General features: G+C 40.9%; 9 protein-coding genes and 1 long non-coding RNA gene across 10 annotated transcripts in view; 6 read left to right on the top strand and 4 right to left on the bottom strand.

Annotated features, from left to right (window-relative positions):
* The first annotated feature begins 7,561 nt into the window (after nucleotides 1–7,561).
* Nucleotides 7,562–12,465, top strand: LOC109487563 (mammalian ependymin-related protein 1-like). Its single transcript, XM_019791570.1, has 7 exons — nucleotides 7,562–7,639; nucleotides 8,985–9,144; nucleotides 9,873–9,974; nucleotides 10,215–10,290; nucleotides 11,237–11,410; nucleotides 12,151–12,263; nucleotides 12,415–12,465. Exons 2-7 carry the CDS (start codon nucleotides 8,989–8,991, stop codon nucleotides 12,463–12,465), a joined length of 672 nt encoding a protein of 223 aa, XP_019647129.1. The 5' UTR covers nucleotides 7,562–7,639; nucleotides 8,985–8,988.
* Nucleotides 12,466–14,961: 2,496 nt separating this feature from the next.
* LOC109487562 lies at nucleotides 14,962–19,557 on the top strand. Its single transcript, XM_019791569.1, has 5 exons — nucleotides 14,962–15,102; nucleotides 16,433–16,477; nucleotides 17,486–17,609; nucleotides 18,216–18,343; nucleotides 19,131–19,557. The coding sequence occupies exons 1-5, from the start codon at nucleotides 14,962–14,964 to the stop codon at nucleotides 19,371–19,373; spliced, it is 681 nt and encodes a 226-aa protein (XP_019647128.1). The 3' UTR covers nucleotides 19,374–19,557.
* A 7,404-nt stretch (nucleotides 19,558–26,961) lies between these two features.
* LOC109487560 (neuronal acetylcholine receptor subunit alpha-10-like) lies at nucleotides 26,962–58,004 on the top strand. The gene is made up of 7 exons (XM_019791568.1): nucleotides 26,962–27,112; nucleotides 33,733–33,878; nucleotides 55,254–55,298; nucleotides 55,986–56,095; nucleotides 56,476–57,008; nucleotides 57,337–57,628; nucleotides 57,824–58,004. Exons 1-7 carry the CDS (start codon nucleotides 26,962–26,964, stop codon nucleotides 58,002–58,004), a joined length of 1,458 nt encoding a protein of 485 aa, XP_019647127.1.
* A 4,407-nt stretch (nucleotides 58,005–62,411) lies between these two features.
* LOC109487797 (recombining binding protein suppressor of hairless-like) lies at nucleotides 62,412–79,779 on the bottom strand. Its single transcript, XM_019791866.1, has 12 exons — nucleotides 79,531–79,779; nucleotides 70,912–70,971; nucleotides 69,026–69,127; nucleotides 68,387–68,552; nucleotides 67,574–67,748; nucleotides 66,815–66,952; nucleotides 66,216–66,328; nucleotides 65,610–65,750; nucleotides 64,953–65,108; nucleotides 64,340–64,443; nucleotides 63,653–63,850; nucleotides 62,412–63,096 (listed from the first exon to the last, which is right to left on the bottom strand). The coding sequence occupies exons 1-12, from the start codon at nucleotides 79,554–79,556 to the stop codon at nucleotides 63,003–63,005; spliced, it is 1,473 nt and encodes a 490-aa protein (XP_019647425.1). The 5' UTR covers nucleotides 79,557–79,779; the 3' UTR covers nucleotides 62,412–63,002.
* Nucleotides 72,208–74,022, bottom strand: LOC109487805. Its single transcript, XR_002141281.1, has 2 exons — nucleotides 73,850–74,022; nucleotides 72,208–73,309 (listed from the first exon to the last, which is right to left on the bottom strand). It is a non-coding gene; the product is annotated as an uncharacterized LOC109487805 (long non-coding RNA).
* Nucleotides 79,780–81,305: 1,526 nt separating the features above from the next.
* Nucleotides 81,306–93,353, top strand: LOC109487796 (protein Red-like). The gene is made up of 16 exons (XM_019791864.1): nucleotides 81,306–81,424; nucleotides 82,100–82,283; nucleotides 82,858–82,987; nucleotides 83,757–83,854; nucleotides 84,005–84,116; nucleotides 84,595–84,706; nucleotides 85,062–85,225; nucleotides 85,848–85,956; nucleotides 87,145–87,314; nucleotides 87,726–87,806; nucleotides 88,226–88,290; nucleotides 88,894–88,950; nucleotides 89,416–89,568; nucleotides 89,992–90,100; nucleotides 91,924–91,988; nucleotides 92,543–93,353. The coding sequence occupies exons 1-16, from the start codon at nucleotides 81,415–81,417 to the stop codon at nucleotides 92,571–92,573; spliced, it is 1,650 nt and encodes a 549-aa protein (XP_019647423.1). The 5' UTR covers nucleotides 81,306–81,414; the 3' UTR covers nucleotides 92,574–93,353.
* Nucleotides 93,354–94,133: 780 nt separating this feature from the next.
* LOC109487799 (neuronal acetylcholine receptor subunit alpha-10-like) lies at nucleotides 94,134–119,985 on the bottom strand. The gene is made up of 7 exons (XM_019791874.1): nucleotides 119,893–119,985; nucleotides 119,240–119,284; nucleotides 118,139–118,248; nucleotides 107,395–107,572; nucleotides 98,617–98,775; nucleotides 97,943–98,138; nucleotides 94,134–94,777 (listed from the first exon to the last, which is right to left on the bottom strand). The coding sequence occupies exons 1-7, from the start codon at nucleotides 119,953–119,955 to the stop codon at nucleotides 94,161–94,163; spliced, it is 1,368 nt and encodes a 455-aa protein (XP_019647433.1). The 5' UTR covers nucleotides 119,956–119,985; the 3' UTR covers nucleotides 94,134–94,160.
* On the top strand, nucleotides 111,939–113,892 carry LOC109487795 (tripartite motif-containing protein 3-like). Its single transcript, XM_019791863.1, has one exon. The coding sequence runs from the start codon at nucleotides 111,944–111,946 to the stop codon at nucleotides 113,762–113,764; it is 1,821 nt and encodes a 606-aa protein (XP_019647422.1). The 5' UTR covers nucleotides 111,939–111,943; the 3' UTR covers nucleotides 113,765–113,892.
* Nucleotides 119,986–137,472: 17,487 nt separating the features above from the next.
* Nucleotides 137,473–139,239, top strand: LOC109487559 (E3 ubiquitin-protein ligase TRIM56-like). Its single transcript, XM_019791567.1, has 2 exons — nucleotides 137,473–138,665; nucleotides 139,134–139,239. Exons 1-2 carry the CDS (start codon nucleotides 137,473–137,475, stop codon nucleotides 139,237–139,239), a joined length of 1,299 nt encoding a protein of 432 aa, XP_019647126.1.
* A 1,015-nt stretch (nucleotides 139,240–140,254) lies between these two features.
* LOC109487904 (protein PML-like) overlaps nucleotides 140,255–142,474 on the bottom strand; it is a 5,084-nt gene continuing 2,864 nt past the window's right edge. Inside the window, exons 4-7 of the mRNA XM_019792012.1 lie at nucleotides 142,145–142,281; nucleotides 141,573–141,699; nucleotides 140,993–141,138; nucleotides 140,255–140,732 (exon numbers count right to left, since the gene is read on the bottom strand). Of these exons, the coding sequence (XP_019647571.1) occupies nucleotides 140,652–140,732; nucleotides 140,993–141,138; nucleotides 141,573–141,699; nucleotides 142,145–142,281 (491 nt within the window). The 3' untranslated portion in view covers nucleotides 140,255–140,651. The remainder of the gene's footprint in view (nucleotides 140,733–140,992; nucleotides 141,139–141,572; nucleotides 141,700–142,144; nucleotides 142,282–142,474) is intronic.

The following is a 142,474-nucleotide window of genomic DNA, read 5'->3' as shown; positions in this document are numbered from 1 at the left end:
TATACAAATGGCAATTATTTTAATGCGGTCACCGCACGTGACCAAGCAATCAACATGCTCTTCCCATCTGTTGGAAATGTCAGGAAAAAGAACACACAAAGTGCAGAAACTTCAGTAAATTGCATACATCTATGTTGTCATACACTACTAATCTTGTCAGGTGATGTTGCAATCAATCCTGGGCCTAAGGACCCCTGTGGTACTTGTAATAAGTGTGTGAGGAAAAATCAAAAAGGAATCTGCTGTGACTTATGTGACAAATGGTATCACATCAGCTGTATTAACATGGATACCCATGAATATCAAACACTGGGAAATTCTGACAATTACTGGTACTGTAACTCCTGTTTGCTTCCCTGCTTCAGTGATACCTTTTTTGTTTCACCTGGCACTAGCAACAGTAGTGACTCTGATATAGACAATGTAGATGAAGTATCTGAAAACGGTACTAGGATACCTCAGTCCAAAGGACTAACTATTGTACATCTTAATATTTGCAGCCTATATAGCAAGTTAGATCAATTATCTGTTTTTATGACTACAAATAAGGTTGATATCATGACACTCAGTGAAACCCACCTGGACAGCACCATCCTGGACTCCGAATTATATGTACCGGGTTATCATCTATACAGGAATGACAGGAACAGAAAGGGGGGAGGGGTGGCTATTTATGTGTCAGAAGTATACACCCATGCTGAAAGACCAGACCTGAAACAGCCTGGTCTTGAAGCAATTGTCTGCACAGTTAACTTACCATTCACTAAACCCATCACTGTTGCTTCCATATACAGACCACCCACTAGCCCCTTGGAGTTCTACTCTCTGTTGAGGACTGCTCTAGAGAAGTGGAGCCTGTCCAATACAGACTCTGAGCTCTACCTGTTAGGCGACTTCAACGTTGACCTAAATGGGCCCAGCAGTGCAGCAGCTAAAACCCTTACAAACCTGAGTCGAGAGTTTCAGCTTCAGCAGGTGATTGATAAACCAACCAGAGTTAACCAACATTCTTGTAGTCTGATTGACCATGTTTATTGTAGTGACACACACAGGCTGAGTGACTCTGGGGGTAGTTCACTGTACACTGTCAGATCACTATGCAGTATATTGTATCAGAAAGGGGAAACGCCCTAAATCAACAACTAGATATGTGACCTCTCGTAAGTTTACAAACTTCCACGAGGAGAGCTTTCTCTCTGATCTCAGGGATCAAGACTGGGACTGTGTCACCCAGGCCACCAGTGTGGAGGAAGCGTGGGCGAAGTTTAAGTCACTTTTTATTACAATCAGTGACATTCATGCCCCCTACATTTCAAAACGCACTAAAGACACTCAGCCTAAATGGCTTACTCCAGACATAAAGAGGATGATGCAAAACAGGGATGATATGAAAGCTAGGGCACGCAGAACTGGTGATAACAAAGACTGGGAGGATTATAAGTCTAAACGCAACCTTGTAAACAAGAAGGTTAGACTAGCCAAAGCCAACTACTGTCAACAAAAACTGGAAGAGAATATGGTAGACTCCAAAAAACTCTGGACTACAGTTAAGGAAGTGCTACCTAGAAAGACCACAGTAGTTACCAAATCCTTGCAATGGAGAGGGAATCTTATTACTGATCTCTCAAACATAGCAAACTGCCTTAACCAGTTCTTTATTACCATTGGCCACAAATTGGCAGAGACTTTTAAAAATCAATCTGCCAACCTACGCATACAGTGCCCTCAGAGATATAAAAACCTGACATCCACTTTCAGCTTCAAACAAGTAAGTGAACTGTCAGTGTATGAGAAACTGAAAGCTTTGCAAAGAAACAAAGCAACTGGTCTAGACAAAATACATGCAAGGCTTCTCCAGGTAGCAGCACCTAGCATATGCAAACCTCTAACTCACATTTTCAACTTGTCTCTCTCTACTAGCCATATACCTGCAGACTGGAAGACAGCAAGGGTCACACCTATACATAAAGGGGGGGAGACAACAGATCCAAATAATTATAGGCCCATTTCTGTACTACCTGTTATTATGAAGGCTTTTGAACGAGAAGTACACACACAATTCCTTGAATATTTACACCAACACAGTATTCTGTCCACCCAACAGTCTGGTTTTAGAAAAGGGCACTCTACAGAATCAACCCTATTAGACGCTAAAGACTATATACTACATAACATGGATAGGGGTAGTCTGGTGGGAGTGGTATATCTGGACCTTAAGAAGGCTTTTGACACTGTTGACCACAAACTACTGTTAAACAAGCTGTCCTGGATGGGAGTGCAAGGTGCTGAATTCCATTGGTTTGCAAACTACCTGTCAGGGAGACAACAAGTTGTCTCTTTGAACGGGTGCACATCAGAATACCTACCTGTCACTCTAGGTGTTCCCCAAGGGTCTATACTAGGCCCTTTGCTGTTCAATATATTTATAAATGACTTACCTGATATTGTCACTGCATGTAAAGTCTGTCTGTATGCTGATGATACAGCAATTTTCTGTGCCAGCAACAATGCAAAACACATCGAACAAACTCTCAACTCTGAACTTACTGGTCTAGCTAGGTGGTTCCAATCAAACCGTTTAACGCTAAACATATCCAAAACTAAATGGATGCTATTTGGTACTGCCAATAGATTAAAACTTGCACCTTCTCTGAAACTCTGCATTGACCAGGAGATCATAGAGAGAGTACAAACATTCAAATATCTTGGTGTTTATCTTGATTGTAATCTATCATTTAATGAACATGTAGACAAGGTTTGTGGCAAGGTAGCACAGAGAATTGGGCTAATGAAACGCCTTAGACCTTGCCTAACCCTTAACATTGCTGATATGCTGTATAAAGCCATGATATTGCCCATCTTCGACTATTGCGACACGGTGTGGGAGGGATGTGGAGCCCTCAAGCAGAGGCAGCTTCAAATTCTACAGAACAGAGCTGCCAGAGTAGTGCTGCAAAGAAGACTACGTGAGAGCAGCACTGACAGCCTCCACCAGATGCTAAACTGGAAACACCTGACTGAAAGAAGATTTGAGCATGTGTGTGTAGCAGTATTTAAATGTCTGAATGGCTTGATGCCCACATACCTATCCTCAACTTTTTTGCACAATTATAATCTTCATACATATCACACCAGACAGACTACTAAACTACACTTACCAAAATACAATACCACAACTGGTCAGCGAGCATTCGCTTACACGGGTGCAAAGTATTTCAACAGACTACCAGCTGAAGTAAGGCAGTTTCAAACTTTAAAACACTTCAAGGCAGCTTTAAAGACGACCTCTGACCTCCAATCATTTTGAACGGAAAACGATTTATGTTGATTATGATTATGATTTGAAGTTATGTTTTCTTGTTAATTCCCTCAGTTCATGTTGAACTTCGTATAATTCATTTATTTATGTATAACTTCCAGTTATATTGATTTCATTTACATCTTTTGATATGTACTCTGTATAATTTATTATTCTTTTACTTATTGTACCCCTCCTGGGCCTCCTTGGAAATCAGCTATTGGCTGAAGGAGCTACCCAGGTGTCTTTGAAGATTAAATAAATAAATAAATAAATAAATAAATTCACACGGTATTTTCAGATATTATTGGTTTAATGAACACTGAAATATTGACAAAAAATCTCCATATTCAGCCACTCGTACAAGCTGTTCTAGGAATGTTTGCCTCAAAATGAATAAATGTAAGACTACCAGGATTCTGTTCCGACAAATAAGTGATATTTAGGTAGTCTGGGTGAGCCTCAATGTCAAGAACGAGAGCAGGAAAGACCTGAATTAAAATCCCCATAAGAGCCCATCGCGTTTCCCAAGTCGCGAAATGGCCGAATCTGGGAATGAGCGAGGCTTCGTTAGCGAGATACGGACCTTTTCGGAACGGGAGCCCGAAAATGGGAGTGTGATAGGGGATGAATATCCGCTTTTTTTTATTTTAGAAAAATGCAACTTTTAACATTTTTTGTCCTTCTTGTTTTTAGGATATACTGCTTGTGGTCTCCATTCTATTCCTACGTTATGCCCTCCATCAAATTTGCTTCATTCTCGAGTTATATGTCAAAACGTGATTTAGCGATCAGCTGATCGCTTGCAGAAGTGACATCCTTTGCAGAAGCGAGTTTTTCGCTGTCGATCTCATTACCATATGAATGAAAACCAAGCAGATGTGAGATGGCTTAGCTAGCTTCTGGACCGCCACAGTATAAATCAAATATCGGATAAAGTCACTAAGCAGATTGGGGTGAAAGGTTGTAATATTATTGAGTGGTGATCGGGTTTCTCTAACAATTCTCAATGTATTTTTGCAGTGCAGACCCGAAATGTGTTCCGCGCGGCGGCTTTTTCTTGTGAAAAACCGGGCGGGTCGAACCGCCAACACAAGCGGGCACAGCGCACTCCTGTCTGCTAGGATATCTTTCCATTTGCTTAAACACTAGTCTTCCTCTGGGGCATGCAGGGCAACGCAACGGAATTACGCCGTGAAAGAGAAGTTAGCGGTCTCACAGCGACGACTAGCAGCGATGGAAAGCACTGCATGTAGATGTCAAAGTCACTAGTACTCACTAGCGGACGGTCTCACAGCGACACCTAGCAACTTGAATAAGCAATGCAGTAGTATTGGGACGTTGCTTATGCCCAAATAAGGTATCATCGTAGATACCATCGTAATTATGACGTAATAGTAGTAGATGGTTTATGCCCAAATAAGGACAGATATTTGTCGTGTTTCTGTTAGCAGTAGTAACTGCTGTTGTTGATGTAATGAAAATATATAACTACAAGAGGGAATTTTCTTTGACTGTAAGGCAAACAACCTTTAAATCGACACCGGAGTTTATCAGACGGCCGTTCCATGGCGGGGAGCTGCATTTCTCCCACAATTGGAACGATTAGTTCTTGATTTGTGGAGACAGCTCTACAGCATCGGTTATCAACGAGGCCAGTTACTATTTGTTTCATGGCTGAAGTACCGATATCTGCCACTGGAGGGCGCTTTTTGTAGACCGTTAACCAGCGCCTGATCGCACATTTCACAAGCTGTAATACTACTATCCATCACTGGAGGGCGCTTTTTTGAGACCGCTAAAGCGGCAGTTAGGTGAAACAAGGAATGAAACCAGTGGGATTATAAATGTGTGACTGAGTTCATAACATAAGAATCTTTGGGGTAACATAGATGTCGGGGAAGACTCAAATTGACAGGGGGTTTGGGCCTGTCAGTTACTTTTTAACATCGGTTTACTTACTTACGCCTTACCGTACACACATTTTATCGAACTCAACGACCAGTTTATGTCAAATTACATGACATGATATTTTCGTTATCCGTCACTTTGCTTATTTATTGCAGCTTACCTCAAGCTAAAGGTACGATCTTCCCCCTGACATCTGTTTGGTTCTCATTCATATGGTAATACGTCCGACGGGCCCCGGAGTACTAGAATAATAACGCTCCTAGCGGAATAGTTTGTGAAGTGCAACAATCTACCCGGTCCAAGACTACAACGTTATATATATTTTTGTACGGTTCGCAGTTTTAGAAAATGCCTACATTTACGCGTTAGACAACTTTGATATCACTGAATTCAAACGTCATATTGTTTTAAACCACAAAATGACAAGATTTACTTCGGAAAAGTGTTCCAAAGTTGTGTAGTGTTGTAGGTAAGGACTTCGTGTTGTTCAAGGCAAAGAACAACGGATCATATATAAACTTTTATGATATTTCCAGATAGATTATCTTAAGAAGAACCTTTCTGTGTGTTTTTATATGGTCTTACTGCTTGAATTAACATGAAAACAACCAAAAATGCTCAAAACCCCTTGCGAGTCTTTCGCGATTTCCCCACTCCCGAAAAGACCGAAATTTGGCAATTTGACGGTCTCCTTTGTGACTTTCCTGGATGCGGCCGGGAGCGGTACTGCAGGTTGGGCTCTGTTAGGGTATTAAGTCCCAACTTTCAAACATGCGTAAATATACAACGACAGGCTTATAGCCAGTGAAAACCTCCCAAAACACACCCTGACGTCTTTGCACACATTTTGAATGATCTTTAAGACTTCTTGAAACCCTACTTGACTTAGAAAGGAACGATGTTTCGGCGCTACGCGAGGGCGCCATGTAACACCTCAAAGCGCCACCTATATTCTTATACACGTCCATTTTTGTACGCAAATGAGTAGATTAAGGATGTATGTGAATATCATCAGATTTTCTTTACTATTTTGGACTTTTACTCAACTATTCATCTGTTTATATGGGATAAGAGACTGTAAGAGAAGCTCGGCCGTCACTCAGAAAACATTACGATCTGTCCCCCAAACATCTGCTTGGGCACCCTATTCGAAATCTTCAAGCAGATGTTATGATCTTCCCCCTGACATCTGTTTGGTTCTCATTCATATGGTAATACGTCCGACGGGCCCCGGGGTACTAGAATAATAACGCTCCTAGCGGAATAGTTTGTGAAGTGCAACAATCTACCCGGTCCAAGACTACAACGTTATATATATTTTTGTACGGTTCGTAGTTTTAGAAAATGGCTACATTTACGCCTTAGACAACTTTGATATCATTGAATTCAAACGTCATATTGTTTTTAACCACAAAATGGCAAGATTTACTTCGGAAAAGTGTTCCAAAGTTGTGTAGTGTTGTAGGTAAGGATTTCATGTTGTTCAAGGCAAAGAACAACGGATCATATATAAACTTTTATGATATTTCCAGATAGATTATCTCTAGAAGAACCTTTCTGTACTTTTATTCTGGTCTTACTACTTGAATTAACATGAAAACAACCGAAAATGCTGAATACCCCTTGCGAGCCTTTCGCGATTTCCCCACTCCCGAAAAGACCGAAATTTGGCAATTTGACGGTCTCCTTTGTGACTTTCTTAGATGCGGTCGGGAGCGGTACTGCAGGTTGGGCTCTGTTAGGGTATTAAGCCCCAACTTTCAAACATGCGTAAAAATACAACGATAGGATTATATCAGGTGAAAACTTCCCAAAACACACCCAGACGTCTTCGCAAACATTTTGAATGACCTTTAAGACTTCTTAAAACCCTACTTGACACAGAAAGGAACGATGTTTCGGCGCTACGCGAGGAGCCCATGTAACACCTTGAAGCGCCGCCTACATTCATATACACATCAATTTTAGTACGAAAATGAATATATCAAGGGTGTATGTGGATATCATCACCTTTCCTTAAATATTTGACCTTTACTCAACTATTTATAGGGTGAGGGACTGTCAGTGACGCCCGGCCGTCACTCAGAAAACATTACAATCTGTCCCCCTAACATCTGCTTGGGCACCCTATTCGAAATCTTCAATCAGAATGCTAAAGGTACGAAAGAGGTGAACTAAGAAAATGTAAGCCTTCGCGAGTTATTGTGGTATTCCCCTCAGCAGACAACGTAAGAAACCCCTCCTTATTAGCTTTCAAGCATTGTTGCCATCAGTCACCACTGCCATCTAACCTACAACCCTTGTCAATGATTACTTCTTAATCAAATATAACCTGTTTGTTTTCTTGGGTCAATGAACAGTACCTTTATTCACAGTCACGAGTAGGGACCTGAGACAGGGCACACGTCTTTCAACTCGCCATTTGTAAAGGTGTGTATTTATCGCATAAACTTTAGGAATATTGTCTGTAAGAGAATTCATTTTGAAGATTACGACTAACAGAGATGTCATATTGCTGTTCTTCGCCTGCTTTTTCTCTTGCCTAATTTTAGCCTTACGTTGTGCGATTTCAGCATCGCCATGCACCAATGCCAGAATTCCGATATTTCTATAACCGTTTGAATCATTGATATGATGTGATGTGATTGAAGACCTTTATTGTACGTTTATGCTTTTACAAACTAAGCACAGGTACGTCATGTATAAAGCACTACACAAAATATAGGGAGATATCTTACTATATATACTAATGTGTACTATTACAGTACTGGTTCGACTACTATGTACAATCTAAACTTCTTCTCGCTTCTTAAGACAGTTGTAGATGTATGAACATATGCAGCTTATAAAACACGGTTTGTATAATTCCATAAAGAATAAGAATTTATCTGTTCTGTCTTAATTTCGAAAACTGGGAGTAATCTCTTTGTTATGTATTTGCTTAGTCATCGACTATTCTTGATCATGACTCAGCTTATTCAAATAGATTAGGTCATCAGAACCCTTAGCACATGTCAGCTCTTAGAGTATTACTCGCTTTATATCTGTTCTATCTAAATTAAAAAAAAATTAGAATAATCTCCTTGTTGTGTATTTGCTTAATCATCGACTATTCTTGACCATGAGTCAGCTTATTCAAATAGATTAGGTCATCAGGACCCTTAGCACATGCCAGTTCTCAGACGATTACTCGCTTTATATCTGTTCTATCTAAATTTAAAAAAAAATTAGAATAATCTCCTTGTTGTGTATTTGCTTAATCATCGACTGTTCTTGATCATGAGTCAGCTTATTCAAATAGATTAGGTCATCAGGACTATTAGCACATGTCAGCTCTCAGAGTATTACTCGCTTTATATCTGTTCTATCTAAATTTAAAAAAATAGAACAATCTCCATGTTGTATATTTGCTTATTCATCGACTATTCTTGATCATGAATCAACTTATTCAAATAGATTAGGTCATCAGAACCCTTAGCACATGCCAGTTTTTAGACTATTACTCGCTTTATATAATTATATCTGTTCTATCTAAATTTAGAAAAAAATTAGAACAATCTCCTTGTTGTGTATTTGCTTAATCATCGACTATTCTTGACCATGAGTCAGCTTATTCAAATAGATTAGGTCCCTTAGCACATGCCAGTTTTCAGAGTCTTCCTCGTTTTTTGTTGTCTCTTATCAAGAATAACATTTTATTAACATATTCATGATTCTTGTGAGGATGTCATAAGAACATCGTGACCGTTCTTTAACAAGTCGTACAACTCTTCAGCAGCATGAGGCAGGTGGTTGTGTTGGTGTTGTGTGCCGTGCTGGGCCTGTGTGCGGGACAGAAACCGTGCTGCACGCCTGACCAATGGGAGGGCACGATACAGGGGCTGCAGGGGTTCCTGGTGGACGACAAGTTAGGAACCGTGGACGGGACTGTACAGGTAAAATGTAGTAACTACATGTAGAATGAACAAGACTCCCGCGGAAAGTTTGCGATCCTACACATCAAACACAAGCTACTCAAGGCCACCTACAACAGATATAACACACATTACAGTCTTGACCTGCCATGTACTTGGACCACTTCTTGTGGGTGTAGTTCTTGTATTGCTTCTAGACCTCACTAAGTCTTGTTTCAACACAATTTATACTACTTATTAGATATATCTGAAATGCTTAACCTTCTATATTGGTTGCCAATTCTGTGTATTCTTATACATGTTGTTATTTTGATGTTGTATATGTGTTTTTGCATGGAGGAGGCCAATTTGTAAAGGTGCGTATGCACCTGTTTTGACCTCCCTTTCACTCTGTGAAAAATCAAAATAAACAAATAAACAAATCCTCGGCTTCCTGAATTACCCTATGTCGACCTTCAACTCCCGTTGGCTCCCCGGCCAGGTTCTTTGAGAAATTAAAAACTCCTGGCAAAAATGTTTTCCTCGTTCAAAGGCTAAGAATCAGTTAGGAACCAGAACGTTTTGATTTTGCTGTAGTATGATAACCATGTAATGTTATACAACTTACAAGCGTCTACATACTCTGCATCATGCTATTGATAACATACAGTGTAACCGTCTTGTGCAATTGATAACATCATTTTCAAGGGCACCATGTGTACCACGACTAACTATATTATTACCTCTACCTGTTGTATTTGGGTTGACAGATATCCTACGACTTCACCAACCAGAAACTAGCACTAGTCGAGAATCTGAACGAGACCGGGACGGGAAACATCATGGTCAAGGTCATCCAGGATTACAAGAAGGTAACTTCTTAAAAGAACAAGAATTCGAAGATGTCATACCTCCTTGAAACATACAAGTTCTATCCTTTAAGCTTGTGACTTTCTAGTGCAGAAGAATATAATTTCTCAGCTTGAAATGTTGGAAAGTACTTTTATTTATGATGCCATTTAACTATAGCCTTCAATAGCCAAACACAGTAGTGATATCTGCTCTGTATCTGGGTTATTGAAGCTAACAGTACTCACTGTTATCCCCCACAGGGTAAACAGTACGTCATACGAGGCAAGTCTTGTATGGAGTCTGTCCTGAAGGGATTTGTAAAGCAGTGTATACCAGGTAGGTTGTATTAACCATACTGATCATAAACTTTCCGACACGTTTGCCCAATTACTGAAGTCATGTAACCGAAAGGTCATTTCCATTGCCCTTAATAATGAAGGCTATGAAGTCTGGTTTTGTAAAGTGTCATTCCATGTATTTCCTAGGTACTAGTAAGCCATCAAAGTATAGTTACTAGTGTACTTAGCATTTTGAACTGATGTACAATGTAAAAACACAACAGCATGATGATATGATAATATATTTATGTTTACCAAAGGAAAACATATTGGTCTTGCTCAGTTTCCTCTTTTTCCTTTCCAAACACTGACCTCTGACCCAGACTATCTGTCACCATGGTAACCGGTGTTGGGTTACATCATGTTGCAATTTTATAGTAAGAGGGATTTAGACTCCTGTCTCCATATATATACGTGAACGTGTTTTATTTATTTATTTATTTCAGCTTTATTTACAACAAAATGTAAAAAAGGTTGGGGGAAACAGGAAAATTACTCCTTTTAAAGCCCCCACCAATATAAACTGATAAGGATTTCATAAATAATAAACAAAATAAACAATAACAGAAATCATAACAACACTATTTACAAGGGTGATGACAAAGAATTAACAAATCATATAATGAACGTTGAAGTAAATAGAACGGCGATAAATAATAAATCATTCGATGAGTAATAAATGATACATAACAGGTCGGCAGCAGTATGAGCAAAAACAGCAAATGAAAACAATAACGATGATAGTAGTGATAATAATAATAATATCAATTAGTAACAACATTTGATTTGAAAAGATACCTAGCAAAATAATTGTTCAATAAATTGTGTTTGAGTAAGAATTAACAGAGCAGACCATATGCGAAGGTAAACATTATGCATTTGCTTTGCTTTGCTTTGCTTTTTTTTATTTACAAAAGTACAACGAATTGTTTCCTACCCTCTAGACAACGCCACGAACATCGGTTCGTTCAGTTTTGGCGGGATGGCGCCAGGCGGGCTGGAGTGTGACGCGTTCATGACGACATTTGCAGGGATGGACAACAACTACATCATTTCCGATGTGACGCGGGAAGGCTGCTACCCCGTCACACAAGTCACCGTCAACCTGATGAGGCAGCGTATGTAGCTATTTTTTTTTATTCATTCACATAGAAAAAGGTACAAGACTTGGTGGTGCCGCACTCAAGTGGAAAGCGCTTATGTTTACGGCACCACTAAACAAATATATATAATTAAGAAAAAACAAACGCAACTTTAAGACAGGCAAAACAGTAGATACAGGAAATTCAAAAGCTCAAGTCCGGTTCCCCACCCAATGATCATGTAGCTATTTACTACTCTACAAGCTGAGTTTTAGGCTATGACTCCCTTTATACGCGTTTTATCGGGCGTTCTTGTTTGTACTGGTGTAGCGATGTCTTATGTATTTGTTCCTATATCCACAGCAGCCACAAAAGATATGATTGGAGGCTATATTTCCCGCAAGAATGAGTCTCATTGAGAACCACAAAATTGGTCAGGCCTCCTTTCCACTTGACGGCGATAACCAAAATTGAGTCGGTTTTATCCTTGATTTTATCAGTGGAACATGATCTGTACACGATGGAAAAGTATGACCAAGGACATTATACAGTTGCAAGACACACGTAAAAAAAGTAGTAGTTTGTGAATCGTTACACACGGGTTTAGGCTGTCCTAACTCCGATTCTGTATTAAATCTGCAGCTCACGTTGTAATTCTACCTAAAATGGGACTCACAGATGACAGCCCTTCCGAAGAACTGCAACTTGAAGGTTAGATGTATTACGATACAAATAACTAATTATAATAGATACCTTGTCGTTACCACCCCCTTCAGATTCTACAGTGACGACTCAGATTTTCACCGACATAACGACTGGTATAAAGGACCCCAGTGTCTTCTCTCCTCCCGAGCCACCCTGCGCTAAAAACCACCAGGTTGTTTTTGAGGTAAGCATACTTGTTTACAATTTCAATGTCGAGTGTGAAAAGCCCCATTCGTACACTATATAGCATTCAGTTCCAATACATTCACAAAAGCCCAAACACTTCATTTTTAATGCACGTGATGATGACCGTTTTTCTTGTCCCTCCTTTACAGGACACCTCTTCGAGCTTTCAAACAGGTCGTCTAGGAGCGCCCCCTGTCTGAATTGTCACAAACACCACCATCACGTGTACAGTGTCGTTTTTGCAGTTTCCCGTTTATAATTTGTTCATACAAGACGTGAATTCAGTGAAACTGTGTCTGCCTTCTCACGCAAATCCAGTGCACATAGAGTAGCAGAGTTTAAAAATTGTCCCGTGCATAATTCTCCAAGATGTAAACAAAAACAGTTATCTTCAGTTATCTCAACAGCCGTAAACAACAAATAGTTCACGATACACAGAGAAAAGTAAATTCACAACTTTACATGGTCAAGGTATTTACTTTGTGGGAATTTCCACTTGTACATGTCTTTTACAACAACAGCTCACTTCAGGTGGTGTGACCTTTCCTTCACAAGGTCATAAATATCAGATGAAGGTCAAATTAAGAAAATAAAGACAAGTATTTCACACCTGTAGGCATCAAGCGTTCGTTCATAAATACACCGGTAACCCTGGGACACGCATACGGACGTGTAGAAGGAGTTACATTAAAAAGCAATTTCAAACTTAAGCTGAATTCAGACACTGAGTAAACACAGCTTACCCAGGCAATTAAGACGACAAAGTCCGCTCATTTCTAGAATGTCCAGGGCTTGGCACGACCTACATATCTAAGGCCACAGCAAGTAATTTTTATGGATGTCATCATCGCGCGCATTAATTTTCGCCTGAATTCGGAAAAAAAACAAGAAATTTTGTTGCCATTTTACAGTGGTCAACATGCCGCATATGGGCAAAGATGTCTGTTACCATGCCGGAAGGTGGATGGCAGATAACTATGAAGAGAGGAGACAAGAAAACGCTCTGATTTAATGTTTTGTTTCTTACTTGGTGCAGTGATATGTGATGTTGGCTGTGTATATATGTGATGTTCCCAGTGAATCAAAACCATTTGTACAATGATTGAGTCAACATTTTAAATGTAGGAACCCTGTTTTTTGACCCGAATTGTTTTTTTTTCGCCCGCTCGCATTAGATTTGGAGTCTGCAGAGGATGTCATCCATACAATTTACTTGCTGTGGCCTGAGTCAATAGGCATTTCGTGTGCGTATGTTTTGCCGAGTTTGGAGTTTTGGTACAATATCTATAGACAGTGGAAAACTTTCCAAACAGTTCCCACGATATAGTCAGATACGTGCTACATGTTTGGGCATTGTTTGTTAAAAATCAACGACTTGTTTGACTCGCATTGACCATACAAGCCGGCATTTTCAAAGCAAGCCAGTCTTCAAAACAGACATCGGTGTCAAAATGTGTAGTATTGGTCATAGACTTTCTGACATATTGTCGAATATGTCACTAGGGTAACGCTATACATTTTATTTTTCAAATGATTGTTAATAGCTTGATTTTTATGGTTTATGGTTTATTAAAATGCCTTGGAGGCCCATGAGGGGCTAATCTTCCAGGGCTTATTAGACAAGACAATTCAATACATAAAACAGATATACACAAAAGCACAGATAACATACAATTACAAATTAAGAATTAAGATTGTGAGCTCTGGCATTTTAAGCAGTCAGATCTGTTGCTTCGCGCTTCAGAAATGAAAATCTGTGTCGGTGTTTGTGGAAGATTTAGAAGTAATATAGTTGTTGAACGTTTGATGCATGTTACGCGCGCCAGGATTGGTATGTCGGAGCGAAGGTTGTGTTCGGTCCAGCCAATTATTAGGCAGAAGACGGAAACAGCGCGGGGCGATATCCGGGTGGATTTGGAACTTCGAGTAGAGGTGGGGGGGGGGATTTGTATGACTAGGGGCGCATGCGTATCTGTGTTAGATGATAGAGTCTGATTTGAAAATACTGCTTCTACCAACAGTACGTAGTCTCAGGTCTGTCGTAGTTAAAGTACGACACGGACAAATAACGTCGTGCAATCATCTCACGATTGCAAACTGAGGGCATGGGATAGTCGTGTATTTGTATATTCTGTAAAATTTACCAGTATTATCACGGAAAAGGCTATCTTAAATCCTTGTGGACGGTTGGTTCTGTCACAGACTGCTTAAAATCGTAAGACGACCTACGACGAATGTGGCTCAGTAAGGTAACCAACGTTAACAGTAAGGAAGGAACTGTGGGCACATGAACCGTACAAGCAAGCATCATCTTTTTGGAAGAGGACACGTCTTTCCTAAGGACTAGTTGAAAGAATTCAAATCAACGGTCGTACTTCGGCTGACGTTCTTAAAGAGTTGGTAAACGTGCGCACGACAAGACTAAACTTTTCATGATCAAGAAAGCTACGACGGCCTGAAAACATCAGTACATCGACGAGTACATGTACACATGTACATGCTGTTGTCATGAGAAACCAAAACTTGAGGAGTTCGGCCAAATAGTTTGTTTTGTCCACAGAACTACAGCGGCATCAAACGGAAGCACTTTAACCATATAGAATACCTTTTTGGCTCCTTTGGACATCCCTGATTTGGGTCAAGGGACGAAGGCAAGACAAGGCAAGGACATCGCCGTTAGTGGTGAGTACGCCGTGATGGAGGTTCGGGTCGTGAGGAACAAGGTCCTGGCGGTGAACCTGCTGATCCTGGGGTCTGTTGCCGGGGTGTGTAGCGGGGTCGGCTTCCTGGTCGCCTACGACATCGGCAGTATCTTCTCCTTCGTCGCTGCCTCCACGGTAGGTGGTAGTCTCTGCCAGACTAGCTATAGGAGAATATTTGCCAGGGGAGTTTGGCCGCCTTGGGGTTTGACAGGCCTCGGAGGGAAAGAAACTACTCCCCGCGGCCAGATTCCCTTGGCCAATTTTACTATCTTTTTGGTCGAATTCTACGATCCGTATTCCCGTAGAAAGGCCTGGTGGAGGCTAGGTAGGTGGAACATCTACTGGCATAATTTAGCCAGGTCAAATATGTCCGCTACCCTGAAAATGCGTCCAAAGAGATCTACAATGTAACGTCTATCAGTATAATACATTCCTTCATAGCTTAACTTTGCAAGCATGGGGCTGCTAACACTAGAGATCTCTCAAGCACACTGTTTTTCAAAGTGGCGGATATATGTAACCCGGAATGTGATTACTAGCTTTGTTCGTGTCTTGGCCTGTCTCTCCATGACTGTTTCAAATTCTGGTCTGTTTGTAATACATGTAGCTTAGGGAAACGGGGGTTGATTAAAACAATTCTATAATTATAGCTCCATTACTATACTTGTTTTCAAAACAATGACATTCTGATCAAAAACTGTGCCATCGATCTATTTTGATTAACTAAAAAGTGCTACTGTTAAAAGTTGTATATACATTAGCACCTTTGCTGTTTGTTAGAAGGAAAACTACTTTCATCTATTGCAATTGATCATCGAACCCTTTACAGAAAAATCAGTTAGACATACAATCTATAACTAGAAGAGATGCTTTAGAAACCTGAAAACTTGTAAGGACCTAGGGAGAACAGCCTTAGATACTTGTAAATTAGTTTATCTGTGATCTTTATTTCTTCATAACCAATTAAACTGATGAATTCCGCACACTACAAGAAATCCAATCTTTAAGCACATTGAAAAGCATGCGTAAATATTCACTAGAGTAAAGAAAATGGACCTTTACGGATGCTTTAAGGCTCTCTTAAAGATAGATTTTCGTACAGCGACAGATTCGTCATATCACCATAATATCACTATAATATAAGTGAATAACATTTTCGATCGTTTTGTTGTGGAAATACTTTTGTTTTGCTGTTTCATGCTTTCATGCAACCTACGCCTTATACTAATCTCCAAGCAGATCCTAGGGTCTCAAAAGTAGACTATCAAATTGGCCAGGCAGTATCAAATTGGCCAGAGAGGGTCCATGCGCGACCCAAGTGGGGGTGGCGACAAAAAACCCGGCCATATATAAAAAGGTAACGATCATTGCCCCACAACCTCTGCTTGGAGAGTAGCCTTATACCACTGAAACGCATAAGAGATCAGCGTTCTCTTTTCTGAGTAGATCCCCTTCTTTGTTCCAGGCGCTTATAACAGGGATCCTCACTATAACGGAGAACGATCGCCTGGTAAGTGTGGCATGTTGTTTTCCCGTTGTTTTGTCACGTCCTCAGTGTCTGGTAATCAGGGTCTAAGCACGCCCAACTCCCCGGTATGTGTGCAGGAACATTTACATTCGCTGGTCGTTGGATGCTGGGCTATTTTCACATCGGATGTGTGTCCGAATACACGTATATAAATCTATGCTACAGGTTGTCACCTTCACCTAATCAAAATATACCATAACTATTTTAGATCTGGTTTTGAAGAAGAAGTTCTAGTACTTGTAGGCACTGCAGCCTATGTATAGACTGAGTTTTAGTAACTTTTAGAGATTTTATCCGTATGTTTGTTCAATCGTCTCACCTAAAGTGAAAAATCTACCAATCACTACAACAAATCCAATCTTTAAGCATGGTAGAAGTAGGCATAAATGTTCACTGGAATGACGAAAATGAACCTTCACGAATGTTTCAAAGCGCTCTTAAAGATAGAATTTTGCACGGTGAATGTTACTATTTTCAACAGAACTATTGATAATGGTCAGTTTGCTTGTATGCAGGGTTCGTAAAGCTATTTTGACTATTTGCGTCACAGAATATCAAAGAAATGTATACGTATAAGAATTCGGCTGATTTCTGAATAATGGCTACGCGGCAAATAGATTTTAGATTTCATGGATGATAAAGGTATAAGTCCTGTTTGTCGACTGTCACATTATCGTGTCAAAGGTTGTATTAAACGGTCTGATTACCGTGCTGATAACATGTATTTAGGGACACTGTTTATACCTATTATTACTTTCAATGAAATAGTCAATATCTCTTGCTTGATATCTTGATTAATCTCAGTGTTTTTGTACATTATGGACTTAAAATACCAAAATCTTATCAGTTTGATCCAGACATATAATTGCTGACAGGACTGGCTTTGTTGACACATTTCAAAGTGCGCTAATAGCAATATCGTCGAGCAAACTAGAAGAAATGCAGTACAGAGACGAGCCGCTATGGCGCTTCTGTCACCTTCCAATCCAGGTGTGGCTAGCCACGGTCGCAGCCTACTTCTACGAAGCTGTCTGTTTGCTGCACACTCTCGTGTTCCTGGGCCTCGTCATTGGAGCCTGCAACTCCAGTCTATACCTCACAACAGCAAAAGGAGGTACGGGCTACGTTTGCCTTGCTGTTTGTTAGTTTGCTAAATGAATTTGTTTGCCTCTCTTCATCTCTTTAGCTGCAGCTTCTACTTAACAACTTTTTAAAGTAAAGATATATTCATGTTTTTGAGATTCTATCATAGAATCGTGAACTGTAACAGGCACATTGTAAGGAAAAGCATTGCATAAGCTAGCGAATTCCATTGATATAGTTGAGTCTACTTGTAGATTCATAGCTATACAATATTGATAGAAGACAACATGTTGAAGAGAGGGCATCGGGGGATATAAGGCTACTGGCTATAGTTACATTGATCTAGCTATAGTAATAATACATTGTTTATTGGTTAAACATTACCCGTGCAATCGCAGCCTTTTATATTTGAATTGATGCAGTGTTTACAATCACATAATACACATGATACACATAACATATTTGCTCCACACACTTTTGTGTAACTGTCGCGCAAAGGTCTGTGCGGCTGCCATTCGGTGCCACCAGGTGACCTCAATACGACTTTCCCCAACCGAAGTTTAGTGCAGTCTACACATAAATTAAAATCTATGCAAATGTGTGCAGCATACAGATCTGGTATGTTCTTTCCTCCCAGGTTGTAGTGACAGTAAGGAGTTCACCGGTCTGTACGCGTTTAACATGACGCTAACCCTGATGAACGGAGTTCTGTGCGCGCTGCTCATTCTCAACGTCTGCGGATGTTTCACCAGACGGACGGAAAAGGTGAACACAATAAAAGGCGAATTCACGACATTATAGACTAATGAACTTGGCGCCGTTCTAGATACAGTTAGTTGACATTTTTCATAAAAAACGCAATAACCTTTATAAGGTAACGAGTTGGAATTATAAGGTGTTCCAATGATTGATTGATTATTCATTACAAACCCTTGCCGGAGTTTAATTGTAAGTGACATTTGATAGGATGAGGAATACAAACAGTGGTAACAATATTTCACAACTTGAACTAAAAGCTAACTCCTAAACCTATAGCTGGCGGATTGAACTTTTTTCTTCAGGCAGACGAAGGATAACAATTTTTGGAATGTGTGGGTTTTCGAAGAATGATGCCATGCCAAGAGAAATCCAGTTGATTGTCTGTTGTCGTATCTTATGGGCTTAAACATCAGTTGATTGTCTATTAACATCTTTTTCTGTTCTAGCTAGCTCGTTCTTTTGCCCATGGTCCTCTTTCCTTGTTGCAATTTTCCCGTTATGATTTTTATGACCAGTTTAAATTGAATAACCTAAATTATTTACGTGAATTGAAATGGCATTACCGTGTGGAAGAAATATTTCAACAGGAGCTTTTATTCTAAATGAAAAAGCCCCCATGTGAACTAATCAGAGTGAAAGTTGTCTCCAAACTTGTGCATGCACTCTACTTTAGACCCTAACGTTATATATACTATCACCAGTACACACAATATAGATAATGTATCCCTTAACATTCTACATTACTGATACTATATATGTATGTATGTATGTATGTATGTATGTGTTTCTCTAGCCACGCCCTATGTCCAGACCAGTCACCAAGACTAAACAACAACAACAACAACAACAACAACCTCCCCAACCACAGACACCACAGAAGACTTGTCCGTCCCCCTTGGCCACGGACGCAGTCGTCCCTAAGACGAATAAGGACCTCCTTGCTAAGACTAAGACGAAGCGGACCAAAAAGACCAAGCGGCCGTCATCCTATAAGTGGCCTTCAACCCCAATACTGAGTCCTTCTCCGAGACACTGAAGATCCCAGTCTGTTAAAGAATGCGCCTCAGTCTGTTAAAGAGGCCCGCAGCATTAGTATATTTAAGAACATGTGTCAGGCCCACCTGCTCACACAGCAGAAGCACCAGTTGACCCGGAGACGTGGCCCCAGACACGAGAACATTCTGGCGGCTAGAAACCGCATGAACTGTATCAAGTAGTAAATGGACTGATATACTAGTATTCTAATCTATGCTGTTTCTAGTACCCTTATTTTTATGTACTTATATTAGGTTTAAATGTGTGTCTTCTTTGTGTGCTTATGATTGTTTTGTGTGTGGGCCATAACACCAGCCCCCCGCTGCCTGTGGCCCACGAGTATGGTATTTGTTTGCAATCCCAATAATTAAATCAAATCAAGATGACATTCTAAAACAGACTCTCAAAAACATATGTAGTCTCTCAATATGTATACGTCTACAATTGTTTGAACACATAGCCGTTACACAGTTAAAATAAGTTGAACAATATTTCATAGATAATAATGTACATACATTAGTCTTTATGGATTACACGCGACATCTAATACAGTGTCTGCTTAATTGCTTGATTTTGACCTTCAAAGTAACTCTCTCAAATGGAAAACCGAAAGGGCATTGACACGAAAAATGTACTGAAGTCCAATTTACGTGATTCCCCTAGGACTGTAGTGAATGTGTGATAGATATTGGGGCTTAGATGCGCTATAACCGCCGACCCCTCCGTTTAACACGTTCGCACGTTCTGTCTCGCCAGACACAGCGGTTAGCATATGTCCTAGCTTCAAGGACTGCACGACCTTCGCCTAGAAGGTAATATTTTCGGCTGTATCGGGTCTGTGTGTGAACAGAATGAAGTCGTGCTAATATTTGGTATGTTGGTTGGTGTAGCCAAAATAAAAAAAAATAATTAGACTGTTCCCCGCCCCAAGCGGCTTTCTAGGGCACTGCAACAGGACTTTTTGATGTCCCGTATTCTGGATATGTTATTGGATATATATATTATTCTGGAATAATTTTTACACATGTCATTTATCCAAGGTGTTAATGGACTTCCATATGATTATTTTTGAAAAGATGAAAATGAAAAGAGAAAAATTATATACCACCACAGTTTGAACTGTCTATGAGGCATGTCTGGCACTGTTAATTTCCAAATAGATCTTTTGGTGGCTGCAAGACAGTTGAATAAAAAAAATTAAAAATTGCCTAAAACACGTCAAAACTAAGCCAAATCCTAACCTCTGCTTGGAGAGCATGGACTTGACTCCTATTGCTGATTGATGTTTGTTGTGTTTACTGAAGGAAAACATATTGTTTTTGCTCTGTTTCCTCTTCTTCTTCTCCGAACCAATAAGGTCAATGACCTAAGCCAGACAACTAGTGTTGGGTTACATCATGTTGCAATTTTATAGCAGGAGGGATTTATACTCCTGTCTGACAATATATATGAATGTGTTTGAGTAGGAATTAACAGATCTGTATCTGTATCTGTATAGCCGGTATAACCGCCCTTCGGCGTAACACACCATCTTCGCAGGCACGCGGCGCGGCGGCAGCTGGCTATATTACACCGATCGACTTGTTACACCTAGATCAGACCATATGTGAAGGTGAACATTATGCATTTGCTTTGCAAATGTTACCTTTCTAGTCTAGTTGTATATGTTGTGAATTCCGCACACGGTCCGTGGATTTCCCTCCATCACGCACACACGGAGTCTTAATCCCACACGGCCCCTCCCTCATCACAACTCATCAGTTCAGGTCCAACGCACAGATGGGAAACCTGTAAACAACCTTGACGCCTGGATGAGCAGGAGATTAAAAATCTGCGACTGATAATCCTCGGAGATAATCTTCATACTGAGTCATAAAGTTTTTCACATGTAAGTACTACGTGAAAATACAAGTAAACATCCTTGGCGCCCGAATGGGCAGAAGATTGAATTTTTGCGACTGATAATCCTCGAGGATAATCTTCATACTGAATCATAAAGTGTTTGGCGCACACAGAAATACTACGTGAAAAATAAAACAGCCTTGGCGCCCAAATGAGTTTGGCATAGAACTTTTTCACAAAGTACTACGTGAAAATACTCCGCAGCAAAACCTACTATGTTTGACAATTCAATTGCCATGTAATTCTACTGGTTTATATGAATCCCTATTGAAACTAATCAGAGATATATTTCGGCAGGAGCAGGATATCATTACAGTTAAGCAGGCTATCATTACAGTATCAAATTGAACGAACGGAACTCTCTGTGCTCAAGACATGTAACTGCTAGGAATATGTAAGGCACGTGGGTGGATTACCAAAGGATTTGAACCTCTTCGAAAAGGCGGGTTTCCTTCATGCGCTAGATTGATCGCTTGTGTGGCCCTCCTGCACTTAAGCCGGATCAAGGCGGCTGCCCTTAAGTGCAAATTGGTGGATCGCGCTAGAATGTAGAACCAGACGTTGACACCGTGACCTTAAGGCCCTCAGACGAATTTAAAGACTATTCACTTGAGCTTTGCGCGGGGTAAGCAGATGTTGATAGACCCGGTCTGTTTCTCTGTAGGTCAGACAGGTTACGGTTTCCATCTACCGAAGCCGGCACCTCCGCATTAGCAACACCCTTACACCGATAGACCTCTCACCCACAGACGCTACCGGGAATATATATATATCTGTACTGTCTGGAAAATGTACTTTATATATGATGTCTTCAAAATCTACTTTGAGGTCTACTCTGGGAAGGTAAAGGTTTTGAAGAATTGGAAAGTTAAAGGCATCCAATGCAATATCAGGTCGGCAAAAGAAAATGAAATAGTCTGGATGAGACATTCTGTGTCTGATATTGACATGTACTGCTATTCCTCAGCACATTTTCACACTTGAAACTTTTGAAATAGCCCCAAAACAAGCTATGTGAGGCGTACGCGTCTCTTATTTTGTGTACCACCCATAAATAGCTAAAACCATTCCCTCTCACACAGACGCAATGTCGCATCCCTATCCCTCTTTTGCAGATACTTTCACGGTCGATGTTCAGGAGAACTTGCACTTCTTGTTCCGCCGCTCAGAACCTTTCAGCGTGCCACTAGGTTCTCTTCCAGTTCTCATCAATACACCGTTAACATACCTGTCCCCAAGTCATTTTACAACAACAGCTTCTTTCCCCGGACTGCAAAATTATGGAACTCTCTTCCAAACAGTTGCTTTCCGTCCGGCTACAATCCACAAAGCTTCAAAACAAAGGTCCACCGCCATCTCCTGACATAACTTCATTATACTCACTTTAGTACCTCTAGCTCTATGCCTAGAAGTGGCCAAAAATAATTGGCCTTGCATTGAGCGACACCGTTAAAAAAACAGACTACAATACAAAATAAGCAACCGTTTTCCGTCAGTGACATCGTATTTATGCTTTGGGATAGGATTGATGCAACTTACTACATTAAAGAATAACAAGAAAGTTCAGTTTTCTGGTTTTTTCTTCTTCTGAAATTTCTAAGTTCTTACTACGAGTTGTATGACTAGGAGCATCGAGCTAGTGGCTCAGTACCGTACTGACTACCCATCATGCGGTTAGGCAAATTCAATTCTCCGCTTTATAACCCGTGTCTAAGAGGCAATGATGAGATCTTGTGGACACCTCCACACTCCATGATACCGTCATTTACCAGCTGACCTAGTTTTGTTGTACGTTATGACAACATTTGTAGTGCGGAATTGAGATGGGCACATTCTATGACCTATGCGACCTCTTGCCGTAAAGGAAAAGACGCTCTGATGATTGGTTAATTGATATTGATTGGTTTCAAGTCTTATAAGTGGCACGGAGGACAAAATGTATCGATTTTGTTGTGAGAAATGGGGAACTTCAGATTCAGATTGTTGAATGATCTCGGTGAAGATAGAAGCTACTGCAAGCTCACCAAATATTGAATGGTATCTGTGAATGAGTGAAAACAACAGTCTTAAACCAACTGCGAATGAAAAGATAATAAAAAGATATGCGATTGTAGTTTTGCAGGTAAGGCTGTTGCCATTATCTTAGCACATTTTTGTCATCATTTCATACTTGAAGCATTTTAAAGAGCCCCAAGCTATGCAAGTCCCTTAATTTTTGGTGCCGCCGATAAACCAGCCTGCGATACGAAACAAGCAACATTTTTCCATCAGCGACATCCCTTTTTTGCCTCACAGATATCAGTATGCTATAATATAGGGTTGATTCGGCTCACTACATTAAGAAATTGACCAGAAAATTGACTTTGAAAATCCAGTTTTCCTGCCATGAAATCGCTTTGGGCACCAGTCGTCATAAGTTAGAATCCATCCCTGGCGACCTTCGTCTCGTAAGTGTCAAAACTTAAAGCTTAAACACATATATAGTGACCTTCGTCCCATAAAAAATGACAGTGCATGATGTACAAAATGACTGATAAACTGGTGGACGTACCAACCACTAAGTATCTGATACCAACCCAGAAAAGAACAAGAAACAGCCATGCCTTCAAATATCAGAGTTATCAACCAAGAATTGAGTTGTTCAAAAACTGGTATTTCCCCAGAACTATCGTAGACTGGAACTCGTTGCCACCAAGCACAGTTGGGGCATCATCACTAGAAAGCTTAAAACAACTCCTGCAATTAAATGTGCAAAGATTGAGTGTAACAAGTCGTTCGGTGTGATATAGCTAGCTGCCGCCGCGTGTCTGCGAAGCTGGTGTGTTACGCCGAAGGGCGGTTATACCGGCTATACAGATACAGATACAGACAGATATAGTAATTGCCGGAGTGACGGCAGCCGAACATTAACAGAAGAAGAAGAAACAGTACATCAGGAAAGGCGCACTGTTCACTCTTTTGTTGAGTCAATCAGTCCAGACCATCTTAATATTCAGCTAAGGTAAGCAACACCTGCGGAAACTAAAATAGATTAGCCTAAATCTGAGACAAGATAAGTAAGAACTACAACTAGATAAATCAAGTCTTTAATTTCCACTGTCGTCTGTTCTCTGAACATCTTGGATCACCATATGCAATGACATACCGTGATATTTATCACTGCAGCAAAATAAGGTGCCAGGTTTTCCAGAGAAACTTGCTGTGGTTAAGAAATGGCTTCATTGATAATGATTTATGTCAAAATTGTTTCTACAAAATTCTTACCTCGTTCAAATTAATTCATTGAAAATATGTCATTTTCAGTAGTAGAAACAAACGTTTAAATACCACACATAGCTTTTAAATCACTCATTAAACAAAATATCTTCGGGGGCAAGACGTTCATATTTTATTCATGCTTCCAAATTCTAATAACCATGATTCAGTTCGCCACTTGGCAGTCTTGATTCAATTTATTTTTCCAATCCAGGCACCCCAAAATCCCCAGTTGTCTGTACTAGATATGGCTGTTGCTTCCTGTTCAACCTGCAAAGCATTCAACGAGTTAAATGATCGGTTTGATATACAGGCCCTGAGGTAGTTTTTAATCCTATGCGGTGCCAGTGTAGTTAACGGTGACGTCAAACAGTCTGGGGCTCTTTCTTGGATAGAAGCGCCTGTGACAGACACAGAGTACCGCATGTCTTTAAAACTCTTACATGTGTGGAAAAAACACATTCTTCAACACCCTTATTGTAATCAATCACAGTAGTTAGCAGGAGACTGATGTGAACTTTTTGTTGACAAAAGAAACGATGAAAATGAAGTGTAGAAACGATATACGCACGCCAGGGCATGTGGGGACACTACCCTGTCCATGACAAGTATTCCATGTCACTGGAAACGTTTCTGTAAACCTCGGGTGTCATCTGAAATAACGCTTTAGGCTTTACCCTAATTCATGTTTTAGCTCAACGATAGCCTCGGAGCGTAGAGCACCACGGCCTATGTTAAGTAAACATTGAATAAGCTACTGAGCTAGATATAGCCTTTTAGCCTCCTAAAAGGGGTATGGTAGAATTCAGTAGGCAAAATAGTTTCTGACTCGGGGAGTAGGCACCATTAGGGTTTCATTTCCCCCTGGGGCAAATGAACTTAACGGTGGCTAAACTCCCCCTGGCCAGTTATTTTCCCTATTTGGCTACATTTTACTGTTTTTGGACCCACGTTTTTAGTCTGAGGCCACACTAAGTAAATTTTATGGATGACGTCCTTTAGAGACCCTAAATCTAATGCGAAAGGGCGAAAAAAAACAAGAAGGGCCCTAAAAAACAAGATGCCTAGATTAGAAATATACTAGGAGACGACAAATGTTAGGACACAAATTGAATGAGGTGACACAGTGTACCAAGCAAGAAGTCTTTTATTCATCATCAAAACAGCAATAAATCAGGTGGAACAGCAGTTGTCGTCCTGTCCTGTTTCTTTCATCACATTTTTGCTCTTTACCCATTTTGCGTTACGGGTTTCACGTCAATCTGACGAACAGGCCAAAATCAATGCGCGCGCGGACGTCATCCATAAATTTACTTGGTGTGGCCTGATAGAGACTACTGAGCACTTGTGTAAGAATGACGAAGGAAGAAGGGACGCCGACACTGCAGTCTCATCCCAAGTAACGTAAGCCGGAAATTAGCTAACTTTCTTCACATGACTTCGTAAGAAATACGTAACAGCACGATAGGAGTGTAAGATAGCGCATGTGCGATATTGCAACATTTAATGACTCCTGTCATGGTGTACATGTAGGGAAACTTTTGCTCGCAAACCGTTTTTTATTGTAGTTTGTATATAATAACGTTAGATAAAACCGATGACATATAGCAACATATATGTGTGTAAACCGTTCTTATTGTAGTTTGTACATACAACGTCAGATAAAACCGATGAAATATAGGAACATACTAGGTGTGCTACAATTCACCACCTATTTGCAGTAAAATTTATGGCCTATAGAAACCTCGAATCTTGAGAGCTTATGTAGAGAGTTTGTATGTAGTTAATTCTTATTTTATTAGTTTTTCTTACTTCATCATTCTACCCACGGCACGTTGCGGACCACGTGAGATGCCAGCCCTCCCGTGGTTGGCTGAACGCCGTGCTCTCATTCCGTCCGACCCCCCGGCAGTGATTTGTGGTATGTGCAGTACAGAAGTAGTGTTCTCCGCTTCAGGACTATTCGATCACAGCGCACGTTTTTATAACGTCCCCGTGGACCGCTGCGGTTGGTCCGCGCTTTACCGGGGAGTTGAGCACAACAATCCAGGAACAGGCAGTTTCATTTTACGAGGATGTCGTTGAGATCTGCTGCTACCCACGTTGCTATTACGCTAGCGAAAAGTCGTTTCTTGTTTGCACAATGACGGCAATGAAATTTCTTCTTCTAGAGGTTTAAGTGTGATCTCCTACAGTACAATAGTATCCCCGGAAGGTGAAAGACGATTCCAGTTGTACGGGAATTGGTATTGAAACAACCGGGTTCGTTGCATAGGATCTAGCTTAGGTCTGTGACTTTGTTTTGGTGCTGGGAGCTTGTGCTTTGAAGTTATCTTGTTCTCCGAAAGAAACGAGTCTTTGCATTTTGTACTTGAAATCTGAAGACGACCGAAACTCGCTGCCAACCGAGACGGCACCATTCTGTCACCACCATGCTGATGTGGATGTCAGCACGCAGAGGTTCTCAGCAGTGGAAGCCGAGAGGACACAGGAGAAGAAAGATGAGGAGGGCCCGAGCCAAGATGAACCAGTGTCTGCCATGTTTCATCGTCACAGCCGTCATCATGGGTTTCTTCTGCCAAGGTAGGTTCTTCTCAAATCACAGTCATCTAGAAACGGTACACCTGGATTGAATGATTGATGTAATTTTCTAACACAGGAACTGACACAATGTACAATGAAGTCGCTATAAAATTGACCAGAAAATTGACTTTGAAAATCCAGTTTCCCTGCCATGAAATCGCTTTAGTCACCTTCAACAGTCACCATGTGTTAGCATCAGTACATCAGGAAAGGCGCGCATTTCAGTTCACATTGTTTTCACTTTTTTGTCGAGTCAATTAGTCCAGACCATCTTAGTATTCAGCTAAGGTAAGCAACACCGGAGGAAACTTAAACAGATTAGCCTAAATATAAGACGAAACTGACACGATATACAATGAAATACAATACGTCTTTATTGGTTTGTTACAATTCAACCAACTTAATTAAATCTTGGCTGTGAAATCTGAACCATACTCAGACTGTAACAACAAAGACAAATACCTGTTATTGCTATGAAGTCAAATGCACATTTTCCAGCCATTCGCACATATGGGACTGTCCCTAGTGCTGAAACATCGGTGCACCGATTGGTATAATTATAGATTCTTCTTTCGTCGTTTGTTGCACTGTCTGAAAACAAATCTTGTGTTGTTTTCAGTTTGAAACTATTAATTTCATTCTGGTCATACTTCAGACGTGGATGCCTGAAAATGATTTCAGTGATTTTTTTGTCTATTTGTTATGGATACAGAAGCAACCAAGAATATCTATTTCCATATCTACCAAATCTATGTTTTGAGGTTAATCTAAAGAAATGCAGGTTAATATGATAAATGTAGGTCATGCGTCACTTAAATCCTGATAGAGGGTCTAATAGATAATATGGATGGGTGAGGGTAATCGGTATCCAATATTTGGTAATAAGATGATAGACAAAATAATGAAAATATATCGACATGATTTAGCTCTGATATGACCTGCAATGATTAAGAATGGGAACATGCTTAAACTAAGTATGAAATAAGTATGAACGATGTTTACCGCTGCTCGTAAAGTATGATGAAAAGGGTTTCCGCGATCAGCGAATTCTACATTAATTATGTTCTTACATTCATGCCATAGCGTTTGGTGCTACCAACACAATATATTTTCCGAATGAGAAGACAGTGGCAACTTCAATGGACAGAAACACAAGAGGACATTCTTAAACATAATTTTAGGATTTTTTAAAATCAACATTTCATGACTAGACATGGTGACGGCTCAAGTTATGTCAACTTATATGCCACCATGGACTGTTGTTGGTTTAATTGTATATGTTTTGCATATATCTTAGATCATTCTTCTGTTTCTCTTATTTTACTTATTGTTTAAGTTATTGTTATGTGAATAAGCTGAAATAAGTATATAAATAAACATATCTGGATCCGGGAAACAACGTTTCAATCAAGAAAAGACATCGTAAATATAGATACAATAAAAAAACTTTAAGCAGAAACTGCACAAAGTCAATTTTTACGCACACTCTAAAGCATGTCTAAATGAATTCCCTGAGCTCCGTTTCTCCACTTCCTTGTAACGTTACCTTTACGCAAGCTAAGCTTTAAGCTGTCCTCAAAGATGGGATTTCGTGCAGTGATCATTTCGTGTTCAGATGATTTGTGGGATTACGACAATAGAGACACCCGAGATAAAGCCAACCGACAGGCCATCTCCTCCTTCTGCCCATTTCACGGTCGTCGACAACAAGTCAAATTACGTACGGCATCATCACTCCAGCCGTACTGAAACCCATTAGACAAATGACATGCGAAACATTAGCCTACTCTGCCTGTCTGAATCCGCCACCTCATTACCGGTATGTAATGAGGACTGAGAGTCACATCTGTCAACTCACCTTGTCTACAAATGTCTTTTATGTAGAACGTTATCTTAGGCTCTAAAACGGTGAGAGAGAGGGTATTCAGCATGGTGTCTATGTAAGGGTCTGTCAACTCTCCTTGTCTACAAATGTCTTTTATGTACATGTAGAACGCTATCTTGTGCCCCAAACCGGTGAGAGGGTATTCAGCAGGATGTCTATGTGATAGTAGTAAGGGTCTGTCAGCTTCCCTTGTCTATAGAAGTTGTTTTTTAAGAACGTTGTCTTAGACCCTAAAACGGTGAGACAGTATTCAATGTGGTGTCTGTGTGGTAGGCATATTTGTAAGATGGTGAATTATCAGGTATCAACGGCAGTACATAATGTCTGTCAACTTTCCTTGTCTACAAACGTCGTTTGTGTAGAACATTATCTTAGGCTCGAAAACAGCGAGGCAGTATTCAATGTGGTGTCTGTGTGATAGGCGCATCTTTCTAAAATGGTAGATTACCAGCTTTCAACAGCAGTACATATATAGTGTCTGTCTGCTTTCCTTGTTTACGAAAGTCCTTTATTTAGAGCATTATCTTAGGCCTAAAACGATGAGACAATATTAACAACAATATTCAGTGTGGTAGGCATATCTGCACCGTTGTAATTTACTAGCTTTCAATGCCACTACTTTGCATTTGGTAAGCTGTTAAACTGGCTTCCCCAACTGCGTGGAGAGATAATACAATGATCAAGCTTTCAAAACACTCATTCATCGCCATCCTTTTGCATAGTCATACATATTTCGTACCATTTAGCTCATTGCCTAGAAGTGGTCATTTGGCTTTACATTATTGACCAACACCGCTAAATGTGGCACGGAAACCAGACAGAACAAAAAACTTGACCAGTTTCCAGTCCAACTATGGCATAGCGCAGTGTAATCAGAACGGTCAACCAGAATATTTTATTGTTTGTCTTCTCTTGGCTTGGCTTCGTTTCCGAAGATTTTTTTTATTTATTGTTTGTATATACGTTTAATTTACATACGTCTAATATTCTGAAGCCCACATATCTATTTCATCAACTGCTACTGTCGCATGTTAATGTTTCAGTATACAGCTTTTCAGCTAATTCTGTTAATATATATATTTTAGCTCAGCTTGTAATATCTTAATGGATTTGCCCGTGATTTTAACCAATTAAGTATGCCCTGTTAATTCGCCAAACCTGTTAATGTGCCATACACCTACTAATGTACCAAATGTACATTTCATCCAATGTAATTCAGGGCTGTCAAATGTTCTTTGAATAAAACCCATTATCACATTATCAAGAAAGACGCAGCAGGTTGCCACTAATGACAAACTGTGTAATACTAATAGACACAGCTATTGTACTATGAATTGCTACCGTCCACAAGACATTGGACCTTCAAATAGTGATGATAAGGCCACACCGATTTAATTTTATGGATGACATCCACGCGCGCATTGATTTTCACCAAAAAAAAGATTATACGTCCTCCCTCCGAGGCTCTGGCCTGGCTCTAGGCCTGGGTAGTCTATGGTAGCTGGTGACAATACGGAGCCTGTGGTAACTTTGGAGGACGGCACCCAGGCTGCCAAGCTGCACGACTCAAGAACTCAGTACATACGTACAGTGCCAATTCATAGATTCCGCAAAAAGCCAGCATGTGCCGGATTGTCGCATATGTCGCTATGTACTGCGGTAAATTCACAATACCCGCTTTGTATTCCTGTGGTTTAGCAGCATTTTAATTTTTGGCCGGAATCTTTTTATTCGCCCGCGCGCACTAGTTTGGGGGTCTTCAGAGGATGTTATCCATAAAATTCGGTGTGGCCTAAATGTAGTTCATAGGGACGATACGATACCCGAGAGACTCTAAGTATGGATTGTGATAAACTACAAAAGTTGGCCTGATTCCTGGACCCTTACGCCTTTGATTAGATAATCTAATCAAGAGCTAGGTGAGGCATTTCAACAGACAGTTCTTCAAATTGCAGTCGCGGTTTTCATTATCTTTTTATCGTCGTCTGAATATTATTGGTTCTAATTCCGGCATCCGCGCATTGTTGATATGAATATCATGAGAATGGAATGAAAACGGCGTACATTAATCATGCACATCCCCGCCCGTCTCTGGTGAGATGTTTTTCCAATTTTCCGCTGACAAGGTTCACGCACCGTGAGAGCGGTTTCGTCTGTGGTTTCAAAACAGAGAAAACTTTCTATCCATCATGATATATTTCTTACGTGAGAAATACGGTGTCTAGTGCAGACAGGGGGTACAAAGCCTCCACCAGGCCTTCCTAGGGGGGTTAGGATAGTAGAATCCGGCAGAAATAGTGTCTGACTGTCTAGGGGAGTGGGCGGTCATTGCTCTGCAGAACTCACCCAACTAGTTCCACCACTCAGAACTTTTAAGCGTTCCACTAGGTTCTCCACTAGCTCACACAACTTCACCATCCAAATTCCTTGTTCGAAATCTTTTTGACAGTGACAGTTTCTTTCCCCGTACGGCCAAGCTTTGGAATTCCCTCCCTGACAAATGTTTCCCACCAACCTACAATCTACAGGCTTTCAAATCAAACGTAACGTTCACCGCCATCTTTTTACATAGCCATGTTTCGTTCTCTCATCTTTCTAGTTCAATGCCGAGAAGTGGTCGCATAGGCCTTGCATTGAACTACTCCATTAAAAAGCAACAACAAAGAGATGCAGTACAGACCACGGACCCAGGACACCAAGCTAAATTGGCTGACGTCGTTTCAGGTTCCACTCAATGTAGCACAAACAGTACAACTGGCTCTGACGTTTGACGAATGCGTCCGACTATGGGACTAAATTGGAAAGGCGATAATTTATTCCCAGTCCTTGGCAGTGAACAAAGCTGATTTGGACCTTATTGATATCCTTGTTAACACACCTTCTTAAGTATAATAACTCGTGTGGATCAACACTTGACGAGTAAACGCTCCATCATTTTGACGCAATGCACCAGCGATGGTCTCACCACGCATTAGTAACAGTTATGCAGTGCCACTGTTCGTTTTCGTCTGACGAAGGGTCGGTGCCATTTGAAACGGTCGATGCCATTTCGCTGAATGGTCGATATCATATCCGAGCATATTATAACTTTTTAAAGCCCCAAAACATTCAGAACGTATAGAAAGCAATATTCTACCTGCAAATTTACGACAGGATTGTGAAAAATAAATATTATTACTGAAAAAGGACAGAACTCATGCTCGGATTCAAACAAAGACAACAAGGGTCAAATGGCGGATTCTAAAATCCTAATAATTTTTTTATATATTCTAACATGTAATCACAAGACGTTGTGGGGACACACTCAAGTTTTTTCAACTTATATTAATGCATCCACCAGTACAGGGGACAATACAATACTCATTTTTACCTGAGCGAAGTGAGGAAAGTTGTATAAAGTGTCTTTCCCAAGGGCACAAGGACGGTAGAAAGTCAGGACTCGAACCCGGGACCTCTTAGTTCCGAGTCGAGCACTCTGCCGTTACGCCACGCGCCCCCACGAATCCTAATCTTCTACGCCACGAAACTTCACAGTTGTGACGGAGCGTTCTAGAAAACTTCAAGTTTGTCGTTCTGCTAAATAGCATCGACCGTTTCAAATGGCAACGACCGTGTATGAGACTGAGATTTAGCAGCGCGGCTACATAAGGCTGGCAGGCGGTTAAAAAAGAATGTTAAAACCGCGACTGCAACGATGGCTGGCCGTAAAGTAGAGCATCGCAAAGACAGCGATTTATATGGTCGTCTTTTTTTAGGTACAAAACTTTCACACAATGTAGGGTAAAGCATCAATCACACATACAGTTGGTAGATATCAACATCAATAACTGTCAAAACAGGTTGTTAGTGTTAGAGGCGGTAGGCAGTGTTCCAGGAAGATGGGATATAAGGAAGTTATCACCTATAACAACACTTATCAGTCTTGCACGCATGTCTCTACCTTACACATGCCGCCTATCAAGAGGTGGACATGGTTTTAAATCTTTGAAAGTTCGCATTAAAACGCCCAACAGCATCAGCTATACAGTTACATGTACGTTAGTACATTGCACATCTACGTACTAACTACGTACCCTCCGTGTGTCCGTATAAACCCGTTTGTCTGTCCATCTTTCAGTGTTTTCTTGTGTTGTGTGTTCGCCGGTATGTGAAAACAGGAAGGGGAATTTTGTAACCGCAGATTGACCTTAAGGTCAAGTTGGAATTAATGATGGTCTCCCCGCAGGCTGGGAGGACATGAGTCCACTCACACAGTTACTAGGAGTTATACCCACTCGGGGCTTGTCACAACAAGCTCTCAGGCTGCATGGTTTCTATCCTAGGTCAAGAACGTCAGATCATCCATCCTCCTTGTTTTGTCAACAGATTCACCAAAACTCTAAATACTTCCCGGAGGTTTGTTGTTAAACCAAGCCAGGAAAATATTTGTACACAATACGTTGGTGAAGTTTAGACATCCAGGTAATAAGGAACGCCAAAACAGTTACTCAAGCAACAGGATATATATGATTTTGGAAACGGTGAGACGTTCCATGTAGCATCCACTACCTTTTGTCAGTTACGCTGGAGAGCTATCAAATTCAGCAGGGTTACAAACGCTATTGATTGATACACAAATGAAGCGAAGACAAATTTGTGATAGTCCAAAAGGAAACAAAAGTTAAACATAGTCAAAAAAGGGTTGATGCAAATGAGTCACAAGTATGTTTGTATGTTTCTTTTCCTTGTTCTACAGGGGTGGACAGCGCGTCTGGTGAGTTCGCCCGGAAGTTGTTATCGGACCTGTTCCAGAACTACACGTCCTCCATCCGGCCTGTCAGGAACACGTCACGGCCCATCACTGTCACGTTCGGCGTGGCGCTGGCGCAGATCATAGACATGGTACGTACACTAACGTCACCGTAGTGACACAGATCATACACATGGTACGTGCACTAACGTCACCCTGGTAGTGAGATCCTGGTCACATATGTGGTGCAATCGTCGTACGATCGAAAGGCCAGAACATTCTCTTTTCATTATGTTTACCGAAGGAAACATATTGTTTTTGCCACGTTTCTTCTTCTTCTTCTCCAAACCAAAAAGGTCAATGACCTGAACCAGACTGTCTGTTACTATGGTAACTAGTGTTGGGTTACATCATGTTGCAATTTTATAGCAGGAGGGATTTTGACTTAGGACGACCCACGACTAATGTGACCACGCCGTAACACTTGCTCTGAAGGCTTTCAGCACCAAGGACAGGTCCGATGTCAAACCACTTGTTGTGATAGCGTTCAGCACCAAGGACAGGGCCGGTGTCAAACCACAGTTATGGCGGGGTCACATTCAACCATAGATACACTACACTTGTGATAGCGTTCAGCACCAAGGACAGGGCCGGTGTCAAACCACAGTTATGGCGGGGTTACATTTGACCATAGCTACACTAGCACTTGTTGTGATAGCGTTCAGCACCAAGGACAGGGCCGGTGTCAAACCACAGTTATGGCGGGGTCACATTCAACCATAGATACACTACACTTGTGATAGCGTTCAGCACCAAGGACAGGGCCGGTGTCAAACCACAGTTATGGCGGGGATACATTTGACCATAGCTACACTAACACTTGTTGTGATAGCGTTCAGCACCAAGGACAGGGTCGATGTCAAACCACAGTTATGGCGGGGTCACATTTGACCATAGCTACACTAACACTTGTTGTGATAGCGTTCAGCACCAAGGACAGGGCCGGTGTCAAACCACAGTTATGGCGGGGTCACATTTGACCATAGCTACACTAACACTAGTTGTGATAGCGTTCAGCACCAATGACAGGGCCGGTGTCAAACCAGGGCCGGCGTGACCGCACCATCACTCAGAGCTGTACATGTGGGTCTCCCGTTAAGCCATTATTGGAAACCACACTGTGATCATCTAGGTATACAATATCCACGTAATCCTGCCCATTACCCAGTACACAAGGGGGATCTAGAATGTGCTCCACTCGACAGAAACGGTCTGTACGGGAGATTAGAAAGTCTGGGGATGGAGCTTGTCTGGAATACGGTACAGTGTGTACTTCTACAGCATTCCGTATGTCATACAATTCACCATGTACCAAAACACGGTCTGTGGAATTCTACGTGCTGAAAGAAGACATACAGACATCACATTTAACATCCTGGGGATGGGTTCTTCTGTCTGTAAAACTCATTGTACCGTGTACAACAGCATTCCGTACGCCATAGGATTCACCATAACACGGTCTGTGCAATTCTACGTGCTAAAAGAATCCACACAAACATCACAGTTGACAGAATCTGTCGTGTAACGGTCTGTACGGAAGATTAGACAGCCTTGGGGATGGATTCTGCCTGGAATACGTTGCGGTGTGTTCTTCTACAGCATTCCGTATGTCATACAATTCATCATGTACCAAAACACGGTCTTTGGAATTCTACGTGCTGAAAGAATACATACAGACATCACATTTAACAGCCTGGGGATGGGTTCTTCTGTCTGTAAAACTCATTACACAGTGTACAACAGTATTCTGTATGTACGCCACACGATTCACCATAACACGGTCTGTAGAATTCTACGTGCTACCAAAATCCATACAGATATCACAGTCAACAGAATCTGTCGTGTAACGGGTTGTGCGGAAGATTAGACAGCCTCGGGGATGGGTTCATCTGTCTGTGAAACTCATTGCGCCGTGTACTACAGCAGTCTGTACGGCATACGATTCGCCATAACACGGTCTGTGGAATTGTCCATGCTGAAACAATCCATACAGACATCACAGTTAACAGAACCGGTCGTGTAACGGTCTGTACGGAAGATTAGACAGCTTCGGGGATGGGTTCTGCCTGGAATACGGTGTGGTGTGTACTTCTACAGCATTCCGTATGTCATACAATTCATCACAACACGGTCTGTGGAATTGTGTATGCTGAAACAATCCATACAGACATCACAGCTAACAGAAACTGTCGTGTAACGGTCTGTACGGAAGATTAGACAGCCTCGGGGATGGAGTCTGTCAGTGAAACTCATTGTGGCGTGTTCTACAGCATTCCATAACATGGTCTGTGGAATTCTACTTGCCGAAAGAATCGATGCAGACATCAAAATTCACTTCTAAACGTTATCAACCAACATAGAATGATAAAAGCCTGAATGAAAAGAAAAAGAATAAATTTCTATTAATTACATTGTCTACCTTTTTGACAATAGTAGACAGGGCCATTTCTGGTAAAATGTTGAACTTAATTCCAACACAAAAATTAAACAGAGATCAAACTTTCAGCGACCACTGTCGCCTTCATCAGGATAATTAATGACCAACCGGTTACAGACAAATTGGTATTAACAAGAGTGTCTATTTCTAAAAAAAGTTTTTTTTACGAAACTTTCGTGTGTGTAGTCAGATTGGATTAAGGTTTTAGACGGAAAAAGCTATTTAGAGTTCCCTAGACTAGCTTGACTGATCACAACACATACCTAAGGACATACAGTGATGCAAAGAACTGTTTCTGACATATCCTAAGCGTATTATACTGATGAACGACCGCGGTAAATCTAGGCATGGTTTGAGTTTCAATGCATGCCTGGCTTTCCTATCATCTGCATATAGATGACGAGGCTATAAAATGATGATATCACTTCGCCATGTGGACGATTGAATTCCTGTGCATCAAATAAATATCAATCCGAAAATCCATCCCTTTCATTTGGTACGTTAGATGAAACGGTCCCCCACGTATATTCCACCTCATTGGCTCCATTATAATGCTTGGCAAAATTGATTGGGGCTCTCCTTCTATACACGGTGAAGTAAGTGGACCAAATAATATGATTTTGTCACAGTACATGATCTTAAGGGAACATTGTATGTAACATTTGTGCAACAGAAATTGAAAATATCTTTGTGTAATTGTAATTTACTTCCACTTTTAACATATTTATGCAACGAAGTCACATTTCTGACATGTGTATAGTTGGCGCTCAACATAACTCAAACGAGGCGCACTCAGTTTGTGGTGCCACCACAAAATACTAGAATGTAAACAACGACAACTGTGTTCCCAGCTTTGAAACACATTCATACAGTATAATATTTTGGTACCTCCACTTCCCGAATGACGCCTATTAAATTTACAATGGAGTAAGGTTGATTTTTAAATCAACTTACTTTGTAAAGAAATTAATGACAAGAAAATTGACTTTTTGTATCGTCCTAATGTTGCCTAATACAGCTTTAAAGTAAAGTTTGGTACACTAGTTTTCGCTAAAATGCTAAAGATGCATATCAGATAAAATTTTAAAAGATCTATGCACTGTGTTCTTTAGTAGGACTATGAAGAAGATGTTGACCTACTTGGCTGTTAGATTTATCCCCCACTGTGTGCAATAATCCATTAATGTTGTCCACGCATAAAGCCAGCATCGATAAGACGTGAGTTATGGTACAGGCAAAAATGCTTTGTCCTACTGTCCTGCTTTCTGGGGATCACTTTTACGTGTGCGAAGCAGTTTTTATTTCCTGTGGCTGTAGAATCAATCAAGCTTTATTGAAACTTTATTTATGCCCGAAGGCTAATTGCAAGAAAGCTCACAAATATGATAACGTGAAAAGTAAGTGACTGATCAATAGATGTAACTGATGTTTCTACTACATTATCTGGGGGAGTGACTTTTTTTGGAGGCGGTGCCTACTGAAGGAATGAAAGACCTTTATTGTACATTTATGCTCGTACAAGCTAAGTACAGGTCATGTTTGAATCACACAATACAAAATTACAGAGAGCACACTATACATACCAATGGGTTGGACTACTATGTACAATTTGTGCAATTCCAACTTCTTCTCGCTTCTTATAAATAGTCCTATGTTTTAATGATATGTGATTTTGTGAATTCACAATATAACGTAGTTTGTCAGCTTAATTCCCCCTACTCTAGTTCATTGCCATTAAGAAGTGTGGGTTACTGAATTTTGCTCCATTTCGCCCAAGACACTAGCTTATATAATTTCATGTCACGGCTGATTGTGAAGTTTGAAGAGATGTATTCTGATGTTTCTCGCGCAGTATGTTGGATATACGCACTGCTGAATGGAACTCAAACTAAGAAGGTATACATGCATGATTGCTCACGTGCAACCAGCGGGGAGGATGAATTTAATACAAAGGCTGATCTTGTATATTGCTTGTGACTACATCACATACTATCAGAGTATAGTGGTTGGTTTCGTAATGCAGTGTTTCTTTGATCTAACTTCAGAGGTCGCACGGCGCAAACAACTTTTTTTCTTTTAAAATTCCAGTTCGTTTCTTCGATCTTCTTCAGCCCTTTCATCAAAGCTCAGGCCATGTTGATTTTATTATATGGATAACATTCTCTGGGAATTCCAAATCTCGCGCGCGAGCGTGCGAATAAAAAAAAGATTGGCAAAAAGTTAACTTCATTATGAAATCTATATGCATATGGCGGTTGAACAAATGATTAAACACCCAGAGTATGGTATGGCGAATAATAGACTCTTAATTTTCATTTCTTAGCATTTTATTCCTTCCCTTCGGAATTGATGTTGGCATTCTACGACATTAGTGTCGTTTTCCAATTTTTTTTTTGCAATTTATAGCATGTATTTGTTCATTTTGCAGCTGGTTTTTACGATTTATAGTATGGATGAAAATGTTTTATTTTTTGGGAACGGACGAAAATTCATGCGCGCGTGGATGTCATCCACATAATCAAATCAACATGGCCTTATCCACTCTGGTAGTCCCTCCACGCTTCATGAGCCCATCTTCACCCCAGTCTTCAAAATTAGATTTCTGCTGTGATATTACTTCCATGATCAGATAGCGCCAGGACATCACTCTACTCCGGTGGTCCCGACAAAATTGTCTCCTATCTTATTCGCGCCTCGGAGATTGCTCCTATTAAACCAACATCCACACACACAGGAAAAGTCATTACATTTACTGATTGGAGTTCAGGCCGAACGAAATGGGGATGTTTACAACAAGTTGATTTGGTGCTCACTCCGCCCATGGCCAGAGGCTCTTGGATAATCTGCACTCGACCGAAGTTCGTTTCCGTAAAAAAAGGTCACCTGAAGCCACGTGATGAGAAAGAAATTTCGACCAGTCGTGTGGCGTAGAGACAGAGAGTTCGGCTCAGAACCAAGAAGTCCAGAGTTCGAATCCTGCCATGCCATGTGAAACTTTACACGACTTTTCTCAGTTAACTCAGGTGAAAATGAGCATATCTATTGTCCGTTCATGCGTTTGTTCGCATAGAAATAAGTTGAAAAACTTGAGTGTGCCGTCACTATGTCTTCTGATAAATGTTAGAATTATAAAAAAATCGACCAGCAAAGCAAACTAACCTTTCCCCTGAGGCGTCTACTACATGGGCCATACGTTATGTGCTTTCCGTCTGATATCAGACGTGAAAATGTCAGAATCTCGCAAAAAACGATCGATCATATTGACATTTTTTCAAGATTCCAACATTTTGCGTCGCTTTTATATTGATGGAGCGACATTCTTTGCGCTTTATCTGCTGCAGAAATAGTGAAAAATGAAGTCTCCCAAAGATCTAACATTACACGAGATGTCTCACAGTCTAAAAGACGATAATGTCGGTAGATGAAACAGGTTCGATTTCTTTTTAGAATCAATATACATGGCATAAATGTCCTTTATTCGCACTATACAGCTTGCGTTATCATGAAATTCCATCTGTAACTGTGTTAGTCAGAGTTAAAACTACTATATGTGGTAGTCACAGTTGAAACTTTTGTCTACTGAGGAAGACCAGAGTGACTGGTCGAAAGCTCTACAAGCTCTACAGCTGGAACAAAAGTTTCACATTGAGAAACATACTTGTGTATTGTTTATCATTCAACGCAGTGAAGAGAAAAACATTCTCAGCCTTTGACGTGCTGGATTTCTTTTAACCTTTTCTTGCACCACCTTTGCCACACATTGAGAAGACTACTACGCGTGAAGGTGCCATCTGCAACCACTGGCACGGACAGACGATAGAGTTAGAGCGACATAACAGCACGTCTGGTGCTCGGAGCATGTCGGTTCCTATTAACCTCTGGTACAGGCGAAAACGCTGTCGGCATATTTTACGTTCTAGAAGGTCTCTTAGAGGGACAACAAGGATGTGTCCGTCTAAGCAGAACGGCTGTAGAGCAATCTAGCAAAAGCTATTTTGTCAATCCGCGAGTGCGGAGAAAGACTATACGTTTATCTATATATGTTTAACTGATTTCAATACGTTAGATCCTATAGATAAATTCAATTACATTCTCAGGGGAGATAACCAATACAGTACTCAAATAGGAAAATACATTAAAGAATGTTTGAATATTAGAGACCACATGTTAGTTAAACCTTTAATTGTTACCAATGATATATATTGTGTATGTAATTTGCCACATACATATATTCTGTACGTAGGATGAAGTTATCCATACATGTATTTAACTTTGTTAGATCTTCAGTTGTAGAAGACCATACGAAAGTCCCTGTACTTTTTGTTGTGTCAATAAAAAATCTTCTTCTATAGGCTACCATGTCCCCATTTAGATCTGTGTCTTCAACAAATTGTACACACGAAAAAATACCCGGTACAAGTCAAACAATAATGGGTAATGTGAAGAAGATATTATGCGATATCATTTTTTCCGTCGGAATAATGTGCCTAAATGGTTAATTACATATTGGGATCACACTGTTAGCAGTAATGATCAAGCTTTAGTGCACAGTAATAATTGCACCAGTCATAATGCATTGCCCTGATGAAGATGACAGACGGCCATAGAAACGCCGGCTCCTGTTAAACGAGTGGTTGAGAACTTTGCTATTCAATCATTCACAAACCTGATGAAATTATTCACGGATGGTTAGTTATATCAGTGCTTCAAATTGTTTTTTTATTCCAACATGTAATCACCAGACGTGGTGACGACACACTCAAGTTTTTTCAACTTATATTAATGCCGCCACCAACACAGGGGACAAATACATGACAATACAATACTCATTTACACCTGAGCGAAGTGAGGAAAGTCGTGTAAAGTGCCTTTCCCAAGGGCACAAGATCGGTGGCATGTCAGGACTCAAACCCGGGACTCTAAGTTCCGAGTCGCGCACTAGTCTGCCGCTACGCCACACGACGAATTTGTGCTGACAGTAGCGTTTGACCATATATAGCATTACATGGCAGCTTTTTATAACTCCGTGGGGATCAAATACGTAGGAGAGGGTCGGCTCTCTACAATCTACAGACCGCTTAATGCCGCATTTCATGTCCTTCCTTCTAGCGGCACTAAAGGTATAAGACTTATCACCGGATAGACATGAAATTTTCAAGCACTTTAAGATATACACAGCCTGGTGCTGTGTGACAGTTTAAGTTTCTTACTTCTAATTCAGTGCAAAACAGGTGCTTTTAGTGATAGCGGCTTGATCTAACACGTGAGGATATTACAAATGTAACTGGGATGTAGAGTATCAGGGGTGAATGATTCTGTATTGAAACTTGAAGGACACGAAGTTTCTATAGTGACTGACGTCTTTGAATCCCCACGGCTTGTATTTTCTACTTGTACTGCAACGGAAGATAGAATAAATCTCTGGTCTATCTGTGGCAGACAGTCGTGTCCACTCGTAAGTCAGGAGCGATGAGTCATGGTTGCATCAGCGGGCCTCGATACTGACGTGTGCCGGCTGGAGACGGCAACGGGGAGCGGCAAGATGTTCTCTTAGCGCGGACCAACTCCCCTGGCACACCATCTGCCAATCTCTACTCTTTCCAGCCGCTTCCCGAAGTCTGGTAGAGGCTAGGACGGCAGGGTTATTTTATTAGTCTCTCAATTAGCTCTGACATCTAGATCTTTTATTAAACATATTCAAGTACATTGTAATGGCTTTATTGCTTGGCTAGTCGCAGAATTATAACTGAATTATAAACCAATATACAATCAATGCTGACAAGCTTACAGAGATGAACAGGTCACAAGCAATAATTGTCATACGGCATATGTTATATATTCAAGATATGAGATGGGATATAGGCACGTGCCTGTCCAGGGGTGAACTAAAAGCCATTTAATTTTTTTACGCGTGGGTGGTACATGTTGCGTGTAGTCATAGGGTGGATCCGCATGTTATGCTAAACTCATTATATTTTCTTTGGTTAGAACAATATATAACGTGTTATATGAACGTTATATAGACCTTAAGAAGTATAATACACACATTTAGTATTGGATATAACGTCATTACGTATGATCATGATTATTGTAAACATCACCAGCAAAGGATTCTTCGTCATTGCCAACAAAGCCCTTCTTGTTTCATGTCAGAATAGCACTTGAAAATTAAACTGTCTTGCCTCGATTTCATCCGTAACACGACGACCGTGACTTTCGGCCTTTTCAAACGCGTCATCCCTCACCAGAGGCGGGGCAAAGACGTCCGACGTCCCGCTCAAACCGACGTGTGTGCGCCGCAAGTAATAACTCCTGATAGCGCGGGTTCCCCAAGGCTGCGTATTGGGGCCAGCGATTGCATATTTGATAAATGTGTTTCTTTGGAGGGTTTACGCTGGAATTGGGAGAGTATCAGTCAATGTGGCTAGGGAATAGGAGTTCTCGACGGTTTCAGTACAATATGAGTACCTTAATTCAACCTTACTTCAGCCGTGTGCACCTGAAGTGCTATCGCCTAGCAATCTTGGTGCTTGTGATAGCGTATGTAATATATATGGTGTCGCTCTTCGTGGGGGAGTGGGGAAAACTACCAGTTAATTCTAATTAACTGGTAAAAGACAGCGTGGGTGTGGAATGACATTGGCTGTTCCTCTACCAGGGCTGTATGTATCCCCGTGCCTGCTACCCGGGCACACTAAAGGTGGAGAATTTTTAGACCATTAAATGAATACCCATAGTGACTCATATGAGTTTTTCAAGTAAAGCATCTGTCCTTGGTGCTGACATATCTGTTTTGTTGCTGAACTGCTGCAATCCTTCATTCATTTTATTACGTTTACCGAAGGAAACATATTGCTTTTGCTACGTTTCCTCTTCTTCTCCAAACCAAAAAGGTCAATGACCTGAACCAGACTGTCTGTTACCATGGTAACTAGTGTTGGGTTACATCATGTTGGAATTGTATAGCAGGAGGGATTTAGACTCCTGTTTGACTACATATATGAATGTGTTTGAGTACGAATTAACAAAGCAGACCATATGCGACGGCAAGCATGATGCATTTTCTTTGCAAATGTTACCTTTCTAGTTTTATTCGCTATCTAATCGCTAGTATACCAGTCAAACTAATGAATAGTTCTTCCCTCCTTCAAAGTTGCCATGAATGTATTTTTTTGATCGAACAGAATTTGATTTTTTCCTCTTTTTCAACTGACACTCTCCTCCAAAGTTACCTACCCGTCATGTCACAAGTACACATAAAAATAACACAAGAAGATCGAAGACCATTGCTCTCTCTCAAGCTCTGTCATCCGAAATCTATACATCTACACCAGATAAGCAGGGTACTGATGTAGTTCAACAATGTGTACCGCTGTAAGCTGCCCATTTTTGGCATTGATTAACGTGGTAGGGTCAATATTCTATTACCAAGGGAAAAATAAAAAGAGGTCGTTGTCCACATTCATTGTACTTGCCTTTTGCATGGTGACAGGAAAATTCTAAAAATACGACATGAACTTATAGTTATGATATCATGCCATGTTGGAATGTGGACAAATATTGAGTGCCCTTTATTTGCATGTTTTTGTCCATATGGGCTAAGTGCAATAGTTTCACATGAAAATTGTAAAGAATCATTACTTGTAATGTTCCTGAACAGTTGGAGAAATAAAACAATTAAAATAATGCTACACTACAATTATCGTTTACAAAACAGTCGAACATATAAATCTATTCTATCATATATATAAGCCTGCTACCGGGGCAAAATAAAATAACTTTTTTTACATTGTTAGATAGTGATATTCATTTATAGTGATTCATATGAGTTTTTGAAGCAAAGCATCTGTCCTTGGTGCTGAACTCTCGGTTTGGTTGCAGAACCTTCTTTTACTCCGCAATTCCTACTTATTCATTTTATTCTATTCTATTCACAAGTATTTTTATGATTTAGCAAAAAAAATAACTCACTTATATAATTATCTAAGCCCTATCCTCACACATGAAAATCAAATTAACGTCAAACAAAACCAAATGCAAAAACAAGGCAGTAACCACAATGAAGAGAAAAGAAGGAATTGCATTATAAGTTCATTTAGAAATCAAATAAAACGACCTGTCTGTAAAATAAAGTTAAAAACCACATCAAAAATATGTGACAGTTGTTGGAAGATGGCAAAAAAGAGTTACTCCCAAGGATAGTTGAGTATTAAGTGTTGTCAGTGGTGTTGTTTATTTCAAATGACAGGATATTTGTATAAAGGACGATAACATGTCGAGTTATTCGTTGATGTATAGTTGACAGTGTATGAAGTAATGTACGCCTTTCCCTTCTTTATTTGTGTAATCCTATCCCCGTACTTCAACTTGAATTTCCAGACAGCTAAGTCGAGAGGTTATCGTCCATGTAGACTTCTGTTGCATCATATGAATGGTTTCAAAAAGCCTGGATGCCTATCTCTGATCCTGTGGTGCTTAACTCTCACCCTGTGGCGCCTGAAGATCGTTTTTCTTCGCACGTACATGACCCTTTACTTTCTTCTCCATAGACCTTAAGACTCATCATTAATCTTTTTTGTGATATTAATGGGATCGTCTCAGACTGTGTAAAGGCCACGAATTTGTCACAGATAGTGGCGTGTAATCTTTTTATATAAATGCAGTTTAGGGATAATGGGGGTTTCTCGAGTTCAAATTTTCCCTTTATCTGTCAGCATGCAACGTTTATTTTTCACAGTGTGTTTCATTGGTATACATGTGAATTATGTACTGTTAGCAGGGGATGATACAATTTTTGACCTCTATTGAGTTGGACCATGGAACGGCTAAGACTTTGAGTTATGGACGATGATTTTGTTATGACATATGTGGATTTTTTTTTTTCATGTGAAATGTCCACTTTTGTCTCCCAACCGAATGGAACATGTCTTGTCCTGTATATGCTTTGAAATCAGATTTTACATCTTGTGAGGATATAAATAAATGAATGAATAGAGGTGGGTTTGGGGCCACTAAATAAACCAATACGTGAATAGTTTCATCGGGTTGGTAAGTCACCGAGTAAAGGGACTTTTTTTACAACCAAGACTTTTATTTGTCTATAGCAGCGAAACCTGTGCTGCAGTGCAATGTGAACCAGTCAGAATTGCTCTGAGGAAGGTGACAGACGGTCACCGAAACGTCGGCTGAATAAAAGACTTGGTTGTGTAAAAGGAGTCTCTTTACTCTGTTTTCAAGGCAGTACACCACGAGTTCTACCTTATTTGCTTAATGTCAATGTAGTTTGTTTCATTTCTTGTGTGTGAAACGTCTATGTGAGTGTGATCTAATAGAAATAAATGAACGATTCAACCAGGGCATATAACAAATACATGATATCTTTTAATGCGATCTACATTCAGTAGGTACCACCGCACCCTTGCAGTGTACATGTGCTGCATATAGATACATTCGAATTGGTGCTCTTACTGCCATTCAGTACTGTCTCACACAATCATATTAGTGTACATGGCTTATATGGCCGGCCAATGTGTCGTAGTCTAATTCATCAAACGTACAAAGGGTACAACGTACAAAATATATATTTACATCACTACAAATCTTCAAATTTCACAACACACCTTTCTGTAAAGCCCCTGTCACACATTCAGAACTTTCCTCTGACCTTGCCTCCGACCACCAGCCAACCGAGAATCAGATTCGAGCCACCCCTTTGTTTCGCACCAATCATGTTCTATTTCAGAACCATTTCCTAATGCTTAGGTCACATTATATCCAAACCGGGGCCCGACCGGGCTGTTTGTATGAATGAAAATTTAACATTTCATATCAGGAATATACAGAAATAGTTGCCATGATTGTTATTAGGAACTTTTCTGTGTTTTGTTGTCTTTTATATCGTATTTTTCGTTCCCAAACGCTGCCCGGCCGGGCCCCGTGTGGGAATTGTGACCTCAGCATAAGCAGTACATACCCTACTCCCAACCAGCCCCGAATGCTTTCCAAGCTACTCTCAACCATTGTTGGGGGGACTTTGTGAGGCCATATTTGGCTACTCCCCAAGCAGAGGTTTGGGTTTGGGTTATTCTTGACATGTTTTAGGCTTTTTATTATCGGGGTTTCTTTTTTGCAATGGATTTTTTTTTTTGGTTGGGTGAAAAAAAAATCCACTGCAAAAAAAAGAGACCCCGATAAAAAAGCCTAAAAACATGCAAAAAAATAACCTAAAATCCAAATCTTTGCTTGGAGAGTAATATTTGGCTATATGTGACAGAGGTATAAGTGAACGTGACAGCATGACCGCTCTTTACATCATACGTTTTCGCAGATGTAATACCTAGAGACTAGCATAAACGTACATGAATTAATTCACAACTAAGATTATCGCCACCTAATCATTCCAGTTCTGCTACATGAACCGAAGTTATTTCATTGATAATAATCTTGATTATATTCATTTATCATTGCACATCTTAACAATCTTAACAAAGTTTTAAGTGAACATAATTTTGGCAGATACTAATTAGCATTTAGTTAATGTTGTACGCCGAAGAGTGATCGTACCGGCTATGCAGATGCAGATACAGAAATATCAACCACGACTCAACTAAAATAGATTAAGACAACGTCAAGTAAAATCGTGACTACAGACCCTGTGTGGTTTTTGTCTCAGAGAAAAAAAAACATGGGTCTACATGAGAAATAAGCAGCCATTTAGTTCTATAGTGGAGAAGCAATGTCCTCCATTGCAAGAGCAAAATTACTTATTCACCACCAATTGTTGAACAAGAGCCAACGTTTCGATCAACATTTTTATCAGGGCAATTATGACTGGTTCACTGAGCAACCTTACTTTATTGTGGTAACAATATATATGCATGTCACAATTACTTAACGTAAGTTTGGGACCACATGGTAAGCAGTAACACCTAGCTTCAGTGCACAGTGAACCAGTAACACTAAGCTTCAGTGAACCAGTCATAATTGCCCTGAGACAGACGGCCATCTAAACGTCGGCTCCTGTTAAACAAGTGGCTGTGAATAAAGAACTTTGCCAATCAATCATCCATCAACCAACCCGATGAAAGAATTATTCACGAATGCCCTCCATGTAAGTAATGGCATAAGGATCTATCTCATGAATTTCTTCAAAATACTCAGTTTCTCTGTTGCAGTAAGTATGTGCATCTGCATCTTGAGCAGTTAACACGCTCATGCCCATGTTGTTCCCATGACTGACTCCAACACCAGTGTGGAACTGATGTTGTGCCACATTAAGGCCACGTGACGACTTTGTGCAATATATTGCCTCATCGGGAATATGCACATATGTGCAGGAATCCAAGTTCGAGTTCAGGTCGTTCAAAACGCCCTGAGCTCCAACCTGGTCTTCCTGACCGTTTTCAACTTGGTCATCCTCATCAGGGACGAGCCACATTCTAGCAATGACCCAATAAATAGTTAAGATCAGACCACAGATAATACTAATCGCCCCACCGACTATGCTAGCGAGCATCCAACCGGTTGCCATCGTATCCGTCAGTTGGGAGCTGTGTTGTGCTGGTCAGCTAGTTGCCGCAGTGGAGTATAGCCTTCTGATTGAACTTGCTGAACGCACTGTTGTCTATGTTCTTGGCTTGAAGGCGACTTGAGGCGAGAGGTCTTGCGACACTTTAGAGCTGTCGAAAGAGCGAGAAACATTTTAATATTCACATTGAAGACAATTCACAGACTGCGTGCACATGGAATTGTTACTAGATATTGAAATTTAAAAAAATACCAGAGTTTTCAAGTAGCATCCAATACTTTTCGTCACTGATTCGTGTGTGAGCCAGCCACTGACGAAACGTATTGGATGCTACTTGAAACGTCTGACAGATTTCAAAATTATCCAGTACCTTGACTTGAGTAACGCTACAGTCCCTAAGCTTGTGTATCTCATTACCTGGATGTCTAACCTTCATCGACGTACAGTCTACATGCACACATGGTGAGGCGTGTGCTTGTAGCGAAGCCCTTGATTGTCTGCCTCTTTTTTTGAGACAGTTCTTCGCGTGGTGACCCACGTGTGATTATGTTCATGAGATGACATCTTGTTGCAGTATTGTCTGAGGTCGGATATAAATAAAACCAGGGCTTACATAACGAACCGAACTCTCTGGAACGCTAGCGCTGTGGGTGTCTCATGTGGGAAGACACGAGAGCCCTATAAGCCTAAGGCCACAGCAAGTAATTTTTATGGATGACATCAGCGTGTATATGTGATATTCCCACTGAATCAAAACCATTTGTACAATGATTGAAAGCTTTTATTTTTCAAAGTTGTTTCAGTGAGAAAATTCTCAACAAGGACACGTCTTGCCACTTCTACCTCTTAGGAGGAAGTTCCATGCTGAAAGCTTCTTTCCAAGAACAACATCACTTTGGAATAAGCTACCTCGTGATTGCTTCCCCTATGAGTATAACCTTAAACTCTTCAAGTCTAAGGTCAACAAACATCTGTCCTCACTGGCTGTACTGTAACCCAAAACATTTTAAGTGGTTCCCATGAGCCTTGTTTTGTGGTGACTGATGAAGTATTACAAAATAAAAAAAATGGATGCTATAGTAGTTGGCAGTAAACTTAGCACAATAAATGTATCATTTCTTGATTAACAAGGTTTATGATGTCAAAATTTGGAAATGGAGGAATCTTGTTTTTTGGCGCGCCTTGTTTTTTTCGCCCTATCGCATTAGATTTGGAGTCTGCGGAGGACGTCATCCATAAAATTTACTTGTTGTGGCCTAAGTCTAAACCTCACTGTCGGAATGTTGAGAAAATAGAAGTGTACATTCACACGGAACCACTTGCTTTTTTAGACAACCGTGTGCCTGTAGATATAGTAAAAGTTCAGGGTACGAAGATTTTTGTTTATCTATTAAAATTCTCCACAAACTTGTGGGTGGAGTGAGAGGACAGGCAATATTTCACATTTTACTAGCTCTCACCCCGAAAACATACGTACATCATTGAACATTATGCAGAACATGAAACAACATAGTCAACCATGATTAAGCACATTGCACTATACATTATAACACGACAATATGATTCTTTCTGAAAGCTGTTATGATATGGTAGAACATACATATGTCATATATAAACTATCCAACAGGACTACTTCTGTTGAACCAGAATATAGTCATACTTCCTCACATTTGCCTAGAATTAAATTTCTTTCTTCCAACTTTCTATTTTCGTGTGCTAACTAAAGTTTTCTACTTTTTGCCACGGTGGAGTTTCAAAAGAATAAGCTTACCTGAAGAAACGGTGTGTCAAGCTAGTAAACTGACTCTCGTTGTTGAACCAGAATATTTTCATACTTCCTCACATTCGCCTAGACTTAAATTTCTTTCTTCCAATTTTCTATTTTCGTGTGCTAACTTAAGTTTTCTACTTTGTGCCACGGTGGGGTTTCAAAGGAATAAGCTTACCTGAAGAAAAGGTGTGTCAAGCTAGTAAACTGACTCTTGTCGATGTCGAAGTGAGGAGCAGACCAGAAGATGCTCTTGATATCGCTGGAAGGTGTGAAATGTGTTTCATAAGCCACGCTCTGTTTATATTCATGTTATTTTTTCAGCGCGTGCGTGAGTGCAGACATGTTCAGTAGACCAATCTGCACATGTTTTCACACGTGTGGACCCACGCGTGCACACATACGTGTACGAAATGTACTGTGTTTCGCCAAAAAACAGTTACTCAAGCATATAATTTTGGAAACGGTCAGACGTCTCAGGTAGCATCCACTACCTTTCGTCACTGACACAAGAGAAATTGTGCAGAAATTAAATGCAGGTTAATAAGCAAGAACTATTGATTGATATGCAAATAAGTGAAGACAATTTTGGAAGTCCAAAAGGATTATCGGTATTATGTGAGTCAATATAATATAATATAATACCAACGCCGTTCAGACCATTTGTAAATGTTGATATATATGACTGATGAATTGAGAAGACGAAGTTTGTTTTGTTTGTTTGTTTTTATTTATTTAACCAGGGGGATACATATCGCCCGTGGGGCGCTTTTCAATGAGCCCTGGGCCTGGGGAAGACCCCAAACAAAAACATCAAACTCAAACTAATACAAATAATCAACAAAAGTAACTTATAAAGTTACAAAAGTTACTAAATAATACAAAAGCAAGGTAACTTGTCTAGAGTCTAAAGTCTAAAGGCTTCGCGGATAGCTCACCGTATATTGAGCTCAACGATGTGACAGGAGGGCCAACAGGCAATAATTATTACTACACCACAATGTATCTACAGCACCCTGGTTCATAACTGAATGTTTCAGGTATAGACCACACTTTGGAACCGGCGAATCCAAAACACCGGCCTGAGGAAAGCTTTGAGTATGCCCCTTATGAGTCTCTCAAGTCTCAAAATCATGTGCTGTTATGCCTTCTCTGGACATGAGGCCCCCATTAACATGTTACATATATCCGCCACTCTGAACTACTTTAAAAAACGTTGTGTTTGAGAGACCTATAGTGCAGCACCCCCAGGTATGTATAGTGTAGATACGCAGAAGTGTGTTATACTAGTACGTAGGGACGTTACATTGAAGATCCTTTAGGGTAGCAGGTATATGAGACCCGGCGGAGTTATGTGAGTAGGATTAGGTTTATGACTCTTCCGCCCACTCGAAGGTTCCCGAAAGAGACCTTCAGGAGAAGATCATTGTAAGATGGATGTCTTCAAAAGCTTGTCTCTCTGAGGGGTTTCCCACTGGGCTGAAGTACGACAATGTGGCTGCACGATAAAGCCACTGACAGTACTTCTACATAAAGGTTGACTCGTGGGCAGGATTATGCGACGTTTTATCGGTGGAAACTCTAGGCACCGTTTGAATAGGAGGCGAGTTGAATTGTACGGTGTAGGCGGTTCGTTCATGATACTTCAGCTGAGCATCACGAGTCCGTCTGTTTTATTTATACAGGACAGCAGTCTTAGAGTCATTGGACCATTTTCTTACGAATAGATCGTCTCATGTTGAGCACACACCAATTAGATCCAGTGGAAAACCAGCAAGAAATAAGGTATTCTAGAGTTGCGCGAAGAATAGTCTATATATAAACTTTAAGATAGTCTGATGTACTCTCTTTGGGTCTAGTAGGGCAGAAACCTTGTTTTGGACAAGCCCTAAGTGGGTGACTTGTGTGGATGAAGCAAAAGACTTTCTCCTAGCTTGCCAGACATCTCTTCCCTCCAACTTGACATGGAGGTCAATCTTTGGTAACCAAACTACCCCCACCCCCTCCTGGCACTCTTCTGCACACAATATTTATAAATAACTTTATTTGCAAAATCATGCCCGAAGGCTAATTTATTGTACAATTCAAGTATAATACTCATTGCAATACAGTGACAGGAGACAGGTAAAAACTGTCTGGAAAAACTTCTACTAATATCTATAAAACACGCACACACAAATCAAAGCATCCATCCCCAGAGGCAATGACAGCTCTTATTCATACTGTCAAACTGGTATTCGTTTAATGCTGTGAAAAACAACTCGTCGACAACAATTCCAATACGTAATTTACTGCTGGGATGAGCTCTCAGCGTGGAAAGATCTCGCGGCTTACGCAAATCAAATAACATCAATTTTTATTCGCGTTAGTGTAATTACTTTTCTGTTATCCCATTATAGCTATTGCCTCTAGAGTACCGCGACTCCCTGACATCAGCTAGAGCGTTTCTGAAACAGCAGACGTTGGTTAGAGAATCCATCCTGCAAGTAGAATTCATAAACTTGTACACCAATGATTCGTCACTGATAACACATAAAAGAGTCTTTATCGGTATTGTAATCACGTTTCTTAGGTACCCAGACATCATTATCACCGAACAGAATAATTCTTAACGCATTCTTTACGCACATCTTAAAGCACGTGTACAGGTCCTGTTTATTCACTCGTGTGTGCCTTTATACATCTTTTAAGGTGTGCTGAAAGATTAAATTATTTTGTTATATGCTCGACATGTCGACGACATACAATATAAAGACGGGGAGGTAAACTCTTTTAGCACACCAACTCCATGGCATTTAACTGGTATGTTATCTGTCTTTTTGTCCAATTTGTACATTTTCCAACCACCTCTGAAGCCTGGTAGAGGCTACTCCTACACCCTAAACAGTCCTGTAGCTTGTAGTCGGAACTTTTAATCGACCTTGCGGCACACGTACACCGTCTCTTATCGTGTATCCAAGAGAGAACAGATTTGGTACACTCTGGGTCCACACCTCATCACGCACGAGTCGCACCACACCAATCTTGCACGATACACTCGTGTGATAACACCTTTCTGGGCCGAAGGTGTGACAAGAGGCCAAGCCGCATTCACTGCTGATTCCTGTACTCTTTTACTACGTTTTAGCACACCAACTCGATCAATGGCATTTCACCGGCATGTTATCTGTCTGTTTGTCCAATTTGTACACTTTCCAACCACCTGTGAAGCCTGGTGGAGGCTACTCCTACCCCGTAAACAGCCCTGCAATAGTCGGTACATATAGTCAACCTTGCAGCACACGTACACCGTCTCTTATCATGTATACAAGAGAGAACAGATTTGGTACACTCTGGGTCCACATCTCATCACGCACGAGTCGCACCACACCAATCTTGCACGATACACTCGTGTGATAACACCTTTCTGGGCCGAAGGTGTGACAAGAGGCCAAGCCGCATTCACTGCTGATTCCTGTACCCTTTTAGTACACCAACTCCATGGCATTTAGCTGGTATGTTAGCTGTCTTTTTTCCCAATTTCTACACTTTCCAACCACCTCTGAAGCCTGGTAGAGGCTACTCCTACACCCTAAACAGCTCTGTAGCTTGTAGTCGGAACTTTTAATCGACCTTGCCACACACGTACACTGTCTCTTATCGTGTATCCAAGAGAGAACAGATTTGGTACACTCTGGGTCCACATCTCATCACGCACGAGTCTCACCACACCAATCTCGCACGATACACTCGTGTGATAACACCTTTCTGGGCCGAAGGTGTGACAGGAGGCCAAGCCACGCTGCCTACTGATTCCTGTCCCTTTTGACCTCTGAAATTTCGTTCCTATGACCTGCCAAAAGACTGACACGTAGCGGAAACAGTTGCTGTACCGTTCTAGATAGGAGGTTACGTGAGCAAAGGTGCACAGGCCTGATAGCTTACCCTGTGTCAAAGGAAAGCACGCAGCTCATGTAGCTGTGACACTTATTTCCTTTTTACTTCAGCACACGTTATTGATTTCATATCACTTCTGTGCCCTTGATGATATGGGGATATGTTGTGCTGATATGTTTACAAATGACACGACTTTGAAAGTATGTGTGTAGCTAGTTTACTCTAGTTCAATTCACCTGTAGCGTGGAGTTTTAATTAGTTTAGGTTCGAAGTCCCGAAATCATTCCAGCGACACGGAAACAGTCCCTATAATACTTGATCTGTGAATATACTAGCGTAATAATATTCTTTCCCTCGGAAGAACAGTCCAACTCTTAGCATAATACTGTTAACAGTAGAAGGCTCCCCCCCCCCCAAAGTGCAGTCATCTATGTGTTTTAGTAGTGTATGTAAACAATACGTACAGTAGGTCGCGAAACGTCATGCAGCTAAGACTGACCAAGAACTGGAAAAGGCACAACTCGCATAGTAACAATTTGGGCCACAGTCCCGATTTCGTACACAAGCAGAAGACATGTTTATCAGTGCCATAAGTTGCGACGTAGAGGGCATCGGAGCAAGCCACTGACTTCGGCCCACCAGGCGTCCCTACCCGCCTGAACGAAGACGGGCTATGTCCTTGGTACTGAAATGGAGGTCCCTAAGCCAGGTGTGCATGCAAGGGGCTTCAGTCGGCGTTTCTGCGCGTGAATTATACTACAATTTGTCACAAGCTGCACGCAGCCAGTGAATCCTTTGTTAGACCCAATATACTGTGCCATCATTCTTATGTCTCTCCATGGCCAATAGAATTTTGGCCATGGAGAGAAGGTATACAATTTTGTGGCTACACGGAGGCAGCAGTAGAAGTTATGATCGTACGCATAAGCTCGTCAAGACTGATGTGAAGGTCGAATTGAAGGTCAAAATGGTGTCCCCGCAGGCTGGGAGGAAGTGAATGGTGTGGTGATATTGTGTGATGGATCAAACTAAAACTCTCACCTGTGTTAGACCCAGTGCACCGTGCTGTCCTTTTTAATGTGTTTCCAAAACGCCACATGTGGAATCTTATGCCTACACCGATCGAGGCAACAACAGAATTTGTGATCGTATAAAAGTGCTGGGAAGATACTAAAGGGTATTGACACACCAAGTACTCAATATTAAATAAAGTGTCTGGTAACGCTACGAAACATTTGTCGAAGGTTTTGGTGAGAAGACCCCGACAATTACATAAAATACCGGGAAAAAGACACACGTTTCGAGTAAAAACAAAGTGTTTTTAATATGTATAGCAAATAAAGTGTCTGGTAACGCTCCAAAATATTTTTTGGGTAGAACAGAAGACGTACAATCACAGAACATTCCTGGAAAAAAGTCAGACGTTTCGAGTAAAAACAATTTTGTTTTGAACAAGGTATTCACGTCCATTCCCTTCACACACATGCACACTTATAAGTTATATGCCTAACATTATACTCCCACATACGTACGACAACTTGTCATGATCATCTTCGTCATCTAAACCATCCGTGTGATCTATGTCCATTAAATGACACAGAGGATAGAAATTCCATAATATAATGTAAACCCTTCACAATATGGTCTGCATAATAAGAATAAGGAACGACCAGTTCTAGAATTACCTGCTATAGCGCTAGGGGGGCGTAACCTATACCATTATTTCCTGCAATCAAAACCATAGCACACCAAGGACAAAAGGTACAAGGAAGACACTGGTTTGTTGTCATGTAATGCTTTATGTATATCAAACAGTTTGAGAGATGCTATTCAAATAGTTGTCGCTGTGTCTGTTTCAGGATGAGCGGAACCAGATCCTGACTGCGTACTTGTGGCTCCGACAGGTCAGTTCTCTGTTTCACATCTCTTGCAAGAATGCTTCTCGTGGATTTTACCATATCAAACTTATGCCTATATAATGTTGTCGAAACAGCATTCAAAGCAATTTCTCCAAATTTTTAAATTTGACACAGCTTGTTGATGATAGTCGTGTAATCAAATGTTTTTTTACTATCATGAAAGTTCATCTGTGTTGGTAGTTACATATTTAAAGTTAGAACTTTTGTTCCAACACAAAAATTCTCTCACCTTGAGCTTTCGACCAGTCACTCTGGTCTTCCTCAGTAGACTGACCCAGTGAAGCTTGTCACGTGGCTTCTTTGAAGTGTGACGTCAACACTGGGTCAAAGGTATCTGGTAGACGATGTCGACCCCCGTCGCGGTTCAATGTAGGGTGATGGGCCCTGATGTATATGGCTTCCTTCACCCCTCTCAAGAAATAGTCTTGTTCGGTGTCTAAATGTTTTTTTTGTTAACCGTACAATTGGATGATCAGTGCACCATCCAAAATCTCTCGCAATACTTTACCCAAAGGGAATGCTATACCGTCTTTTCTTGGTTTTGCGATTCCCAGTTTACATAAATACACATTACATCGCGCATTTTATGACAAATTTCACGACAATGCTGGCAGTGAAAATATTGCTAAAACCCCTCATTACTGATAATGCCTGTATGCGGTCATGTTTCAGAACTGGGTGGATGAATTCCTACAGTGGGACCCTGCGGACTATGACGGACTGGAGTCACTGAGAGTTCCCTCCCGCATGCTGTGGACTCCAGACATAGTGTTGTACAACAAGTAAAGTTTGCCCTTTCTCTGTTGTAGATAGTTCGTATGACTTTATTTGTGGTCCCATGTAAAGATGGTGTGTGTTCATTGCGGATTTTGTATGTTGTCAGAGGAAACTATTACAGTACAGATAATATAGGTGCCGCTTTTATCTTTCTTATCTTATCTTTCTAAGCCAAATAATGTTTTTAAACATCTTCTGAATGTATGTGAAGACGAATTGACCTGTCTAGGAAAGTTCTCACTGATTTTAAGCCTAATGTCTAGTATATCTTTTTGAATAAGGGACTCTAATTGCCCTTTTGAAATGCTGTATGTGGTGTATTTATCTATCAGGTGAATTTATTTATAACTTTGTGTAAAGTAAAAACTGTATGTTTCTCTCACAGCGCCGACGACGACTTCTCCAGCCGTATGGAGACCAACGTGGCGCTGGACTTCACCGGCCACATCTACTGGGACTCCCCGGCCATCACCAAGAGCTCCTGCGAGGTGGACGTCTCCTTCTTCCCGTTCGACCGGCAGAAGTGCCGCCTGACCTTCGGCTCGTGGACGTACAGCGGCGGGCAGATCGACGTGTTGAACGAGTCGTTCACGGGAGACCTGACCGACTACGTGCGGAACGCCGAGTGGGAACTGGTCGGGATGCCCACGAGGAGAAACCTCATCGTCTACGGCTGCTGCCCCGAGCCGTTCCCGGACGTGACTTTTACCATCATGCTGGAACGAAAATCTCTGTACTACATCTTTAACCTGATCCTCCCGTGCATGCTGATATCTATGCTAGCGCCCATGAGTTTCTACCTCCCGGCAGACTCCGGAGAGAAGGTGTCCCTGGGCATCACAGTACTCCTGGCGCTGACCGTGTTCCAACTCGTGGTCGCTGAGGCACTCCCGCCTTCTGAGAACATCCCCTTGATAGGTATGTGTACGGTAGTCGATGTTTAGAAATTGGCTTATTTTTGACGTGCTTATGTGTTTTTATCGGGCTTTCTTTTTCTGGAGAGTGGTATTTTTTGGCCAGGCAAATTTAAATGTCGGGTGGTGTATTTGATTAGCATCTGTCCTTGGTGCTGAACTATTGGTTTTATTGTGTAAAGAAACCTTTTTTTACACGAGTCTTTTATTCACAAATATTGGTTTCATTGTCTTTCAACTGCATGAATTATCCAGCGATGGCCCGACCAAAATCTTTCACATAACATTTGCATGTCACATTTAGATGTATCTTCTTCGTGTCATCCATCCAGGAAAGTACTACATCGCCAGTATGACGCTGATGTCCCTGTCCACGGGGATGTCGTGTTTCGTCATGAACATCCACCACTGCGGCCCAGAGGCTCGCCCCGTCCCCCGCTGGATGCGCTGGCTCATCCTCAAGTGGCTGGCCCAGATCCTGCTCTTCCGCGACCTCAGCATCCCCTGCTGCAAGAACGACAAACCCAAGTGCCGCGCCTCACCGCGCACGAGCAGAAGCGGCAGCCACCACGACTGCGACAACAACACCGCCAGCTGTGCGCATGCCCGGGAGCGCGCATGCTCGTTAGAAGACCTGAAGAGACCTGACGAGGTGCACTTGCGTTCTTCTCTGCGCATGCGCTCAGAGGACGTGCTGAATGGCGGGAGAACGTCCACCACCATGCGGAACAACACGAACTGCAGGATGGGAGTCGGCTACGAGCTTGTAGAACTTCAGAAGCCGCCTGGGGTCGTGGCTGCAAACAAACTGGAGAAAAGACTGGATAAGATTGAGAAGGAGGTTCGATACGTCACAGATCGGCTCCGGAAGAAGGATAAGGAGAACATGGTGGCCGCGGAGTGGCAGAGAGTGGCTAAAGTGGTGGACAGACTGTTCCTGTGGCTCTCGCTGCTAACCGCCATTGCCGTCAGCCTGCTGATACTGGGATCTTACGTGTGACTGCAGCAGACGTTCGACTCGCCAGATGTCGCTTTCACTATTCCCTGACTGGTCAAGGAAGATCAAGGTTATCCCGAAAACCTTTATGGAAAGACCAGGAGGGCACTAGCACAAAACGTAGTTTGTGTGACACATTTTGGTCCTGAAAAATGATGGAATTGTCAACTTAACGTTACATGTTAGTCATTGCTGCCTCAGCTGCACAATAACAAAGTGTACTAAGATACTGTAACAAGCATATCTAAGGGAAAGACATATTACTATCATTACATTTAAGGTCCATTTTGAGGACGCTTTCTATGTACTAAGAAACATTTCTGGCTGCTGAGGGGATTACGAACTGTAAGTCTACAATGTACAAATGTAGATGCACTTCAACGTCACACATTGAAAAGAAGGAGAACATTCCTTAGATTTTGCCATTAAAATGTAATGCAGTTGTAATTTTTTTTGCCATCCTGGGGATGCAAAAGAGTAAATGGGAAAACGTAGACGTGGCATCATTGTAACATCATTGACGAGGAAGTCTATGTAGCTATCTGTAATTATCTTTACAGAAGGAAAACAATTTGCCGGGTTTCTTCTTTTGAACAAGTAAGGTCAATGACCTGGAACAGATGGCTCTCACCATGGTAACTGGTGATGTAGCAGACACTCTGTGGTGTTGGGTTACATTATGTAGCAAGTTGCAGAATAGAGTTGGAGGGGCTGGTCACTATATATATGAATGAATTTAAGAAAGAGGAATAGAGCAGTATTTTGTTGGGCTAGACCATGTGAAGGTAAACATAATGTATTTGCTCACAAATGTTGCCTTTCTAGTTTTGTGCTACGTGTATTCCTATGAAAACTCTAACTTAGAATGTAAGCTCCTAGAGCTGTCTTGTTGGTACCATACATGTTCATGTAGACACATCTACTATTATCAGATCAGTGGGCCAAATTCCTAATGAAAATGAATGGATACAGATGGAAATTTGGTTGTTTTGTGTTGCATAAAAGTAAACACTGAAATTCACTTTATCTTTAGGCCACACCAATTTTATTTCTTGGTTAACGGATTTTTCTAGAAAAATAATTGAGCGGGCGGGCGAAAAAAATAAAAACAGGCCTATGCATCCTATTATGGCCCAAAATGGTACGATAGGAGCCATGGAGCCAACACACCAGGCTGGTTCAAAATTTAACCAATGAATTTTTAACTTTTAATGATACCGTTGCATTGAAAGATAGAATAACTGTAACAACTAGGATGAAAAGGACTGTTTTCAACTGTTCAGGGCAAAATATGAGCATTTTGCAGTTGATTCTGAATTTTTATTTTTATTTTCAAATCAGAAAAAAACAAAGTGGGCGAATCCGTTAACCAAGAAATTAAATTGGTGTGGCCTTACAGTAGCAAAATTTTGCGGTCTGAGGAAAATGGACATGTTCATGGAACTTAATCTTCAGTGGAAGGAGATGGGGAAGAAAGATAAATGATTTGATAAGTTGATGATAATGGTTATGATATGTCATGGTACAAAAGTAACTTGATGCAAAGAGCACTGGCTGTCGTATACAAAATACAGAGAATTTAATTATGTTTTATCTGAACTGTAAGGAACTTTCTGTTAGTTGTTGGGATACTAGGCTAAACAGTTCAGAGTGGTCTGTGCTATATACATTACAGGTGCCTTTTTCTGTTCAAAGTATCTAAGAAAAATTACACTACCGGTAACATCAAATCACGACACAAGAATAAAAAAAATGGTAAAATTAGAAACTTGTTTATTGAGATGTAAGAGAATATTTGCATAAGGATAAATGATTTATGACCATATTTGTACAATTGACAATAATAGAAATAATAAGATATATATACACAAAGAAATATTCTACACAAAGAAGCTTGGACATGAAAAATTAACATGGACAGTTGTCTTCACAGTAAGTACAGGCTGAATTTTTGCAGGGTTGTACATGGAAGGGAGTTAGGATACAATTTTTTTAGCATTGACATAAATGTACTCCCCAGTACAAATTCATTTCTCTCTACCCCCTCCAACCTTGAGTGGTCCCATCCTCACTTCCTTTGGAATCCCGGAAAAAACATGGGTGGGTTAGTCCATTAGAGAATCATGGGGAGATAATTTATGTTCACCCATATTATCTGCTTGATTTTGCTTTAAACACAATGAATTTTTCGTATCAAAGCCTTTTTCCAGTACTTTGACTTTCTTTTTCTAATAAGGAAGATCTGTGACCGCCCTCCCCCATGCATATACATGTATCTGAATACATACACATACTCTTCTGAAAAAAAAAAAATTGGACAAAATATTTATAACATGTTGCATCCACAAGTTATTATAGTAGACCTAATCATCATGCTATGGTAACAAAACTTGGAACTATTTTTGTTACAAGTTGTGGTCTTAAAACAGAAATATTACCTATGATACAAGACAAAATTACAAGTAATATTCCAATGTGATAGAGCATATTACAAGAGATATAACTAACAGAACTGTGTCAACATTTTCAATGATGAACTTTAACAAAGCACCATTTAATAATAATGTAACCGTATTAACTTGTGAAGAGAAAACTTCACTGGAAGACCTACTATGTATCCTAGTATGCATCAATGAGCATTTGAATACTGATTATGAACATTTTACCACAAAATGGTTTACTTGCATAAAGCTTGGTGGATTTTCTTAAGTTCTAACTGAGCTAAATCCAGCTGTGACACACAATAACTTTGTTAAATGACCAATGTCATTTGAAATTTTCAATGTCCTCTCATTGCATCAAAATGTAAAACAAAATAGTTGTTTTTCCATCCAAAACTACATGTATATCGAATCAACATACATGCATCTTGTCTAAACATGTATTATATAACTGATTTTTAAAATTAGTGATCAAATGTTAGACTGAAAAAAGAGTTTAAATCAAAACTCACTAATTCTACAGAAAATATCATTGATATCATACTGCTTGTGTTTCCCATGTATATTGCTATTTTGTGTACAATCAACTGTCCTGTCAAATGCCTCAGCCTTATTGAACTCTGGTAAAAATGTACAAAAAGGTACTTGATCCAGCAATGTACATAGCAAGGACAGCTTTCTTTTTAACATACAGTTCTAACCTATGATGTCTCTCGGAACATAAAAGGAAATAATATGTATTGTAACTATACGTCTTGCTATCATTTTGGATTGGAGAAAGATTACGTCCTTAGTAAATTATTTGACACAAAATACAACAGTGAAACTGAACCTCTTTCTTACCAAAGTTAGGTGGATTGCCTCAAACTTCAGTGATGAAAGGTTGTCATGGAAGAATGCTAAGTTTACAACCTTTCGCAGTTTTCACAACTTTTCACAAACACCTTATGTCTTTCTCTGTAAGCTCTGTTTGCGAATGGCAATTCTCTCTCAGAAATCTTTCAACAATTTGTTCACCGTTTTCCTATTTGATTTCCCAAATCCTGATAATGTACATATGGTTTATCCATGTTTGAGACTACAGGGGCTAAAGAACTGATTTTTTTAACGGAAGACCTCATCTATAAAGACTGTTACTGACTAATTATGTAACATAATACTCTTGTTATCAATTTTTATAACTAGTAATAGCACCCTGTTGTTCATTGTGTAGAACCTAGATTTTGCATTGAGTAAGTTTCAGAAGTGGTGAAAGATTCTGTGGCCTAACATGGCCATGTCACAGTGCTTGAATGTACAAGTTGGCAGTTGCTGTTCCTCTTTGACTTCCTAACTACTTACTGTTGCTAGCCTCCTCTGCAGACTTCTACCCTCTAGAACTTTAACCTGTATAAAAAATCGCATACCAGTGCTCCAAGAAGTCTGCAAAGGAGGCTATACTGTCACCACTTTGCTAAATTAAGTACAGAGAAGAAGACTTTCATTCTTGCAAAACCATCAACATCCTTCCAGGGATGTCATATACAAAGACTCATCTTTTGAGGCACTAATACCAATAACATTACTCCAAGAGTGAAGTCAGTGGTTAACTGTACCATTCTTCCTCTTGATATACCATTGTTTTGGTTACAAAATCAGCAACATATCTAACAATACTGAAATAATCATAATACTTTTCTTATCTAACATTATGTAGCTATGATTTTCTGTTTGTACTGGTTTGGTTACTTTTTTTCCTATAGTTTTTTGTTCGTGTTAGTTTGTAACTTTACTACATAGGTGACCATAATGTACATAGTTTTATTACATAGAACAATACAGCATGTCGGCAGAATGTACTGCAACTGCATGAAACCCACATTTCTCATGGTTTTCATTGTATCAGAATTTTGCCTCTTGCAGACAATATATTTTCTGACACAACATTTAAGATCTTAAACGAGAGGTTCTGCCATATACACAACACATTACATTACAGGATTCATGTAGGCGCAGTACGTTCTACCAACATACTGAACAATATGACCTTCAAAGATGCTTGTGTGAGAGCTTCCCTCTTTCTTAAAACTGATTCTGACATTTTACAGCCAGGAAAAAAATTGCCTGTGGTCTGATGTCACGTTTTGCCACATAAAGGGTTATTCCAAGATTGAAACAGTCTGTACAGCCCATGTACTAGTTTACATATGGATCATAAACTGGTGGCTACACTTCCTATTTTTGTGATGTCAAAATATCATCTCCAATTTCTTCTGGCTCTTTCCACATATCAGCATGCCTAGTTGTTGTACAGTACTGTTGTAGATAGCTAATATATGTACATTGGCATCTGAAGACTATACAATTTGTCTCTACAGATGACAGCCATTTTAAGTACAACAACAACTAGAAATGCTGACATGTACAGATAATACAGCCTCTCCAGTAGGGCTATGTGAATGTTACTTTTAAGACACAAAGCTGGCCTGACTCAATGTGAATATCCATATATAATAATATACGTATGTACAGCTAATAGTGATAAGAGTGGAGGCAGTGTTACGTGGGTTTCGTGCCTGTGTTACGGACCCAGCCCGGTCGAGGTGGTCGGCTCGTGACCACCGTTTGCGCCCGGCCCAGCCGGCGCCACGTCTTCTGTGATGCTGCCACCTCTCCTGAAAAACAGACAAACAAAGTCAAGTAAAGTCAGCCATCACTTACAACATAACAAAGGGCACTCTTGAAATCTCAAGTCAACTGACATCCTGGTCCAATTCGCTGGTGGAATGCGGAGTAAAAGAAGCCATCTACATGTACAAGCAAATTTACTACAATGATTATCCCACCCTAAAGAGGAAAGAGGTTCTGCTTGGTCTTGGACCCTACCCTGCAACACAACAGAGCATGATGGCAGAACGTACTGCGCCTGTTCAAAACCCATAATGTACCGTATTGTGTATGCCATAGTAATTAAGCAGAATGTCTTGTTTAAGGTTCTATTTGAATGTATATTCAAGGATGGCATCCTGTCTTTAGTTTTCAAATGTTGTGTCAGAAAAAATATCCTCTGCAAAAATTCTGATGCAATGTTGACCAAACATTGAAGAAAAAATGTGAAAAATCTGGGTTTTGCATACTACCAAACAGTACCCCTGTGGTCCAATGGGTTTTTAAGGAGCTACATGTACATGCAGTGAAAAGAACAATGAAAAGTTCAATGGGTATTGCTACCTGAGAATGTCCTCTGCAGCAGTACAGTGTGGTCTTGGTCCAGGTTCTGGAGTGTACGTGAAGTTGAGCGAGGTGGGGTAGATGACGCCATCGTTCCTGACCAGGGAGATGGGCACCTGGATGGGCTGTCTAACCCAGCGCCACCCCTCCCTGAAGGCTGAGATGTCAGGCACTACGCATAGCATGTTCTCTCCACATCTGTAGTGTACAAATGGCACATGTCAGGCACTACGCATAGCATGTTCTCTCCACATCTGTAGTGTACAAGTCACAAGTTAGGCACTACGCATAGCATGTTCTCTCCACATCTGTAGTGTACATGTCACACATGTCAGGAACTACGCATAGCATGTTCTCTCCACATCTGTAGTGTACATGTCACACATGTCAGGAACTACGCATAACATGTTCTCTCCACATCTGTAGTGTACAAGTCAAACATGTTAGGCACTACACATAGCATGTTCACACATGTCAGACACTATGCTGTAGCAAGTTCTCTACACATCTGTCATGTACAAATTGCACATGTCAGGCACTACACATAGCATGTTCTCTACACATCTGTCATGTACAAGTCATGGAGCACATAATGACTCAACAAGTGTCAATAAAAAAAATGCTAGAAATATACTTCTTGCAACAACATGTCCCCTAACTTTTGGTAAACGCTATTGCTTGACGTACCTGTACATAGTCTCTGCCTCCACATTGCCAAACCAAACCTTCAGTGCAGGGGTGAAGTTTTCCCCTTGTACCTCTAACATAGCGACATCACCTCCTCCATTCAGCTGGGGAAAGAAAAAACATATTAGCCACTGCACTGTCATTCATAATATAATACAGTAGGGCTGTGTACCTTATACTTGTACATGTAAATGTACCTCTCAAATCCTGTACCTGTCAAATTCTTCAGGTACAGGTCCAGACCTGAACATTCAGTGTACCTGTACTGTACCTCAACAAAATGATACACTAGTGAAACCAGTTTTCCCACCAAAGATAGGTAAATTGCATCTAACACTCTAAAACTTTTAAATACTTTTTAATTTAGAATTCATGCACCAGAGAAAACATTATCAAATTACATTCTTGCTTCATGTCTCAAATGAAAGGGTATAATAAAATATATCCTCGAACCTGTACATGAACGTAATAGTACACTATTGACGTAGTAAATATAAAACTTGTCCAGGTACATAAAACGTCATCACCATGACCTGTACTTAGCCCATCAGGCCATAACAGTACAATAAAGGTCTGCATTATCAAATTTTTATAATAAATCAGTTCCACGGACCTGTAAGCTGTCGACCACAGGCACTGGTGTGAGTGGGGCGTGGACTGGACCCATCCCCTCGTAGAACGTGTACTCTGCCTTGTCTGTACTGATGATCGTCCACGACGCTCCGTCATTGATCATCTCCTTATTAGGCTCTTTGGGGCAAGGCGTGGCCTGAAAAAAAAGGATAACCATACAACCAATTTACATATTGTGAATGGTATTTAAAGCATACTTCTAACTTGTAACAATCTGTTGATTGAGGTGATTGGATTCTATTGAAATGTTAATATTTTAGAGATTAACAATTTTAGGTCTAGATTTAGGCATGCTGAATGAAAAACCACAAAACAAAACAAGACTTAGGTCCCCTTCTTACTAGACAGTGATTGCTTTTCTAGTGAACAAAATTGGATTTGTGTGACTGTTAAGTTGATAATTGTGATATGACACAAGATGTAAATTTGAAGTATGATTAAAAGACAAGACAAAAAGGTTAGGTAAAGAATTTGTTTTCTTTCATGTAGATAAAATTTGTCAAATGTTTGGTTGCTAAGTGGGTGGAGCCTCTAGTGGGAAAGAAGATGTGACTAACATGCATTGTACAGAAGGAATGTTTTCTTATTTTCCTGAAGTTGTCAAAGAAAAAACAGCACTAGAACACCTGTGTCTTACCTGGAACTGTATTATCCTCTCCTGTGAGAGACACAGGTACATCCTCTCTGTATCCTTAAGGTAGAAGGCACATTTATGGAGCTGGGACACTGGGTCATCTGCATCTAGCAGGGCTGTCTGTTTGTCAACTTTTCTGATTATCTGTGGACAATAAATGGCAGATATTAAGTCATTTCAGTGCAACACATTTTAGAGATGCGGAATGCTCCCAACATTTTATTTTCTTGCTTCCTGGCTATTTTTAGCAAAAATTCAGCAAAAAGAGAAGATGAAAACAAAGGGTTAGGAGGAAAACTTGCATCTGAAAATACCCTTAAAGTTTACTAATATACCGACTATTCCCTGACCCTGTTTTTATTTTGAAATTCCTTTTTTTCCTTCAAATCCAAGAAACAGAAATAAAGATTGGTTTGGTCTAATGATGTTGTCTAGATATTTCAACTCAAGTTTCCTTCAATGCTGATTTATCTAAATATTAGAGGAACAATGAAGACTTAGCAATCTTAGCTGTTTGTCTGTAGTACATGTAACCATGTCAATGTTAACTTACCAATCTTACTGTTTGTCATAGTGAATGTAGCCATCTCAATGTTGCTAGTAACTTACCAATCTGGGAAGAGCCATGCCAGTTTTGGAGCAGACCAGTTTGACTGTTTGTCCGTAGTGAATGTAACCGTCTCTCACTGTGAACTCTTCACTCTCTGACTCTGCATCATCCACTGAACAGGACAGGGAAACATAATATAAAGACCATATGACACCAATAACACTAAAATACAACAGTTCCGCATAATAGACAAACATGATATGTATTATTCAATGAACAAAGATGTTTGGTCAAAAACTACACTCTTCTGGTGTTAGGGAACATCAAATCTTGCAGATCATTCTTTCAGCTTGATTTCTGTTGCCAGTTTATCCAATTAGATTCCAGAAATGATGTCATATTGAGCATGACGGCCAGATCAGAACCTGGCACAATGGTTCGTAAATAACATTCGAATCAAACAATTACTGTGACTACATACAATTGCAAGTTATCAATGTTTGCTTTTCTTTCTTATACTATTTTTGGCACTGAAGTTTAACATCTTCCACTGTTAGCAGATAAAAGTTACTTACAATTACACTTAAGTTACCACAGTTTCTACATTTTCTTATGTGAACTTCAGAAGTATGAAAGGTGTACAAAGACTACAACGTACAGAGGTGTATACTGAAGGCTCCCCACTGTTGTGAGCTAGCATGGAAGTTTCCCCCCTCCACGTGGAGATATCTGGTGCTGACTGTCTGTGATCTCAACCTGTTGAACAGAGCCACCTTCGTACCGGACGCAATGCACACTGGAAACAACAACAAGTTTGTTTGTCAACACTTTACATCAAGCTCAAGGGTAAAATGGACTCAATTACTGAGGCTTTGCAAGTACCAAGCCACTATTCTTATAAGCATGCCTTTTAATGCTGTTTTTTTTTTTCAGATTATCATTTTCTTCATTCATTCTTTCTCTGGATAGTCTAGCAAATGTGTAAAAATGATGTTTTCTTTGTTATCTTAAAGCAGTAAAATTTCTCTACAGCTGTAGATTTGACCAACCATACAATGATCATTTTACTCTTCCACAGTTTCATCCATTATCTATTTCACAGTTGAGCAATTTAGAGTAAAAACAAAAGCTGTAATAGTGTAAACATCATTTTTTTTATGCCCCAACCATTGGATAAGAATTCCTCCCTGCTACATGTATGTGCAAAGGCTGGTTCTGCAATGTGTTGCCAAAAAAGAATTCCCTAGGGAATGTATGTGTGGAATTACTTAGTAAGAATATTTGCAATATCAAACACAGTTCTCACTCACTCACTCACTCACTATCCGTTTCTGTTCTATTCTACAGTTCTGTACTATTCTAATAGCTTTGCCCCTGTGGCATTGCCAAAAACACAATGGTTAATACAGGAACTCACAGTCTGCATTTTTCAGCGACTGTTTCTTCTTGGAGGGTTTGGAGATGACCTTGATCCTTTTGCTGAAGAAGACCCCGATGTCGTCCTCATTCCCACAGAACATTTTCACTGACAGCATAAAGTGTTTTCTCTTGTCTGAGTCCGATATATACAGGGTTTTGGCTGCACAGTAATTCTGGAGGGGAAAACAAAGAGAGAACATAACATGAGAATAAGAACTCTTGTACATGTACATTCAAAACTGCCCAAGGCCACTCAGGGGGCTGATAAAATCTGGTCTATGTGGACAGGTAGTCACTATAGTATTCTTAATGCGTATGTCAATGGGAACAATTATCAAAAAGTGATCACATTGGATTTGCCTGCACCACTCAGAATTTAGGAAGCATGGATCATACTAAAAAAATGTTCAGAAAACATAGCTATTGTTTCTTTTACACTTCATAAGTGGTAATACTAATAGTCAATGCAGCAAAGTCTTACATGTATATATAGTACATGGAAGAAATACCTGCAATTTTGCCTGCAGTAACAATAACATGCAATGCATGCATATGTAGGTGGTATTTTCAGCCCTGCACTGCTCCAATTTTATCTGCACTAACCTGCATTAGCAGAATAGTATTCCGAGCCCTGCACAGTTCCAATTTTACCTGTATTAACCTGCATATGCATGTAGTATTTAAATTTTTGAGCCCTACACAGTTCCAACTTTACTTACACTAAAATAGTGTTTCAAGTATCTACTACACATTAGTAATAGAAATAGTAATAAGAATAGGGAGACTGTTTAAGAATAAGACTGTTTCCCACCTTCCCCTCTAAGTGTAATTGTTGCATCTCCTGTTCGCTGTTCCCGATGCCGATGAAGGCATGTACGGTCGTCTCCTGTTCCGTCGCCCCGTCCTTCTCCATCTGTTCCTTCCTGTTCTTCCAGCCAGGACCTTGTAAGTACACACAGGGGGGAGGGCAGAAAAACCTGAAACACAAACAAACAACTCAGTCTCTCAATCAGACAATTTTATACACATTCAGGTCTGGAAATACTTTTTTTTGCATACCTGCACTGGTGTAGATAACATTAAAAATTACCTGCACCAGACAAATTTTACCTGCACCACTCAGAATTGTGAATTATAACAACAATGTATAAAGTATAGATCATACTAAAAACCTTTTAGTAACCATTGCCATTATCTCTTTAAATCTATATTTCAAAGCTGGTAACAGTCAATGCAGCAAATGAAAATCCACATACACATGTATATATTACATGTATTACCTAGTATGTGGACCAGTGCAGGTTAGGTGCAGGAAGACATCAGAAAAATCTGTATTCGTCAAGATGTTTTTGTTTGCTGCCCCAAAATTGCATTGACTAGATACATATATACTGGTAATTTCAAAAGGCATATCATCTTAAACATCAGAGGAGGCAGAGGAGTGTGTTACCTTTTTTCACTGCCGTAGGATTTCTGGGCTACTTTTGCATGTTGGATGACTAGTGTGTGGTCCAGACTCGCCTTGTCTTTTAAGTACCTACTCATGGCTTCCCTGGGGGTGGAAAACACAACCAGTCAGCACCAGCACAATGAAAGGAGGAAAAAAATACATACTGTCTGAGAAACAGTTGTACCAGACTATAACTTAGTATAAGATGAGATGACATCAATAGTATTGTTAATAGTTCCTGAAAATAGTGATAGGCATTATTCTGTGAACAAAGACGGTTCAACAAAAATGATTAAAAAGAAATATTTGCTCCTCGAAAGAGCTTTTCGATGGTATGTTTGTATGATTGTATGTATGCATGTATGTGGTTTAGCACAATAATCCTATGGATGGAATGATTAAATTTTGTGTTCCCTGGCGGCTTGTTATTGTACTGCAGTGGAAATTCCAGTTTTGATATCTCGTGATCTGGTTAAGTATTAGATAGTGTGAAGTAACATTCTTTCTAGTCTCTTTCTCAAAAGCATTTGTGAAATCTTAAAATTTGAAGAACAAAATATCACGCTGTCCACTCTAGACTATAACACTATGCGCCTACATTTGGCTAACGTATTTTCATAAACTTCTTTCCAGCATGTATCTGTGAAAGTTTTGCATTAGTCAGGTACAGTAAAAAGTTGAGGTGGTCCCAGATATTTATGTATATGCATAATTATGCAGACATAATTACGATAATTTGTTGTTTTCAAATGGTTTTGGACATTTCTGCCACAGACAATAGTCAGATCCTGTTACTTCCAGCTGGTTTTCCCACGGTGATCAGTTACCGGAACAGCCAACCTTTCCCTGTCAACTAACCATGACGTAAGGAACAATACCAAAACACCTGACTCACTGGTTACTGTTGGAACAGTCTACACAAAATGATCTACAACCAGTCAAGTGATGAAGCTAAGTTTTGGGGTAACTTTTTAGAATAGAAGACAATACGTTTTTGAAGTCAAATTACATCACATAGTTGAAACTATACAACGTGATATATACTTGATGTTGGTACGATACAAAATTTTACCTGCTTCATTTAAGCAATAAAAATTTGTTTCTGGGGAGAGCAAATGGGAGCTAATTTTGTTTATTCAAAATATTATGGTTTACGAACAATTTTTTTCAAATCACAAAATCACAAGAAAACTTGACAGACCATCTGGCATGTGAAATGGCCTTTTTCATTCCAATCCAAAGGGGCTAATAAGGAATCTACACTGATCACTCCCGTTGAGTTTAACAAAATGTATTACATGTATATACAATATATATATAAATTTCCTCCCCCTCCAAACTAAGTGGACTTGCCCATGTCTGGTTGAACACAATCGATACCCCCTCCAAACTATGGTAAGTGGACTAGCCCATGTCTGGATGAACAGAAGGCCACAATATGGAAAATGCGCTGCGATTGACCCATAGACCCCTGGGCTCACAATGGCTGCCATTTGGGGCTCAATTTTCCTGGTACAAAATACAATAGGACTTATTGCACCAGGCACGGCAATCTAAACTGTCAGCGGTTTCAAATTTAGGAGGACTTTTTTGCATCTGTGGCAGCACAGGATGCAACAATGTGTGCCATTATTATGTCATGGTAGAAACTCTGACCTGGTACAACTGACAATTCTATAGGTAGACATCCCACTTATATATGTACTAGTAGTAGTCTCTATCAACAGAAAGCCTGATTGGGACTTCTCTACTGGTACAACTTGTGATTGGAGGGGAAGGGGAAGAAGAAACATCATGATCAGGAAAAAACAATACATTTTATTCATACAATGATCTTATGGACTGAAATGTAATACCTAAATGTATTTTTGAATGAATAAGCTTACCTAGTCAGTCTCCTGGGCTCTTGTCTTTTCTGTACCTGCCTCGGTTCTTCATACTGGTTGCTGCAAAATAAAGGAAGGACTTACAGATCTGGAAGAGGTCAATGAACAGTAAACCCTTCAATCAATCAATCAATCAACTGACCAACCAACCAATCAAGGGCACTAACAGGAGACATGTACAGACAAAAGTGTGCATGACAACTGTCCTAAGTCCTAACCTTCACCTTTGGTATAAGCCTATTCGCCATTACCGGCGCGAAATGCATGATGGGTAATATCCGCCATTTTGAGAGATAAACAAAACCGCGTCGCCCCGCGACACAGCGAGCGCGAGTGTCGAATCCCGCTACGTAGCTAAAAAAAATGAGTTTACCCGGGCCGTAAGTGGAGATTTTATATCTTATTGGACGGCAAAGATGACAGACGTTTCTTGGTTGAGGTTAGACTGCCGGTAACTGCCGGTTTTCAAGGCGTTTCCGCGAGTCACGTCCAGGGGGAAAAGCCTACAACTTCAAGGCGCATACAACTTCGTATGCTTAAAAGAATCACGACGCGGTTGCCGAATTCGCCGAAGACAGCAGCAGGTTCAGTTGTGAATGTCAAGAATTATAGTCAAGAATAAAAAAAATTCACCTATTCTCGGCCCGGTGGGCTTCACGGAAGGGTAGTTCGTCGAACCGAAGGACGACGTCAAAGGATGCCCCTCCCCCCGCACTTAAAAATCGGCCCAGCACTGATCATGAGTTTAGCGAGCCGGCCCTGTGCCTCCCATACTACGTAAAACGGCTGTCGGGCGACTATGATGAGGAGAAAACATACTCCTACTTCGACTTTGAATGGGTAAGCGAAGTCCCTTACCACCATATTACCCCAACTGCAGACAGAAATTGCTTCCTCAAACGACTAGGCACATCTTACCTCCTTAGTCCACACTGTCTTGGCCGCGGAGACGAACTTGTCCACAGACCCAGGATACAGAACCCAAGACATAACAGTAGTATTCAAGCAACCATGGCATTAATTTTCTTTGAAGAACCTTGTGTTTAGTAAAGGATTGTTGCATGTTGCCAGTAATACTTGTGTTAGTGTACAGGTCTTTCTCAACATATATGGCATTGTATATTTAATATCATATTTCCTATGCACCATTCATTAAGTGCTGTCCACATATAGAGAGATATGGGAATAAGAAAAATATCAAAATGGTGCTTGTTTTGTTTTCTTTATAGTATATACATGTATGTAACAGTACAATCAGTGTCCAGGGAAATAGTAATTGAAAGGTTATCTGAGTTGGTAAGTTACATATTTTATTTAAAAAAAAACTGTTCTCCAACTCAAGAAATTTGAGTTTTCAACTATATCTGTCTTCATCAACTATCTGAGCCAAGTGCTGTGGCATTATATTTTCTACATCACTTTGATTGCAGAGCTGTTTGTGTGTTAACACAGTAAGTTTATGTTTAACGGTGCTTGTATGTTTTCTATCACAGTGTGAATGTTTACAGTAATCTAGTAATCGCCATCGTACAACCTATGCTGTCTTGCAAATATTATTTAGTATTTAGACAATAAACCGGATAGTGAATGTGAGTGAGTATGTAGTACTGTCAATGCAGTTAACTGACTTGTTTTTCTTGTGTTTGGCCAGAAAAACAACAAGAGAGTAGTTACAAATTATATATTCCACTTTCAAGATCCAAACGCAGGGGTCAGGTGTTTGGTGTAAGTAGTGTAAATGACTGGAGTTCTCTACATACACCTGATCTTATGGTCAACAGTCAGTGGAAAAGATCTAAACTTAAGTACTAGTACTTAGACCATCACTGGGAGCACCTGTGGTGCAGGCACGAAGGAGTCAACTACACCAGTTCACCACAGCTTTCTCAACTGCATGCGGAAAAAGGTATCTTAAGTGGTAAATATAGTGTTAATGACTTGACATCATGTTCAAATATATTATTTTCCACTAATTCAAGTTAATAAGTGAAAAGATAATCATATTGAATCTATTTACAGCAGACCCTTGTTAGACTAAAAGTCTGTACCAGTTTAGCAGTATTACTGCACAGAACTATCAAAATTCAGTACATAAAATATCTGTCATGATTACAATTTGCAGCACTGTTTATGTGCGGGTTACAATATACTTTCATGAAACCATTTCAGAACCTAAGTGTACTTGTATTTTTAGTATATTCCATCTGGGTTTGGCTTCAAGCTTGTTCATAAGTTTATTCCCTCTTCTCCTAGCATGAGGTTTTTTTCTTCTCATAGGAAAATGGTCCATTTTTTGTACCATGTATTTGGCATGTCTCTTCCATTTTTCTAGATGGTAAGTTGAATTGCTGCAATTCACTACTGCACACAGCTTCATGTTGAGGTCGGGAAAGTAACACTGTAAAAAGAAAAAGAGAAAAAAATTGAACCAAAAGTTGATGGATTTACGTTCAAAACATCAAGTCTTGAATGCACTAATGCAATGGCATTTGCATGCACAAAACCCCCATGGCCCTATGTATCCCGCTACGAAAACCACACTAAATATTTATAAACATATAGATGTCATCACTGCTTGTACTATTCCTAAATCATTATTTTAATCGGTAATAATGTCGTGGTGAGACGGTGAGGATTGTGGTTAGAAAGCTCTATGTGCTTGGGGTGACACAAGAACACGTAGTGTATCGGTCTTCTGAAGACAAAACTCATGCAGTTTATTTACGATTTTTACCGACTAAAACTGAGAAATTCCACCATTACCTTACACAAATAACCACTCTAACACGAAAAAAGGTATTCCAAAACTCGTTTTATCGAGATTGGACCGGAAAATTGAGCGGAAAACGTGAAGACGGAAGGCGTGCAGGATGGGGGAGGGGGGCATGCATAACTAATTAGGCGCTAGCGCTAGCTTGGATACCGTCAAAAAACGTACCGTAAATCCACTTGAAGATAAAGATATCGCGATATTTTAGGCAAGATAGGTCCAGAACATCGTTGGAACTCAGCCCAAGGCGGGCCACCACCGGTAACGCCGTGTGTAAGCTGGAAATCGAGACATACGCTGGCGCTGGGGACCATGGAGGCCGCGGGTTTGTTTATCTCCAATTCTTCGTCGCTAAGTAAACTCCGCGCAGGCGCACTAGTAATGGCGAATAGGCTTATTCATACATAGAAGCTCCTCCACTGATCAGGTTAATAACAGGGTAGTGTCAGTAGTCAGGACATGGACTAGTTGTCTGAAAGCTCAAATTTACCCAGCCAACTGGAGGGTTCTTCAGTTCTTAATGCATGATCACTTGGCTTTCAAGGAGACTGTCTGAATGTTGATTTCTTCATTGAACCTCATAAAACCATATATGTGTATGTAGGAACCCCAGATAGATTTGTAGCCTCAGCAGACAATTTTTTACCTCTTTATATACTGTGTTAACTTGCAATTTAGCCTTCAACCAGTTTGGGCACAAGTTATAAATAACTACAAATAAGATGCAAACAGATAAATAACTACAAGTATTGAAAATCATTCTCCTAAAAAATGCAGAAGTGGTAATGCAGGCTGGGTAATGGTAACCTGATCAGCAACACAGTCAACAACATTGAAAGACTCAATTTTCCTGCCAAAAATCAAACAAAATGGAAAGAACGCTTTTAAAGAAAGCACCTTCATAACGTTAACATGACTTTGTTAGATTTCAATGCACACCATCAAAATTTCCACAGATTCCCTTTAGGAATTTGACTATCACACAATTTGAATCCACAGGACTATGTACGTGACAAGGTGATTCAATCATCCACAATAAACAAAACCTCCAGCGTATAACAAATGCAGAAAGTTTGAAATCTTGAATCCTTTGTTAGGATTGTGTCTGCCACAAACAGCAAATGAGACGACAAAACAAATACTAATAGAAGAAACTTACATGCCAAAAAGTTCCCAGTACAGATAGTCAGGAAAGGGCAATGCACTGTAATTAAACATGATGCACAGGTATCCCAATGAGAATTCTTAATCTCCAAGCAGATCCTTTGGTGGCTACAAGACAGTATCAAATTGGCAAGAGCGCATCAAATAGCCGAAACAGTACTAGTATATGCCACGTTTGGCATACGAAAGAAAGCCAGATAAAAATGCCTAAATACGCGTCAAAAATAAACTGTTGCCTACACCCCTGCTTGGAGAGTAGGGAATTCTAACACTTCTACTCGTACAGGTGTGTAGTGTAGTTAGGTGTCGCCCCAGGGAGATGTGTGGGAAAAACATGAACAGTAAACAGTTGTGGCATTGAGGATGTCCTGGATGTGTGGGAAGGATCCTGTTCTCAGGAGTCAGGTTCTTCTCTGTCACTATCAGATACACCAACAGGGCTCGAAATTAAAGGTGTTCCAATGGCTACTGACCAGAAAAATCTGGGCTGCAACAACTAAAAAGACACTTTGGGACATTTTTGGAACATAATCAACATCAGAATGTCAGCCCTTCTTTTGTTTATCAGACACACGTCCCAGCTTTTGGATCCGTATATAAGTTCCCAAAATTTCCTGTCTACTCTGCAATTATAGTGCGCCTAGGAGTGAACATAAGCAAAATAAAGCTGACTTCAAGTTCAAGTCATACAGTACTTCTCTAAAAACAGGTTGGGACAGTTCATCCTTACTTTGGGACAATTGAAATTTATTTTTGGGACAGTGCTGGGACAATAGGAAGAAAAGTTAATTTCGAGGCCTGACCAAGAGCAGTAGACAGGGATTCCTGGCAGATAGCATCGAGATGGTGGCAGCTGGCGGCAAGGTGTTCTTCTAGTTAGGGTTGTTGACTCAGAATCTGAAGGTTCTGGGTTCAAATCTTGTTTTTGTGTCGTGTTGTGTCCTTGGGAAAGGCAGTTTACACCTATTTCCTCACTCACCCCAGGTGAAAATGTCATTGTACCTAGCGTCGGAACATTTAACATCATGGCTTCAAACTCACATCTCAGACAAAAAGATGAAAGTGTCCACAATATTCACAGTCATCTAGTTCTATCAAAGTTTCACAAAGTTTGAATTTGTATCAGTTTCTTTGAGGTACAGATATGTGTTTTGATACCAATGATGCTAATGAAGGTCATAGCTTAAGCCCTGATCACAACCCACCGTACATGCTTTTTGTCCGTACGCGTTTTGGGAGGCCACGTCTGCTACGTTTTTCTGAAAACGTGCTTTGTACGCTCATAGGCTGTACAGGGCACGCGCATCGCACGTACGGGTGTTGAATCCGCAGACTGCACGCATGTAAAGTTTTGCATGCACTTAAAGTTCTATGACGTCTGCGTGCTCCCAAATCCGTAGGACTACGTGCGTAGGTGGTACTAACCACCACGTACGGATGCCCTACGTTTTCCCACGTTTTTGCACGTAGACAGCACGCAGATGCACGACGTACATGTGTACGGCGGGTTGTGACCAAGGCTTTACATGCATTAAGGCTACAGCTGTCTTACGACACAAGAAACAAGACATTTCTGGGCTGACCCAAGACTGACCCCATAACCCACTCCTGGCTAGTCAGTCTGGCCTGTGCTGACCAGACAACAGCCATCTGGTCAGGAGGCTGGCATTTTTGTAGAGGCTGTGCATGGGGGTTATCAATGACCATGGCCTGATTTATCGGGACAGTCAAGCCTTCCCTGGAACTAGTAGAAGTACTGCATATCTTATGATCACTTGGTAGGATTGGGCTGAACTAACTTCTAACCTCCAATGAGTCCAAGCAAGTGTATAAATCCAGCTTATTCTCAGTGTTTTGCATATGTTTTGCAAGGATTAAAACAGTTTAAAAATCTTTCAATATTAGAAGAAAGTTATCTCCAAGCAATTCACCATTGGCACGACAGTGGGTATACAAAAAAACGATGGTGTTTTGACAGAATTTTGCTTTTCCCAATGGACAAAAATTTTCCCCAATCTATCATTTTTGACAGACAAAAATCAATGTGAAAAGGTATGGAATGAGATGTCATTGAACTAAGCTTTAATAGTCTAGCCTGGTTACCAGACCTACTACTAGTATTCTATTCTAGCTCCTGAGTCTTTATCCTCTCTGCAAATAGAGGATATAGATCCAGGAGCTAAAATAGGTCTGGTTACCTGGCTAAGCTTAGTCTACCAGCAAAAATACATGTGCAGGAAATAGCATTTTGGACGGCCAATATTTCAAACATTTTCCCAGGGGAGCATGTCCCCGGTACCCCTAGGATTGTCCTGCCTCTGGCAATGCCTCGCCTCTTGACATAATGTTACGTCAAACAAAATTGAGATGACGGAAAAATATTTCAGGTTCACCTAACACCAAAGAACAGGTGCCTGCCTAGGGCTGCTAGCTGTGGCCAGTTCACACCTCCTGAAGCCACCAGCATGGAGCAAAAACAATTTCTCCCACATTACCATCTCAATAGGATCCACCACTTCCCAGCCTCCTGTGACCATATCAAGTGTGCACCAATGACTTGACAATATCAAAATCAATTATGGGAAACCCTAGACCTTGACAAATCCCACATAGGCCTTGTCCCAATGGAGGGTGTCTGACCAGGGGGTAGTCTTGTTGTTGTCATCCCAAAAGGAAAACAGCTGTTGATTTCATTGGAGCCCAAAGCATTTGCTTGAAGCAGATTTCTTCAAGTTGATTAGAAGTGTATGTTATGTAACAACTTTGAAGTAGTTAAAGATGCTTCTGAATGCCATGTTGAGTTAAGCTACTTTTTTTTTCAAAGGAAAACAAGAAATACAGTAAGCAAGAAGGTTAACCTCCTTGCACTAAGTGATCCATCTGGCAAAAAGGCAATGTCATCACAAAATATACAGACAATGTGGTCATCACATACAATAATACTTGTAGTAGGAGAAATTCAAAGTTACGAAATTTCTAAATACGATAATTGAACTTCAAAATTGGAATTCACATATAATTCAAAATAGCAGTATGTGTAGAATTTCTACACATTGGGACCCCTGAACATAAACTTGGCACAATAAGTTGTAAAGTTAGATGTGCAAATCCTTAAATCAATATAATATTTGTACAAACAGTTATGTGAGTATTTTGTAGTTTGAAACCTTAAAAAACAGACAACTGATTCACACACAAAAAAAGGAAAAGAAAACACAACAGCCTTGACTCTCTCCTCAGTAAGCATGTGCATTGTCATGAATTGAGTCACAATGACAAGTGAAGTCAGGTGAAAATTCTAGTCCCTGTGGGGCATTTTAAGTACACTGCATAAAAATCTCTGGTATTCCAAGTCTATCTACCCACCCTGTATCACTGTAGATGTTGAAAAATAAACCTTGAATTGTCCACAAAATTGGTAGAGATAAGAGATTTTTCATTTAAAAATCTGTGAGTTGAATTCTAATCTAAGAGTTTGAGCTCTTGGTGTTTTTGAGAAAGCCTGTGCCTGAGTGCCCCAGGTCAGCCATGCCACCCCACATGGACTCGTTACAAAATAAATACTGCATGTTTAAACAAAGCACAGAAATGCAACAGGTCCTACTAGGTCGCCAACAAGAAAACCTAAACCAACACAACAAAACCAAGTCAGCGAAATCAAATCTCATGTGGTGTAGGAGGACCAATGGGTGTATTATTTTCCCTCTTTCCTGTTATTTTTTTTCTCTTTCTTGTGTACAGCTGGTTCTGAGTCCCGCCCCGATGTGGGACCCATGGATACAGACAAAAGAGAGCGGATTCGGGTAACAAAAGCCGCCCGAACACCTTGGAATAATCAGCGATTTGCGCGATAGAGGCGGTCTGCTGGGTCAAAACTGCGAACCAGAGGACGCAGAAATGTGATAAAAGTCGCCAAAAGTGTGGATTTAGAGCAGCTAAATGGAGAAATTCAGGCGAGCTGTTGTACAGATGATACCAGGCTGCAGCTCGCCCGGACAAAGCCTGGGTCGCGGTCCCCGTAAATTATAAACAAAGACCACATGGCCGTGGGAGAAATATTGGCATTTTTCCCACGGGTTCAGCTCCCCCAAATTGGCACAAATCCCACGCAATTTCATTTTTTGGCTTCCCCCTGTCTTGTGCAATGGTCTTTTCTGACGATCTAGCCGCGGTTTTGGGCCGGAGAGTGCAGTCGGTGACAGAATGTGAGATTTGAAGAAGGAGTCCCCGGGACCGTCTGGGAACTCTGACGAAAGTTGGGACGCAACAGATTTCAGCTCCAAATTTGCAACCCTCCCGCATTGCACGACAAAGAGCGTTCAAACTTTGCACTCTTTGAGCTCAGCAGGAGCTCAGACAATTTACGGAGTGTACTTTAGTGTTGAACAATAGGTCCAGGTCTGCTAGACTACTGTATCATTATTGCAAAAAGCGATACAAAAAGTCTGCACGGAGGAGCTGAGCTGCCTCTAGGGGAAGGGGCTGCTCACAGGTCATGGGGACCGAACAAAAGCGTAATCAAAAACGGTCCCAAAATCCCACCAGATCAACAAGTATTCTACCAACTACAGTATTTTCTACCAAACCGAAATGTCATTATTCTATCCTAAAAGAGCTACGACAATCTATCCACATATTTACGGTAATTTTGTGAAAAATGTCAACCAAAACAAAGTTGAACTCACTCGCAATCTGTCACAACCGGCGCCATCTTGCCTGTGGAAGCAGCTCCAACTCTCGCAATCTGCGCCAATCCGCGCGAGAGTCTACGAGAACGACCTAGAGTTCACTCCAGGTCAACAAAATTTTCCCACACTCTGGCCGCTCCCAAGTGGACCATAAATTTGGCGCGCCGTTGATACATGTGATGATAATAGCCCTGTCTGATATTCCCTAGCCTGAAATAGGCATGTTGCAACATACATGACCTATGAGAACCACTTAGAGTTCACTCTGGGTCAACGAAATTTTCCCACACGCACTCTGGACAGTGACATCAACGTATTAAAATGCATGCGCATGCACCTCCGGGCGTCTCTGAGTATTACCGTTGACGTCACTTCCAGTCAAGCGAAGGGGGGAATGGGAGATACCAAAATGCTCTGAATGAAGACTTTCGACATGCAAAATAAAAGAGATTAAAAACGAATTATTCAAGTCCAAGCCCTAGATCTTTAGGTGGCTGCAAGTCAGTATCATTTGCCGCAGTTGTCACCCGATCGAAGGTGGCGAAGAAGATATCAGGCAATACTAAAAAGAAAGGCCGACAAAACGCCTAAAACACGTCAGAAATTAGCTGAAGCTAAACCTCTGCTTGGTCGAGTAGTACGTTGTCTGTTTCTCTATAATGAATGTGATTATGCCAACCGTAGATACAACCTGTTATCACTTATTATTCATTATTTATTCATTATTTTGTGGTTGTAACATCCTGTAAAACGTCCTTGATATAATATTGAAGTCAGCACAAGGGTCATCGGAATCCAAAGGTCTAGGAGGCTCGATCTATCAAATCTCCCCGGGACTCTCAGTCCCGTTGTAGTTGCTGACTGAATAGCCGACCTGTCGGCTACGGCTGTAAACATGTGGGCAATGTACAATATTAGTAAACGTTTAATATCCGAAGTAGAAATCTACAAGTAGAAAGCTTAGCCATGGATGCCAGACCCTAGGCCACACTGGATAACTTTGAGCCTATAGCTAGTGTGCTGTGGGTCTGGCATCCAGGCTAAAAAAGCTAAGTGTATTTGACTTTTCTACGAACAAGTCACTATTGATTATTTAAGTTGGTGCTCTCTTTTTAATAATAGAAAATACACGTCCAACTGTTTATGCAAGGTCGGCATAAACAAGGAATGGCATGGCCATAGGTGTCGATCGTTGGTAATGAAGGAGCAAATCAAGTCTGGTTTATTTAGTCTTCACCACACGCAATTGGTCGGAAATGAACAATATTGTCTTCCTACTAGTTATCTGTTATTGGATACTGTATATGGTGTGCTAGGTATAACCTCGACCAATACGGTCGACCGATGATGATGAGGTCCTAGCAAAGAGGCATTGTCAAACTGGTTGGGCTGTGGTCAGTTTTGAGGACCTCTTGCGGGCAGTGACAACGATACAAGCAAGAGAAATCGCCTTTCTCATCCTCCCAGATCTAAGATGTGATATTTCTTGCTGGCTGTAAAATACGCATCGATATCATATGCACTTAGAAATTTGATATATTACTGAATGTACACCTGCTACTACAACAAATTTTATGCAACGCAACATTGATATAATTGGTTTATTGCTCATACGGCCATATCGTTAACGTTACATAGATAGATAACTTTAGTACTTTTCAGAGACCAGAAGCTACTCCAGAATGACACCTTTGAATTCCTAACCTGTAAAAGATTCGAACGGCCCACCTGGACGGCGCCTTTGAACCTCCCGCCCATGACGTCACTGCTGTCCCGCGTGATGCATTCTGGGAACACGAAACACCGCCATCTTGTTTGTTGGCGAAGACAGAAGACAAGAGAAATTTTTCACGACGTATTTGTGATCTGTTGACCGCCAATATGCCGGAAAGTAAGTGGCTCTTCGAGAATTAGAACACAAAGTTTATGTTAATGCAAATTATTGTGACTACTAAACTTTGATGCGAAATATAAAAGCTGAAAATATGCCGGGTAACGTTATATATTTTTGTTGAATTGGGGAGGGGGGCGATGCTATGTCTTGCAAAATTTATAGTTTTCCTTTAGCTAGAATTTGTACATAGGAATGCATTATGCTTGTACATGTATTTTATGTGACAAACCAAGCTGCGCAAAAACAAAACACAGTGATAATTATGCATGTAACTCACCCATTTGCGCATAGTATGTAAATTTTGTTCCATCTTGTGTTACGCCAAAAAAGTGTTATGACAAGCACAACACATCAATTATTAGGTTTTTGAAGTTTTTTTATTCTGTCCTGTTTGCCAGAGTGCCATCTTCTTTGTAAACCAAGGCTGCCATAGCATGCCCACGTTGGCATATAACACACTGTGCCTTTGCAGAAAATATGTTGAACTTTGGCAGAAACTCAGGAAAAAATAGGAAAAATTCTGATGCAACATTGACCAAATATCCAATAAAAGACCGTGACGGTTTTGCTGCCCACTTTGAATAGATGTATAAATAAATCTTGGACATAAGAACTGGTACAAATTATGTAGCGTTGAGTGTTAACAAAGATTCCATGTTCGTTGTTGTACAGGAGAAGGAGAGATGGCGTTCTCCAACCCCCTCCCTCCGGAGGCGATGGAGGATGACGGCGATCACGATCACGAGCCGGCGCTCACCAACGAGGACTTCCGTCGCCTGCTGATGACCCCTCGCGACGCGCCCAACTCCGCTCCACCCTCCTCCTCCAGTAGTGCTGCTGTCAGACAGGACAGAGAGTAAGTCTAAAACAGGCTCTTAATCTTACTCTTAGCTAAGATTTTTTTGTTGGGTGTCCATTTTTTTCATTATATGCTATGCACAGTGAAGATGCATGGTGCTTATTACTCTCAGTCACTATTTTCTGCATTTTGAGGTGCAAATTTTGAGTTTTTTCCTTCAGTAAACCATCATTTTGGTATTTATAGTAAGGCTGAAGAGAGGCAGGGGTTGGGAGTGGAAAAAATCGGGCAACTTTAGGGTGTCCTACCAAAAAGTAGGGCATCCAATTTCTTATCATTTTCAGTACAGGGAGTCCAAAAGACACCCTGGACACTCCCACCATTGCACCTATTCCCAAAAATGAATTTTGAACTCTGCACTGTAATTTGCAAAATTTCATGTGAAAAAGTGAGTTATTTTACTTCTTGAAGTTGAACCGCACAATGTTTGGTGGTTGACATATAGTTTGGATAATATTATTATGTCATTTTTGAGAATCTAATTCTTTAAAAGATTTCTCTAGAAACAACAGGCATTTATTTTATCCTTTCCATCTATGAGAAACGACTTACACTTTTTTTGTTCTCGCAGCTTGGGTGACCAGTACAATGAGGACATGGATCCTAATGAGAGACGCAGGAGAAAGAAGCGTTACTATGCCAACCTGAAGAAACAAGAGGAGGACAAACTGGCTGAACTGGCCAAGAAGTACAGGGACAGGGTAAGGAAGCGAATGAGTTGGACTTTTAGGTTTACCTTTGCAGAAGGAAAACATATTGTTTTTGCTCTGTTTCTTCTCCAAACAAATAAGGTCAATGATCTGGACCAGATGTCAGTCACCATGGTAACTGGTGCTGTAGCAGACACCTTTTTGTGTTGGGTTACATTATGTAGCAAAGTGGCAGGACGGGCTGGTTATCACAAATACATGTACAGGGTTCTCACCAGGATTTTTTCACAGCGTAGGGGTCAGGTATAGAAGGGCAACTTTCTTCGGCACGAGTCACGCACCAAGTCCCCAAAACATGGGCCTGATATTCTCCCCAAAAAATTTTGTAACTCATATTAACCACTTAAGACACTATTTATTGTTTATTGGGGGGCAGATTTTGTTTTCCCTCTGTTATAGCTTCATTCTTAAGTTATATTTTCATTTTTTTAAAGATTAATGAAGCTTCTGCCCCCATAAACCACCCCTACGCTGGTTTAAACACAGTGTAGGGGGCTAAATCACAGCGTAGGGCGTCAAAATCACAGCGTAGGGGGCCCCTACGCTCAAACAGCCTAGTGAGAACTATGCATGAATGTGTTTAAAGTAAGAATATACAGAGCATGGTAGACTATGCCTTCATACATATGCTTTGCTAATAGCTTAAAGCAGTTTTCCATTTACAGTCTCAATCATTTGTTGCATTGCTACACAATACAAATACAGTATTCCTCCCAGTTGCTATAACATAAGATGTTTATGATGATTAACTCTATTACAGGCAAAGGAGCGTAGAGAAGGCACCAACAAAGACTATGAGGAGACAGAGATGGTCAGCACCACCACTAACTACAGGGCAGTGGCTCCTAGTGCACAGCCGTAAGTACATGTTGATATATGTCACCTGTCAGAATTATCTATTATCTTAGTAGTAGACTTAACATTTATGTTATTGTCCTGTTAAATATCTATCTAACATATATCTAGTATATATAAATAATCTGGACTGTACTGTCTTCTGTTGCTCAGGGTTGACACTGCAGAGCGACGTCGTCAGTTGATCCAAGAGTCCAAGTTCTTGGGAGGTGACATGGAACATACCCATTTGGTGAAAGGGCTGGACTATGCCCTACTGCAGAAGGTCAGAAAAACACCTAGCCACACAGTTGTTACCTTCATGTACATGTATGGAGATTTTGTTTTTGGTGGAACTGCTAGTGTGTTTGCTTGTGTTTTGTTAGTCATTTGGATACATGTAGGTAGAGCAACGGGAAGTGAGGGGGAATGGTGTGACCACAGGCTGACAGGATATGGTAGAGTGACAGGAAGTGAGGGGGAGTGGTGTAACCGCAGATTGACTGGAAGATCAAATTGGAGGTCACATGGTCTCCCTACAGACTGGGAGGAAGGAAATACTACATGTATTAGAATGGTCATCTCATTTTCGGACTTCAGTTTCAAGCCTATTGCCAGTAGTAGGCCAGTATATACAGAATCATCATGAAATTTACAATACTTCATGTTGAAATCTAATGGTTATTAAAATGTCACACTAGAAAAATTCTCAAATTTCATGAAATATATCCAGGTCTGAAAATGCGTGCATTTGCCAAACACAGGTTCGCAGTGAAATCGCAACAAAGGAGCGTGAAGATGATGATCTGGACACCATCGTTCTGGAGAAGAAGAAGGAGGAGGAAGAGGAGGAGATGCAGTTCAAGACACGGATGGGTAAGAAAATCCCCCGTGTCATCAGAAATACACTGTACCTTTAGTAAAAAAAAATTGTTCCTAAAGCCCCAAAGCTGAATATGGCCTCCCAAACACTGTTGAACTGCCTCCACCATGGTTAGGAGTAGGTTGGGTGCAAGGAGGGCTGTGGTTGGCTGGTGTTCAGTGAGGTCAGCTACTATTCGGCTGTGTCAGCTGAATGTCCCCAAATGTTTAAAAACGTTCAGGAGTGGATGGGAGAGTAAGCCACCTAAGCAGTGGTCAGGGCATGGTTGGCAGTCAAATTCGACAAAAAATTTAACTCAAATTTGATTGGATTGTATCACAAGATCCACCCATGTTTCCCTATGTGCAGCCCGCAGTGTGTACCGTACCCTGTTCAAGATTAAACCCCCTGAGCGGAATGAGCTGTTCCTGCCGGGGCGGATGGCGTACGTGATAGATCTGGAGGATGAGTACACGGACACAGACGTGCCCACAACGCTCATCAGGAGCAAGGCAGACTGTCCCAGTCTGGAGGTAAGCTTCACACTGGTTAATAGTTTCAACTTTATCTGTAGGGAACAGAATCTTCACAACGATGAAGCGGGTTGTCTTAGAAAGAAAAAGAAATTTCATAGACAACTTGACAAAGTAGGGGTCGAAATACGACCTTTAGTGCAGAGTAGTGCAGGTATTGGAACTGTGCAGGTATTTCTGATGTCTACCTGCACCTAAACTGCACTGGTCCATGTACTGGGCTTATGTATTTATACCTATGTAGCTGTATATGGATTTTTTTTGCTGTATGACTGTTGCCACCTAATATAAAAGAAAACATGGCAATGGTTTCTGAACAGTTTCAGTATGATCCATATTTCCTAAATTCTGAGCATTGCAGGCAAAATTTGTCTGGTGCAGGAATTGTGATTTTCAATGTTGCCTGCACCAGTCATACTAGTCCAATGTTACCTGCACCAGTGCAGATATGGAGAAGAAAGTATTTTGAGCCCTGTATGTACCATTAGAGTTAATGATGACTGTCAGTAGATACATCATGTAGTACTCGTAATCTTTTGACACATGAAAACCAAACCAGCATGTACATGTTATTGTATTACTGTACAGTCATGTATGTGATGATTGTTTTGTTGTTTTCCAGTCCCAGACAACCCTGACAACTAATGACATTGTGATCAACAAGCTGACCCAGATCCTGTCCTACCTCAGACAGGGTGTCAGGGGCAAGAAACTCAAGAAGAAGGACAAAGGTAATGAAGAAGAGATTTCAAGCCTCCAAAGTATATAATGCACAATGTTCACAACAACTGCTGACAATTTCAAACATCACATTAACAACAATTTTACCAGTAATGCTACATAACTTTAAAAGATGGGTAATGTAACAATTATAACATACAACTAGAATTCCGAGATCTCATACCTCCATGAAATATGATCTTGATATGTAAATGTAAATTTCTTCTTTAATTGTTCAAATGACCTCTGCATTAACACGATATATGCATCATGATGTATGTTAACTTTTGATTAACTTACAGATGTCCCAAGTATGACATTCTCATCATTCACCATTACGAAATCATAGAATTTTCACATTAATTATGCAAATTAGGTCATCATTTGCATAATTAGTATCTGTTGAACTTCCGCCTGCCATAGGTTACATAGTATAATGTAAAACACAGTATTATAGAATTTCCTCATTAATTATGCAAATAAAGTCCTCATTTGCATAAGTTGCATTTAATTATGTACATCTCTCTCTCAGCTACCTACACACCAAAAATAATGAAAATATGTTGTTCCTGTCTGGACTTATTGGCTTTTAAACATTTCGCCAGAAAGTGCCCTGCAGTTCCAGAACAAGCCGCTAGGGGGCCCAAACTCATATGACTTCTTCCCAAGCACGAGAGCTACCTTCCATCAAAATTTCATGACCCTAGCATGTCCAGATCGCGAGATATCAAAACCGGAAGTTGCACTGCAGTACCAAGGGAAGCCACTAGGGGGACCAAAATCTCATCATTTCCAGTTTTTGTCACACCCTACCAACACACCAAGTATGAAACCAATCCATCCAGGCGTTCTTGAGTTATCTTGTTGACCAACAGACAGACGGACGGACGGAAGGACGGACGGACAGATAAACGCAACTGAAAATATAACCTCCATGACACATTTCATGGAGGTAATAAAGTCTCAACACCCCCACCCTGGCCATAAAAGTATTGTGATGTAGCCCACTAGTTACACACAGTGGACAAGAGTTTTTGATAGACCATACTACACCACATTGGGATGTCGAAATTTCTTTTATTTCAATACCTGAAAATACAGAAACAAACTTTGCATTATTTGGGCCCTAATTGGAAGAGTAGCTCTTCAGTGAGCTGGTTTATTACCATAGACTCAGTGTGTTGTGTTTTATTCCTCAGGTAAGGGACGAGAGGAGAAGCCCCACAGACTGCCAGGTGGAGATGATATCTTCGGCGACGTGGGAGACTACATCCCTCAGGTCCACAAGTCTAAAGACAGGCACTCACACAGCCACTCACACGAGAAGAAAAGGTCCAGCTACTTCGAGAAGCCTAGGACTGAGGATGAGGTAAGAAAGCTTATAAGTCTACTCCTTAAGTTATGCTGTGACATTGATTTTCAAGCAGGCTCTAGCCAATGTCAATCTTTCCATGCTTTGATCAAACTTTGCTGCTATCAATTTTGACGGACAAAAATCCGAGTTGAAAAAGATGGGAAGAAATGTCATTGCACTAAGCTTAGTCTACCAGACTATAAAATATATAATACATGTATTGGAGTTTTCTTTTTACACAATCTCTCACTTAGCTTACGTTTTGATGCCTTGATGATCAGAGATCTTCGTCAGAGCTTTTAACTGGAGTTGATGCTTTTCACTGCTATAACTATAAGCACTTTTGTGGCTACTTATACTTTGGTGGGATATTTGCACAATATGTTGATAAAAATGTACATCATACTTTTCTATTTCTGTACTCAGCCTTCTCTCATGGATGTCAACAAGCCACCGTCCTCAGCCAAGGAACTGGTCAAGAATATCAACGAGAAGTTCAGGGATAAGGTAAGGAACTCCTTAGTTTCTCAAGTTACATTCTTGAAGATAGGTAGCACAACCCCACTGCACAGTTGCAACAATAAAAAAAGTAGACATGAAATAGCACACAACAGTTCTTTGACAGTCACTGTGCTGAAAAGCCATTTAAGTTGAAAGGTAAAGGCAAGGTCTTACTAAAAACCGTAACTGGAATTTGTTTTTGTTTTAGGTGAATGTTACTGTATAATACACATACTTTTCAGACAATGTGACTGATTTCCTAAGGTTAATAATTAAATATCAAATTATGAATAGATTAATTTCTAGTAGATTTTAGTTTGTAATCAGCAAAAGCAATTACACTATCCAATTAAAATATTAATAAGAATCGTAGAATTACATGAATAATACTGTTTACATATTGCATATTTACTGTTTTCCCCCAGGCTGATAAAATGGACTGGAGTGAGTCCATGGTCCATGCTGAACAGGAGCATCAGAAGAGGGAACGGTCAGTTGACATAACACATAACACACCAGCTTTGCTGAGCACATCAGCAGAACGTACTGCGCCTGCGCAAAAACCCCATTTTTTCACCGTTTTCCTTGGGCTTGTGATCAATTTTGCATCAGAATTTTGCCTGTTGCAGACAATATTTTTTACGCCATAACATTTGGAAACTACAGAAGGAGTGTTGACCTTATATGTGCGAATACTACCTCATATGAGACGTTCTGCCAAAGTGCTATGCAGAATACATTACAGGTTTTGCGCAGGTGCAGTACGTTCTGCCGACGTGCTGCTTTGCTAGCACGTGGCGCAACAGCAGCTGGCTATACTATACACTATAAGACCTGTTACACCTAGCCTTTGCACATATAACTGTAACTGTCAACATTGTTTAAATCTATGTGATGATGCCCCTTCTATACTTGGTGACAGCTGGTCCCGCTTTACGATATTAGTTCTAAGAAAAATACTAGTTTTTGACCCCCTCAATCCTTGGTGATAACTAGGGTACTTGTACTTCTCAGCATGAGTATTTCTTCCTCTAAACTTCTGAGAATTACACTTGTTTTAAGGCATCTAATGTTTTTGTATATTTCTTTACAGTAAGAAGAAGATGGACATGGCCTTCCAGCCTGACAGCTATGCTGAGTGTTATCCAGGGTGAGTTATGCAAAATAAACATATTATCCTATAGGGTAGACATTCTTCCATAGGATAATTTTTAGCATCAAAAGCTAATTAGACAATATATTTTATGTTGGGAATACAGAATTTAATACTGAACATAGATACAGTCTAGTGGCTGATGCAATGAGCCCTGGGGATATAGTGTTAGCCTTACATCCAGAATTTTGGGATTTTAAACCTTGGCCAGGTTTTACCAAAGACTTATAATCATACATACTGTGTATTTAGCGATTGGAAGAAAAAAGAATGGGAGTTGAATACACTGCACTATCAGTAGACTAGCTTCCTGCTGTATTGGCCTGTGTGGCTCAAAGGCTATAAAAACAGAGATTTATATAAAGGAGTGTGAAGTATTTTAAGGCATCTGATCCATTCAGTTTGCTTGATACATAACAACGCAATAACAATTTACTATGTCCTGCACACCCCTACACACAGAATGGGAGAGATCCTGGGTGGGGATGACAGTGATGATGAAGTGGACTATACCAAGATGGACCAGGGGAACAAAAAGGGGCCCATCGGACGCTGGGACTTCGACACCCAGGAGGAATATAGCGAGTACATGAGCAACAAGGAGGCACTGCCAAAGTAGGTGTCATCTAGTCTTTACTCTACATGTATCTCAAGGATTTTTTCCTGAACTTTAAAACAGTCAAACCAGTACAACAGTCAAACCAGTACAAAAGACCACTGTTTGGTAATCCCATAGGTAATTTTTCCCATTCGTTGATATATGAATAAAGAATTAAAGGACTGGAATTATCATGAAAGTTCATATGTGCTGGTTGTTACATGTTTAAAGCTAAAACTTTTAGTACCAGATGCCTTTGACCCAGTGTTGACGTCACACTTTGGAGAAGCCATGTGACAAGCCTCGCTGAGTCAGTCTACTGGAAAAGACAAGTAAAAGTGACTGGTGGAAAGCTCTAGATGAGAACATTTAGATTTACCATTTTGTGTTGGAACAAAGTTTTACCTTTAAACAACAAATGGAATTGAATTGTTCCACAGGGCGGCATTCCAGTATGGCATCAAGATGGCGGATGGACGGAAGACGAGAAGAGCGGGTCCCAAGGACGAGATGAAAGAACTCGATCGCGAGTGGAAGAAAATCCAAAACGTAAGTTTCCATCAGCTTCAGATCTCTGTTTGTGATCTTTAGCTGTTATTTATTTAATAATGCAATTTTGCAGACTGAAAAAACCTGGCCAGTAGGGGTTCGATGGTGTTTACTACTGACTCTATAATATACAACTGATTTTTGCATGTATTTTTTTCAAATGACAGTAAAATGTTTGCCAACATGCAGTTTTGTATATGCCATGGGTTTGGATCTGGACTTTTAGTGTGTATTTGCAGAAAGTATTTCTTAATTGCAGAACAACATTTTGACATTCTGCAATGTTGCAGATCACTGAAAAAAAAGGGATTTCTACCACTGGTACCATGCACTGAAATCGATATCCATAATTTTCTGTGATAGTCGTTGTAAATTGCTAGCTTTAACAAGAGCTAGAGTTTTGAGTTTAAAACATGCATGCCACCTTGTTAGGTTAAGCAAGGTCGACATAGCTTAAGGCTAGATTAGGTGGGGTGGTCTGAGTTATTCTTTTGTATTGATTTAAAGACCAGAAGGTCAAGGATCGAGAACTCTCTTCTTTTGCATTTTAGCAACAAAGTTCTGTTACAGATGAGTACTTCGTCCCTAGTGGCAGAGTTTTCATGAACTACATTAAAACATGCATTTTGCTGTCAGGAACAATGAGTATCTGCCCTTTGACTGTAAAGCATACACACATATGTCCTTGAGTTGTTTTAAAAGCAGTCACTCTTGAGTTCCAATGCAGCTCAGGGACATACATGTATGCTCTCAGGGCTCGTAATACCACCTGCATGTGCAGGTTAGTGCAGGTAAAATTGGATCTGTGCAGGTATTTCCGAAGTCTACCTGCACCTAATTATAACCTGCACTGGTCCATGTACTGCGTTAATGTGTACATTGTTGGTGTATGTGGACTTTTATTTTCTGCATTGACAGAACAGATAAGGATCCATACTTCCAAAATTTTGAGTGTTGCAGGTAAAATTTGTCTGGTGCAGGTAATTTTCAATGTTAGCTGCACCGGTGCAAGTATGCAGAAAAAAAACGGATTCCAAGCCCTGGCTTCTATAGTTTGAAGTTGGCATGAAAATGGCATGAAAAATTATTTTTGGGTATATTTGATCTATCAAACTTCAAAGAAACAACTGTCCTGTAGGTCTCTCTTAGGTTCTAGCTTGACACGTGCCTGACATGCATGTATGTGTGTGATAATGACATTTGTTAATGGGCGGCACACCCAGTACAAAAAAGGGTGCAGTCGTCCTGCTGGAAATGATTATGGGATGTAGCCTGAGGAAAGAATGGCCAGGTCTGGCCTTTGTTTTGTTGTCTGAAACCTCACCACAGGCCAACTGTATATAGATGATTAGACAATTTTGCAGACAAACCTGTCTCTGTCTGTGGTGCGAGCTTTTTGAATGATGCAGGGAAACGAAGTTGAATATTGATAGAAAGGTGAACGAACTCTCTGTGTTTAAACGATTTTCCAGCTAATTAAACAGAATGGTCTATCTGTGTGGCGAAATGGTACAAAACCTGCCATCCGTATTATGTAATCAGTAGCTACGGCTCACTCAGCACTCAGCAGTTAAAATTGTAGGTATGAATTTTGTCAACCTGTTGCAGCTAGTTTTTGTAAGGTCCATATTTGGTATGGAAAGCAAGAGCCAATAGGCATGCAGCATTCTATAGGCAATGGCCTGATTGGCCAATTTGCAGATGGTGGTTCTTCTTGCTGATTGGCTGTTGAGATGATTGGATGAACTGCCTTAGAACACCTGCACCATTTTTTTTTAAGTTAAACATTCCAGATTTTAAGACGTGCCTGTTTTGTTTTACAGATCATAGAAAAGAGGAAGACAAAATCTGGAGGAGGAGCATCATCATCATCAGCTTCCCGGGATGAGTAAGTTGATAAATATGGAGAAAAACTTGCATTTTCTATCTTAGAATTGCTACAGTGAGCATAGAACAGAGGTAGCTACAGTGCAATGAAAATTTCATCTTAGCACCTTATGTACATATATAACTTTATTTTATCATCAAACTGAACAGCTTTTCTGGTTTCCACATTTTTGTTACATGTTGTATATATCTCTCATACATTCTGCCCTTCATATCAACTTGAATTTTCAACATCAAAACACATACAGATCCTGAATTCAGTCCTTAAATGATTTGGTTGTGGTCTGCAACACAGCATGTGGTTGATGTACCACATCAGCAGTTCGTAATGTGCCTGGGAAAAAGCTGGATTTTTCACGGTTTTCGTTGATATTTGGTCAACACGCAACATTTGAAAACTATAGACAGAATGTCATCCTTGAATATATGAATATGAGTTTAAATTACAGGTTCTTCTGTTATGCACATGCTGGTTGAAGCCCACATGCTGGTTGAAGTAGTAGTAGTAGAAGCAGCCTAGAACTTTAAATAACATAGATTGTTTCTCTCTTTCAGGGAACCAGACTACAAAAGACCTCGATACTGAAGTTTAAGTAAAGCAGTCAACATCAGTATCTTGTATCATGTTAAGTACATGTACATTAGTTGCCTGTCTGAAAACAACAACACTAACTATTGAATCCAGAGAAAGATAGTCACTACAGACATTGAATATGCTGTAGTTAGACTATGATAAAGCCTAGCAAGGCTAGTAAGTCAAACAGAGCTTACATCTGTACAGTATGTACATTTTAGTCCTTAGTAATGTTCATTCTTGTTGGCACTTGTTTTCCACTATCACTGCCTTTGCGCTAATTCAAAAACATACCACAACGATTGTGGTATGCCAAAAAGCAGTTACTCAAGCAATTGGATATGGCGTATCATATTACCTGAATGTCTAACCCTCATCTACAGATTGTGGTATGACACAACTACTACAAGATAAAGTTTTGTGAATGACTGATCAAATACCTGTTGCTTTAACACCATAAGTTTCAGTTACAGTAACATACTAAGTTAATATGTTGTTCAGTTTCACCCATTGAACCAGATTCCTGCATACTTCAATCACAATGAAGATGCCACAAGTCTAGTGTAACAGTGTCTTATAGTGTGATAATAGCTCAATGTAAAACTTCACTTCTTGGCAAGTGGACAGTTACTGCCTGCAGCAATTGTACTGTTAGATATACCAGTTGTAATAGACTTACATCTCTCATACGTTATGATTTCTGCAGACTCAAGTGAAGTGTTGTTTTTTCTAAGGTAAATGGTTACAGGTGTATTCTGTAATTGCTTCTCTGTTAAAAGCAGCAGCTATATACACCATGTAGATATTTATTGGACCATACCTTCAGGTTAGATGAATCTGTTAAGGTATTTGTCATGCAGCCTTTTTGCAATGCCTCAATGAACAATCAATTATGGAGCAGTCCACCCAATCCTTATACATCCTTCACAGCCAAACAGTAAATGGCGAATGTCCATATCACTCTAGATGCAAAATTGATTTAAGCTGAAGTGGGCATGCTGGTGCAACAATAGTGCTGCACTGGACATCCATATATTGTTATTGCCCTACTTTCTTATATTGTCAATCCATACCCACTTGGGCTACAGTGCTTGTTACATGATCCCAATATGTCCACATACACAACACGTCTTCTGGGATATCATGATTTTTAGCAACTGCTGGATGTTATGTGCTGTATGTTTTAAGATATTTGACAATCAATGGTTGGTCTCCGATCAGCAATTTGAGTGACTGATCGAAATTAGCCTACCACCATATACGGACGGTGCGTTCTGAAGGCGCTCAGTAAGCCTCTTCTACGCCGCATGTAGCCCAGGCTTTAGAAGTGACTGGAAAGAGTAGAAATTGACCAAAAATTGACAGATAACGTGCCAAGGGAGTTGGTCCGCTGATAAAGTGCACTTTGCCTCTCCCGAAGCTAACTCCCCTGGCTTACGTGCATCTCTCTGGTCAATTTCTACTCATTCCAAAGTTTCCAAAGATTGATAGAGGCTACAGTGCATGTAGATAAATTCATGGGAGCCCGATGCACCTTGTGCTACTAAGGCTCACTCTTAGCGTTACATGCTTTGTAGGATGTTGTAGGTGCTCGGGGATCTAGATAACTTTAGTGAGTATGAGAATGCTGATGATCGCACCAACAAAGATGAAAATCCACATGAAAATACGATCGATCACTTTAGCAACCTTAGCCCAGTCTCCCTGTATCTCCCGTTCCTGGGCTCGTTCGTGTATGTACGTGGCTACACGGTCTACGTTCTTAGCGATTCCAGTGAGTTCGGATTTGTTGAGTGCAGTACTAGCGTCAGCCGCCAGGTTTCTCGCCCGGAGGACGTCGTCGGTGAGGAACGAGGCCTTGCAGGTGTCGAAGCCCGTGAAGCTGAGACGGGGGAGGTTCCGCGCCAGGGCGGGGGCGACCACCCCGTTCGACATGCCGTGTCCCTTCTGGTTGCGGAGCTCGCACTCGTCCATGACGGTGTGGACGGTGTCCTCGGCGGGGTCGACCGGCGTGTCGCTGGTGCCGCTCGGGCTGACGCTGCCCTTCCGCCCGCCGGCCTCCCCCACCAGGATCGGCGCAATGGCGTCCAGGAAGAGGCGGCGGACCCAGCGCGGGACCGGGCGGCGGTCAGGCCCGCAGTGGTGGACGTTCATCACGAAGATGGTCATAGCAGTGGACAGGGACATCAGCGTCATGGTCACGATGTAGTATTTACCTGTAGAAGACACAGAAAAAGAAAGAAAAGTATGAAGCAAAATCCTCGTATGTAGCAACGTTTTGCATTGCATTGGGACAAGCTTGAATTAAAATCGGTGTACGTCCAGGAAAATTATGGTGATGTTAAGTTGATTATATGGATGACATCCGCGCACTCATGAATTGTTTGTTCCAAAAAAGTTTTCGACAATACGTACTGTAAATCGTACAAAGCAGCAGCAAATCTTTTTTGGCAACCTTTTTTTGCGCACGCTCGCATCAGTTTTGGCGTTCCCAGATGATGTCATCCATATAATGAAATCAGCATGGTCTTACATGTTTTTCTTACTTTACACAAACTACATTTGAATCTACAGTCACGTATACGTAATGCTGAAAGCTTAAAGCCTTGAACGCCTGATAGCATCGCCTACCCACCATGTACGTAAATTACAATTTCTGTTCCCAGACTCCTCCAGGGTAAAGGCCGCCGTTTGTTAATCACATAGATTATTCTAATTGGCGCTACGCCGTCCCTGTGTCAGAAGAGCGGGTCCCGTGGGGGTTTCACGGTTTGATAAATGGAAAGTGTCGCACTAACACCGAGAGATCGCGAACCCTATCCTTCATTCAATACATGGGGCAATTCCCACAAGGAATGCCGACAAGTTCCTTGCTGAGCTGGGATTGAATTTTTAACTCCCCCTCCTCTAGCACAAAACGGGATCTAAAGACTGTATTAAAGGTATCCAATGCAATTTCAGGGCGGCAACACAAAAAATATTCGGGATGAGGAAAATCTGTCTGATATTGACATTTACTGCTATTCATGCATTAAGCACGTTTTGTCGTCATTTCAAACTCGGTTTTAAATAGCCCAAAAGGGAGCTGTATGAGCCTTTAAATTTATTTTGGTACCACCAATAAATAGCTAGAACCAGTCTAGGATACATGCAACCGTTTTCCGTCATTGCATTTTGCCCCTGATATCAGTATGCTATGGGGCAGGATTGACTTACTAGTACTTACTAGTACTTCAACTTACTAGTACTCCATGATCAGATGTGTGATGACGATGTGTGACTCAAATAATTGGTCACCGTTGTGACTTGAATTTTACTGATGCTTTTAAGACCGGGCTTAGATGCACAGTTGTAATGTATCAGGCCCCCGACAAAAATAAAATGATTGATTTAACCTGACCTTCGTTATATCGGCATGGCCAGGAAAGAACTGCTGATGCCAATATGAAAAGTTGTAACCACGGGGCATGTGTGGACTCATCAGTCACACATTAACGGAGTAATAGGGACGTGGTGTTATCACTGCTGGTGTGATACAGGGCCTGGTGTGCTCATCTGTTTTACACTGTCTAGTGTCATCTGTCTTTACACTGTCTAGTGTCATCTGTCTTACACTGTCTAGTGTCTGCGCAAAGTCAGCCAACTGCGAGGAGCTAGTCTTATCATAACAGATTAAGTGTATTACAAATACATGCCCGAGGGCTAATTGCAAGTACAAACGTAAACTTGAAAGGTAACAGTTGCAAAGCAAATGTATAATGTTTACCTTCGCATATTGTCTACTCTGTTAATTCTTACTCAAAACGCATTCATATATATGGTGACAGGAGTCTAAATCCCTCCTGCTATAAAATTGCAACATGATGTAACCCAACACTAGTTACCATGACAGACAGTCTGGTTCAGGTCATTGACCTTTTTGGTTTGGAGAAGAAGAAGAAACGTAGCAATAACAATATGTTTCCCTTCGGTTAACATAAATATATGCCTGAGAGCGAATTGCAAATACAAACGTAAACAAACATGTACTGTACGAAAAAATAATACAATGATATAATAGACTACGTGTAACGTTATGATATATTCTACAACTAGTTTTGCTGGGTTTGACTTGTTGTTTTGGTATGTGGGGTGTTTGATTTTAGTAGTAGAATTATTTTCTCATGGTAAGGAAGAGTGGGGAAGTAAGGGTGTATTTTGGACATTTTAACAATATGTTGGTAATGAAAGTAATTGGTTTCTTATTAGCCAGCGAAATCAGCGTAGGGTATACATGTGGTCCAGAATACAAGGCGGTATCGCCTTCCGTGTTTTTTTTTTTTAATTCAAAATTTGAAGAGTTTGGAACACTGTTACATGGAAAATTTGCAGCATCACGCTTGTTTAAATTTCCTTTTCCGTGCATCTGCGGCAGAGATGTAGTCCCGTACATGAACAGATTAATGACAGAACATTGCGGAGTTGTTGTACTACAATTAGTCTACTGAAGGGTCATTCATCATCGTCTCCGCGGAGATACACTTATCAGGGTGGTCTCTCGGGCATTTCGCACGACCCGTTGATTGAGTACCGTCTGCTTTTACTAGTTCAGCACCAAGGACAAGAGCCATCCATTCTTCTCCAACTATTAACCACATTGTTTAACTTTTGACATGGTTCTTGCCTAGATATGCACCATTATGAATGGAATAAGTCATCTTAATTTTTATAACATTAACCACGGCATGTTGATCTGTGTATAGTTTTATTGGGAAATCACTTCTTAAAAAAAGTTTTTTGTACACAACTAATGTCTAGTCAGTATGTACCGTCTGTTACCTTCCACCCCGCCATACTGACTGGTTCTATTTCGCACTGCAACTAGGTGTCGCTGCCGCACGGTAAAGACTGTAGTCCCAACGTGACTGAGTTTGCATCCCCCCCCCCATCGATTTATGACGAGTAGATTTTCTTATCTATAAAGCCTCCTTAATCCAAGGCCAACTACTGTATACTAGTATTTGGTGCAAGCGGCAAAATCTAACGCTGCTTCACTGCATGAAATCCTATCTTTAAGCATATTTAAGATATGCGTAAAGATTCACGCGATTGGAGATGCATTAAAATATACGTATAAACAAAGGATTCTATGCAGTACTGGATGTACGTACAGTATTTACCTTATAGAATGACAGAGAAACGTTCGTTCAGTGGAGAATTTAGCAAGTATAAACACTGTAGCCTGGGTGACAGACTGTTGCCAGGGCCAGTATGCAGCCTAGCTCCCCGGCTCTAGGGTCAACTGGTCTCCATAGAAATTTTACCACAGACCCCCTAAGTTAAACTGGGGTCTGGTCTGTGTATTGGCCCTGGGACCGGTCTGGTATCCAGGTTATACATACCTATAAGGGGGATGTTCTCTGACGGCGGCATGGACTCGGCCACCAGCAGCTGGAACACGGTGAGCGCCAGCAGGACGGTCACCCCCAGGGACACCTTCTCCCCGGAGTTAGCCGGCAGGTAGAAGCTGAAGGGCGCCAGGAGGGAGATCAGCACGCACGGGACGATCAGGTTTATGATGTAGAACAGCGACTTCCTCTGTGGGTCAATAGGAATGTGGAGGAAAATCTTAATTATCAATTATGTAGCTATTTAAAAAGTGAATAACTAGAGAAGAAACATTTGTAAAGTTGCAAATAATGTTTACCCTTTTCATTTCATTTCATTTATTGGTGATGCCAACAACGGTTTAGCTCATCAAATTGCTGCTCTGAATGTTTTTACTCAAACACATTCATGGATCATATACAGTGAGACTTGTCACTAGTTCCTGAGAGGGGTAACAGAGGCTATTTATGTCAGGGCTAATCACTCAACCGCGACGGGGGCCGACATCGTTTACCAGATACCTTTGACCCAGTATTGACGTCACACTTCAGAGAAGCCACGTGACAAGTCTCACTGGGTCAGTCTATTGAAGAACACCAAAGTAACAGATAAAAATCCTCTATGTGAGAATAATTCTTTGTGTTGGAACAAAAATTTTAACTTAATAAAACACGAATTGTGACCTCACCTGCAGCTTGAGGCTGTACGTTACATCCGGAAAGGGATCCGGACAGCAGCCGTAGAAGACAAGATTCCGGAATGCCGGCATGCCCAGCACGTCCCACTCCACGTTAGGGATGTAGTCCTGCAGGTCACCCTCCTCCGACTCAGCCACTACTTCCAGCTGCTTTCTGCAGTCATCAACAAGAATTCTGAGATTCCAAACCTCTGAGAAGTATAATCTGTATCTGTATCTGCATGTATAGCCGGTATAACTGCCTTTCGGTGTCACCAGCTTCGCAGGCACGCGGCGCGGCGGCAGCCGGCTATATTACACCGATCGACTTGAACTTCTAGCTCTAGACTTTGTTTAAAGCTATCTATTGACAATGCCCCTTCTGTACTTGGTGACAGTGAGTTCCACTCTGCAATAGTTCTAGGAAAGAATAAATTCTTGAACACCTCAATCCTTGGTTGATAACTCTGGTACTTGAAGGCATGGCTATTTCTTGTTCTCTTCTGGCCTTGTATTAGGTACTTAGAATAATGCATCGCGAAAGTAGTGTGGTATAGCCTGGTGGACAACAGCTGTTGATAGACAATACGGCATCATATAAAGCACAGGGCTGTTGATTTATTTCATTTCAATACCTGAAAATACAGATATAAAGGAAAACAAATCGAAAATACCCAAATACCAAATCATATACCGAGAATAAAAATTAAAAAAAATCTGCCAATCCCACCGTGACTTACAGCTGCTAACACGACCGAAAACAGTACTTCAAAAACATTGTCCTTCCCCGGAGGTAAAAACACTGTACAAAAAGTGTATTATGATGTTATTCTTGTATAGATTGTTGCATTTGGTGATGACAAATGGTAGTAAGTACGCCATACCGCACAGGGAAACATATTCACACCAGTCTTTCCGGAAATAGAGTTAAAGCTTAACAGCTTTCATAACTCATAAGGCTCATGCGGGTTTCAGAAACATGATGAAGAATGCCTCTCCTTTTGTGCTGTCTTTATTATTATTCATACTTATTATGTTTTTTTATAGACGCCCCGCTGTTAAAAACAACGTTGATTTTCTTTGATAATGTCGTTATGTACGGCGCGTGGTAATTCGGCAATTAGGTAGAAACAGTCATTGTGTTTCCAACACAGTTTGAAAACCAGCAGGATAGCATAAGTGGAAACCGAAAACAACGTTTATATTTAAAGTTGTGGCTCACGTCATGAGTTTTTTAAAGGGACATTGAGTAACATTTTGCACCAAAAATTGAAATATTTTGATTGGAATAAAATCACGTGGTTAACATTTACTTCCACTTTCCAACGTATTTATGCTATTATCTCATATTTTTGACATTTATGGTTGGCAATAAAACAGCTCACATGAGACACATTTATTTTGTGGCACCACCACAAAATACCAGAATGTAAACAAACATGGCTGACAGTGGTGTTTCCAGCTTTTAAACACACTCATATGGTGTAATATTTTGACACTCATTTGCAATGGAGCAGGTTTGAATCAACTTGCGATTTAAAGAAATGATAAAACTTGCCCAGGCGACAACCTCTATAAATAAGCTGGCCTAAAACTAAGTGTTGTATTAGTCTTACCTAAGCACATCATAAAAATATTGTACTGCACTCAAAGGACATATACAGCATTTTGGGAAGGTCATGTCAGTTTATTAAAATATCAATCAAATGAAACAATGACGAGCCTAGCGATATGAGTTGTAGATAATTGCAGTACTATCGTGCTTAGTCAGTGAAGCGTGGACTCTGATTTATACAAGGACGCGTGGTCGCGCCGAGCCCCGGGGAATAACGTGTCATCTACGCTGTTAAACCGCGTAAAACACATCGGTAGCACGCGTCGGCAGAACGTACTGCGCCGCTGGGCGAAACCCGTAATGTATTGTTCATAGCACCTCTGCAGAACGTCTCGTTTAAGGTTGTATTCGCGTATCAAATATAGCATCCCATATATGTTTCCGAAAATTATCGTCTGCAGAATTCTGATGCAAGGTTGACTAAACGTCCAACGAAAAACCTTGAAAAATCCGGGGGTGCAAAACGTTCTGCCGATACGTTCTGTCTGTTTGGACACCGATGAAGGCACTAATGATTTACTAACATTGAGTGTTAATGGTTCAGCACCAAGGACAGAACATCCTTTCTATTCCAATAAAACTTACTGTTGTTAACAAAGACGTTCAGCACCAAGGACAGGATTTTCCTGCAAAACTGATTTTTGATGACGTTGATAAACCAGTCTTTTTTTAATGAATTTTTTTGAAAAATACTTGGATACCTCTGCCACCATACAAGGGGCATTAACAGTTCCTATGGTATTGCCGTACCATAGGAACTATCCTATCCTAACTAGTTTAACACTAACAGTGACACTTGCGAGTTTTTGTCATGTTCAAATGATTTTTCCGATTCCTTCACTTGATTAGCGTCAACTTGTGCCCTCAGTTCATTTATTGACGCTGAATTTCACTCGTCCGGAAGCTATCACCATTTCGAAGGAAAACATATTGTTTTTGCTCACTTTCCTCTTCTCCAAACACATAAGGTCAATGACCTGAACCAGACGTCTGTCACCATGGTAACTAGTGTTGGCTTACATCATGTTACAATTTTATATCAGGAGGGATTTAGACTCCAGTCACCATACATATGAATGTGTTTGAGTAAAAATTAACAGACCAGACCATATGCGAAGGTAAACATTATGCATTTGCTCTACAAATGTTACCTTTCTAGTTTATCCAGTAGAGTTTGAATTGTCTTTGAATAACCCCCCTCTATGTATCCGCGTCTATGTATCACCAGGTAATCTGTGGTTTAACCAATCGATTTGCCATCCTATGCTTAACGTTCATCCAAACGCTACATGCTGTAATGTGACGGAGTCAGTCAACCCATCTCTCGATCCGTTGACCTAGTGGAATTTACCAGCAGGTCAAAAGGTGCCGAATAAAGCCTAAAACACAATTTACAGGCAGACAAAAACCGCAACGTATTCATGAAGTTTCTGAGAAGAAAGTAATGAAATTCCTCGAGGTTAAGTAAGCTCAGCGATAGCTGATAAAGGGTAGGCATCCAGGTAAACGATACTCATAGACAAGTCAGTGACCTTGTCAAGTTTAACCGGCTTTCCCGTTGCTTTTACATAAGCTTAAGTGTTGACTAGGTCTCTTAGTATGTTCTGGTGAAGCTGAAGAGTTATGTATGTCACTAGAAACTTCTAGAAGTAATCTCCGTATTCTATCTAGTAGTAGTTTGTCGACGAGTAAGCTGAAATGAATGAATAAATGAATGAATGAATGAATGAATGAATGAACGAACGAACGAACGAACGAACGAACGAATGAACGAATGAACGAACGAGTGAACGAGTGAACGAATGAACGAATGAATGAATCTTTATTACTAGTATTCAACCGGCAGACATACATTTTGTGTCAACCTGAATTTTGTCCATGTACCAAGCATAGCTCCGTAGATTTTAAAATTTACATACAAGATCATAAATGCATCGTCATTTATTAACATCAAAATCCACTTGATCATAAAACATGTTTCAGTTTAGAGAACTTTTTAGAGGTATGTTTTTCCCTTTAGTTATTTTAGGTATTTTCCGGGTAAGATAGAAATGAGCTGCGGAATCTGAGACCTCGTGTTTGTCGCAATTCAGCGTCACAGCAGTGGATGTCACCTCGACCTCGTAATCTAATATAAATGCTAATAATTGGATACCAATTTCACAGAAATCACCAGGACTGCCTCGTTATCCATTGAAGATATGCATTGCTGTAAACACCGTGGGTGTATGAGCTATATTTGGAATGATTACAGACACCTTCAGGATGTGAAGGCGACAGTCTTTGTATCCAAGACGTCGAAGCGAGATCAGGCATCAGTGACAATGTTGATCTCCTAAGCTAGCGCGCACGACATGAAGCACCGAGTTAACGCAAAACAGCGTGAAAATAGCCGCAAGTCTATTTGACACTGATCCTGAGTTAGATGGAAGGCTTTCGGTTGTCTATGATACGTTTTTGAAACATCCTGATGTATATATTTGATGCATGCAAAGTTTGGTCCTCCTGCTCTAGTGCACTTCTATACTAGTTAACGCTACGTGGTTTGATTCAGATATTTAGCTTAGAGCACGCTCTGAAATTAAAGTGTAACGTTGTCGCTGTATCGGCACAATTAATTTCTAGTGATTTGCTCTTATGAACTGGAATATGTGGCCAGTAAATGACACGGTGAGTCTAGTAGATGAATTCTACAATTCATACTTCGAATTCACCTCGAAAGTTTTGAGCATGCTCAAGCCATTCAGACCGGCAACAAGAATGTGTACAAAGATGTGGAATACAACTAGTGAGAATTTCTAAAATGCACTTCAAATATCCAGGAATATTATAAAGGGTTTTCATTTAGACGGCATTCCGGTTCATCCCGCCTCTCGTGTGAAGTGGGTGTACCGTTAGGCTACAGCAAGTGATTTTCAAGGATGACATCAGCGCACGCATTTATTTTCGCCTGATTTTGGAAAGAAAACAAGAAATATTGTTGCCCTCTGACAGTGGGCCGAAAATGGACAAAGATGTCTGTTGCCATGCTGGAACGTGGATGGTAGATAAATGTGAAAGAGAGGACACAAAACAAGGCTCTGATTTATTGTTTTGTCTTAACAAGGTTTATGATGTCAAAATTTGGAAATGTAGGTACTAGTATCTTGATTTTTCTGGCCAGCCTTGGTTTTTGCAATAATGCATTAGATTTTGAAGTCTACGGAGGATGTCATCCATAGAATTTACTTGCTGTAGCCTTACGTCCACACACTTGGGTTACTTAACCTTTTAGATCGTTAGATGCCCTAAGGAACGGAATAAAACATCAGGGAAATCAGGCTATCGTTGTTACCGTGAACTCTCTTCTGATGAACCTAAATTGACCTCCACATGCCTGTTTACGCCTACACCTGGCCTCCCAGCCAACTTTGCGGTCACTGTTTGATCCCTGAAGCTAAATAAAACATGGGGAAGTTATATAGGCCATGTTGATTTGATTATATGGATGACATCAGCGAGCGCATGAATTTTCGGCCTTTTCCAAAAATAAAAGTTTTCAACCATACTGTAAATCGTACAAAACAGTTGCAAAAGGAACAAATATATACCGTAAGTTGCCCCAAAAAATATTGGAAAACGATGCAAGTGTCGTAGAATGCCAAAATAAAACGAAAAAGACGAAAATGTAAAGAAATGAATTTGAAGAGTAGATTATTTGCCATACCATACTCTTTGTCATTTGTTCAACCTTCTTGCAATTTACGGCATATATTTGGTCATTTTGCAGGTGCTTTGTGTGATTTACGTCAAAAACGTTTTTTTCGAAACGGACGAAAATTCATGCGCGCGTGGATGTCATCCATATAATCAAATCAACATGGCCTTACCCCGTGTAAAAAAGAGCGTATCACCGCTGCTCCAGTGAGTCTGCGAAGTAGACTAAGGCCGTGCGTCATACCGGGCTAATTTAGATTATCGTCTCCCCTTGATGCTGCGAGGATTGGCAAGCCATCCTCCAACCTAATATCATTCGGAACCCATGAAATAGGCTGGTTTTCCGCTCCTCCAGGGTTTTGGTACGGTTCCAAAAACTTGTTCAAGTTTCCGTCTTATCAATTCAGAATAGATAGAGGCGCTCAAGAATTCTCCAGGACTGCTGTTAGTATCAAACGTGCTAGGGGCCTAGATCTAGAAGGAAGTTTCAAACAACTCGTGAGGAGTTAACTTTTTTTAGCTTACGAAGGAGGAAAAAAATAAGGCTTTCCAGGCGTTTGCAGTGCGTTTGCAGTTTATATTGTAATTATTTCGTAGTTAGAGTACGCTGCAAAATATTTTAAGATTTATAGTAAATATACAGAGCTTAGATGTGGCGAGTCCTTTCTCTTTCACGCAGTTTGGCTATATTGCACCTTTGTCTTCACTCACTTTGACTCGCAAATGCGTTTTCCATAAAGATCTTGACCCCCCCCCTTTTTTTATTCCAACATGTAATCACCAGACGTGGTGACTCAAGTTTTATCAACTTATATTAATGCCGCCACCAACACAGGGGACAAATACAGACAGGACAATACTCATTTTCACCTGAGCGAAGTGAGGAAAGTCGTGTAAAGTGCCTTTCCCAAGGGCACAAGATCGGTGGCATATCAGGACTCGAACCCGGGACCTCTAGGTTCCGAGTCGCGCACTCTTCTTGTTTATGCCTGCACTGGTTAAGGTGTCTCATATTGAAATAAATAATTGCGTACCAAATTGAAATAAAAAAAAAATATAATGGTATGAGAGACTAAGTCTATCAACTTTCAACTTTCAACTTTATTTGTTCAACCAGGTATCACACTCAGGCCACTCTGGCCTGTTTTTCAGGAAATCCTGGTACAAAAGCACAGACAAACACCTATGATTATACTACATCCTACAACATACATGGTACTAGTTTTGCTGGGTTTGACTTCTTCTTTTGAGGCAGTGGAAGACGAATTTACCCACTTCTTCTATAATATGTGGGTTGATGATGTGACAATCAGTTTTTCCACCTTTCTCGGTATTCTGCTTTAAATACCAGACCTACAAAGAGTCAATTCTCTCTCTGCCTCAGTGGAAAGATTTAATTAAGTTGGCTTAAAGGTCTTCATACGTCGGAAAAATAAGATTATAAGACGTAACACTCTCTCGTTCAACCGGGTTACTATTATTACGTAAATAGGGATTGACACTTGGAGATTTTACGGTCGGTTATATTAAAGGCATTAACAGACAGAACGTCGCCTACGTTGTACGTCATAACTTTAATGGCATCCAATGTAATTTCCGGGCAAAACAAAAAGATATTCACGATGAGGAAATCTGTCTGATATTGGACATTTAGTGCCATTTGGTAGCACATTTTTGACATCATTTCATACTTGACGTGTTTGAAATAGACTAAATACAAGCTAGGAGGAGTCCCCTTTTTAGTACCTGCAATAAATAGCTATAACCAGCCTACAATACGAAACCGTTTTCCGTCAGTGATATCGCTTTTTGCCTCACATATCAGTATGCTATTGGATAGGATTGAGTCAACGTACTACATTAAATGACCAGGGATACAATCGACTTTGAAAATCCAGTTTTACTGCCCTGAAATCGCATAGGGTGCCTTTAACCAACCTTGGCCGGTTTTCCACATTACCTACCGCTCCTAACCAGTCCTATTGATACGGCCGTGGCAAAATAAGACTTAAAGTCTACACCTTCTTCAGAACTTTTACAACCAGGATGCGTTTCACGTTGCACAACTTTAGCAGCTGATAATCGGATGTATGAATAGATGCGGTCACTCTGACCTCAAGACTTTAAAAAATTGTTTTTTTACAGACTTGTAGACTTGAAGAATCCAAGATTCTTTACAAGACGTTGCCTGAAAGGATGATGGGTAAAGATACTTTTTAACAGACACTGTAACTCTGCTTGAATAATTATCTGCGTTCACACCTTGTTGTTCTTTCAAGTCGTAAAAGAAGGCTTAAAGTCTATACATCGTGCAGAACTTTTACAACAAGCTTAAGGGCGCGTTTCACGTTGCACAACCTTAGCAGCTGATAATCGGATGTATGAATAGATGCGGTCACTCTGACCTCGAGATCTTAAAATTGTTTTTTACGGACTTGTAGACTTGAAGAATCGAACATTCCTTACAAGACGTTGCCTGAAAGGATGATACTTTTAACAGACACTGTAATCCCGCTTATCTACGCTCACACCTTGTTTTTCTTTCAATTCGTCACAGTCACCAGTGAGACGTGGGTCGCAATGCTTTAACGTCAGTTGAAATACCCTGATCTTATTATCTGCCCACTTGTGATAAAACCATGGATGTGTTTTTATCCCCGTATAGAGCTTTCACCGACGCTGTGTTATCACCTAGGGAAAAGTTGGTGGCGTGAATGATCAGGTATTTGGAGTCGTATTTGTGAGAAGGGCTCCGTGCGTGAACATTAGTTGTTACGTGTGTGTGGGCGGTCTTTACTGGGGGACTGTTTCATCATCATGAATTCGTCTTCTCTAGCTGGACAAAGTTTGGTCGTACGGGGCCGGTTTGATTGCATGTATTCTGACGGTCGATATATTAGAAGACCTTCGAATAAACAGACACTGGGCACTACACTCTGATTATGTGCATTCGTAATGACAATATAATACAAAACTGTCACATGTCAGATATATTTTATAGTACAGTAATTATGTTACGATTTTTTATTGTTGTGTATTATTATCATTCTTACTGCTGTTATTGTTAGTGTTTTATTTTTTGTTTCTTTCTAACTGTTTCATTCACACACACACACACACACACATATATATATATATATATATATATATATAGCTAGTGACAGATCCCTCCAACTCTGTTCTGCAACTTGCTACATAATTTAACCCAACACCATAGTTGTCTGCTACAGTACCAGTTCCTATGGTGACAGGCATCTGATCCAGGTCATCGACCTTATGCATTTGGAGAGGAAGAAGAAACGTAGCAAGAAAATAGCCTCTACTAGGCTTCGGGAAACGACTGGTTATCTCTCTATTTGACCAATTTCTACTCTTTCCAGCCGTTTCCTGAAGCCTAGCAGAGGCTAGCAAGACAATACGTTTTCCTTCTGTGAAGGTTAATACATTAATGAAAGAAATAAGATGAAATGACGTCGTACGTACATGGTGTATGTCCACGAGCCGAAGGTGACGCGGCAGTTCTGGTAGTCAAACGGGAAGTACGAGACGTCGACCTCGCAGGAGCTCTTAGTGATGGCCGGGGAGTCCCAGTAGATGTCCCCGGTGTGGCTCAGCACCACGTTCGTCTCCATTCGGCTGGTGAACTGGTCATCCGCACTGAAGAACAACATTATATCATCAGATCATGAAAGTTCATCTGTGTTGGTAGTTTAATACATGTTTAGAGTTAAAACTTTAGATCCAACACAAAAAGTTCTCTAACCTAGAGATTTTGACCAGTCACTCTGAAGGAGGCTATTTACATCAGGGCCCAGCATCCTTCACTTAACCGCGACGGGGGCCGACATCGTCTACCAGATACCTTTGACCCAGCGTTGACGCCACACTTCAAAGAAGCCACGTGACAAGCCTCACTGGGTCAGTCTACTGAGGAAGACCAGAATGACTGGTCGAAAACTAGGTCTAGGTGAGAGAACGTTTTGTGTTGAATCTAAAGTTTTAACTTTAAACATTTTTTTGGCATTTTATTAACACGTGATGTAGAAGAAATCTCGAAAGAAAGCCGAATGTACATGACCAACTATTATATGTATCTGTTGCTTATAATATATGTGTGTATTTTTGTTAACGTGGGTCAAAAATGTACAATAAAGCTCTTTATTCATTGAACGTAAGATTTATTCAACGAAAAGGGCAGATAACAGATAAAAGATCTTAGATACATTGAATTAATAGAAGGGGCTCACAAATTGTCAACATGAAACATGAAAACGTATCATGTTTAGAATTTAAGTTTTGTTCTAACACAAAGAATGGTTCTCGCCTACTTCTTCAATAGACTGACCCACCTGGCTTTTCTGAAGTGTGACATCAGCACTGGAGGAAGACCAGACTGTCACCAGAGTGACTGGTCGATATCTCTAGATGAGAACTATTTTTTGTTTTGGAACAAAAGCTTTAATTCTAAACGTATAACTACCAAAACAGATGAACTTTTATGATAGTGAATGAAAACTAATCAGTTGGAACTGTGAAAATCTCAGAATGTACCGGTGTAACTCTGTTTACCATCCTATGCAAGCCAGGCTTATTTCACACGGGTGCATTTTCCAACCCAAGATTGGTTTTCGAACGCATAGTTTGACACCAGAAGACAATAATCCAAAGAGGCAGCGCGTTTAGCACGGTTTAATTGCCCCCTGTCAGCCCTGTAAGCTTTAACCTGGTTATATAACGGGAGTTAGAGATCAAGTCAATACCACAGGCTTACTGACTTATATGGTGTTGATGACCCACAACTACGTACAGTCGGTTGTTTTGCACGCGATCAGTTGTTGGGTTGAAAATCTATATAGCTTGTATTGTTTATTTCCATAGAAAGAATTTCTAGCAGTAAACTGATTTAAAGAAAGTTCATAGCTTAAAATGATGGCATAGTAGCCTCAGTGTTATACTATTTGTAAGGCGGCAAAAAAACAGGCATATAATACTAGTAAGAGGGTCACAATTCCCCCCCCCCCAACAACCTCTGATTAGAGAGTACTAGGCACCCAAGCTAATAGTATAGTACTCTAAAACAAATATTTTCTTCTGGAAAACGCAGTTACATGTCATAGATGAAACGCGATCTAATATACGACCACCCCACCCACAAAAAAAGTGAAGGCAACAGTAGCCTGTAGCTGATTTACCGGCAGTACTAGTGTGGCGAAATATGTAGGACAGCAGGAGGGCGTGATGGAAATTTACCAACGTGCTTGTCTGTGTCAAGGACGGGATCGGTCCGAAATGAAACTAGGGCGGGAAAAATTATTGGCAAGCATTTGACAAATGGGTAAGTTTGATGGAGTACTCGGTAAGACTCGTAAGTTGGCGGGTTTGAAGAGTTAAATCGTCGCGTTACTCACATTTTACGAGGCGCTCCTCGGGGCTGCCTGAGGTTCTGTCCTCTTTTGTGGCAAAAAAACAGAAAAACAGGAAAGTATGAGAATATCTGAATCATTTCCGGACGTTTCCGTTGTGTGAAGAAGGTATTTAGATGTGTGGGAGACCGTGGGTTATAAGGTGGCTGAGTTACATGTCGAATGAAGTAAGTTCCACGCAAAAACGTTTCTGACACATTACTGTTCAACTTTGTAAAGAAAAACTATGATGAGTCAGAATGCCTATCGGGTATTATGGTCAAAGCTCATACATCGGATTATTTACCCTTGTATGTCTGGGTACTGAACCAACCTATAACGAATCGGGTAGAATAGACGTAAGCAATTTTAAAATGTGAGATGTTTTAGAATTTAATTCGGCATACAGAAGTACTTTTTAATGTGTTAGAAGTTTTTAGAATATAAAAAATCTCATTTCAGCCTTGTGCTGCAATGTTTTGATCAATAAACCACCACTGCTACTACTACTACTACTGCTGCTGCTGCTGCTGCTGCTGCTGCTACTACTACTACTACTACTACTACTACTACTACTACTACTACTACTACTACTACTACTACTACTGCTACTACTACTACTACTACTACTACACTTACTACTACTACTACTACTACTACTACTACTACTGCTGCTGTTATTACTACTGCTACTACTACTACCACTACTACTACCACTACCACGGCTACCACAACTACATGTGCTACTTCCATTCCTCCTCCTACTACTAGTACTCGGTACCGCTACTACTTTGTTTCTTGCCGGGACTTCTGCTTGGATATTCTTTGGATTGCCTACCAGTAGAGTACCTAAATTTTGCATGCACGAGGCAAAGTTAGAACTAGGATCTTTGCCAATTTTGGCCCACGACAAACAATCGTGCTTTATCTACAGCTTTTGTCAACGTGATAAATTGTACTCCACGTCGTTGGTTTTCCACCGGAAATGAGATTAACAGGATTTTTTCTAAGATTACGACGTGTATGGCCAACTAAAGGTTAGTCTGTGCCGCTACATGCGTCAGAGTCCTCCGTCACTCGTTAATTTGGCCCTCCAGTCTTTGGTTTCTACTGAAGAGATGGATTTCCGGGGTACGACCTTCCGCAATGCAGGTGATAACGTGGACATCACTAGTCCTGTTTTTACACGCCTCAGAGCCTATAGCTATTCTTTAAAGGTGCGCAATGCAGTTTTTTTCAGGGCTTAAAAAACAGATTTTTCAAAGTCAATATTCTAGTCACATATCTACATACTATGTTGAAACAACATTATCCTAACGTATACTGACATCCATGGAGCAAAAATGCCGAAAATAGTGACGGAAAACGGTTACTGGTAAGATCCTCGGTTGACGTTTCTGGGTGTAGGGCACCACCCAGAAAATATTTCATTCATCTTGGGAACTACAGTGACCAAAGTATGAAATACCGATGCAAATGTGCTACTGTGGGGCAATTATGAGTCAATATCACACAGATTGCCTTATTTCTTCAACGGTGTTGCTCAATGTAAAGCCAAATGCCCACGTCTAGTAGCTATAGGCAATATTCAGAATGTTCCAGTTTTGCCGAGGTGGAATCGGACCGGATGCCTTTAGCCATTTGCCTCTCCTATTTTATCAGCCACTCTGCCGGAACGGCGATTAGACACAGGTGAAAAGCCTGAAGCTTAGAGTCCAAATCAAAGGTCTGTTGGTCCTTCCTGGTGCGTCAGAGCCACGCACGCATCAATGTAGATAAACGGCTAGCGGCTTCCGCACTGGTACATCTTCCCGTTCCGCTTCACGTCAGATCAGGGTCGGGTAGCGGAAAAGGGCAGACTTAAGCCCGGAAAGAATAGGCTGTGATTGGAGTATGTTCTGCTGTGGCCGCGGTGATTACAGAATTCACCAAGGGACTTACGTGAGCGATCATTCACCCTTCTAATCTTCAAGCAGATCCTACGGTGGCAGGACAGTATCCATTGGTCAGAGGATACTGTCTTGCCACCGTAGGATCTGCTTGGAGATTAATTCACCCTAAATCTTTCGAAAATAATTTCATCAGGTTGGTAGAACTTAAACGTCAGCAAGGTGACAATTTACCGGTTGTGTAAAAAGAAATACCTGTCTCCATTCACCCTAAATGTCTCTGAGCATCGTTCGTCGTTTAACGTTTTGTACCATTTGCTTCATCAAGGTTGTGGTGAACAACGTTAGAGGATAAAAACGGCGCGCAATATCATAACTGTTTTATGAAGGACCATCTGATGTATGCGCTGAAACGCCGTATCTATTCTCATGCTAGTAAAAATGTTGGAATAGACACTTTTATTTCACATTCTGCAATAACATTTATCCACAAATAAAAAAGTCCACAAGACCAAATCTATTCCACTTTCTCAGGTCCCCTTGGAACCATGAAGAGTCAATACAGGCGTAGCCGCGTAGGTCAGTCTATTCTCCAAGCAGAGGTTTAGACCATTGTAACATCGTATCGCCCACGTACAGCCAGGTATATTGGACAATCAGGGGTCAAACATGTCGCCACTTGGACTTTGCTTTGGGGTGGGGCTGCCACATGAGCAGGGCAGGAAACAAATACAATCATGGCGGCTGCACCGTTAAGTTTGAGGACACAAATCCGCGAAGAACTGTCCTGCAGCATCTGCCTGGATCTGTTCACCAGGCCCAAGGTGCTGCCCTGTCAGGACACCTTCTGTCAGGACTGTCTACAGGACCATGCAGGGAGGGGAGGGACCTTCCAGTGCCCAAACTGTCGCCAACAAGTCAGGCTGCCACGTCAAGGGGTCGCTGGTTTGCCCGACAATCGCATTGTGGCCAACATGAGCGAGAGGTTCCAACAACAAGCTACACTGTCAGTGGACACACGCGAGCAACCACAGTCAAGAAACAGATGCAGTTTTCACCCCACTGAAGAAGTCAGGCTCTACTGTAAACAGTGTAAAGTTCCAGTTTGTCATGAGTGTCTTGATGAAAGCCATGGTGAACATTCTACAATGAGCCTCAGAAAAGCAATCCAACAACATAGAGGTCCGGTCCAGGCCTTGATCAATGAGGGGAGGGGCATCTTGGAGACCTACTGTAGCTTCATCAGAGGTCTGAGAGAGGAGGAGAGAAGGCTGGACGATCAGAAAGAACAGGCGGACAACAAAATCGACGAGGCCTACAGACAAGCCTGTGATCAAATCATTCAGAAGCTGACCGAGGAAAAAGACAAGCTGTTGTCTGAAGTTGAGACGAACCACAGGCAAAACAAGGGAGCCGTGCAGGGACAAAAAGATGTGGTTTGGGCTGATGTCGCCGAACTGTCTTCCGTCTGTGATGGTGCGGAGCAGGACATGGATGGAGAAGGTGGGCAGTTTCTCAGTCATGAACCCAAACTAGCCGAGGTCGTAGGGAGGTTCAGACACAAGACTTTGCCAAATCCACTTCAAACCCACCCTGCTGTCTTCCAGCCTAAGGTAAGAGTGGAACTCGTGTGTACACTAGGAGATGTGACAGTCCCGGGGGCTGCACCGTCTGCTACAACCAAAACCATTTGTAACCAAACCCAATTCGGTCGATGTGGTTCAGAACCAGGTCAGTTCAACTGGCCCCTTGGACTTACAGAGGGCGAGGGGGAGATCTTTGTAGCAGATCTTGAAAATTTGAGAATCCAAGTCTTCACCCTGCAGGGAACATTTATCCGCCAGTTCCCAACAGTCGTGTCTAGTGGAGAGAAGATGTATCCAGATGATGTGGCCATGGACGGGGAGGGGAACCTGTGGGCGGTGGGTAGGGTGGTGATGAGTGTGGTGGGGAGTGTTTTGCGAAGGGCGGTGGGGATAGGCCGGGACGATCGCGAGTTTGCTGTGCAGTACAACAAACAGGGCAGCGTGCTGAGGCAGATTGAGCTACAGACAGGGTGGAACAGAGGAGTTGCCGTGGACACCAGGAGGAACCACATCCTCATCACACAAACTACAGGAGACTGGCGCCGACATGGTGAAGTTTTGGTGTTCAGGCCAGATGGGACGCTTGTGAAAACTGTGGGTCAGCCGCAGGGGATGGAATACCCATTGTACATCACTATGGACGAGGAAGGGAACATTCTTGTGACAGACTATGACAATCACTGTGTCTATATGTACAACGAGGACGGACGGTTTCTGTTCCAGTTTGGAGGTAAGGGAAGTGGTGAAGGTCAGATGAACGGTCCCCTTGGCATCTGTACAGACAGGACAGGGAACATCATCGTGGTAGACAGCTGGAATTGTCGTGTGGAGATGTTCGACAAGACAGGAAGATTTCTCAGGCACATCACTACTGATATGAAAAGTCCTTGGGCTGTTGCCATGGCACCACATGGACAGCTGATGGTGACTGATACTAAGGAACATACAGTCACTATCTTCAAACATATTTAATGACAAAGCATCTCAGTGATAAAACCCTCTGATGCGCTCGAATATCTTGCCACCTAGAATGTTCGTTTCATTTTAAACCCTTTCTCTGGCACTGTTTGTTTCATAGTAAGGCTTCATTCCAAAATGAGAATTTCTGCCTGTAACACTATAACAAGGTGTGAGCAAGTGTTGCAAAGTTATTATGTACATAGTGCTGCATATCAGAACAATAGACAGACCTCTGCTCCTATGATAATATTTGTGACCTTTTAGCGGCTGCGCTTAAGCTTGTTTCTATGTGTTGACACACAGTTTGTCGACGTGACCCTTGATTTCTTCTGGTGTAGTGGTCGTGCCGTCACAATATAGACCTTTGTAACATCGTCTCTCCCACACACAGCCAGGTATATTGCACAATCATATTACACACAGACAGACAGACACCCCCCCCACACACACACACACACATACACACACACACCCATCTACACACACACACACACACACACACACACACACACACACACACACACACACACACACACACATGACTCATCAAGACCTACCCATCTACCAAGTATCAAGACAACCCATTTAAGCCTTCTCAAGTTATCGTGTCCACAGACGGACACACAAACACACACACACACGCACACAAACACACACACACATACACAAACTCCTCTGAAAACATAACCTTCTTGGCGAAGCTAACAATTATGAAACGTATGTGTAGCTGGCTTAAACTTGACAAGTTCTAAGGAAACGCATCGGAGAAGGCAAAATGTGCATGAATTCGCTTTACTGTGTGAGACAGAAGTTGGTGACGTCGCTTTACATTTATTGACTATAGGTAACTCAGCTAAGCTGGTCACAGTACGGCTCATATTCATGATTGAGATAGACCGTCTGATATGCCGGAATTATTGCCAAAAGAAGATAGGTATGAAACGTGTGTGCAGTTGTAAAGTAATAAAGAAATGCACCGGAGAAGGTCAAAGATTCCTGACTTCCCTTTATTATGTTGTCAGAAGTTGGTGACGGTACGGGCCTGATTGAGATATAAAGTTCGAGATGACTGAATTCGTGCCAAAGGAAGTTACCTGACAAGTGCAGTTAAAGTCAGTACAGTTGGCCTAAATTTGACAAGTCAAGGTCAAAGATACGTGACTTGGATTCACCATATTCATTACATATTGACCTATTACAGGTAACTCAAACGTTGGTCACGGTACAGCTCATACCCTTGAATGAGATGTACGTTTGATATCCGAATTTGTGCCAAAGGAAAGAATCTGACAAGAGAAATTTAAGTCAGTGAAGCGTGTGTGCTGTGGGCCTAAGCTTGACAAGTAACATGGAAACGCAAAGATGAGTGACTTCGATTCACCATATTCATTACATATTGACTGACCACAGCTAACTCAAGTGTTGGATGCCTGCATTCGTGCTAAAGAAAGGTATCTGACAAGTGTAGTTGAGATCAGTGGAGTTGGCGTAAACTTGACAAGTAATAATGTAACTATTGCCAAAGGAAGTTATCTAACAGGAACTTGTGTGCAGTTGGTCTAATATAATCTTGACAGGTAATATGGAAACGCACCGAAAAAGATTACAGATACAAGACTTCACGTTATCATGTTCACTACATATTGACCACAGGGAAGTCAGAAGTTGCTCACGGTAAAATCCTTGATTATCAGATGGAGGTAGAACGTTCGAGATGGCTGAATTCGTGTCAAAGGAAGGTATCTAACAGGTATGGAACGTGTGTGCAGTTGGTCTAATATAATCTTGACAAGTAATATGGAAACGCACCGGAAAAGGTTAGAGATACGCGACTTCACTTGACCATGTTCGCTACATATTGACCACAGGGAAGTCAGAAGTTGTTCACGGTAAAATCCTAAGTTTTCAGATTGAGGTAGAACGTTCGAGATGGCTGAATTCTTGTCAAAGGAAGGTATCTAACTAGTGTAGTTGGAGTCAGTGAGTCGTGTGTACTGTTGGCCTAAATAGACAAGTACTAATTAGGAAGCTCACCGAAGAAGGTCAAAGATACATGACTTTGATTCACTATTCAGTGGAGTTGGTGTAAACTTGACAAGTAATAAGGTAACTCGTGTCAAAGGACGTTATCTAACAGGTATAAAACTAGTGTGCAGTTGGTCTAATATAATCTTGACAAGTAATATGGAAACGCACCGGAAAAGGTTAGAGATACGTGACTTTACTTGACCATGTTCACTACATATTGACCACAGGGAAGTCAGAAGTTGTTCACCGTAAGATCCTTGATTATCAGATTGAAGTAGAAAGTTCGAGATGGCTGAATTCGTGTCAAAGGAAGGTATCTGACAGGTATGAAACTTGTGTGCAGTTGGTGTAATATAATATTGACAAGTAATATGGAAACGCACCGGAAAAATTAGAGATACATGACTTCACGTTATCATGTTCGCTACATATTGACCACAGGAAAGTCAGAAGTTGCTCAAGGTAAAATCCTTGATTATCAAATTGAAGTAGAACGTTCGAGATGGCTGAATTCTTGTCAAAGGAAGGTATCTAACTAGTGTAGTTGAAGTTAGTGAGTCGTGTGTACTGTTTGCCCAAATAGCCAAGTAATACGGAAGCTTACCAAAGAAGGTCAAAGATACATGGCTTTGATTCACCATATTCATTACATCTTGCCCACAGGTAACTCAGAAGCGTACCCTTCATTAGTGTAGTTGAAATCAGTGAAGGATGTGCTGCTGTCCTAAATTTGGCGAGTAACGAGAAAAGAAAGGTCAAAGATATACGTGGCTTCGATTCACCATTCTCATTTGCCTACAGGTAAGATGGAACGTCTGAATCTGACAAGAAAACTTTAAGTCAGTGAAGCGTGTGTGATGTTGGCCTAAACTTGACAAGTCAGAAGGAAACGCACCGGAAAAGGTCAAAGATACGTGACTTCGATTCAGCATTTTCATTACCTACGGACTAACCACAGGTAACTCGTTGGATATGCCTGAATTTGTGCCAAAGGAAGGTATCTAACTAGTGTAGTTGAAGTCAGTGAATCGTGTGTACTGTCGGCCTAAAATAGAAAAGTAATAAAGGAAACGCAACCTGAATTCGATTCACCATTTTGATTATGCATTGATCCACAACCATAGGTAACAACTGTTGGTCACGATACGACTTGACTGAGATATAACGTTTGATATGCGGGAATTCATGTTCAAAGGAAGGTATCTAAGTAGTTGAAGTCAGTGAATCGTGTGTGCAGTTGGCCTACACTTGACAAGTAACAAGGAGGCGCACCAGAAATGGTCAAAGATATCTGACTTCGATTCACCATATTCAGTACATACTGAGTGCGCACAAAGGCAAGTTATTTCTGAACGAGCCCAAAAGCATGTCGTTTGTAAGCCTGTGGTATTCGGTTGACCTTTCACAACTACCCATGAGAGAGTCCCAAAGTATTTCCGTTTCATTCCATGACCATGTTCATAGGGATTTTGTGGAATGCTATTTTCTTGCATTTTATAGACAGTCTACGCATGAGAGGATAAAGGAAATGATAAAAAGGCGTATTCTATAGGGAACTTTATCATAGTTAGTTTCCAATGTTAGCAAAAACGATAAAATGTAACCGCTTTATACTTCTCATGATTCGGAAGGGAATGAATGTTATGGGTAATACAGACATGCTGTAGAATTTAATCACAATGCAGAGCATAGTAATAACACAGAGATTTCTTTGAGGTGAATAGAATCAATAGGACAAAATGTTATTGATGTTCTTATGTGCTAGTTGGTACACCATGGACTGAGACAACACAGGGACATACAATAGCCTTTCCAAAACACTCTACGTAGAATATTGATTAGTCTCCACCAGGTCTAGATAAGAGGTTATCGACAGTAGAATTTGGCAAAAATAGGTCACTAATTGGCTAGGGGAGTGACTCATGGTAAGGGTAACATTACCCTAGACTGAGTCAAGTCTACAACCGTGGCAAATTGTTATGTATCGTCAAAAACCGTCGTTTTTGCTCTGTTTCTTCTTCCTCTTCTCCAAACGAAAAGGTCAATGACCCGAACAAGACGGTCACCATGGTGATGGTAACTGGTGCTGTAACAGGCACCCTTTGGTATTGGATGCCATTATGTAGCAAGTTGCAGGACATAGTTTGAGAGGTTGGTCACCGTGCATATGAATGTGTTTGAGTAAGACGAAACAGAGCCATAGTTTGTTGAGCTAGACCATCTCCATGTGGAGGTCAACATCATGTATCTGTTTGCTAACGGTACCTTTCTAAATCTCTCTATTTTGCTAAATTTGACCATTTTTCTTCCTGTGTTGCCAGCCTGGTGGAGACTATATAACGACACTGTATGACGTACTTGTTGTACAGCACGATGTCAGGTTTCCAGACGTGAGTAGACGGGATCCTCAGTTCGGCCAGACCGTCGTACTCAGCCGGGTTCCACTTCAGACTGCAGTCGTTCCAACGCTAGAATCAGAACAAGAATGACCATCTTCAATATGCCATTGCATGAAATCCTGCCTTTAAGTATGCCATTAAAGCACGCGTAAAGGTACACGGGAGAAGAAACGGAATATTTACGCCAGCTTTAAGGTGTGTGTAAAGAATTTCTTTTGTGCTGTGACGATAGCGATGCCTATTTAAAATGGCATTTTACCATGTAACATAATTATGTATAACTGTAAAATAGTTAAGTACGAAGGATGGTTTTGAGGATCTATTCATGGGACCCTAACGTGGAGTTGGTGAATAATCTTGGTGAATAATTATTATAAAACCGCATATCTTAAGTCTTTTAACGGCTACGGAAATCTACTTAATCTTCAGCACTGCACGAAATCGTATCTATAATCACACCTTCAAGATTGCGGCTTAAGATTGCTTAACGAATGCTTTAAGATGTGTGTAAAGAATGGGTTTTGGGCTGTGCAGAGATTACGTAGAACAAACTGTGACGTCAATAAATCAATAATGTAGATTCTGATGTAACCATCCACATCAATACACATGAACCATGAAGTCCGACTTGTCACTAAGAATGAACCATGGCATTGCGCACTTTAAAAAGGCACCCAATGGGATTTCAGAGCAGCAAAACTGGAAATATTCTGAATAAGGCAATCTTTATGATATTGACACATACTGCTTCACATTAGCGCATTTAAATCAGCATTTTATATTTTGGGCATTTAAAACTACAGAAACAAGCCCCAAGATGAGTCCTTTATTTTCTGGGTGGTACTCTAAAAATCAGCCCAGGGCCCTTCCAGTAACCATTTTCCGTCAGAATTTTGGGAATTTTTGCAAAGGGGCAAAATACATTGGGATAGTGTGGTTTCAACTCAGTATGTGAATGACTAGAATATTGGATTAGAAAATCGGATTTTCAAGCCCTAAAAACTGCACTGGATGCCTTTAGAGGGACGAGGTCTGAATATAAAATAGTAGCACAACTTACCATTCTGAGCCACACGTACGCCGTTAGAATCTGGTTCCTCTCGTCCTAAAGTAAGGATAGAGAAGAGGAGCATTATCTTATCTTGTCTCTACAGACATACACCTCAACTGCACTGCTCGTTGTAGGGAAGACTTTAGGAGAATAGCGTAATGATGGCATTATCACAATACTTACCTGGAAATGCGATTTCAGGGTAGTAAAACTGGATTTTCAAAGTCAATGGTCACTTTTTTTTATAAATGTAATAAGTTCAATCAACCTTATTTTAGCGCATACTAATATCTGTGAGGTAAAATGCGAAGGTCGACAAGGAAAACGGTTGCTTGTTTCATACCGAAGACTGGTTCTGGTTATTTCGAACTGTTTTGTGAACGATAAGCCTACTGATAACATGCATGTGATAATTTTAGTGATAAAAAGGTCTATTTGCTTAACTACTTTGCCTCTCACCTTGTTCGTTATCAACGCTACAGAAAATGATAATGATAGTATAACTACCACACCTAGTCCATGTGAACAAGAACATGCAAATTACAGATCATAATCTTTATCATGATTGATGGTTGCCATGATACGAATATATGTTAGAGATTAGTTCAACCTTTTTACATCTCGAAAACACTTAGCATTATGTGTTGATTATGCATTCTCACCATGTCTATGATCTGTGACAGGGCGATACCAAACTTGACCTGGATGGGGTTGGACAGGTTCATGGAGGGACGGACCGCCACGCTGTAGTTCTGTAGGAGGTTCTGCATCAGCTTGTAGGCGTACGTCACGTTAGCGCCCTCAGACGCTGTGGAAAACAGAAATTTATATACATAATCACTGCACTGCATCTTTAAGCACACCGTGAAGCATACGTAAAGATAAACGCTACTGAACAACTGGAACCTTTACGCATACTTAAAGAATGGATTTTGTGAAGTGATTCAAATGTTTCTAAACAAGCAACAAAAATGGGGATAGATTTTGTCCCCCTAGCGACTTCCATTGAAAAATCAGTGGTTTGTATCATTCTTCGTGACAACGATAATGTCATATGTTTTGTCATGATGATGCCGGTGGTTTCAGGAAAAGAGGACCTAATTTCCTTTCAATGTCAAGGTTTTTTTCATATCCTACTCCACTTTTTGATTAACTGGCCATACACTGCTTCCTATGTGACACAGATTCACGCTGTTCATGATATTACCTCTAGTTAATGATACACATGGCAGATTGGACGATTTGACTGGTTCCCTTTCTATGTCAAGAGTTTACTTTATATTCTACGAGGCTTCACATTTTGACTAATTGACCATCGCCTGTCTGTTAGCCCATGTGGCACAAAATCGCGATATTACCTCTGATTAGGGACGCACCATGACGGATTGGACGATTTAATTGGTTCCCTTTCTTTGTCAAGAGTTAACTTTGAGGCTTCGAGGCTTCACATTTTGACTAATTGACCATAGGCTGCCTGCTAGCCCATGTGGCAAAGATTCACGCTGTTCATCTCGATATTACCTCTGGTTAGGGACGCACCATGACGGATTGGACGGCCCTCAGGGTTGATCTCCTTTGAAATAGGGCAGTTAGTCACGTAGAAAAAAGGGGTTCCAGACGCGGGCTGCCTGTTGAAGTATGACTTTCCCTTGATTACCTGTACTCTACGTCGAACTTGCGTCATGACGAAGGTAACATTTCCATCAAGCTACGTTTTAAAAGTTTTAAAAAGTTTCTGGAAACTTGAATTAATTGCAGCGGAGTATTAGGCATGATTAGTTGTGTAATACTTTGCTGTAATCATGCCTAGCTATCGGCAATGGCACAGATTCAAGACGTTTCCAAGGGCAGAACTTGCCAAGTGCCGTCGGCGGGGATGATTTGCAGAAGTAGCTTGCTCGCAAAGTTCAGTCTACGATCGATCCTAATCTTACAGGCAGATGAAGTGAAATTGCGGTCTCTCTGAGGTACCTTCAAGGCACTCAAAGTGATTTCAGGGCAGTAAAACTGGATTTTAAAAGTCAATTTTTTTCTGGTCACTTTTTAAAATGTCGTTGAATCAACGATAGCTATTCCATAGCATACTGATGTCTGTGAGGCAAAAATGTCGATGACGGACAACGGTTACTTGTCTCGTATCGTAGGCTGGCTCTAATTATTGGTGGTACCAAAAAATAAAGGGACTCCTCATGTCTTCGGGCGTATTCGAACGCTTCAAGCTTGTAATGATGACGACGATGTGCTAAAAAAAACAGTTGTCAAACAGAATTCGTTTTCCATAATATATTTTTGGCTAATTATGAATCCCTAAAATTGCATTGGATGCCTCTAAAATTAAGTTGGTGGACAAATCGTGTGTACAACGCCTAAAGAAGCTTATCATTACAGATATAGACGGCTGATGTGGTCACCTTTGCTGGTTTGTGGCTATGGATTACCTCATAAAACTCTCCCCTCATAATAATGTTAATGTATGTTCTACTTGTGCACCACATATGATGCAAATCATGCACCTCCATGTGCACATAATATGCTCCTTTGCTCAACATACCAGTCATACATGATTGAGAAGATACCTGCTCTGCTATTTCTTAATCAGACACATTCACATATATGGTCAGACAGGAGTCTAAATCCCAAAAATCCCAAAATTGCAACATTATGTAACCCAACACCAGTTACCATGGTGAGAGACAGTCTGGTTCAGTCAGGTCAGAAGGCACTGTTTGGAGAAAACAATATGTTTTCCTTCGCTAAACATAACTATGGTAATAAGGAATAGAAGTCTTCAAAACCTTTATGTGGTGAAATATCCATGCACCATTACACCGGTACCATAGAAATGAACCTAAATCCCAGCTTGGTTATAGTATATTTGCGGGCTGCGTTTTTGGTCCTACGTTTCCCGAAGTACTTTTGAAACCCTTATTTTATGGTTGTCTGAGAACAGATGTTGGACCATATACGCCCACAGATGACCAGGAGGTAACGACTCGAGCAATTCAATGGACCATAGAACTCCAACCTGGGAGGTACTTTGCTTTCACAGAGTCCCTGTGGAGGGGATACAACGGATAAATCTTTTGTTTTATACAGGGCAGGTGACTTGGTATATATGGCCATGTTGATTTGATTATATGGATGACATCCACGCGCGCACGAATTAAAAAAATTCAATTATACTATAAATCGCACAAACCAGCTGCAAAATGAGCAAATATTTGCCGTAAATTGCAAAAAAAATATTGGAAAACGATACTAATGTAGATTGCCAAAATCAATTCCATTAGAAAAGAAGTAAATATGAAGAAATGAAAACGAAGAGTCTATTGTTCCCCATACCATACTGTTGTGTGTGTTTAGTCATTTGTTCAACCTTCATGACCACGTAGATTTCACAAAGAAGGCAGCCTTTTTTTTGCCAAACTTTTTTTATTCGTACGCTCGCATTTAGTTTGGGGGTTCCCATAGGACGTCATCCATATAGTCAAATCAACATGGCCTATGGGCATGGTGTCACAGTTTCACGTTTTTCTTCAAAACGTTTTGTACAAAATCTATCCGGACCGAAATGACCTCTCGCTTTGAATAGATTTTGGATACTGCCAGACGTTTCAAGTAGCATCCATTACTTTACTTCAATTCAGTAATGTCGGGTAGTAGGTGCCACTTGGAACGTAGTGGATGCTACTTGAAACGTCTGACAGTTTTCAAAATCTATCCAGTTGGTTGGGTAACAGTTTTCCTTTGTATCTCTCATTACCTGTATGTCTAGCCTTCATCGACGTGTAATGTGGCATTTGGCCATGAAAAATAAGGTATAGATTTGTCAGCAGAATATGATTATATACATTAGGACAGTTATAGCAGGCTATAGTTTCATTCTAGATTAGACAAATTTGACATATCACTACATTGATTTCATTTCACTGCAGACAAGTCATATTAGCGATTACTCAAGATATTGTTCTTGATGGTGCAATGTAACTGAGTAATATTTTACACGAACAAAATAATCCTGCCATAACCAAATGTAGTTTCTGTTTCGTACGTGTGAACATAATTTTACTGGCGCAATATCATCCAAACGACAACTTTGTCCAATGCCCTTGCTCCTTGCAAATAGAACCCCTCCCTCAATTCCAAATGTACTTTTGGCCAGGGTGATTTGATTATTTGGATGACATACACGCGCATGAATTTTTGGCCGTTTCAAAAAAAAAAGAATTTCAAAGATTTCGACCATCTTGTAAATCGCACAAAATGAGCAAATATATACCGTTGCAAAAAATATTGGAAAACGATACCAATGCCGAAGAATGCCAACATCAAACCATGATCAAACCAAAAAGACGAAAATGCAAAGAAATGATTTTGAAAAAGTAGATTACTTGCCACACCAACCTTCTATGATGACCACGTAGATTTCATACTAAAAGGAACTTTTTTGGGCCAACCTTTTTTTTATTCGCACGCTCGCATCAGTTTTGGGGTTTCCAGAGGACGTTATCCATATAGTCAAATCAACATGGTCTTAACGTTTGGATGGTTTTACGTGTAGTGAATGATGATATAGCCGTACTTGTAAAGTTTCGCGTTCATTAACTAGAAATCTATCTAGTACACTACACTTGAGACCCTTTCAGACGAGGGAAATTAAGTTTAACCTTCCACGTTGCCCTTGGCCTATTTTTCAGTAGCCTTGGTCATCCATCAAAGTAACTGTGTTCGCTGAGAGGGAGTTGTTAACGGCTGGCAGCACCGGTATATTACATTTCATGGCCCAGAAATGAGAACACAAGTTTAGTGCCTTGTAAATATCTTTGAAAATTCTTTTGGTTCAGTTAGGATACTTTGGAACTAGAATGAACAAGTGGATATTTAACTTTCCTACTTTGGTCAGGTTTTCTGTATCTGTATCGGTATAGCCGGTATAACCGCCCTTCGGCGTAACACACCAGCTTCGCAGGCACGCGGCGCGGCGGCAACTAGCTATATCACACCGAACGGCTTGTTACACTCAATCTTTGCACATTTGATTGCAGGAGTTGTTCAAAGCTTTCTAGTGATGATGCCCCAACTGTGCTTGGTGGCAATGAGTTCCAGTCTACGATAGTTCTGGGGAAATACGAGTTTTTGAATACCTCAATTCTTGGTTGATAACTCTGATATTTGAAGGCATGACTGTTCCTTGTTCTTTTCTGGGCTGGTATCAGATACTTAGTGGTTTTGCCCATTTCACACTACTTAGTGGGCGTAATTACAGATCTGAGTGGTTGGGTATTGCCTGGTCATATAAAGCGGATAGAGTGCATGAGCTCGAGGTAAAGTTTGACAAGGCAAGGTCTCAGACATCCGAAGCTCAAAATACCGTGCAGTAAGTCTAAGTTTTTTCATGCCATCTAACAATGACTGTTCACTCCCAATATAGACAACATTCGTTCCCGCCTTTAGAGTAATGTCCGTCAACGATACTTTTTTTACTTTCTTTTAAACAAGAAGTGTTTAAAAAAATTAAAAGCTGTCCGTGGACCAAGATGGGAATAGCTGGTTGGGTGGTGTGAATGTGATGACGATGTGTGACTCAAATAATTGGTCACTTAGTGGCTTGAATTGGACTAATGCTACCGCTAGGCGAAAAAAAAATTCAATAGGGTCAAGCAAAAACGGGAGTGTTAGACAGACTAACGCATAACAATGGGCCTGAGGAATGATACAAATGTAAATTACTTGTTACCCCCAACACCAAACCACCCGTCAAAAGTGATACTGATACTCATTGCAAGGCAGTGGGCCAACGTTTCCGGTAAGGCACTTTACCTAACCATTCCATTACAGAACACTAACACCGTTGTCAACCATTACTGCCAAAATACTACCTTTGTGTGGAATACCTGCCATAAGTACTATTATGTAGGATCTTGTATACACAACACATAGCATATAATCAGAATTATCGGCGTACACCTATATGCCTACACAGTCGGCCTTTATTTAAACTCTTGAGTTGACATTCCCAATAATTACTTCGTACTTTTCTAGTACGCTCTAGCAGGATAACTATAGATAACTATCACGGTCACCTTGGCACTTTTCCTACGTATTCCCGACTGAAAGCCGGTTATCTTTGGAAATCAGCCGTGTCATACGTTAGTATAATTGCCCCATGAATATTTGCAAAGTCTTATCCTTCCTTCCTGTTGGAGTTGGAGGAATTCCAAGTTAGGCTATAGGTCTTTCGTACTTTAACTGATAGATGTTTTCGTCTGATATATGGAATGCAAAGGACTACATTATGCACCCGACGAAAGTTTTGTAGCCCACTTTGGAGAGATTATCAATATAATTCCTCCATGAATATTTGTATAGTCTTATCCTTCCTTCCTGTTGGAGTTGGAGGAATTCCAAGTTAGGCTATAGGTCTTTCGTACTTTAACTGATAGATCTTTTCGTCTGATATATGGAATGCAAAGGACTACATTATGCACATGAAGAAAGTTTTGTAGCCCACTTTGAAGAGATTACCAACTGAGAAGTCCACACTATTGGGGAGGGGGGCACACAGTTCAGCTCTCAATGACGTGAAATATGCATGTGGATATGTGTAAAATAATGCATACGAGGAATTGAGACATGTAGTAAGTACGATAGAAGAAGAAGAAGGTCTCCCGTGCTCTTGCCCGAGCGTAGGGTGGTGCCCATCTCCATTTCGTAGCCCTTGGGCGACACACAATTGTGCAATGCACTACAGCAGGGGGCTAGTCCGCTGGTAGTGCTGTGTGTTTGACCTTCCCACACTCTTTCCCATATGTGCTGAGTGCTAAGCAGAGAAAGAGGTGTGTACCATTTTTTTAAGTCTTTGGTATGACCCGGCCGAGGTTTGAACTCACGACCTCCCGGTTACAAAGCGAGCACACTACCAATTGAGCTATTGCACCGGTACATAAGTATGATAGAGACGTCTAATTTAGAATTAGAAAATGTTAAAATGTTGTTAGGAAACATCGCCAAATCTTTCTATCATTCCATTTTTAGAGGACGCTTGGAAAGCACCACTTTAACCATTCTATCCAACCCTTTGAAATATCAAATAAAGTTTATTGTGCAATGTACACATTTATGGACTCGTGATGAATGTCGATGTCTGTATAAAAGAGGTTCTCGTAAAAAGACTGGTAGCCATCAAAACACAAAACCTGTTACATTACCAACCTCTCAATTTTGTTGTTGGCGTCCAATGTCCGACTTGCCAGGTTGGTGGACAATAGCTATCGCATAGATCACGGGTTCGATTCCTGGTATTCCTGGCTAGACGATGTATCATGTCCTTGGAAAATGCACCTTACACTGCTTTCTTTTCTCAATCCAGTTGTAAAATGCAACACACAGCACGTATATCTACCTCACTAAACTCTAGAATCTTCTGTGAGCATTGGGAAAACTATAATCTGTTACCAAACCTTTTCGTAGCGGCAATAAGCCGATTTTTTGTGAGCCAGTGAGGCAAGGGGAACATGTTTTTGTTTGATTTGATATATTGTTTGATTTATATTTATCTTTGACATTACTTCGTCTTTCCTTTTACTCCAATATAGAGTCGTTGAAATCATCACAAGTACTTGGAGTAAATTGTGGCAGAGTCAGTCATTGTATTTGTGTCAAAACACGTGAATATTTACCACCTGTCCTTTGAGGACTACTCTTCATTGTCTTTGATTAGTTCAATAGTTTATCTTGTCACAGAAAGCTCGTTCAAAAATCAATATAGAGACGAAGTTAGATGCGGACGACATATTGCTCACTAGAGCAGCCAAACAAGATATCACTGTGTGATCTACTACTTACATAGTACGTCTTATGTATCATCTTCAAATGGGAATCGGGGGACAGTACACTACCAAAAATTATTTTTCTTGTTAATCTTATGGGAAGAAAAGATTTCTTTGGGGGAGAATTATAAGAAAAAAGTAATTTTCTTTATACCTACGTTCTCGCACCAAGAACAATTTTCTCTTTTTTCTCAAGTGGAGATAATTTTTCTAGAATAGGCTAGGCTTCTTTAAATCTTGACTTTTATTCAGTAAAAAAATATTTCTAGAGGAGATTCTAACTAACAAAATTAGAAATCTGCTAGATAAAATATGCTAAAATGCAGTTTCTTGAAATTTTTGTCTCAGGGACACGATTTTTTTTCTTGGGTGAAGAATAATTTTCTCAGTGGAAGAAAATTATTCTTCTCTGAAGAAAAACAAGATTGGCATTTTTGGTAGTGCAGGGATATACAAAAATTCCTTAGAAATATACACAAAGAATTCTCATTGAGACGGCATTCTCAGTCCACCTCTCGTGTGAAGGAGGTTTAAAAGGTGGCCAGAAGAATCCGCGTGGCGGCATGCCGTCTGTCTTCACTGGCAGGACGTGATAAAAGGAGACCCTGTAACACCTCATCACATCACCCCATTCCACACGTCAAACAACTCAACAAGACACATCAAAGAGATACAGAGATTACTCTCCATACTACATCCACAAATGTTATTAAGTCTAGAGTGAGATGAGGAGGGAATCTCAATTTCAAACTTTCATAACACGACAATGTAAAGCTTGAGTGTGACAGATTCGGGTCAGGACATGTACGGGTTTTTCTGCTTTATTGCAGTGAGGATCAAGTGACGAGGAATAGCCGCACCCCAAGGTGGCCAAATCAATACTGATTCTACCTTATACACCTCTGGTACGTGTGAGATATATGTGATATATGGGGTGCCATGTACATGTAGGACTTCAGTTCGAAGTGGATGGGCTTTTTTTGTTTGTTTGTTTATTTTGATCCCCATTAGTGCTAAAATTATTCTTCCTGGGGTCAATAAAATGAAACATAAATAACAAAAACTTGTACATAATAAAATAATAAAGTAAGTTCAAAATCAATAGGAGACCAAAAAAATAGCACAAAATAATCTGAACATAATCCAGCGTTGTACGTAAACAAAGGTGCCCACAAAATTAACAAAGGTATAAATAACTTAAATAACTGAATAGAACATAATGTCCAACTGATCATAATTCCAAAGATAAATATAACAAATTGATCAGCCATTTAAATGGCTGAAAAGTAGCAACAGATTCAAATATAATAACTTATACAAAATCAAATAAAACATTCTATACAATAAGAGATCAGGTGTGGCTTATGCTTGTTACCACCATAGGCTCAATGGTGAGGATTTGCTTTGAGTTGTAGCCCAATTTTTTATTGTTTTGAAAACAGCACAGTAATTGCGAGTTTAGCTCCGGTAGGAACACTCTGGGGAACATTTTGGAGGAAAATACCGCCTGCTGAACTTGAAGAGTATCTCTGATTTATCTCAGACGGGATAATTTTTTACTTTTCCAGTTCCTACTGAACATATCTATTATTACTGTAGTCTGAATGTTCTGGTATTACAACAGCGTTCGAAAAATTCTCAACGCATTCCGGGGAGAACTGAAATGGGTCCGTATACTTGGTATGCAGTCCAAATTGTCAGCATACTCTTCGAATAGTCAGGAATGTGTTCAAAAAGTCAGGAATTATTAATATGTCAAAATGTCGTATTCTTTTGATATTCTGGCTCACTCCGCCTCTTGTGTGAAGAGGGCTTTACATAAAGTCTGTCTGACACGCTTCACACACGTACGCGACATGAGACATCGTGGGGCTCTTAGATCTGTTCATCGATTCTTCAAAGACATGAAGCATAACTTCAGTGTCATGGTCAGAAGGATGAATTACCGGGGACTCTGTTCCATAAAATGCTTTTATCGTCAAGCAATATCATATCATATCCTCGGCTTGTCTTGAGGCGAAATCTGAACATGGATCCAAGATATGTTATTTTCATTTTTGATCGAGTGACATTGATATATGAATTTGCTCTCTCGAATAGCAACTGAAACAAAATATACAGGCGGTTATGTCCGTCTACCAACGAGGAACGGGATAATTAAATGAATATGAGACATAACAAGATAATGAGTTTCTGACCAAAGGATCTCTTTCTAAATTGGCGGTGAATCTTTTGCGCAAGTAGAAGAAATTTAAATGCACTAATTTTCCTCAAATGATGGACTGGGATAACTAAGACAAATAAGAGAGGTGAACTCACGGAATCCTATCTTTAAGCATATTTTAAACCTTGCTTAAAGGTACACAATTTATTGTTCACCCGCCCTGCATGAAATCCTACCTTTAAGCACACCTTAAACCTTACGTAAAGGTACACGCACGTGAAGAATGGGGACCTTTAGCAATGCCTTAATTAGGATGTGCGTAAAGGATGAGTTTTGTGCAGTGCCGTGTCAGACCGACCTACGTGACAAACGGTAGCACATCCAGGCGTGTTTGACTCATCGCTGTGCTTCTAGACCTTCACATTGCAGGGCCATACTGAAGCACCGGATAGATAACCCACAGGGTGCCGCTGACGGGGCGGGAGGCAGTTAGCGTTGATGAGATTTTCACGGACAGGAAGAGGGTCCGTCCGGGTCAGAACGCTGGTCTGATGATGATGATCAATGTAAGGTATAAACCAGCAGGTGTCAACGGAAATGACACTGATGCACAAAATCCCGGATGAGCGAGAGAAACTACATACAGGAGCTGACTAATTCAGAGTCTATGTAGCGAGTTAATGTTATTCTTAAAAGAACAGGAAGAGGGCAAGTCTGGGTCAGAACGCCGGTCTGATGACGATGATCAATGTAAAGTATAAACCAGCAGGTGTCAACGGAAATGACACTGATGCACGAAATCCCAGAAGAGCGCGAGAAACTACATAATTCAAAGTGTATGTAGCGAGTTGTTTTTTTCTTACTGAACCGCTAGAAAAGAAGCAAACCTAATCTATGGTGATTTGGGTGCTCTTTCTGCGGGGCTGCAGGAGCTCTTCGCCGCCTGACTCAACTAGGCACCCCGATAAGTTTTGCACCGTATTGGGGGCTAATCGCCCCCTGTCGTACAAAACTCTTACAGGCGCAAAACTCCCACCGGGCGGCCAGATGAGCTGGGCGGGAAAAAACTACGAGAGCCCCGAAGAGAGCCCGCCCCAAACACGATAGACTGGACACCAGGCTAAAGCAAACCACGTAACATAACTGAAGAACGGTCCCAGGGCACCTGAGATTGATTCTTCCTTGGTGCTGGATGATTCAGGTCCAGTCATGTTTGTCACTGTATCTGTCACAATAAGCTCTTCTGTTTACCAATTAGCATATAAGTCTGATATTCTCTTATCAAGGAGTTTATCAATTGCACGATAATTTTTCAGATCTACGGATCATTAGCGGAGAGAAGGCTATACGTAACAATTTACCACTAAATTGATTTTATACATAATGATTCCACACTAACAACCATTAGCAATCTAATCTGTCCCAAACACCGTAACAGCTGCTCATTAGAACTGCCTAAACACTGGAATAGGTTTTTTTAATGTTATTCTTTTCTTTATGGATGATGAAAACTTCATCAGGCGTTGCCAGTCTCTAGGGACATTACCGATTGCAAATTAGAATGTAAGTTACTTGCTGTAATAAATGACTTATTAGAAAGCCACTGTCATTACGAACTAGAAATGTACTTGGTATCATCTACTGTGATAGCGTTCAGCACCAAGGACAGGGCTACTGTCAATTTTGCAAAGCAGTTATGGCGGGGTCACATTTGACCATAGCTACACTAACACTTGTTGTGATAGCGTTCAGCACCAAGGACAGGGTCGGTGTCAAACCACAGTTATGGCGGGGTTACATAGGACCATAGCTACACTAACACTTGTTGTGATAGCGTTCAGCACCAAGGACAGGGTCGGTGTCAAACCACAGTTATGGCGGGGTTACATAGGACCATAGCTACACTAACACTTGTTGTGATAGCGTTCAGCACCAAGGACAGGGCCGGCGTCAAACCACAGTTATGGCGGGGTTACATTTGACCATAGCTACACTAACACTTGTTGTGATAGCGTTCAGCACCAAGGACAGGGCCGGTGTCAAACCACAGTTATGGCGGTGTTACATTTGACCATAGCTACACTAACACTTGTTGTGATAGCGTTCAGCACCAAGGACAGGGCCGGTGTCAAACCACAGTTATGGCGGTGTTACATGCGACCATAGCTACACTAACACTTGTTGTGATAGCGTTCAGCACCAAGGACAGGACCGGTGTCAAACCACAGTTATGGCGCGGTTACGTCACAGGATGCCTACGTGACTATCTAAAGTACGCCGGCTCAGTTTGTGATCTTATGCCGCATATGAACGGGCCTATCGTAGCTTATCTAGTGTTATGCCTGAGTGAGTTAGGGTCAGGATCAGGCACGGTTCTGTATAGTCTACGCATATCCATGAAGGCACTACTAGAGGCACGGTTCTGAATATGAGTGGACTCTCCTGGACCGTACCTGAACACGATTCTGGATGAAGCACTGGATGATTCTGGTTCTGGCTACAACAGGGCCCATAGCAAGAACAAACGAACAGCTCTATTATCCGTTATTGATGAGTTCATTAGTTCCCATCTGTGGGAGGAGGCAAGAAGTCTGCCGAACCCGAGCTGTGTTCGTTACTAAGAGTCTGAAGCAGTAGCCGGACCAGCATTGACTAATCACAGTTCGTAACTATTGTTTCTGTCTGGCCTAACCACAGGCTGCACTTAATTAATTGTACGTATGTAAGCGAACGGTTGTGTGACCTCAGGGGGTACAGTGGAGCATGGTGCGGTTATTATACGGGTGTACGGAAGATGCGAAAACAAGCGAAAACTAGTGCTGGAGGCGGAATGAACCGGAATACCGTTTGAATGAGAATTATCCGTATATTGCTGGATATTTCAAGTGCATTCTAGAAATTATCACTACATTCCGCATATTTGTACCTATTCTTGTCCAAATGTTTTCAAGATTCTCCAAGCTTTGAGGTGAATTCGAAATGGAAAAATAATTGAAGCGCATTCATCGAAATCTGTTCAAACTCTAGTATGACTACATTCTAAATATTCCCATAGCATTCCAACAGCGTTGGAAACATTCTGATCGCATGCAATTGAGACTAGAAATAGTCCTGGGTACTTGGAATGCACCCCACATTTAGGAAAAGCCAATTCAGCAAGATCATACAACAAATGTTTATTCAGACGGCATTCCGCCCTCATTATAAGGTTACCATTTTTTTTAGTTGTTTGGACGAATATTTGTATTCCTTGGACTATCTTATCATTATGGGATGGGACATTGTCTACTCATTTGAACAGTTGGCAGGGACGATCTTAGGGAAATGATGATATCGTAGATCGTGCATTGAAGGGCATGAAAAAAATCTGTTTACAGACACGTACCTAAATGAACAAGGAGGGTATCCAACACATCACTGATTGAAAATTCTGTTATGTCAAGGTCCTTTAGCGTGACGGCACCTACTTGGCGCCACGATAAAACAAAACAACCCCACAGGGCCGTTTTATTACACTTACAGACTAAATACACCGGTGATAAAACACAGAACTAAGCTGGCAGTCAAGGGCACTGATTGTAGAAGTTATGCATTTACGAGGTGGTTATTAAAGTAAGAAAACACCAGTGCTGTAAAACTTGTGAAAACTGATTATGTCAGGTTTGCCGTGTCACGCCTTTCTGGATATCTAGGTCAGCTCCCCACAGTGCACAGTTAGTCTGTTATTTGACTTGATCGCCATTCAGCACGAATCTCAACGGAATCTGTCTGTTTTAATGATTGGTAGTCCTTGAAATATCCCTCAGTCCTTTTACCTGCATCTTTTTGTTTAAACAAGGCACATTAAGTGCTGATGAATATGTGCGGGTTTCGTTTTTTCGCAGATTGGACATATTTATTGTTGAGTTTGTACGTAACTACCGGAGAAAACGTTGGCTCAGTATCTTCTTTATTTTTCATTTCAAGTTTCTACGAAAAGACCACGCAACGATAATCTTTACGTACACGTATAGGAGGTATAAAGATGCGTAAAGAAGGAATATACGTTAACCGTTAAGCAAAGTTAAAGCAACCGTAAATATTGTTTTTCGTGCCGTGTCTATCTTTTTAAGAGTTAGTTTTGACATCATTATATGCGTTATAAAACGTAAATGTACAAGGCAAATCAGGTATTTCTATCACACTACAATCGGCAGAATACACAATTATGCCATACAAAATTATGCCAATTTAATTTTGAAATACACCATCGCCTGCTGAAGACAACATACACTGGTATTTGCAGAGACACCCAAGCATATATATAGATGTTGGCTGCAATACATGCCAAGCAAGCACTGCACAAAATCCTATCTTTAAGCACATCTTAAAGCATGCGTAAAGGTACATTTAAGAGAAGAAACGGTATCTTAACGAATTCTTTAAGATGCTTAAAGAATGAATTTTGTGTAGTGATGAGTAAAAGAAAGTAAAGAGGAGAAGCGCTTACCTTTGAATGACAAAAGCAGAACGACCAGAATGGCGATGTCGACAGCAAGGTGATTTTTCGACCGTGCACCAAACATCGTTCGTGTTTTCTATTATGAAATTTAGCCCGGGAAAATAAAAGTTACTGGTGAAATAGATGTTTTCGTGTTCAGTTAACTCTCGCTAACTGGTCTCCACTGGTTCTGTTGAAGTCAGGGAAAAGCGTAACCCGTTCGCAACGTTACGCCAGATGTTTCCGCCCTAGCGAACCTTACTGGAGTCTTTCACCACTGGTTCCAGAGACGTGAGGAAAATGCTAGCGCCTAAGAAGTTGCGACTCTTGTCAGCGGCTTGCTACTTAAGTCGATTGCTTCACACCCGAATGCATGAATCTGGAAAGGCTGCGCGGTAAGCCCAGGGATGGATACTTGGCACAAAGATGAGAAGACAGAAGATAGAAAGCTCTCTGTTGGGAGGGTCTTGCATAAATGAGCTAACTACTTGTGGTTTGGGAAGTTGGGTTGTACCATGTTTGGTGCAGAGGGGTCGCATATCTACTTTACAAGGGAATGGCAATTCTATATCTGCCTTTGTCTCTCAAATTCTAATTACTTGTATTCAATGCGAATGGTTTAACAAAAGATTAATAAACAGAAACATGATAGCTATTTTTAAATATCAGTTTGCACGAGGACCCTACGATGGCAATGGAACATTCCAGAGAAAATGCACACCCCTCCGTGTGTCGGATGATTTGTGTGTAATTATCTAGACGGTAATTACTGAGGACAAATGTTCCTGTTGATTAATCTGTCCCACACACTGTTGCGTACATCCATATTTGTTTAACTCTATTAATCAAGCATCATGTCTTGAATGCCAATGTCACCTCGCCTCTAACATTTGTCATGTTTGTTTCAATTAAGCCACAGCAAGTAAATTTTATGGATGACATCCTCCGCAGACTCCAAATCTAATGCGAGCGGGCGAGAAAAAAAGGCGGGCCGAAAAAAACGAGGTTCCTACATTTTAAAAATTTTGACTCAATCAGTATACAAATGGTTTTGATTCAGTGGGAACATCACATATACACAGCCAACATCACATATCACAGCATCAAAGTAAGAAACAAAACATTAAATCAGAGCCTTTTCTTGTCTCCCCTCTTCATATTTATCTGCCATGGCAACAGACATTGCCCATTTTCGGCATGTTGACCGCTGTCAGAAGGCAACAAAATTTCTTTTTTTTTCTCCAAAATCAGGCGAAAATTAATGCGTGCTCTGATGTCATCCATAAAGATTACTTGCTGTGGCCGTATGTGCGGTAAGATATATGTACCCTCGTATTGCCGAGTAATTAAACACCTTTATAATGTCGACGTCACCCAGTGCAATTCCAAGGCAATGAAATATTCTGGATCCGGATGAGGAAATATGTCTGATATTGTCATTTACTGCCACATTTTCAACATCATCTTATACTTCGTGATGAGGTCCTGTATTTTTTGGTGCCACCAATAAATAGCTAGAACCAGCCTAGGATACAAAACAAGCAACAGTTTTTCGTCAGTGACATAGCGTCTTTGCCTCAAACATATTATGCTATGGAATAGCCTCATTATGCTATGGGGTGGGGTTGATTCAACTTCTAGCATTTTTTTAAATGACATTGTTTAGCATGTCAGGTGTTGCGGTCTACAGTCTACCCCAAGAAACAATGGGTGGGCAGACGCCAGGTAGCATCAGCTCGGCTGTCTACCAGCGCCGCCTGGCGGCCAATGCGCGAGATACTCAGGATATATGTTAAGGCCCGGTCACACTGGGCGAACTTTGCCGGAGCGTTCCTTTAACGGTAGGGACGGGGGCCGAATTTCGACAACGCTCGTCACCGCGCCCAAAATGTGGGGGGAAAAAATTAAAACACGGGCGTTGGCTTAGCGGTGCACCGCTGAATCCGGCGTTGCTTTAGCGTTGGTTTAGCGTAGCGAGCATTGCTTTAGCGGTGACGCGAGCGTTGGTATAGCGGCGTTCTGCGCATGCGGTTTAGAACCATACCGCTTGTGATGTGTGTCGACTACGGATCGTTTTGTAGTAGTGCAAGTTCTGTTCTGTGTGTGTGGGGACTTTTAGCTTTAATAAACATCATTTTGTTAATCTATTCTTGACTACGTTATTTACTCAATAATGAAAATAAAACTTTGCAGATTGCAAAGTTCCCCTGTGACCCCAATAAAGTGATTGCCCGTGTGACCATTCTATGAACATTTTACGTGTGGCCCCAAAATAATTGCACACTAGTGCACCAATCATAGCAAGTCTTTCAGCATCCATGGTGATACAGTTTTGCTGTAACTTCCAACAAATTCGATATAGATGAGGCAGCTCGATTCCAAATGAGCACCTGGTCCATTTCTATTTATAGCCAAATTCTGGTCCCGCTCCGACACCTCTATACCAACGCCAAACCAAAGTTCATTGCCGACATGGATCGCTGCTTCAACGCCTGACACCGTTCCAGCAACCCCGTGTCCGTTCGTAAAACTCTTGCAACCGCTCCAGCAAAGTTTGTGCAACGTTTGTGCAACGTTTAATCGCCGCCCGGGCAACGCTGGGGAAGCAGCGGTGGTCCAGCGTTCAAGATTTCTGCGTTGGCCTAGCGGACCCAAGCGTCCACGAGCTTGCGTCTAGCGATGCCAAACTTTGACTGGGCGTTGGTGGAGCGGGGGTGAACTTTGCCGGGGCGGAAAATTTCCCCCTCCTCACCGCTCGCAATATTTTGTGCAGCTCAAAACTTTCGGAGCGGTAGGAGGGCCCCTCCAGAAACATCAGCGGTGGCCGGGCGTACACGGCGTTGCTTTAACGGGGGCCAACTTCTGTTTAACGGTGGTGAACGGTTTCGAGTGGTGATGAATTTTATTCACCGTTCAAGGAACGCTCCAGCAAAGTTCGCCCAGTGTGACCGGGCCTTTACATTCCTTAGTCAAATGATCTCGAATGGTTGCAACACATATTGATGCACTCTTACATTTGCAAAATAACGTTTTCTATTGTAGGTCACAGTTAGGTCCAATTTTAGCCACCTCTCACTGTAGCTTCTGTTGGACTAAGTGGGAATATAGCAAATATTTTACTGATAGATAAGCAGTCTTCTTAGTTACCTTTTTAGGACGGCAAACTGCGAGATACGTTCATTTTAATAGTTTGGATGTTGATAGATAGTATGCATTGCATGCATGCGATGCTTGAAAAGGGATAAAATAACTCCATACTCAACCGTCTAAGACATCTCGGAACGCATCTACATCTGAAATCTGTGCCATATGCAATTTGTGAACCAGTCAGAATTGTCCTGAGGAAGGTGACAGGCGGTCACCTTAACGTCAGCTAAATATAAAACTAAAAATAAAAATGTTCAATCAACTCGGAATGATACTCGGCAGCTAAAGGAGCTTTGGTAACCAGATCAGGAATGAACATGGTTGGATTTCATGTGTGGCCTGACATTACTGTAAATAGATCTAGATTAATGAAGTAGGTCACTCGGGAAAACAACCCACCGCTACTAAATGTTTTGACCTCTAGTACCTCTTACACGCATTAATAATACATGGACAGAATTTCATAAGCAATCATTTTGTGTGATTTTAATCATAGCAGATATGGGCGTGGATTCGTCTGTAATTATAATCAACCGGTCAGTAGTCACATGATTACCAGGATGTTAATATTGTTGTATGGGTGATTTGCATTCGATTCGAATTCGCTCAGATGACATGAAAAATGGCGGCTGCAGATGATCCAACTGAGATTGGTGTCGACTTTTTGCAGTGTACTATCTGTCACGACACCTTTAAGGAGCCAAAGATCCTTATTCCCTGTCTTCATACTTTCTGCAAGATATGTTTGAAGGAATGTGTTGCTACAGAGGAACCGGTTGGTTATCTGTCTTGTCCAATCTGTCGTCAGGAGGTTCAACTAACTCAAAATGGAGTCGAGAGGCTAAGGGATAACTCGTTCGTAGCTAGTCTTGTCGCCGCTGTGCAGGATCACATCAAGATAGGAGAAAACCCCATGCAGATCCTCTGTTCTCGCTGCGATGCCGGGGCCGTGGCGGCCTGTAGGTGTGTGGAGTGTGCCGAGTTTCTCTGTCAGGGTTGCGAGTCCGCTCATCGCCGTCTGAAGTCTACTAACGGACACACGCGCCTGACCATCGACGAGCTCCAAACAGGGCAACACGACGACAAACTCCGCAGGAAAAAGACCCCTCAATGCGAGGTCCATCCCGGTAAGACCGTGCGGTTGTTCTGCACGACGTGCCAAGTTCTCATCTGCCGGGTCTGTGCCGGTACCAACCACCAAGAGCCTACGCACCAACACGCGGAGTTGGGCCAAGCGGCAGCCGAGCGGAAGAAGCTAATCAAAGATCTCATCAAGCGATGCCAACGGCAGGTACACAACCTACACAAGCATGAGAAGATACTGTCAAAGATGGAGCCATACCTCGAGCAAAACGAAGAGAAAGCAAAATCGGAGGTTACTAAGAACATGAAACGGCTCATCGACATCATTCAGCAGGAAGAAACTGTCATGCATAACGCTATCACCCAGGCTGCAGAACAGCAAAGAAAGAAATTACAAGACAAGCTGGATGTGAAGCAAACCTCGCTCGCAAGCACGAAGACAACGTGCGACTTCGCGACAGCATTAGCAAGGGAAGGGGACATCTTTGAACTGCTGACCTTCAGCAAGGACATAGAGCAACGTCTTCGCAGCATCGCAGAGCAATCCAGCACAGACCCTGATGCTGACTTGACAAAAGTCGCCGTACAGTACGACAGTCTCAAACTACAGCTTAAAAGTGAATTTCCCAAAAATGCCAAGTACCGCATGTCTCACAAAGAACTGAAGGAGATTGCGGGATCATCAGACAAATCAGTGACAACAGCAGGGCTATTGGAACCTATGCGGCAACGGTGAGTACATGCTTTTGTCTTACACTTTGCTACTTCTTATTCCTTGAGCTCATTCTCAAGCTTGGCGCTCATCAGCATATTACATGAACTTCATTCATTTCTGTACGCTGATTTGCTAAAACTTCGGTAGTCTTTCACGTTGCTGAAATTGAATAATTTTGTTATCATAGCTGCGTGATTTCAAAGACCGACATTTCTGCAAAGGCAGGGATAAGCTGATAGACACTTCATGTGTACTAGCAGTAATTTGCAATGGTAAAACAGCCATCCTCAACTGAGGTGAAGCATAATAATGCTTTTTCAAGTAGCTATCAGTGCAATGAGGTTTTGCTACGTATACAGATCGCGTTTGTAGCCAAGCACACCCCTAATCTTCTCGATACGTAAAATTATCCAAGTTTATAGAGACGCCTTGTCACCCTTTTTTTACTTCAAGAATTCATGATTTTCTTATTTACTGTAATCCAGTTCCAGGAGTTGGAGTCCACCTGTAGCTGTTCGACCACCAGAAGACCTCCCCCTCCAGCACGGGCAGAGTGTGGCTGACATCGTGTGGCACCTCATGGGCCGGTAGCATTAGCTGTGCTAAGGAGGCATGGAAAACAGTATCGAGACAGGATACAATTCACCATAGTTGAAGCATTTAATAATACCAAGAACATCGAAGATGAATGCTAGTAATCTCCAAGCTGATCTTTTGGTGGCTGCAAGGCAGAATCAAATTGGCAATTGGCTGTATTCAATACGCCACACGCGATATTAATACAATAAGAAAGCACAAAAACGCATCAATCACGTCAAAATAATACCTCTGCTTGGAGAGTGCAGGCAATAATCTCCAAGCAGATATTTGGGTGGTTACAAGACAGCATTAAATTGACCAGTTTCCAATATACCACCTCATAGTTGCTTGGGGAGTTATTAAATAAATGCAGGTTCCTGTAGGTTCATTCTGTGATGTCAAAAGCTACAAAAGTCCAGATTGAGGAGTATACATGCCATTGTGGCGAGCCTAGAGCACAGATCTAGACTGGAACCCATAACCTTTAAAGTGTCCAGTTAATAAATTCCGGTAAAAATTGCACACAGAATTATCACGTAATAAAAAAAATTACATCTGCATATTTGGGTGAAATGGGGACAGCCAAAGCTATCAATCAACTTCCATGATATCGCATATGTCAATTATGTGATAACAATTAGTTGTAAAGGGCACAGCATTAAGTTATGTTATGATACATGTACATACGTTAAATGGCACTGATAGGATGATACCTCGATCTGTATTACAAATTCAAGGTGCCCAATTATTCAAGAATGGTAAGCATATATGCATTGTTTGCGTTCTTATGTAAGATGATCATGCAAAGTTACTTGTGGATACAACTTTTATTTCTCAAACTGTAGAAATCATTGAACAATTTTCCGTCAGTTTGCCATGTTCACATCACGTGAAACATATCACTTTGATAAGATATTTGAATACTGTGTAACTTAGTATCATGATCTTTATATCTTTATCATTGATGAGTTTGTGAGCTGCTGACATTGATTGATTGATTGATTGGTTGATTGATTGATCAATTGATTGATTGATCGATTGATTGATTGATTGATGTACAAATTGGCCATATCCTAAGTGGGAATGACGCCCCTTGTCCTACCTGACCTTGATGTAATACATTATGCCATATTTCATTGATTCTATATGATATCCAAATCTAACAGAAGTAACTAGTGTTAAAGTGTTGCGTTTTTGCACAAGCACACTATAATCACTATCGCCAAAACGAGCTCTAACTTGAATATAATTTTTTTTTATCTTTCGGACATATTGTTCTGAGCGACCAATTTCAGTTAAGACAGAGCTATCATGACATATTTATCTAGGAATCAGTGGATTTTTAACAGTTCTATAATGTTGATCAAAATCATGAGGAGCATTAGAGGATATGTTTGTTTACAAAAGACTGAGCTACAATGGCTTCACGGAATCTTCTTAGGTCTGGTCTTCATCGGCCCTCTCGGCCATGATCCATCGGCGTTTTGCTCCTCAATCACGATGATCTGTAAGGAAAAAATACATTTTTGATAGACAGAACATCTTTGAGAGAGGTCTATGATTATTGATTTATATTATTTATCATTTATATCATAACAACATATCATTCAGAGATATGACTGTTATACAATTACATTAATCTCCACCCACAAATTGGTCTGTGCAATAGCTGTAATATATTATAGTCTAAACAGTAATAATGATCGTAGCCACAGAGATAATACAATAATGCGCACTTGGTAGATGAACCAAAGTAGTAGCTTACCTGGCCTCCATAGAGTCCAAAATCCCCTACAGTGTTTTCGGGTTTGTTTAAATGCTCGTATGTATTAGACATGTACTTGTTCCACAGACGCACAGACCGATTCTTTGGAATGTTGAAGAGAGTCCTCATGTCTTCTTCCATTTGACCTATTTTGGAGAACAATATGTGTCTGTGATGAGATTAGTAATAGTTATTAGATTAGATTAGTATTATCAATACTGTGGGATTACTTAGTTTTAGAACATTATAATATAGGCATGCTTTTGTACCAAGTGCAGGCAAGGAGGGATGCACAGGTGGCCCCCTAAATTGTGTTTGTTACAACATACAAAAACAACTATAATATACAAATCGGTGCAACAATAAAATAAACATGTTGAGGAAACAGACCAAAAACGATGGCTAAACTAGGCTATATTAATGTTTTGTTAATAAGTTTGCCGAAAGGAAAGGTTTTTGCAAATTAAGCCTGGGATATATAAAGAATACTCTTATCTAAAAACCACCAATTAAAACGACCTTATCGTACTCAGAAAGAAATGGCCATATGCTTCCTCTCTATTTTGAAATTCGGTTTTACCTATTGTGTCGCCTTTGCTGTACAGTTGAGTTACACAGTGGTCCATGTTGGGATGTCTGTACAGATTCAGCTCCACCAGGAACACTTCTACTTTGAGGTGTTTTACAAACAGGCCATGCTCAACTACCTGTAAGGATTGAGATAAGTAAGAAACTACCAAAACTGTTCGCTAATCATTACCTTATCTCCAAGCAGATCATACGGTGACAAGGCAGTATTTTCTGTGGCTAATGCATGCCTTCTCCTCTGGCAAGGATGCCACCTTGCCACCGTATTATCTGCTTGGAGATCATCATTACCCAGAAAGTGTGGCAAATGATACCGTGTTAACGGTTGTCAATCAGGTACCTAACACATCCTTTCATACATGGCCTTCTTTACGCACAGGTCAGGTCAAACCCGATTTTTTTTTACAAATCGGATGGCACCCCGGCTAGGTCAATGTTACAGTGTAATGAAATCGTGTGGACATCAGCGATATTCTATGACTTCAGCTATGTGTTGGCGTATATTTTATTGGTTTTTAAGATTCCTTGGGGTAGGCATAGATACAAAATGTCTCACAGTCGTACCTTACGGGGAATGACGTGACGGTCTTTGATTCCGTACCAGGAGACAAGTATGCAGAACGCCTCCACAGGAACAAGGCGATAATCCAACTCATCAATCAGATTGTCTTTCAGGAAAACAGCATCAGGATTCTTTGGGTCTGGATGGAAAAGGCAACATTCATGTAATGTAAATCCAAGCAAGACAAAAAAGAAAACAATTTTAGTCTTTTACCTATTGAACAGATTTCTATTTCAACGACTACAAGCAGAACAACCTTACAAGCAACGCTGCATTCTACCTTACAACCAACGCCGTATTCTACCTTAGAATCCTTCGTCGGGAGGATATAT

Source organism: Branchiostoma belcheri, unplaced genomic scaffold, assembly GCF_001625305.1.
Source record: "Branchiostoma belcheri isolate BF01 breed outbred unplaced genomic scaffold, Haploidv18h27 scaffold9, whole genome shotgun sequence".
Taxonomy (NCBI): Eukaryota; Metazoa; Chordata; class Leptocardii; order Amphioxiformes; family Branchiostomatidae; genus Branchiostoma; species Branchiostoma belcheri.
This window is presented reverse-complemented; position numbering and strand designations above follow the sequence as displayed.

Coding starts and splice junctions, on each gene's coding strand:
- LOC109487799 (XM_019791874.1), bottom strand. CDS start 119,955: ATGAACCTGTCCAACCCCATCCAGGTCAAGTTTGGTATCGCCCTGTCA. Junction 98,139..98,616: donor CGTACAGCCTCAAGCTGCAG/GTGAGGTCACAA, acceptor ATTGACCCACAG/AGGAAGTCGCTGTTCTACAT. Junction 94,778..97,942: donor AGAGAACATCCCCCTTATAG/GTATGTATAACC, acceptor TGTCTTCTACAG/GTAAATACTACATCGTGACC.
- LOC109487796 (XM_019791864.1), top strand. Junction 88,951..89,415: donor TATGCTGAGTGTTATCCAGG/GTGAGTTATGCA, acceptor CCCTACACACAG/AATGGGAGAGATCCTGGGTG. Junction 91,989..92,542: donor TCATCAGCTTCCCGGGATGA/GTAAGTTGATAA, acceptor TCTCTCTTTCAG/GGAACCAGACTACAAAAGAC.
- LOC109487797 (XM_019791866.1), bottom strand. CDS start 79,556: ATGGCGCCGGTTGTGACAGATTGCGA. Junction 68,553..69,025: donor TCCTACGGCAGTGAAAAAAG/GTAACACACTCC, acceptor TTTGTGTTTCAG/GTTTTTCTGCCCTCCCCCCT. Junction 65,109..65,609: donor AGAGGATAATACAGTTCCAG/GTAAGACACAGG, acceptor CTTTTTTTTCAG/GCCACGCCTTGCCCCAAAGA.
- LOC109487560 (XM_019791568.1), top strand. CDS start 26,962: ATGCTGATGTGGATGTCAGCACGCAGAGGTTCTCAGCAGTGGAAGCCG. Junction 33,879..55,253: donor TGGCGCAGATCATAGACATG/GTACGTACACTA, acceptor TGTCTGTTTCAG/GATGAGCGGAACCAGATCCT. Junction 56,096..56,475: donor GACATAGTGTTGTACAACAA/GTAAAGTTTGCC, acceptor TTTCTCTCACAG/CGCCGACGACGACTTCTCCA.
- LOC109487562 (XM_019791569.1), top strand. CDS start 14,962: ATGGAGGTTCGGGTCGTGAGGAACAAGGTCCTGGCGGTGAACCTGCTG. Junction 16,478..17,485: donor TAACGGAGAACGATCGCCTG/GTAAGTGTGGCA, acceptor CTTCCAATCCAG/GTGTGGCTAGCCACGGTCGC. Junction 17,610..18,215: donor CCTCACAACAGCAAAAGGAG/GTACGGGCTACG, acceptor CTTTCCTCCCAG/GTTGTAGTGACAGTAAGGAG.
- LOC109487563 (XM_019791570.1), top strand. CDS start 8,989: ATGAGGCAGGTGGTTGTGTTGGTGTTGTGTGCCGTGCTGGGCCTGTGT. Junction 10,291..11,236: donor TGTAAAGCAGTGTATACCAG/GTAGGTTGTATT, acceptor CCTACCCTCTAG/ACAACGCCACGAACATCGGT. Junction 12,264..12,414: donor ACCACCAGGTTGTTTTTGAG/GTAAGCATACTT, acceptor CCTCCTTTACAG/GACACCTCTTCGAGCTTTCA.
- LOC109487559 (XM_019791567.1), top strand. CDS start 137,473: ATGGCGGCTGCAGATGATCCAACTGAGATTGGTGTCGACTTTTTGCAG. Junction 138,666..139,133: donor TTGGAACCTATGCGGCAACG/GTGAGTACATGC, acceptor ACTGTAATCCAG/TTCCAGGAGTTGGAGTCCAC.
- LOC109487795 (XM_019791863.1), top strand. CDS start 111,944: ATGGCGGCTGCACCGTTAAGTTTGAGGACACAAATCCGCGAAGAACTG.